Genomic DNA, 142923 nt, shown 5'->3' with positions numbered 1-142923 from the left:
TGGAGCCATCCAAGCAGAATTTCTCTCTTTGCAGCATCAGAAGTGGCAGATTCCACCAGCTTTCCGCCCATTTTAAATTGTAATAAGCAATAGCCACAAAGTGGATAGCTATGGAGAATCAAGACTGCAAAACAAAATATATAAACTATAAAAATGGCAAAATGCTCTCTAGTGCACCAGGAAGGGCAACTCCTGGAGCTCCCATGGAAAAGCACTGATTTCCTTTCACTGAGACAGGTAGAAGGCAGCAATTTTGTGTCCTCAGAGTGTTTACCAGCATCAATCAGTGACTCTTCCCAACAGCCATGAGTGGCAGGCACACATAAACATCGATGGAAAATAAGGAGAGGCAGGAGGCTGGAGTGATGGTTCAGAATAAATTGGAGAGCTAAGTCTGGAGTGCAGGGAACTCCCCAGACATCCCTCAGCCTCCACAGCTCTCTCCTATCAGAGTTGCAGGGTAAACACTGTGAATAATTTCTGCACCCCCTGTTTGTAGCCCGATGCCACAGATATTAAGACAGGATACCTGTCCATTATCATGGATCCGGAGGAGATGCCTCTTGATGAGCAGTGCGACCGCCTTCCCTACGACAGCAGCAAGTGGGAGTTCCCAAGGGACAGGTTGAGGCTGGGTGAGTGCTTTGGGGCTTTTCTTGGAGAAGGAGGATTCCTAACAGTCCTCAATTCCAGTGAATCTGTTGTATAACCCAGGAGCAGCCTATCCTTTAGTGCCAAGGTACTACATCCTTGGATCAAGGATCACAGAGCTCAGGATCGTCCTTAATGGAGGGTGGAGCAAGGGTGGTAAGGAAAGGAAAGATGTTGACTATGTCAAAATAGCTGGCACCTCTTTTTCTGCCTTGGAAAAGTGAAGCCAAACTATTGACAGAGAAGAAAGGTACCTCCAGGTGCTGTCCCTGCCGAAAGTATGGTTTCATTCTCATAGAGGAAAAGGAGAAGTCAATCCAAAAGGTCACAGTCTTTCAGAGAATTTTATTTTGAAGAAACCTATCAATTCATCAAATAATCAATTCCTTATTGACCATCTGAACTTGGCTTTGAATTGTAAAGAGCTAGCATGAAAAAATGAACCAATTTTCTTCTACCAGCTCAGCTTACTGGCTGATGGAGCAGGGAAATGTAAAAAGCAAGTTGTGTTTGTATAGCTAAACAGTAACATCTGTGTGATCTGAGGAGTGTGGGGAATATATCTGTATTTGTGTATGCTCTTGGGGCTTCAGCTGGAAAACATGGAAGAAGGAGATAGACAAAAATCACAAAAGCTGAGATGATGGTTGGACATAAAGTCAGACTATCCGTGATGCCCGGTGCACTCTGCTGCACTGGGGGTCAGAGCCCTCAGAGCATACCAGGTAACACAGGCATGACAATTCAAATGGAAGAGAACATAAAATATAATCTTTTATTCCATTTAGTAAAGCTTTGCCCTCAAATCAATGTCAATTACTGAAGGGTTAAAGGGCTGTGACTGCCTGAGTGCCTCAACTGGCTCTCTTCATGATTCCTGAGAGATCAGGGATCCACAATCCACGCAAACTGACTTTCTTGGGCTTCAGGACAGCCCTAGGTAACGTTTTTACCTTCCGGGCATGTGTATGTGTCAGCCTTGCCTTCAGCTGAGTGCAGATCGATTTATTCTCCTCTGTTCTATCCCGTCCTGTATCGCATCAAAGCCATATGGATATAAATCCCCCCCTATATATCCATATGCTGCAATATGTGATCCAGCTTCTGCGCCTGTCGGGCTGTGTGTTGTGCCTGGGATCTCTTGCACAGCTCAGGTTGCATGTTCCCCTCCCTCCTGATCCACACTGTTGGTCCCCTGGGCTCACTCTTGACTCTTGCTCCTCTAGGTAAAACACTGGGTCATGGTGCTTTTGGGAAGGTGGTGGAGGCGTCTGCTTTTGGCATTGATAAATCTTCAACCTGCAAAACAGTTGCCGTAAAAATGCTCAAAGGTACATCCATCCCTCTGAGATCCCCCCCGGACTCCTCGGGGGACCTGCGGGCAATGAGGTTTCCAGTTCTCAGCTCCCCAGCTCATTGTGTTCAGGAGGGAGTGGGTTTCCATGTGGGAGCAATTAGTCATCCTGCAGTGCTGGGACGTGGAGGAAATGACAGGCGGGCTCCGTGCTGCGCTGCTGATTGAGGCTGGTATTCCTAGAGGAGGGAAACAGCAGCTTCCAGGTCTGGGGGTTAGGAGGGAAACAGCTTACGGAGTGTAATTACATGAGATAGGCTGAAATTGGATCTGAGCTGCCATCACAGCCCTTCCAGATGTAGAACAGTTCAAGGGGTTGGAAGAAAAGCAATGCCAAGGGAGTGAATTAGAGACATCTTGCTTGCAATTATTGAAATTAAGGAAAGCTTTTACCCTTCGGTGGTGGGAAGGGGGAACCTGGGGCCTGTTCTTCCATATTGTATTTGCACACAAAGCTCTGCAGACAGCATGGGAATAAATGCACATGGCCTGCCTGGGTCAGGGTCTTTAACTGCTCACTGAGGGTGTTTCCCAAAGTCCAATCCATGCTCACCGGGTGGCTGCTCCTGGCCCACACTGCTCCATCACTGCTGCATGACACTACTAACCCCTGCAACGGCACTGCTGCCACAGGATTTGGCTTCTGTGTCCAGCTGCCTCTCCTGATGCTCTGCTGCTTCCTGTCTCTCTGAAATTGCAAAAGCATCCATTTATCACCTGTCTGGAACTCCCTGGAACCTGGTCTCCCTTCTCTACTTTAGTCAGCAGACCTTCAGATCATCTCTCCTGATGTTGTTTCCTCTATCCCATGTCCATCTTGAAATCCCTGAAATATCCTAGAAGCCCCTGATCCAGACACATTCCCATCTCCATACAAAACTTACTGCCCTGGACAGCCCTGGGTTTTCATTCCCTTCCATGCTGTGCTTCCCAGCTGATCCTCATGCCAGCTCTACCCTGCCAGCACATATTCAGCAAACCATTTGCCAGATCCCCCATCGTTTTACACCTCCCTCCCCCCAGTGGAGGCAGCTGCCTCCTGCTCTCATCTGTCCCTCCCCAACTAACGTGCCCATAATTCATCACTTTCATGAATAAAGCAGATTCTCTAGTGTCAGTCAATCCATTCGGGGGGGGAAAAGGCTCTGGAGATGTCTGCATTTCTGCAATTCCAGCACTGTGTGTCATTTCCATGCAATGGGCTGGTATCTGTTCTGGATTGAAGGCTAAAATTCAATGGGCAAGATTATCTGAGACACTTGTGAGGCTGCACCGTTCAGATTTTGTCAGGTGTGTGTTCCACCTCCTGCCAGGGGAATTCAGGAGTGATATCACCCATGTACACACCCAGCTACAAACACTGATGACTGGAGAAATCTTGGGCTTGGAAGAGCTCCTTCTTCGTGACACAGTTTGGGGAAAGATTTGTTTGTGGAGGATTCTGCAAACAGATAAAGTTACACTTGTCACACCAAATTATCTGTTACGTAACTTTTTCCTCATATTTAAATTTTACATCATTCAAAGGCAAAACCAGAGGAAAAAGCACACAGCCCCTTCTCTTAAAATACACCATGGAAGTTTGGGATAGAAGGCAGGGAAAACAAGGCACCTGAACAACTTTCTCCTGCCCTAAAGGACAGTGTGACTGACCTTGGGCTTCACTGAGTGTCAAGGTCATGGTTCACACACAGAGATCCCCCCCCATCTTTGTTGGAAAGTTATTTTAGGGTTGATAAGCTCTTACAGGGCTGGGATTTAGTAGTGCTGTACATTTTGGGACACAATGTGGATTCCTCCATCCCCTGCAGTGGAGAGCTGCTCAGTACTGAGGTACTGTACCAAAGTCCTGCTGAGCTCCACAGCCACGGGAGAGATGGAGGAACACTTCCCATGGGCTGGGGGGGCTTGGAGGGCTTGACTGATCCTTTGCTAAGCTTGCAAAATTGAGTCCTTGCAAAGGGATCTGGTTTGGGGGAAGGGACAGTAACCCTCCATAACCCAAGCTCGAGAAAGGAAGAGGCACCCAAAAGATAAAGTGTTATCCCACTTCATAAAGGTCAGCAGACAATGAAATGGATGAATTATTATCTGTTTGAGTCTGAAAAGCAAAGATATTACAAGTAACCTGGGTGGGTTTTGTTTCAAAGTATAAACAGGATCTTGCTGTGTCCTGTTCAAAATATCCTGTTGTGTAAAGATGATTTTTTTCCTGTTTATCTTAAGCAGAATGTGCAACTACTAATGAATGCAAGGCTTTAATGTCTGAACTGAAGATCCTCATCCATATAGGACATCACTTGAATGTAGTCAACCTGCTGGGAGCCTGCACCAAAGCTGGAGGTGAGAAGTCTTCAGTAAATCAGGAGCAAAGGAACACTTTTCAGATACACAGGTGTTGGGATGTGCCCGAGGTGGAGTCCAAGTCTGCAGTTAATGCAAGCACAAACATTTCCAGCTCTCTGCTCACAGGGGAGCTTCTGCTGCTGCAGAATGTGGCCTCACCTTATCAAGGGTTCTGAACATCTCCCAGCCCATAGTGTCACTTCTCTGTTTTCCCTGGAAGCCTGTTTACAAAAGGGATTATGGCCTGAATGGAGGCAGGACACTGAATTGCAATTAGGTGCCCAATTGTTCCAACAGGCACTCCTGGTCATTTCAAAGGTTCTTCTGCCTCTCCTCCCCTGCCTTATCAGGAGGATGCACCAGGCTGAGCACTTGGCTCACTGAGGCCTCCTCCCTTCCCGGGCACTTCACCCTCTCTGGGCAAACAGGGGCAGGTTTTGCTTGGTGTGCAGGAAGGCTGGGGCAGGTCTGAGCTGGACACAACAACAACATGGACTTCCACAGGGCTGAGCTGGCAGGACTGGCCTGACAGCATACAAAGGGTCTGTGGCAAAGTGCACTTAAACAAAGGGCTCCATCAATCTCAGCCCTTTGTCACTACAACATCCCTTCCCACATCGCCATCCCTGTCTCTCACCATGCTTCAACTTCAGGAGCAGCAGCTCTCGAGGATAGCTCTTCACTGCTGACCCTGAACTTTCAAAACCATCCCCAAAGGACAGATTGAGGTGACCTGAGGGGAAGAAAAACCCCAGAGTGAAATAAATTAAGGAGAAACAGCGCCAGAGATGGTGCACACATCTGTGGCCATCTGAGCTATCAATCTCCCAAAGAACACGCCCAGTCACGGGGGACAAAGAAAACCTCAGTGAGGTAGATTTGGTTGGATGCCAGGGCAGAAATCTTCCCTCCAGCAAGGTGCTCCCAGTTCTTCAGGGAGCAGTGAGCAACCAGCAGCCACAGATACTGCTGGAATCTAGGAGCCAGGGATGGGGAACTTGCAGGAATTGTTGTAGCACTGCAGATCCCAAAAGCTTGTATGGGAGGATGGGCAGCTCCAGCTGGAGGGATTTAGGGTTCAGCCCACTTGGACAGAGCATGGTGCTAAAAACACCAAGGTTGCAGGTTTGATTTCCATATGGACCATTCACTTAAGAGCTGAACTCAGTGATGCTTGTGGGTCCCTTCCAACTCCATCTTCTGTGATGAGAGACAGGAGCCAGGAGCCTTTGCTTGGGACTATGAGTAGAGTGGAAGGAACATTAGGGATGCTGGTGATTCTCCTCCCCTGACAGGACAGTGAGGTGCCTCAAACGTGGCCGCAGGACTGAGGGCTCAGAAGTTCTTCACCAAAGCACCGACTCAGCCCCAGAGCTCCCCTTGCTCAGCCAGACACAGCTCAGGGACTGATCTAAGACTCTGAGAAACATCTTCTCCCAGGGGGCCCTCCACTTCCCGTTCTCCAGCCTGCTCCATCCCAGCTGCGCTCCAGGTGGGAAGTGACCCTCATTCCTCCCTGCCAGGTGCCAGGGAAAGCCTCTGCTGCCTTTGGAGAGCAGTCCTTGGAGCAGAGGGCACAGAGGAGCCTCCAGGCAGGCAATGCTTTGTTTTTCTCTGAGCAATGCAAGTGCAGACCAAAGGAAAACAGCCCTGAGCTCTGGAGACAGGCAGGGATTGGAGTTACCATTAAAGAGCCATTGCAGAACACAGCTCTCTCTCCTTCCCTGACAGGGTTTGTGTAACCATGGAACAGTATTCCTGGTGAACACTGATATTAAGTATGCACATATATTATTTTAACATCATAACAAATAACAAATTTTTAACACTTTGGCAGGGTGTCTGATGTCGAGCAGTTACAACTAATGCACAGTATATGCTTCACAATGAGGAAACAAAATACAGAGAGGCCATGTCTAGGAAGCATTTCAAAAACATGAATAAATCACTAAGTGGAGCTTCACAGCTGTTCTTGGAATCTACATTTCCTCAGGGTGCCCATGAGGGACATTTGAGTTTGGGTCCTTCAGAACTGAGGAGGGCCAGATCCCAGCTCTGGAGCCTTGCAGAGGTGGGCACAGCACTGGCAGCTCAGATTTGGGGCCAGTTGTGGTTTTTCCCAGGGCTGAACATGTTCCAGCTGCAGTCAGCAGGAACTGGGGCTCCTGGGCAGCCCCAGGGTGTGTTCTCAGCCCAGCAGAGCCATGGGGCTGTGCAGGTACAGAGCTAGGCAGAAATACAGTGTCATGGGCAAGCTGCTGGTTCTCACTTCAGGGGTTCACCATCTCCCTGTTAATGGGACCATCTACTTCCAAAAGGTGCTCTCCCTGTCTCAGAGGGATGCAGCAGCCAGGCTCTCCCAGGGTCACTGCTCCCTCCCTTCCCCCTCTCATCCTCTCCAGTCAATACTGTCCAGGCTCGGTGTGCCCAGGTTGGATATATCCAGTCAGGAATCCTGACCAGAGCTCTTCTTCCCCAAGGCCAAGTGCAGCTCCCAGCCCTTTTCCTTTGAAGTTCAAGCTCCTAAGTCTGAACTACAGACCTTTCTGTGTTCTCCACAGAAAAAAGTTTCTGGACATGAAAGTTTGAGAGCTTGGGGTGGATAGTAATCCCTGTCTATACACATCCTAGTCCTGTGATTTCACCTTATCTTACATTTGGTGACTACAAAAAGCAGTGATTCTGCCAAAGGTAGAGAATGCAGCTTTTCCCTCCCCTAATAGCTCACACTGCAACATAAAAGCACTTCAAGCAGATCTTAAAAACATGCATAATTGTACAAAAGCAGCAATTGCACTAAATCTACAGTAGTTTGCACAGAAATAAGAAAGGAAGAAACTGAGAGGACTTTCAAGACTTCCAAAAACTTCAGACTAAGTATTTTTGCAACTTTTGATTCAGATCTGCCTATGGCCCTGCATACTTTTATTTCTTCTGATGGCATCAGCTCCACCCAAAACAAACAACTGGGAAGCCAGCAGAGAAAATGAAAGCTGCTCCATGCTATGGACTATGCACAGAGAAAACCAACCTTCACAGCATCTGAGACTGGACATTCTGTTGATCATCCTGAATTTTCCTATTTGATAAATAAGGAATAAATGCCAACATCTAAAACTAAGAATCAGCACTGTGTTCCCTTCTCTCCACATCCCTACTAATTGTGTCCTTCTGCAGTGTCACTTCTCTCCTCTGTGTCATAAGAATGCCAGTATTTACTTATTTTGAAGAGGTTTTGGGAGGATAAGTTAGAATTATGTGCTTTGCAATGATTCAAAACTCATTTGATTCTCACTGTCTTTATTAGGTCCTTTAATGGTCATAGTGGAATATTGCAAATATGGAAATCTGTCCAACTATTTAAGAGGAAAACGGGGAGATTTCATTGCATGCAAGGTAAGAAAATGATACACTTCTCATAGTCCCAAGGCAGGGAATCAACAACCATGGTCACAGGCTGGATTTTTCTGCACTGGCACTGTTGGGCATTTCTGTGGGTACTTTATTTTCTCACCACATTTCAATTTGTATGAGCAAGAAAAGAAAATGTTTTCCTCTGCAGGGTCTCACTCCCATCCTCCTCTGCAGTAGTTGCAAATACCCAAGCACCGTGGTGCACCTAAGAGGGAGAGAGGGAATTACCCCCAGCTCAAGGCGGGCAATAAGTAGTAGTGAAAAACTGGCCTCAACTGAACTAGGAGAAGGTGAACCCTCCAAAACATAAGCCTGGTTTGGGGATTTTTGTTTCCAGGCCCACACCCCCCACTAAAAGCAGCTCATCCTTCCACCATCTGCTCATTCCCATCCTCTGTTTGTCCCTTCCCCCGTGCTAGCCCAGTCTGTGCTGGATGCAGGGACCTGGATCAAGGACATGTCTGCACTAAAATTAACCAAATGGTTTGGTTTCCAACAGTTGTCTGCATCCACACAAACATCTGTGCTGGCACAGCCTGGGCTGGGACAGGGGGGTGGACACAGGAGACCAGGAGTCAGCGCTGGGGAGGGAATGGCACTGCCTCCTCCTTGTGAACATAAAGCATGGAAAGGGCTCTCTGATCCCAGCCCTGCCTGAAACTGGAGCCTCCCAAGATTATTTTCCCGGATGAATCCATAATTATTATTATTATTATTGGAGCCATTGTGTACAGGCACAGAAGTACATGAGGTACTTTGTGTGAGTGAAGGAGATTTTCCTGGTACAGGCACTCAGAATTTCTTTCTCACCATTGTTTCCTTGATGAATTGAGGGGCTGGTTCTGTCTCCCTCCCCAGGACAGGGTGAGACAGACACATAGTGCACATCATGCACGTGCCTTGAACTGGTCTATAATGCCTTCCCAAGAAAGCAAGAGGCACAGAACCACAGTATCTCTCTGCTCACCTCTCAGTCTCCCCCAGCCAGCTCCCAGCTCACTTTTCTGGGGCAACATTGCAATCAGTGAAATGGGAGGTTCTGTATTAGTAGGAAACCAGGCTTCCTTAGCTCTGCTCTTCAGGGAACATCATGTTCAAACATGTTTGGAGCTCGTCTGCAGAGGACATTTTCTCCATATGCCATTCTGTTCCATAGTTTGAATCCTCAGGCATTGCATCAACCAAAGCTACAAATGAGTTTTATGCTATTTCTAGTCCCAGGAAAACTCTGACCAAGCAGAGAAGAGTCTGGATGAGTCCAACAGCGACCTGACTGAACTGATCAAGAGGCGCCTTGAGAGCGTAGCCAGCACAGGCAGCTCTGCTAGCTCAGGATTTATTGAAGATAAGAGTTACAGCGACTCAGAAGATGATGAAGAAGGTAAACAAAACCCACCTAATCCCAAATCTTTTCTTGTAAAAGTTTGTGGCACTTGGCCAGTGCCACACACCCTGTCACACACTTAACAAGCCCTGACACAGCTTGGTTTGTTCCCGAAGTTGCAAATTCTTCCTGTTGCCTGTTCCCCACTCCAACTTTCTCACTGAAAGAGGTTGGCAGTGATGAATTGCATAGAAAAGCTGCTCCTGTTGTGTGAGAGAAGCAATAGCAATGTTTTACCACAAGATTTGTGAGGCCACTCTCTTCCCAGTCTCCTCACTCACTCTCTGTGAAGTTTTCTTCACTCCTATCCCCCGGTGCTGTTTTCCCCATAGCTAAATGACATGATTAATGTGCACTAGAACTTGTTAAATCATCTGATCTTCTGCCTCTGGATCAGTGGTTCCTACCCCAGAGCTGCAGGTCCAGCAGAGATCTCTCCTACTGACACTCAGATGCAGGGCTGGGGTCACAGAGTGCCAGAGGCACCAGTGCCACCGAGGTCTGGAGCTGTTGCTCCAGTGTTTTGCCTTGTCTGTGATCTCTCCTAGATGCTGAGGATCTGTACAAGAGGCCCCTGACTTTGGAGGATCTGATTTGCTACAGCTTCCAAGTGGCCAAAGGCATGGAGTTCCTCGCCTCCCGAAAAGTGAGCTCATTCACACTTCTATCCCAGAACCTTGAGTATCTGGTATGGAGAAATCCAAACATGCTCTTGAGTCTGAGTAATCTGCTTTTTGCTCTTCTATTAAAGCCTTGGAGATCATGTTGGCTCTGGTGGTTAAGCAATAAGTAGCAGTGAAGAGGTTGGGAAGGGATATCCATCATGTTCTTGGCTGCAGGGACTGGCATCTGTAACAGGAGAGTTTAGATAGAAAGGCTGAATACAGATTGTGAGACAATTCTTGGAACTGCCTCATAAATAAATGCAGAAAAGGCTTCTTGTAGAGAAAGGTCCTTCTAGTGTGATCAACAACAGCGCTACTGAAAAATGAAGGGGAGTATCCAGCTATTCCTTTGGCTTGTCAGCAGTGTTGGAGAGTTAGCAGTGTCAGCAGAGTTAGCACCTCTTTTGGATACAATGGGAAGGATGTTTGCAGCCTGTGGAACACCTTTTCTGTAAATGGAATGTAATACATGTGCCAAAGTGTGCACACAACTGTGGGCTTGCACTGACACAGCTCCCAGGGAGCACAGGAATCCCGAGCAGAGTCACCCCCATCTCACACACTCCTGGGCCTGCATTTGCAAATGTAGCTGCAGCTGCCTTTCGACCTCTCCCAATTTTCCCAGTGGACAGTTAGTTAGAAAATAGGATTCCCTTTGTCTTGTCATAACTGTGAAAGTCAGAGAATTACCTGCAATATTGGCTTGTTCCCCGAGTAATTCTCTCCTTTGCATGGAACTGAATGTTTGGGGCAGGTTCCCTCACAGATTCCCTTCTCTAACCTGCTCACGACAGCAGGTCATTTATCTCCCCATTCCCAAAGAAATTCTCCTGCTCTCAGCTCTGGCAGGGAGCCCCTCTGATCCCCTGTGTCCTTGTTCCTTCCAGTGCATCCACCGGGATTTGGCAGCGAGGAACATCCTGCTCTCCGAGAACAACGTGGTCAAGATCTGTGACTTCGGCCTGGCCAGGGACATTTATAAAGACCCCGACTACGTACGGAAGGGAGATGTAAGTGGAAGGAGCTGGAATTGTTATCCTCAAGTTGTTGTTCCCCACGGGCTTGGGTGGATCAGTAACAGCAGCCCTGGCAACCCGTTGTGTCTTTGGTGTCCAGGCCCGGCTCCCACTCAAATGGATGGCTCCAGAGGCTATTTTTGACAAGATTTACACAACACAGAGTGATGTGTGGTCCTTTGGAGTGCTGCTCTGGGAAATATTTTCTCTAGGTAAGAATGATTTTCCCCTAATTTATGGCTCCTATGCTAAGAAAAGCTTTTAACAAAAGGTGCTGGTGTGGAGCAGCATTTCTGCTTCAGCTGGGACAAGTGCACAGTGCAAGGCAGGTGTGAAATAAAGCCACTGGGCTGAGGTTAGTGAGAACTCCACCTGAAAACCATGAACACTGGGGAGGGGGGAACAAAAATCCTAAGTCCTGGACCTAACATTTGTAGCCACTGAAAGCAACAGAACCCAGAGATACAACAAGCCCTTGCTGCTGGGAAGTGAGATGCTTCTTTGACAGCAATGAAGAAGTTTCCCATCCAACTATATTTTCCTGAAGAAATCTGCTTCAGGAACCCCCACGGCCCCAAGGCTGGAGGGTCCCCATGCTGAGGGCACAGGGGGCTGATGTTGCTCGTGGCAGCCCGTGGAACACAAGGGAGATTGCCCACATGATGTTTTATCCCATCTTAATTTTCTTCCCCACAAAATCTAAGGTTTTCTAAGTAAGAAAAATGTCTTGGCAGCAGCTGCCATGAGGCTGATCTGAGAACCAGTGCTGGGCTCTGCCTGAGTCCTTCTGGCAGTGGACAGGTAGAACCACGTACTCTTGTGCCCATATCGTTTGCAAGACACAACATTGCTGAAAGAACAGGAATGGAGTTCTTTATGTGCTACAGATTTCATCCCAGGGTGCTGTTAGAAATCTTAGCCTCATTGAGATCTGGTTCCTGTCCAGCACATAAAGCTGTGAAACCAAGACAAGAAGCCTCACAGACAGGTGGACTTTGCTGCTCTCAGATTTGCCTTGCAGAGTGGCAAGTTTTGTTTTCCTGAGGGAATTTAGGAATGTCAGCTCTGGCTTTTTAATCAGCATTTGCAGACAAAAGAAAACAAGAAGCATTGTCAGCTTAAGATGCTGGATTTTAAAGCAAACTCTGTAATCTCCTTCTATCTTTAGTTCATGGATTAGTTGAAATTAATGATCGGGCTCAAGATGCCAAGTCAAGATGCAAAGTCTGGAGCTGTTTCTGTCCTAATCTTTCTTTAAGGCTGACTGCAAAATCACAACTTGCTTTCAGTCCAAGACTTTCATTTGTACTCTCCTCTAGTCCATGTCAGCACACAAAATTCACATTCAAATGGTTAAAACACGTGGCAGTTCCTGCTTTCTCCAGGGCTCAGTCCTGTTTATTTAGTGATGTTATTTTGGTGTAACACCTCTGTGGCTCTGTAACAGCATCACCTGCTGCAGGTGCTTTGAAACACCACAGAAAGGCAAAGCTCCAGAAGCACGAGCGGTGCCCCATTTTTAACAGATTGTTCAGGAAGATGCACCAGCAGAGACATACTCTGAGGAAACAGGCACTGGGCACCTCCAGGGAACCAAAGGAACTGAATACTGATGAGTGGCAAGAGGCACTTCAGAAACAGGCTTTATATCATTCCCAGAGGTCCTGACAGACTTTAACAGATGTGACTTTCAGGTCATTTGGCCTGACCAATACAAATAAAAAATAGAGTCACTGAAACTCACTTCTATTTTTATCTAGTTTCTAAAAACAATTTGTCTGATTTCTTTTAATTTTAGATAGTGCTTTTTCTTAATGAAGGTGTTTTCCTGGCACAATAGACTGTCCTTTTCTGAATTCAGAGGAACCTACCAGACTCCTGCCAGGGCTGCCATCCGTGAACAGCCTCTGCCCTGGGATGACGTAGGTCACAAACTCCTTTTTCTCTCAGTGGCACAGGTTCAAAAGCAGTCATTTTCTCTGAGAGGGTTTTTCATACAGATCATCCAGGCATGCCTGTGGTTTGGCACTGCTCACATCTGCAGCTCCAATGATAAATATTTAATTAAGGATTTGTGTCACTGATTGAATTCTCTTATATAAAAGTTTTACAGATCATTGAGAGCCAAGGGATGGAAGTTGTTTGTCGTTGCTACAGGGTATGTTTCGTCTCCCATTTACAAGTGCTGCTTTTGCTGGGTCCCACAGACTTAGCACCCTCTAAAAAAGGGAAAAACACTGATTAGGAAACTGCAGAGTTTAGTTTGGTCATGGGTCCTTCCAGAGGCAGGAGCTGAGAGGACAACAGGCTTCCTCCAGAAAGGCTGGATCCATGTTGGTGATACACAGGGAAATCAGGGCTTGAGAGAGACTGTTCATTTTCATCTGAGGCTGAGTTTGCAATGAGCTTTAAATTATTCCAAAGGGGTCAGCACACCTCATGTCAGGTGGTGCCAGCAATGTTTAATACACCCTGAAATCACTCATGGTGCAGAGAGTCGGTGTCTCCTGGAATTTCAATGTGCACTGTTCAAAAAGCAATCAGAGATAATTATGTAAACAAGCAGTGCCTGCTCGTATAACATCAGCATCTTATTATCCTACTAAAATAAAACCAAGATCAAAAGAGGGCTCCCATATCCAATGCATGCCACATCTTTGAGCATTTTGGAAGAGATTTTCCCTGAGGAAAACATCATGTGTAGACCTCACACCACATGTTTCAGCCTACATTTCTCCCAAGCTGTCTCAGCATCCCAAATCCAAGTTATCAGGCATATCACATAGTGCAGATGAAGTGCAGTGGTGAGTGGAAGTGGAAAAAGGAGAGTTCCCTGCTTTTATGATCTGAGCTGCCTCTAGCTGGTAGAAAGCCAGCACCAGTCAAAATATAAACTACCAAGAGATCCTTCAATGAAAAATTGTTCTTAGAATCACTGAATGCTAAGGGATTGGAATGGACCTTAAAGATCATCTAGTCCCCATCCCACACACCTCCCACTAGACCAGGTTGCTCAAGGCCTTATCCAACCTGGCCTTGAACACTGCCAAGGCTGGGGCATCCACAATCTCCCTGGGCAACCTGGTCTGGTGTCTCAGCACCCTCACAGGGAAGAATTTCTTCCTAATATCTCACCTAAATCTCCCCTCTTCCAATTTGTACCCATTACTCCTTGTCCTGTCACTATTATTCTTCTTTGCCTTCCTTGTATTTGCTCTCACCAACACGTTGCAGTGGATATGATCAATGATGTAACCAAAGAGAGAGCACTCAGAAGGTGAGCTCCAGTGGAATTCTCCATCCCTCCTCACCCCATTTTCTCATGTTGCCCTCAAGGTCTCCATCCCAATCACTGTATTTGCAGGATTAGTTCTTATCAGTAAGATAATTGTTGAGCCAGGTCTAGCCAGTGGTACTGAACAAACTGAAGGGTTTCTTCTGCACTGGGAATGGTCCTGTGGCCATTCATCAAGGCCTGACTCCATTCAGCTCCTCCCAGTTCTCCATTCAGGTCCTCCCCATGGAAATCATGATCACTATGGCACAACAGTGGCACAGTGTGGTTGGCAGTCAATGAAAAAGGCCGTCTCTTCTCTAATGAGGGGGGTTTGTGGTGTTGCCCCTGGTCATCGACAGTGTAGAGCCAGGCAGACCAAGTGAAGCTCCTCTGGAGAGGCTGTTGAACTCCTGTTGAGTACAGGGGTGTTCAGGAAGCCCCAGTCCCTTCTCAAGGTTTGTACAGATGCACAGATGCAAAGACAAGCAAGTGAAAGTCAGGAGAGGTACGCAGGCAGCAGTTTGGTGGCTGGGACACTGTGGGAAGGTGACACCACAATTTCTATCTGTCTATTTATTCACAGGGATCTTGGGAGGTGGTAGAAGCCTGTTTTGAGGCCTTTGGCTAATGAGTGATGCCATGTGAGCTGAACAGTGGATTACCAGGTTATTCTGACAGGTGAAAGGCAAGTCTAGGAAGGCAGATCCAGATATAAAGCAGAAGTGATGCTAGTGACTATCTCTAACTTACAGAACTCCTGGAAACACTCCCAGTACTGTGACCTGCTCCTTGCACATCCAGGAATTTCAGATGTGCTGTGGCTGAGCATCCCTGAGCCTTGGATGTCACTGGAGCCTGTTTGCTGTGCTGAGGTGCCCTCTTGGGAAGCTGCCAGGATCTCAGTTCCCCATGCAGAGCTCTGCAGACTGAGCAAGCAGATTCATGGAGCAGAATAATTCTGGGAGCAGCCACGTTTTGGCACCCTCTTGGCTGCTTTTATCCAAGGATTTCTGGTGTGCTTGTTGTGCCCCCAAGTGCACAGCACATGATGGTGTTTCCAAATGGGGGGGGAAATAGCAGGAAATATGCAGGAATGTTATAGACAGTAGATCATACACAGATTCCTCAAGGGCTGGATACAGATACAGATTCCATTCAATCCTCTATGCTGAGACTTGATTAAATTGTTTCCAAATTCATCATCCAGCTTTTGGATGCTAGAATGTGCAAGACAAGGTTGTGCTGCATGTGAAGCCTTTGCTGAGGAGGAGGGGAGGGAAGTTTACAGATCTTTCAGGTCTATCCCAGCAGGCTCAGTAACCTTTCAAACTTCAGCACAGACTTCTCTTGAATGTTACCTGTGAGGTCTGGATTACTCAGATGCCAGAGCACTTTCCCAAACTATATATTTGTTCCCCTTATTTATGGAGCACTGGAGATGTCATACAGCAAAGAGCATAACCTCTGAATAGCTCATTAGTTGAGGAGCACATTTAATGCATTTACGCCAGTTCCTCCTCTGTAGAGAACCATCTGCACAGGTAAATGATGACTTTTTGATTCATGTTCATGACTTTTGGCCAACTTTTGTGCAATAATACAGTGCTACTGGTCCCTTCAGAGTGCTCCACCTCTGAGAACAATAACAGCTGCCACGAGCTGCCCTCTCAGGGACAGTAACACTCACACTGACACTGCAGTGGCCCTGAAGACACTCTGAACACATACTCTAAGAAGCAAACAAGGCTAAAAAGCTGCAAGGTCATTTTCAAGGAAGTTTTGCCTGTAGGACTGGATAATACACACAATACTCAGTTGGTGAAGCACAATTCCACACCTGAGGTTGAACTGCAGGTTCTCGGGGCCTTCTGCAGGAGCCAGGTGCCCACAGCTCCCTCTGCACCAGCCAGGCCAGAGATTCCAAGGCAAGGCAGGATGAGCAGGACTGACTGACTCTGTGTGCTCACTCTGTGCTGGAGATTGGCAGGCTAATAGTTTATTGAATGTAACCAACTGAACGAGCTGGAACTTCTCTACCACTGACCAAGAGGTCATTTAAAGTCTCAAACTAATAAAATTTAGTTCTCTTCTGCCCTATTTTACCTTGGAGTTGTCCTGGGTGTATCACAAATGTGGAGGACACACTGTGATTGAAATCTCTGAAGAGACAGAGTGAGTTTCCAAGCAGAACGTGTAGACGGGAGGTAACTGCAACTTCTTTGCTCAGGCTCCTTTTGCTGCCAGACTCTGGGTAATCCCAGATGCTCAGCGGAGATCACTGATTTGTCTTTAATTCCCTGGGCTGGGAAAGAGGGACTGTGCCACTCTGAAGCCTCTCATTTCTCCCCCAGGTGCCTCCCCGTACCCTGGAGTGCAGATAGATGAGGATTTCTGCCGGCGGCTCAAGGAAGGGACCCGGATGAGATCCCCAGAGTACTCCACCCCAGAAGTGTAAGAGCTCCTGCTCGTGTATTGAGAGCTGACACGTGTCATTTAAGTATTAAAACTTGATTGTGTTCAGGTGAAGAGGGGGAAGGGCACCTCAGCTATTTTGTATTTTGTTTTCAGTAAATGCTGTGGTTGTTCATACCTTGAGCGTCCTGGTAGCACAGACTAATGCCAAGGACAGGCCAAGTCAGCCTGACCTTTGCCAACAACAAGATGAACAGGTCCACCATGTGAGCTGTAGTTCCTGGATCTCTGTTCAGGAGACCCCTGTGTCTACCTTGACTTCTGGCTCTGGAACAGAAACCCAGCATCCATAACCATGACTTATTTCAGCAATATCACAGGGCCCAGCAGCCAGATTTGAAGTTGGGTGAAAACAAAAAGCCTAAAGGCTCAGCTGAGGCAGAAGGATGGAAGCCAAAACCATCCCATGGGGGAACTAGAACAGAATTCAAGCACATGGAGATCTGAGCCTGTCCTAACCCATAACCACCCAAAGACTGACCAAACCAAGCAGCAGGGGAATGAAACAGTCTGGAAGAAAAGCTTCTTTCCTTTCCCTTTCTGAATCCCTGGGGTTTTTCCCTAGGTACCAGACAATGCTGGATTGTTGGCATGGAGATCCCACCGAGAGGCCAACGTTCACCGAGCTCGTGGAGCGCCTGGGAGACCTTCTGCAGGCCAGTGTGCAGCAGGTACAGCACGCCAGGCTCCCTCTGACACGCGTGTTTGTGTTGATGTGTTGGTGTGTGCACGTGGATACCTGTGTGTGTGCAGCAGGTACAGCACACCAGGCTCCCTCTGACACACGTATTCGTGTTGATGTGTTGGTGTGTGCATGTGGATACCTGTGTGTGCAGCAGGGAAAGGCTGTTGGACACCAAGATTACCTCTGACCTCACAACAGAGGTCACAAGGAAAAAGGCTGCTAGGATGATTAAAGAAAATGGTAACTATGCAAAGGGGATTATATTTTAAAACTAGATGTCTGTCCATCCATAGCAGGAGAAAGTTACATTCATTAGAAAAAGGCCCAGTTGCCCCTCAGAGGAACAACAGTGCTTTATCTCACCAACAGTTCTAATTAGATTCCAGCACAGTAAAGCCTGTCTGGGTGCCCACCAAACCACCCCATCACTGCCCTTCTCAGAAAATACAATTTATTACCAATAAATCAGAGCAGGATAATGAGAAATAAAAGTAAATCTTAAAATCATCATCCCACGCACACCTCCCTTCTTTCTGGTTTCAACTTCACTCCTGATTTCCTCCACCTCCTGAACTTTCTCATTTTCCAAGATTACGTCCACCAGTGCTCTTAGGAGCTCTACAATTATGCAGTTTAAAGCTCTGCGAGTCAGTTATAGCATTATTAATGTCATAATAGTTAATTCAGTTGTTTTCTTCTTCATTAAAAACAACCAGAAATGCAATTGTCAGCTTAAGAAGAAATCAAACAGCTTCTTCCTGTTTGTAAACAACTGTAGTGGAGCTGAGTTGAAGAGGGCTCAGTCTGCAACATTAAGAGCTTAGGACTTTTATTCTATAACCAAAGTAAATTAAGGAGACATAAAAATCATGATAAGGGAATAGGGCATTTAACTGCTTCTCAAAATTAAAAACAAAAAATAAGCAAAGAGAAATTTGGACAAATAGTTTCAGACCTTAAAGGCAGAGTCATTTCTGGGATTACTGCAGGGGGTGATAACAATGCAGAGCTCATTATGATTCCTTGGAAGGACAAGAAATAAAATCCTTCCAGGCTCCCACTTGAAGGACCAGCTCTTTCCAACTACAGCTCTTCCCAGCTGAAGCTGAACAAACCCAAAAAGTCTACACATAGGCAATGTGCTTTTACCAATTCCAAACTCTGTTCATGTCCTGTCAGCCCCAGGGGTTTGGGAATTCCTGCCACTCCCTCCCTTCTCCAGGGTTTAAACTTGGGTTTAGGTGTCCCTGAGGGCTGTCCCTTGGAATTCCCTAAGAGGCAATGACAGTATAGAGACTGCTTTCCTGAAAGGCAGATCAGTGTCCTGCCCCTCCCTGAAGGTAGAATAGCCTCACATCTGGAATGTAGGAATGATGTAAGGAACATCACAATCACTTTGAAGAAACATGATAAAGATAAATTGAAATAAAATCCAGTCCTTTCCCAGTGTAAAGCTCTGTAGAACACCAGAACCTCTTACACTGAGATGCAGCACAAAATGAACTTCACCAGCTTTGTGATCTTTCCTGTTATTAATTATCTAGGATGGTAAAGACTATATTCCACTGAACATCACCCTGAGTCCCGATGGAGAATCCAACCCCAAAACTTGCCCTGTGGAAGAAAACTTGAACCCTGGAGTGAATCGCTGGAGTGCAGTGGAAACTGGGTGAGGAAAACTGAGACAGGGGTGGGAGGGAGGGAAGGATTCCCTGAAGCTGGGCACTGTCTGATGTCCTCTCTCAATAGTGCTGGTTAAAGAGTCAGACAAATTTGTCAGGGTGTTGGTTATTAGTTACAAAGGATGAAATAAGAAAACTGGTCCAGGAGGCTGAGCTGGGTCAGGGTGTAACTGAGCCACCACGTGCTGCAGCATCTGCTTGGGTTTGGGGCTGACCCCTCCACTTTACTGTTGCAGTAACAACAGCAAGAAGAGACCCCTGAGTGTGAAGACATTTGATGAGGTGCCAGTGGAAAAGGAGAAAGTGATGCATGAGGTAAGTGAGGTGACTGCCTCATTCCCCACCAGGTTCACAGATCACTCATCACCAGCCCCAGAAACACTTATTAGAGCTTGTGAAATCTATTTGGTAAGAAACAGCTTTAAATCAACCAGAAGTTTTGGCCCTGGCATCTCACACACAGGTCTGCGTGACAACTAAGAGGGACCTGCATTTTACTTAACAAATAATTTAAAGAGAAGCTCATGTGTGATTCCCCTGGCTTTGATCAGGCCAAGGGCCTTTATATTACATATTTAAATATGTTTTTCCACCATAGGAAAGTGGCAGCTCATTTAAATGAGGCTTTTTGAGGGAAATGTGTCCAGAACACATTCAGGCTGGCTGAGACAGCCAATAACTTGGTGGGGATGAGGGTGTTCAGTTCTGGGTAGACAAGACCAAGATTCAAGATCCTGCTCTTGGTCACACAAAGTGAACAGTGTTAAAGTGAGAGTGTTAAAGGGTTTAATTTTCACTCCAGGGGAAAACAAAAGCTTGTTTTGTTTCAGAATGATGGTTCTGCTTGTTGGCTTCCTCTGAAACTGCAGGTTGGAGGGGTTTTCTTTCTATTTTTCCTTCCGTATTTAAAAAAATCAGAGACCAGCTCCTGGATTCCCTGGATGGCTCAGGTACTCCCTGGCTGCAGCTCCTGTGCTGCCCACACCCTCTGCCTCAGGGGCACGGTCTGTGCACCAAGGAGGGGTCTCTGTGCTCCAGGGATGCCTGAAATGGATCAAAGTTTAGGAGGGAAGCATGGAACCCTCAGGAGAGTGCCTGGCAGAGGAGGAGGGCAGGGCTCAGATGGTGAGGAGCAACTCAGAGTCCCTCTTGGACAGAGCCAGCCCCCTTAGGGAGGGTCAAGTCTCCAGCTCCAACCTGTCCTGGACATATTTCATGTCCTTGATGAGTCCATTGCTCACTTGTTCTCTGGTCAGCACAAATTGAGGCCCATTATTCTCTGACATTTTGCCAGCTGTAATTTCTGTCTGTTTATCACTGCATCTCAGGGATTAGAAGGCTCAGAAATTTCTCAGGCTCTGTCTCTTTCCTCCTGCAGGATAAAAATCTGTCCCTCTAAATCACACAAAGACTTTCCTACACCCATCCAGTATCAGTGAGAGATTACTGCTGCCAGCACGAGCATCACTTGCCCAAGTACTCCCTGTTCAGGGCATTTTAAAGCAAGTCCTTACATGAAGAGGGAAAAGTTTCAAAAAAAGGGTAATAACACATCATCAGATCAGAAATAAATGTGATATTTCAGTCAGGATCTTTTAAAGCCAAATTATGGTGTGGTCTGCTCTTGGACAAATTAAGTGCACTTGTGTTGCTAAAATTATCTTAAATATCATGACATTAAGAGACATTAGGTCATTATTTCAAATAGTTGCCCAGGATCTCTCCAAGTGCTCTACCACACCTTCCTGGAATTGTGCCACTTATCTGCAATATCCCTGTGGATATTGGTTTAACAGACAAGTGTAAGGGAAATGCAGAGCAGCCCTCAGATAAACTGCTCCCGGACCATGTGTTCTAAGGGAAACAGTCCAGATAAAAAACAGAGACAAGCATTGTTCTACTGAGGCTTTGACAGACCTCGTTAATTTAGGATTTTACTTTATACTTTGGAAACCAGTTTCTAAACTGATCTTATTAACGACTGATATATGCCCGAAGTATTTATAAAAAAAGCTTTTGCTTACTATTTGTTATTTGCTGGGATTATTTTTTATATTCCAGTTAGTTTGACTGGTAAAATAAGACTAACTAGAGTTTCACTTCTATGTTGGAGTCTTTTGCTGTCTCAGTTTGGACAAACACACAGACATGCAACTGTCCAGCATTACAAAAGATTTCAAATGCAAAGTAACCCCTCAGAATATTTAATATTTTTAAATTGCTTAAATTGAGGACTGTGGTGCCTGAGAACTTGTACAACACTTTGTACAAGGACAGCTTGATCTGAACTGCAACCTAGAGGCTCAGCTTTCAGTGCAGCAGAACCACAACCTCAACCTTAACTGGAACCAGGACAGTTTTGTTGGATGGCTCATAAAAAATCCACAACCAAAGGCTCTGTAAATTTGCAAAGCACTTGGATTTGCAAAATGCTTCTGAACTCCCACTTCCTTCAAAATTCAGGGTTCCTAAAAGTGTGTTTTTAGGAGGTATTTAGGGAGCTTTTTCTTGGAGGAACCCAGCCAGAGTTCCTGGATATATTCTCTCTGAATTCAGTCTGTTTGTACCTCCATCCCACGTACATGGTACCCATATGCTTAATATCAATTTCAAATTGGAAAATGTCACATTATTTTTTGATATTTTTTCATTTTAAGGCTGCTCCTTCCAAATACAGATCAAAAGTTTCAGCATCACAGAAACAAGGGAAGTGTTCTGGGGCTCCAGAGCAGCATTAGAGCTCTAATCTATCTAACAGGACAAAAACTGATAACACAGGCCCTGAGAAGGGAATATTCTGAAGGATTGGTGGGCCCTGCACCAGGCCCAGTGCACAGGTCCCAGTTTATCACTGGTGTTCCTTCCTTTTCCCCTCAGGAATCGGACAGTGGGATGGTGCTGACGTCAGAGGAGATCAAAAGCCCCAAGAGGTTGGAAATTCGTTCCTGGCCCTACGGGATCATGGCTCTGGCGTGAGTACTCAGGGCATCTCTTTTTAAAGGCAGTCTTCCATTCAGAAAAGGCTTCTGAAATTTGAAGTTTTGTTTCTGACTCCAAAAGGGAAACTGCTGGACTGTCCCAACAAGCTAAAAGGAGTTACAACTCTGAATTTCAGCCCCATCACCAAAAAACCATGGTTATTGTACTTGGAGACCAAGGGGCAGAACATTCTGCAAATGGCAAGTGATAGGAGCAAAAAGGCTGAGAATATACATATTTTAGCTGTTTCTTGAGGGCTTTTCCAGTGTTCTTCTTCACTGATGGAACATAGTTTGAAGAACTTGATTTATTCACTCAAAAAATAACATTTATGATTATACCGGAGTGTATATTTAACTTGGACATGCAGAGGGACTGGAACCTGTGCAACTGGTGGGACATGAGTGAAGTTGGGGAGGTATGTGCACAGTAAAAGATAGCATAAGCACTGCAAAGCAAGTACATTTACCAGATTGCTACATTTATTTTATCACCACAGTGAAGAAAGTCTTGCAGAGAACTCCCTTGATCCCACCACCTCCAGGATCCCAGGAGTTCTATTCTCAAGCCTGGTTTACAGAGGTTATTTGTGTTTATCCCTTTATGTTCATCCCTTCACAGTACAATCACAGAAGAATAAAAGCAGATATTTAGGTTTTTGGTCCCAGTTCTTTGTATTTCAGTAACAGTCCCACAGGCAGAGAGGTGACCTAGTAGTGAAACAGGCCTTCTCCACTTTCCTGACAATAGGAACCCATTTTACTGATTAAAATGTCAACGGGTAGAATTTCAAAGAACAGCTGCCCAAAATATAAAAAAGAAATGATTCTGTAGCAAAGAATTCCATGTCTATTCAGTTAATTGAGCTAATTACACTTTTACTGAATTTCCTGGAGTTTCCTCTGAAAATCTGTTGGTGAGATTTGGATTAGTGTCCTCTGTCTTAAACTCAGTGACCTTTCCCACCAGAGCAGTTCCTTGTTCTACACCAAATCACCACTTTTCTACATTAAAGAGAAATTATAGATGAGAAAACCCCTCCTGCAATTGTGGATATTATGGGAGAGTTCCTGTCAGAGTGCCTGGGGAGAGTGTGCCAGTGTTTTGGATGGAGTGGCTGCCCCACTCAGAGAGAAAAGCAGAAGGCAGGAGCTGCCTTAAAACCATCAGTTCCTGGATGTTTGGAGGCAGGAGAGGAGGAAAAGGGAGTTTACATGAGGAATTCTAGGCAACACTAACAGGGAGCATGCAAATGCTCTGGATTTTGCTGGATAGGAGTATGACTTCAGGACTAATGTTGTCCAGCAGCATTTCCCTGTCCCAGCACTGTGGCAGGGCTGTACCTGGTGGGATTAGCAGAGATCTGCGTCTGGCTCCATGTTTTGATGCTGTGCAGAGGATTCCTGCCAGCACAGGGCATTGCTATGGAGACCAAATGGCACTAGCTCTGAAAACAGGAGCTCAAATGTCAGGAGCTGCATTAGTGGGATGCTTTACCTGGGCTGATTTACCTCCTTTTTCTGCATGATGCCACATTGACACAAATCCAACACATACACACACAAACAGTCTCCCTGAGACAGTTTATCCTTTTAAAGATTCCTGTCAGTCACCTCTGACTGCTGCTCCCTACTGCATTTCTCCCACTTGGATGAAGAGTTGGCAAAGGCAGGTTCTCTCTCTGCCCCTTCCAGGACTTCTGCTGAAATTCAGGAATATCAACATCCAACAAGGTATAGAAAAACACCAGAATTCCATAACAGCCTGTTCTGTAGAGATTTCCAGGAAAACCTGAACAGCTGTCAGGCCCACTGGGAGTGAGTGGGAAGTGCCATGGCCCTGTCGGGGTCAGTGACGCCCTCCAGGTGGGTTCTCCCCATTTCCAGCCCACACTTCCATAGGGATTCCATTCTGCATGAGATACCTGATCCTTCGTGTGCCAGCCAGGCCCTGGGAGACCATTCCAAGGAGCTGCTGTGACAGCAAACCCTGCAGCAGCTGTTTGTTGTCCCCTCATTCCCAGGGCTCTAATTCCCATGGGATGGATGGACAGAGGTATGGTTTTTCTTGGCCACATCCTTCACCAAGTGCTTGAGGTCCAGCTGAGACAGTGATTTTGTCAGCTTCTTTGTCCTTTTTTTTTCACTGTGGCAGACTGTCATTGGCACAGATAACAGCTGGAACACAGTGCAGAGCACTCCAGTGCCCTCTTGTTTGAGGACAGGACACCCCTGCGTGCTCCTGCACTGAGAACTTGGAAAACAAGCCTCCAAAGCATTTAGAATAGTCTGGAGAGGTCAGAAGGGATGTGGGTTTAACAGGGGAGATAAAGTCACCCTTGTTAATTGTGTATCTGTCTCTATCAAAAACATTTACCCTGGATCCTTTTCAAAGTCTTTCTTTTCTAAAACAAAACTGTTCAAAGGCTGAGCATGTTTTCTAAACCAGGGTGGCTGCATTTATTATTTTTGCCAAAATCTTGCTGTTTATTTATCCTGCATTCATTCCTCTGTGGAGTGTAAAACTTGCCAACAGTACACACCGTGTAGTATCAGTGTCAAGAGTTTATTGAAGATGAATCTGATACTCTGGGCCTGGGACCGCTTTTAGGCCAGACTAATCATTTCTGAGCATTTTATAGCTGAAGTAGAAAGTGAGAGCAGTAGCTGCAGTGAGAGACACAGACTGATTGGGATAAGGGAGCCAGCATTCAGGGAAGCACAGAGACCACAGAGGGATTTAATGCTGGGATGACTCTCAGCTCCTAATATTAAACAGGCTGCAGCTGAGCACTGCTTTGAAATTCTCCCAAAGACTCTATAATCAAATTATTGTTTAAAATTATAAAAGGTTTGATATCTGCTCAGTTGTCCCATCCCCCACCAACTCCAGTTCTCCTCAGCTGCTCTGACACTGCTGATCTGGTTCTGCCCAAGGCCCACAGCACCAGTGGGCTGAGGCTCAGCTGATCCTCTCTGGGCTCTGGATGCTGCACCCAGAGCCCATCACTGCCTTTGCTAAAGCCAAACTGAACCTAAGGCAAGTCAATACTATTGAAATGGATGGGGTTTGCTCTGGAGCATCAGGCACTCATGTCCAAACACAAGGTGCCCCCCAAAAATTCAGCCTACCTTGGGCTGGAATCCTTTTCATGCTCAGAGAATAAGACAGGAACCGTCTCTGGGGTTCGTAGGGCAGAACGTAGTTAAAGAAGAGTTTTCTTCTATGATGTTGAGATAATAAATATACTTACTGTTGTGTCCTGCCCCTTGCACTGTGACCTGGCCTGAGCTCTCCAGAGTAGAACTTTGAATGAGTAGCTGCTCAGGAGTTTTGCAAGCCCCTTTTTTTTCCCCAGGATTATACTTAAAGCAGCAAAGACTAAAAGGAGAATTGTGCAAGGCTGTGGTCCCCAGTCTGGGTTTGACTGTGGTGCTTTCCATCTCAATGCTTTTGGGGACATCTGGGCAGCTTGGCCACGCAGGAGGGGACACAGACTAAAGGAGTGGGTGGCTTTGGCCTGTGAAAATTTTATGTTACCTGTACCTTTTTTCTAGAAGTGTTGAAAACAACAACTTCCTGATCCCAATCCCTTGAGCTCTCTGTGCCAGCACAGTCCTGATGCACTGATAGTGCCAGAGGGGAACCCAGGATGAAATTCCTACTGCACAGCACTCAGTCTAAAATGTATCAAAGCAAACTGTGAATCAGTTATAACAACCAGAAGAAAGAATAAGCCTTTTATTTCTTTAATTGCAGGAAAATTAAAATAATTTTAAAAAATAGTCACTCTTACTCTGTGCCTCATTAGACACCTGTGAAAGCTCCTCCAAAGCCCTGAAGCTCCTACCAGGTTTTAAGAGGTGTGATCATGAGACAAATGGCTCTGCTTTGGCAACAGTCAGCCCAATTTCTCATCTTTCCATAAACACACAGCCAGAATTCCTACATGGACACAAAAATCTATTAGTTTTTCCCAGTAAGGGCAAGATATTTGGGCTTCTTATGGTAAAGCAGTAAGAGCTGCTCCACAGCACTTGAGGAAGTTCTGCTCTTGGTGCTGGAGGCCCTCCCTTCACAGAGGGATTTTCTCTCAGTCATCTCTCTTTCTCCAGGCTCCTCTTCAAGTCATTGACCCCAAAATTTAGACTAATAGCAACTGGCTCCCTCTCACGTAAAATAAACAGCTCCAGTAATGATTTCCCAGCTCTTTGATGCTTTCAGGATTTTTCTACCTCTAACCAAAATCTCTGGTTCCCACAGAAGGAAGAAAAAGCCTCAGTAGGTCATTTAGGCCCTCTGACTATTGCAGGATTATCCTCTGTGGTATCCTCTAAACAACTTCAGCACCTTCAGGAAACTCCAAAAAAGTTTGTGAAACATTACTTAATATTCAGGTTAACTTTTTCTACATGTAATTCATACTGTTTTCAGCTTCATCTGTAGCAGGAGACCTGGCAGAGCCCAGGAAAAGGGGAGCTGTTAATGGCTCTAATTCCCCCTGCAGTGCCCTTGCCCAGGCTCCCAGCTGGGGCTGACCCAGGGGCACAGCCACAGCCACCCCACACGTTTGTGCCCACCCAGATGGGCTCAGGGTGCTCAGGCTGTCTGCACAGCCCTGCCTGCACAGCCCCCCCTCAGCTCCCAGTACTGCCTTCCCACCCCTGCCTTCCTCCTCCTCAGTCGGTTTTACACCTGATAGACTCCACATGGCACCAGGCTGAGGGACCTGTGGAAATACAGACTGGATGCAGCAGGATTTGCTGGGAATTACCCCCGTCACTCTTAGGGATTTGCTGATACCCTTTTGCATTCTTTTAGTTTCTAGTATTGGTTCCTCCAGAGCCGTCATCACTTCTGTACTGCCCCAGAAACCTCCCTGGCTTGGAGGAATCTTTCTGAAAGACAGGAGCCCAGTGCTGTGCCTTGGCCAGCTCCAGTCTCAGCCCATGGAACAAGGCTGGAGCAGCTCAGCATGTCCTCCATGTGACCCCCCCCCCAGCACCCCACAGAAACGTGTCCAGTGTGACAGAGGGTCCTTTAGGTTACCAAATCTGTTTGGGGTCAGGGAATGGCTAAGTTCAGATCTCCTCTGGCCCCTTACCCTGCCCCACACAGGCCACACGAGTTCTGCAGGGGCAAAGCAGTTCACAGGTGGTCACTGTGTAACACATGCTGGGGGCAGTGAGCAGCTGTTCCAGCTCCATGTCCTGGTATTCCACACCTCATCCTTGGCACTGTGCCATGGTGGGACTGGCCTGGGCTGGCACAGTCCCAGCTCTGAGCAGATTTCTCACCTATTTGATCACCTTTGAGCAGCACTCGGGAATCAGAGGCACAGGCAGTGAGGAAACCCCTTCTGGGCAGTGCAGTGCCAGCCCAGCAGAGGCACTGAGCCACAGAATGGCCAGCTTAGCTTTTAATGACATGATTTCATTACATCCCCACTACCAACTTCTGCAGCTGCGTAATTGTGTGATGAAGCAAATCAGATCCGTCACAACTTGTTTCTTGGTGGGGCTCAGGGAGGATTTCTCTGTCTCACACAGGGCAGTACAGTGGGCTCAGGGCACAAAGGGGCTTTGCTTTCCTCTGGAGCACCAGGCACTGCCCACCCCGAGAGCAAGGCTGAGCTCTTATGTGCTGGGGCAGTTCCTGTGGAGCAAAGGATCTCCCAAGGACGGATGGAAAAGGAGCTGCACCCTCATCCCAACACACAGCCCAGCATAGGCACCTCTGCTGCTGAGCACGAGCAGGGCAGACACAGTGTCAGGGACAGGAGCACTGAAGGGGAAAATGCAAAGCCCTTGGACAGCTTGAACTAGGAAATGCATTTAGGTGAAAGGAATAGTTTTGGAAGTCAATTGCATTTTAGTCTGTCATAAGACAGCCAATGACAAAAGCTGCTTCTGACCTCACTCCCCAGCTTTCTGTCTTTGGAGCAGACATTGATGTCAGCACTGAAGAGTCCTTCAAACACCAGCCCGATTCCAGTGCTGGGTTATTCCCAGATATCCAGTCTCCTGACCTACAGGGGCACAAACCCAACAAAACTTGCTGAGAGTCTACAGGGGACTGAAAGTTTCCCATTGTGGCCAAAGTAAACCCTACTAACTTTTCTTTCCCTCCAGCACTCTGAGATGTGCAGGCTGGGGGCCAAGTTAAACAGATACTTTCAGGCTTCTCTCAGGCTCCACTGACAGCTTTAATACCTGGCAAATTGGAGGGCAGAGCATCCATGGAATTGACAGGAGTCAATAGAACTGAGCAACAAAAAGAGAGTTACAGGAATAAACAGTGAGGCAAAGTTGTGGTTCAGGTGCTCAGGCCAGGGAAGAATCTATCTGCAGAGAAGCTGTATGTGTATAGGAAGGGACAGCTGTCAAATCTATGGGATATGTAAGAAGTTTCCACTCAGGTTTTTCTCTGAACAGAGAGGAAGAGCTTAGATTGTGAAAGCAGAGTGTGCTGCATTTTTGTCAGAGTTTTCAGGGTTCCTATTTCTTTTAGAATTTCTGCTTTGCTACTCCACAGGTTTGGTTCCAGTGCCTTGTGTAGGTCTGAAAGCACAGGAACAGCAGCTTTGCTCTGTAACCTCTGCCTTTGCACTGCACAGAACCCAAATTCATCCTAGACATGCAAGACACGGTGGGCTGGCTCTTACAACAGCTCAGGGCTCCTGGATTCATTTCTTAGAGACAAAGCTGGAGATGTAGACATGCAAAATAAGTGTACTGAATTTTGCACTTCTGTGATGAACTGTTGCTTATTCAGGTTTGGTTTACAGTCATTAAAATGCAGCTTTATGCTGTGATGGGTCTGTGACTGAGGCTCGTCCCAAAGAGCTGCACTTTAAAGAGTCCTGAGCAAAGTGCAGAAGATTAAAAACCACTCTTATATTGGGATCCTTTTGAGAACCAACCCTAAGTTACCCAGGCCTCTTCCAGTGAATTGCTCAGAGGGAAAAAAACAAGGTTAGCAGAACATTATTTTTAAGGCAGCCTGTGACAGAAAGTACCTTTTTTCCTCCCCACAACACTTGCTGTTCCTCAAGGGCACCTTGTGATACAAATCCTCTCCAAGCTTCTCCTGCTTTTAACACTGAGGTTGCTCCATGTGCTGGAGGTTGCTGCTCTCCATCCCCTGTAATGAGGGAAGGCAGCAGGAGAGGAAACTGCTCCCTCCAGCAGCAGCAGCCACAGAGGAGCAGCTGGAACTCTGCACAGTGCTGCCCTTTGCCAGGGATTGGGAAGGGCTGGGCAGTGCAAGAGAGATTTAGCCTTGCACTGCAAGAGTGTGTTCAATATGCACCCTTCCCTTCAGTATCATTTTAAATTACAGTCTGTCAGAGATTACTCAGTATTTCATCCTTTATTATACTTCAGGAAAAGTCATAGCCTTCAGTTCTGCTTTCAGAAAAGTCAAATTTTTACTGACCTGTGTCAGAACAATGAGAGAGAATATTGTGGCATGTATAGGACAGGTGCCTTTATAACTAAGAGAACTGAAATGTGGTAAGATAAAAAGACAGGGCAACACAGCTCTTGGATTTACTCCCAAGGCTACTTTTAAAACACTGAGTTATTCAAAATACCTAATTCAGTTCCCTTATCGAAAGAGTATGATTGTCACTGTCTTACAGGGTGCTGCAAAGGAGAGTTGAGATGATTTATATATTTACTTTTAAAAAAAGCATTTTGACCTAACTGCACACAGAGACCAAGGTTGATGAGGCAGGGTGGATATATCCCGTGGTTTGTTCCCCACAGGAGGAGAGCTGTCAGCAGGAGCAAGGAGTCCATCCTGTCTGACCATGAGGCTGTCAAGTACCAGCCAGCAGTGCAGGTAGAAGAGGACACCATGGATTTCACACTGGAAGACTCTGTTCTGCTGCCCATGGATCCAAACCTGGAATGCCACAGCCCACCCCCAGACTACAACTCCGTCATCCACTACTCGTCCCCCCCAGTGTAACCGCCCCTGGCACAGGCTGCACCTCCAGCCCTGCTGCATCCTCTCGTGTCTCCAGGCCTGCATGGAATGGAAGGGAAATCTCACAGGACAATGGTTCTGATGTGAATAGAAACATTTGAAGAGCACCTCCTCTGTTAACTTTAAAGGCCTATTGCCACACATGCAGTAAATGAACATTCTGTTCATCAGAATTGTAGGGAGGAGCTGTAACCCCCAACTCTGCCACTCCTTCCTGGCTGGGGCTGCTCACTGGCATTTGCAGATCCACAGGTTCCTTCCTTCACCTTTTACTCCATAAGAGCCATGTCAAGGTAGTTGTGAACACAGGGTTCAAGCTACTGGCCTAGGAATTGCTTAGTCCAAGGATGGAAGGGATCAGTTATAAACAGAAGCCAAACACACCAATGCTTTGGGTTTGGAGAAAAGCCAACATTGAAGCACTGTTCTTAACTTGGGATCTCGCCTCCTGTAAATATTTCTGAAATATTTTTGAAATCCAAGATACCTTTGTTACAATTTTAATTTAATAATTTCCACTGCCCACAGGATACACTTCTGAAAATAGTATGGCCCAGAGAAAGCTGGTAGTACTTGTGCACCAGGAGGCAGGCTGGTCTTTTGGGCCATCAGGGAACACAGTGGGCTTAAATTTGCTTCCCTGGGCTTTCTCCTTGCTCAAACAGCAGTTTTTTAGCATACATGCAATAGGGAGCCTTGCTGGAGATGCATCTGTAGTGATTGCAAGGCAAATCACTGCCTTAAATATGAACCTTCTTAAGCTTAAGCAGAATTTCCCAGCTCATGTGCACATGTTTGTGTGAATGTGCACAAAACACTCACTGAGAACACGAGAGTTACACACAAACACACATGCCTTGAGGCACCAGCAGGGCAGCAGCATTTCTCTGTTTCCTTTCTGCACACAGGCTTGTTACTAAAAAGAAGCTAAAAAAAACCCATTTCCTTTGGATTCTGTGGCAAACGCCCAACAGTTTGATCCTGGGAATATGAGCCCATGCTAAGCTGCAAGTCTGTGTGCCACACATTTATCCCTGGCTGCCTTGCCAAGGTAAACACTGGTATGATATTCAGTGCCCTCTGCATCTGAGCCCTTCCTGGGTTCGTGGTAATCCTGTTGTAGCAGGACTGAAGGGATCACAAATTGTGCCATGGGAGGAATTCACAGCATGTTTCCTCCAGCCCCAAAGCTGCCTGTGGGCAGGTCCCCTGCACACCCCCTGCATGCCCAGTTCCCCTGTACACCTTGCCCATGCTCACAGCCCCTTCAAAACCCAGCAGTTAATCCTTATCATTTCACCTGCTCTGTAACAATCGGAGCTGACCTTAAAAATTTAGGAAGGGAAAAGTCTCCAGGTTGCAAAGAGAAAAAGCAAGGATGAGAAAGATGTTCATTGACAGTCAGAGTTGTGACCTCCTGAGTTATAAACCTGGGCTATAAATGGCTCCCTGTGCAGTTTCCTCCAATGTCTGCACAACCTTCCCCTTTTCTTCCTTGATTTGACTTCTTCAGCAAAAAAGACTTTTTCTTCAGAAGTCAAAGTAGAGGGGGGAAATCCAACCCCTGCAAAACGATTCTGTTACCTTGGCAAAGACAGCTGAACACCCCCACAGCAGCCAGCGAGCTTTGCTGGGTGAGTGGTTACATGGGCTATGCTGAAGGAATCATAAACAAGCCTCGGGTATGAGCAAAGGGGAAAACAAGTCTCCAAAGCCCAACCCACGTTAACTGTGAACGCTCAGGCACCTGAAGGGTGGGCTCTGGGGAGCTGCTCTGCTCCTTCTCCTTGGCTTGCAGTCAGTGCAGTAAGGAAATCACCTGCAGTCCCCCAGGAGCCCCCTGCTCACAGTGCACCTGCCAGATGGGGTGGGCTCTAGTTGCTTTGGGGTCATTTTGCACTGCTTTGCATTTTAGCACCTGTGTATTAAGTAGAGCTGGTTGTATAAGAGAAGAAACTACTGGGAAGGAATTCATCTGATGAGCCCCAGAAAGCTCATTGGATCTGTTTCTCATCAAACACTAATTATCTACAGCTCTGATCAAGTAATCAACCACTTCTTATGGAAATAATTTATTCATGAGACAAAAGGAAAAGGAGGTACAGCCAGTTCGTGTGGCTGAGCTGTTGGTGGCATCACAGTGAGGTGTTTGTTACTGCAGGGTAAGAACAAGATGTTTATAAACCTTTACTTGCAAACTTTAAAATAAGCACATGTAGGGCAAAACCTGCCTGTTTGTGATGAAGAATGGGAAGCACTGCTGGGAGGACTATGTCACCTTCCCAGTCTCTGAAGGAGGAACTGTCGGGGTTTCTGGTGACCTTGCTGAGCCCAGAGGAGTGAGGAGCTTGTTTGGACCCACGTGGAACGTGGGGAGGTCCTTTGTGGCTCTCAGGAACCACATCAGCCCTTCTGCATCACCTGGAGGGTGTGATACAGAGCAGAGGATCTTTTAAAACCCTGCTTGCACTGACAGCCCCCCAGATCTGCAGGCTCCTCTGCAGTGGCAGGATCAAACATGTCTGGAGCAGGACTGAGGGCTGCGTCGCCCTCCGAGAGCCCCGGCAGTGAAGGGACTGAACTTGGGCAGCTGTTTCCAGTGTTTATTTCGAGTGGAAGATTTTTTTTTCCTCCTTATAGTAAATGTAACAAGCAAAAGTATTGCCTGAAAAGTATTATTGAACATATGTCTTCTATTTTATTTACTAATATTTTGTTTGTCCATTTTCTCTCCTCCCTTAATTTAATTATTGTTCTTTTCTTCCAAGGATGTATATAGTGTACCCAGTAGCAACAAATATAGTGATTCATTTATATGGTAAAATGTGTAACATTTTAGTCCAAAGAGAAAGAGATACCCAGACATAACAGAGTTAAGTATTGTTACTAAACATTTCACTAACGCTTGCAGGGCAGGCTCCAGTTTACAGTGCCCCACCAGTGCCATTTCAGAGCAGTTCTCTTGGCTGGGAGTGTCTCTGCCTCTCATTTGTTCTCCACATTATTTAGTTTCAGTTAGGAAACAGGGATCTGGAGGAATTTGGCAGGTTTATCTCATTCCTGGAAGTGTCACCATGTGGCTCCTGTTTTAGGTGAGGAGTTTCCAGTGCCTCAGTTTTAACTGAAGGCTGGTGTAGTGGCCAGAGGGTCAGAAGGGGCAAGTTGTTTAAATGATGTGATGTTTATTGTATTTTTGGACTTCTCAGGGATTCTCACTCACTCCTGTCTGCCACCTGCCTTGTCTGGGCTGACAGAGCTCAGTGTATCTGCAGTAACCTGGACCTTGGTTTCCTGTGGTGGTGCTCACTCCTGGATTTGTGCTCTTGGAACCCCAGAGAAAGAGGGCAAAGGAGCTCAGAGCTCACCAGAACTGTTTTCTCTCCAACAATCCCCTGCCACGTGGGTGTCCAAGGAGAAATGCCTTCAGCTGCATGTTATTGTTCAGGCTGGGGTTTGGAACAGCCTGCTCTCCTGTCCCCTCTTTTCTCTATTTCATCTGCTCCTTGGGATGTGCTCTCCCAGGCCCTCTGGGTTGCTTTGCTCTGCCTTTGCAGTGAGGTCACCTATAGGATCATTTCACTCTCCTCTTTCCCGGATGTTCTGTGCTTGCAGAGGCTGATCTAGATAATCTAAAGTAAGCTTTTTTCACATTGAATTTTTTTCAATATATAGCCAAGGAAAAGTAGGTTATCTTAGTTTGTCTGGAAGCCTCTGTGTGTCCTTCCCTGAATGGGAGAAGCTTTTTTTATCTACTGATTTTTCAATATTGGTGTCTGGAGCAATATGAAGGTTGGTGATTGTGTGAATCTGATCGTTCTCTGAGTCATTTCCTCAAACAGTGAGGTTTCTTAAGGTTCTTCCAAGTCATCCTCATAGGAAAGGGGTCCTAACCAGGATGTGGGCCCGCAGTATCTGCTCGGGGTATCAAGGAAGGTCAGATAAAAACCCAAAGTCTGAGTAATGGTCTCGAACGAAGCCACTGAAAGCTGAAGGTGAACACATTTAGGCCTAAACTGCTCTGCTTGATGTCCCACCAACACCAACCCTGCTCCTGATCCCCTGCCTGGCAAAGACCAAGGGTATCCCAGAGTGTCCAGGCACTCCTTACACCCTGCTGGGATGGCAGCGGCCGTAGGACCCTGGAGCTGGCCAGTCAAGGTCTGACTGATCTCCTCAGGGATCCTCCGCTGGAGCGCTGTCCTGTCTCATTTTCAGGTTGGATCTGGGATGTGGGCTGGGGACCGTGGTCCCTGTCTCCCATCAGGAGCTGTTTGCAGGGACCAGCACCCCCAAATAGCTGCAGAACAGGGTAAAGCACTGTTGGGTTCTCCTGAATGCAGGAATTACCTGGGATCAGGGTCGTACGCAGGGATCAGCCTGGGATTTTTTTCTTACCATACAGTGAATGGAAAACTCAGAAAGGAGCAATAATTCTTTTGTCCCTCCCTGCAAGTGTAATGGCGAAACCCTGGGATCCACTGTCCTGGGTTTACACCACATCACATCACGAAACCCAGCAGTTGTGACTCCAGCACCACCTCACATGAGGGAAGTGCAAGAGGAGTTTGGGCTTTGACCCTCAGAGTCAGTCTCTGTACAGGGGTTGGCCCAATCACTGGTTGGTTTGTTTGACATTTATTCTTTCCATATTTTGTTAAAATAGGACAGAAATCTTGCTGGGTTGGGTCATCTGGGATATGATGTGATGCCACGAGGGCTGTGGTTGCTGGAAGACCAGTGTGGGATGTGCTGAGCAGTGCCCTGTTCTCCTGCCTAATCCTCCTGTGCCACCAGAGCTGGCACATCCTTATTACTCAATTCATTTCTCCTTAGACCTTGAGTTGTCAAAGCAGCTAAAGAAAACTGGGAAAAGCCAGTAACTTGAGACTTACAGGAATAAACCAAGTGTCATGTAATCCTCCAACCACAAGGAATGTTTGTCTGCCATGTTCCTGTCTGTCTGAAGAATGTATGCACTGAAAACAATGCTTTCTTATGTAGTCAAAATTGTACTGTATCTATTAACCAAAAAAATAAAAAGGATTCTATATTTATACAGCCCAGGGCTCCTTTTTGTCATCTCTTGGTTTGAAGAGCGTTGTCCTTGAAGCAGAATAAAAATAAATAATGCAACAGTTTTGAAAGGTTTTTACAAGGCATAGATCTCTTACACATTTCTACAGGGGTTCCAGAGTTAGGACAGACCTTGGCACACTGTCACTGCTCAGAGGGAACTGCCCACTGCACTTGTGTGGGAGATTCAGAGACCTCAGGAAATGATGGGAATTTGCTGGAGAAAAACACCAATGCAGCTGCTGCCAGGAGCAGTCCAGGAAACACAGACACTGCTGACCTGTTACTGTTAAAATAAAGAAATAAATGGGGCTCAGAGAGAAAATAGAATCAGAATCCTGCATTCTAAAGATGACCCACTGGCACCAAGGCATGTCAGTACATCAGTCTGTGCAGATAATCTGCACAACATGGGGGCATTTGGGGGTTGTTCACACTCAAAACTCCAGAAATCGTGTTGGATTTCTCTACCCATAATATTTTAAAAAGAACACAATTAAATAAACATTTCCCAGTGCACAGCCACAGTGATGTTATTAAATTCCCGTTTGAAGAAACTGCACTGCTGGAATACAGAATATTCTGTGCTCTCCTTTTGTAGTGAAAGTTTAATATTTAGAATGCCAAGGGGGAAAAAAATCTCCCCCCCAATGCAAGAGCAGCAGACCTGCTGCCACTCCCTCCCCAGCTGCATGGTCTTTCTGGAACCCTATTTCCCATTCCCCTTCCCACTTTGGTGGCACAGTTGATAACAATCAGCAGAAAGAATATGAGATCTTTGCAGATTTTTCCAGACTGATAAATACCAGTTTCTACTTGTGGCTTAAAATAAATACTGTTATTAGAAAAAAAAATGTTGGAGTTTCAGAGCCATTCTTCCATTAACAGTCCTAAAAGTTACCAGGCTGTGTATTTTGTTAGTCACATTAAAAACTATGGAGCACTCAAGTCACTTCAAACATTTTAGTTTCTCTTCATTCCCTGTTCCAAATAGTCCTAGAAATAAGTGTCTAAATTATACATGTCATTTGCAATGCAGCAATCTCCTTTCATCCCCATAATGAGCAAGAACATTCTTCTCTGTAAACCATGAAATGTTTTAGTTCCTTATGTAAGGCATGAGTCACTGCGATCACCGAATGCAGAACTGCCTTTCTGGGCAAACTAATGTATTAAAGAGAGGAAACAAAATATACAAAATTAACTCTGATTTGCTTTTAGCACAAAATGTGAATTATTAATCACCTACAGCTCAAGTTACACTTGTGGAAGGTAGGCTGCTATGACATGGCATGGAAAAGAATTTGGGGAGAAAAAGTCCAGCACTGGGAATCCAGAAATTTGAGGTTTGCTCTTAGGTCTTGGCCAGGGTGTGTAACTTTTGCTGTATGTAGTGTAAAAGGTTTTTGCTTTTACAGCTCCAGCACATAGAGAGACAAGATCAGACAATCTCAGTATAAAGTATTGAAACCTGGTGGTTTGGGTGATAAAAATCCCAGGAGAAAATAGGGACTGGCAAGAGAAAGATTTAGGAATGAGATAAGCAGATTTGGTGGTGGTGACATTAGAAAGGTGAGAGGAGAATCCAGCTAATTTCCAGTCAGGTCCTTGTTCCTTCCTCCCATAATCAGACTTATAAGGATTTATAAAGTGCAAATACTTGGAAAGAGTGGAAAGCACTTTTCAGTGCTTTGTACACAGTGAGGCCATGAGCAGCAGATAATAATTTCAGCTCAGAACCTACGCTCAGCTTTCCAGGGATCTCAGCGCACATTCTAAGGCTGGAATTTCAGCTGGTTGCAGTGGCACACGGAGTATCCCCCTCTGAGTGCACTGGGATGAGCTGGCTCTGCATGGGGAGCACATGAAGCCCTACCAGGGCCATGCATCCAGCCCTTATTTTACCAGTTCTGGTGAGCCCAGTTGTTGTCACAACCTAGTGGGTTTGAGGCATTGAAAGTTGGAGAGGAGAAACTGCTCTGTTCCAAATTCTGAAGGGACTCAGGAGCCAGAACACAGGGAATCACAGTTGTGGGGATTCACTTCGTCTCCCTCCATGTGCACTGATGCACAAAGCGAGACCAGTCTGTTCCATTCCTCACTGCACTCAGGGAGTACTTACTCCATGTCTGCACCAACCCCAAGGGCAGAGGAATGTGAGTTCTGAATACTCCTGGTCCATATTTCCTTAAGGAGCCTTTGAGACAGGACTGAAGGGTATTTCAAAATATAAGTTGTCATAATAGCAAATACCAAATGTGATGAAACAAATTAGAAAACTTCCCATATTCTTCCTCTGTGTTTGCCACTCCTGATACTTGGTCTGAGGACGTGACCTACACCAGACCGTGGGTCTGAATCCACTTCTTCACATATGATAACACCCAGGAAAGCAGAAATACCCCTCTGGGGTTTAAACTGTTCACCTTCGAGGTGCCAAGACCTTTCTTCAGAGTGTGAGTTGAGCACAGAGGAGATGAAGAGGGGGAGTTGTGCTGTCAGTTCCTCCCTGGCCCAGGAGCACCCGTGAGGAGCTTTAGTTGAAATGAGAAGTTACAACACGCTCTGAAAAAAAGGTAATGCAAGTAACCCAACGTAGGCAAACACAGCTGTTTGTCTTCCTTTAATGCAGGTGATCAAAGTGTGGTTTTACCTGTCCTAGAAAGGGTAGAAATAGATGTCTACTCTTGTCTAAATCCGTGGTAAGGATACTACAGGATTAAGTCTCTCTCACACATACTTTCTAGGGCAAATTGCAGCTACACAGGGGGTTTGCTCAGTTCAGTGATTTCACTCCGAGGAGGATCTGACCCATCCAAACAAAGGGAAAAAACCTCTTTCAAATATTAAGTGACATCAGGAACCTTGTAAAATTCAGCGAGGACAAAACCTGCCCTCGGGAAGGACTAAACCCTCAATGCTGGGACTGACCTCAGACTGCCCAGAGCCCCAGCCCCTGCTCTGTGCAGGAGGCTTGGCTGCAGACCTCTTGAGGTCCCTTCCAGCCTGAAATATCCAACGGCCAAGTCTGACTCGTTGTTTCACCCTCCTGTTTGCCCGTGCAGTGAAATCCTCACCCAGGCTGCCCTTTCCAAATGTCAGTGCCCAGTTAGCTAGGGGGTCAGGGACTCACCTGGAGCCTCGGCTCAGCTCTGAGAATGATGGAAGGTCTGCTAATAGCTAATGATTTTTTGTCTGCATCAAAACAAAAGATGCAGCAACACTGCCCTCACATCCAAAAGTGAAACAAAACAAATGCCATTATTCTGGTGTAAAAACAAGCCTAAGTTGGCTTTTCTAAGAAAACTCACAGGCAATTTTATCTTATGGCTTCATAGACACCCTTCTGCCTTTTGTTTCTTATTGATGCTACTCTGCCTCACTTGCCAGATCACAAACAGTGCTCATTGTGCTCTCTTACCATCGTTTATCCATTTATCTCACCTAAATAGTGACATTAGACATTAGCTAATCATGGCCACTGTATTCATTGTGAACTGCCCATTTCCCTGAATTTCTCCAAGTCACATTCTTACCAAAATCCTCTGGAAGGGCAAGTCTCCAAAATCAAATCAAATTTCTAAAATCATTATAGAAAGTTTTTTAAAACCTCAGAAGAGTCTTCTCCTTTGCAAATGAAGCAGGAATTTTGTTTCTCTAAGGTCATGCGAGGGAAAAGAGCACCAGGCATCCATCAATAATCCTCTGTTCCCTGTCTGAGTCACACATGATGAGTGTTTCTCCTTTTTCCACAATTGTTTCTGTTCATAGTTGTTACTGTGAAAACTTTGCAATTTCTAGCTTTTTTCTCTTGTCTTCCTTTCTTCCCTTGTAGCATTGTTAAAGAAAAGCTCAAGCCTGACAGCAGGTAGGATCAAAGAGTCCACGAGCATAATGAAGTCCTTGTTTTGCCACTGAACTAAAAAAAAAGTAGCCCTGCAACTGCCATGTGTAGGCCTGTGCCTTCTGCCCTTCCAGGATGAGCAATATCAGCATGACTTTTTAAAGCCAGGACTAACACGCAGTGATCCTCAGGCCCAGCAGAATAAACCCAGCATTTCTGGCCACTCTTCTTGGAGCAGCAGCTGTTTATTTTTAACCTGGACCATTGTCACAGTGAATTCCTCAAAATCCCAAAGGTTAATTTGTTTTTCATAACTATGCAATAAAAAAATAAAAAACAACCCTCCCCCCCCAAAAAAAAACAAAACCAAAAATACCTCAACAACACAAAAAGAGACAACCAAGAAATTTATTATTTCTTCGGAGAGTTTTGACCTTTTATTCATGTATATTTTTCAAATCCAGCCTTCCACTGTTTATGCCCCAAGCCAGAATGTCACAAGGCATCTCAGCACAGAGCAGAGCCACGAAGACAAGCAGGGGTAAGGCAAGGAGAGCAGGGGGAAGGGGGTGAGAAACACCAACGGGGGGATCAAGGTAATGGGCCTCCTAAATCTTGTCTGTTGAAACACTGGGATGGACAGAATTACTTTCCTCCCTTTCCCCAAACCTTCTGAAACAAGTAACATCCACCCTCCTGACACCCATCAGGATGAAAGAGTAACAGGACTTTACAGCCCATGGAAGGACAGGAGGGTGGAGTGGAGCCAGAACTTTATCTCTCCAAGCACTAAAGAGCTGGAACAAAATCTGAACGTCACAAGTGAGTCCTTGGCTGTCTGATGGATTGTTGTGAACTCCAAACTGCAGCAATTCCTGCTGTTGTCAGGATGACTCAGGATGGATCAGCCCATGGCACTGACACCCCTTGACTCAGCAGCCCTGCACTGCTCAGTGAGATTTCTGGCCCTGCTGATGAAAAACTGTTTGGCCTTGATGCCGATCTTTGGATTTGTGAGATCCCAGATGCCTCCAGGACATTGTAATCCGTGGGATGTGCCAACAGATTGCAAAGAAAAACCAAAGCTGTCTCCTCCTTCATTCTTTGCATTTGTACCATCATTTCCTTCCAGGAAGGAAAAGCAGGGAAATGAGAAGGAAATATGTGCTATTCTTCAAATGCTGTGCTGGAGCTGGCTGTGCTGAACTGCTGCTCTCTGTTTGGTAAGTGAAGTACCCAACTCTTACTGTGCATCCAATCTCCTGGAGGGAACTGCCCTCAGCCCAGAGCAGCACTGACCCTGCAGCTCCCTGTGTGTCTCAGAGCTGACACACATCCCAGGCAAGGGAAGAAAGAAAATCCCCAGTTGATAAAGACAGAAAACCAGACTCCAGATGTACCCAAGAACAAATTTTGCTTAGTCAAAGTCCAGGCAGAAATTTTCCCTGGACTTTAGCAGACCACAGCTCTTTCAGCAAAAAATGTGAGGTAATAGTGCCCTAAATCACAGCAAGTAATTCCCTCCTCCTAACATGATCCCAAGAGTTGTACAATTAAAATAATCTATTTTCCTAAGGGTTCATTTCATACAGAGGTGTTAGGGAGTTTTTAATTTAAGTAAAACTAACTCTCATCTTTTTTCTGTTTTACCCCCCTTCAGGTAAGAGCAATATTTCTAATAGTCTGAAATAATGACTGACTGAGTAGTCCATAAGTAAAGGGAAGTGGAACAGAGTATGCAAACCCTGCTCATACTGCTGTGTTTCAACCTGATACAATAGGGAAAGATCTGAAAAGGGAAAGTAAGTGCTCGTGGTAGCTTGGAAATCTGTGCAAAGGCAGGAGGATCTTGGCCCTGTGACATCAATAAATTTTGCCTGCATTGAGGATTTAGTTAAGTCCCCCTGACACCCACAGAGCAGCTGCTCTGATATCTGGATTAGTGCAGTCAGACCACTTGATTCTCTCAGACATTGCCCACAATTTGCCCCTCAGAACATTCCCTCCTTTTCTGTTCCCGTGTGAAGTGCAGTGACTGCTGCAGAACAGGAGATTCCTTGGGAGTGAAATCCAGAAACATCTCCCAGCCAAGGCAGGCCACTAGACCATGGGCTAGTTTTCTAGTTTGTCATTGCTCTAGTTCCCCATGATGTATTTGGGGTTTAGGAAATTCGGACCCAATGACAATGTAAGGACCACACCTGTCTTGTTTTAAAGGCACCCAGAGGCTACTAAACATCCTGTGAGTCCAGATATGTGAAAAATGCCCAGCAAAGGAGAGTGAAAATGCCAGGGTGGATTCAAGACCCTCCTTCTGTTTTTAAAGACTCTTCAATGGAGCCTGAAACACTGCAGAAGCTGCATTTCATGGGAGTGTATTTGCTGCGGTTTATATTCCCACGTTTCAGACCATTCCCAGTTACTCATTTGGGTTGGGACAGGTCTTTGCTGTTGCTCTGGAGGGATCAGGCATGTTTTGGATTATTACTGGTAGCTAAAAGATTCTTTCTCAAAGTAAAAACAGGCACAGGAAAGTCTGGGAGATGAGGACAGACCCAGACCAAGGACAGTGGCACAGGTGGCCTCTGAAACAGGCACAAACCCAGCTTCCCAAACCCTGTCACTGCTGATGTGCAAGGAAGTGGAAGTGCCTGAGGGTTCTCACAAAAGCAATGAACTGCCAAAAACCCTCTTAGACTGGAGAGCCCCGAGCTGAGGAGCAGAAGTGACCTCACACAGGCAGTGCTGCTGTTCCAGGGCAGGATGAGGAGCAGGGGCTGAGCAGAGCCCATCACACCCCCACTGCTCCAGAGCTCTCTCTGAGGCCACACAAGGCAGCTGGCAAAGGCTCAAGCATTTCTGCAGCTGGTTAATTCCTCTCCCCATCATCAAGATGTCATTGTGAAGTCACACCAGAATGAAATTGGGAAAATGATACTGCAAGAAGGCAATTGGACTTATGTATAGAAAGTTCTTATGTATAGAAAGTAAAAGTTCCGAACTCGAATTTTTGGCATGGGATGGCAAAATGAGCATAAGATATATTCCAGATAAACTCCCATCAAAGGAAAAACTCCTTCATATTGTACTTTCATTTTAAAATCTATATCCTCAAAAGTGACATGAGGCATCATATGAACTATTTCCAGTTTGAAGCTGAAAGAAGATTTCCCAGAAGTAGTTTTGTCACATATGCCTGTGAAGATGCTTGTTAGGACTCTATTTTAATGAGGGATGAAAGGGGTTGCAAAGAGACTCAATGAAATTTTAACACAGCTTCAGTATTTACATTTCCCGGTGAACAAAATTTGCACACAGAGTGATGGAGAATGTAATAATGACACTTCATATTTCAATATTTTGGTTTGCCACACAAATAAAAACGTTTACAGAATCATTTCAATTGATCCTCTCTGGTTCAGGTGTCTCACAGAGCTGAGAAAATGGGTAAAAGCTATGAAAATTGGTAAAACGTCAAGTTTGATCAGTTCAGAGTTGGCAATGATTGTAAAGATGAGGCACTTCACAGGACAGAGAAAAAACACAGCTTTTTACTGGAAAACTTACAGGTTATGGGTATGGATTTATTAAATTGCTGAGAGTTTTGTAGTTTTTTAGATGAAAGAACCTGTGGAGGGGAAGGTTTGGTTTGTGTTAGTTGATATCTGCTGAGAAAAAGTCCTTTAGAGAAGACTTGCAGGAGGGAAATGAGGATGGGCTGGATTTTTTGAGGAAAAGATGTGAAAATCTCGACATTTTTAGGACTGACAGTCCATAAAGAGAATTGAATAAATGACCTTTTCTTTTTTTAGGAATAAGTGTAAGGTTTCATCTCAACCTCTTCACTGCACATCTGAAGGGAAGGATGGTCCCTTTGTACACACTTGAGGTGAACTCTGCTCCTGACAGGACAGGCCCAAAAACCTGCCACACAATGGCTGAGACCACTTCACCCAGAGCAGCTGAGAACCCCCCCAGCAGAGCTGTGACAGGGGCAGTGCTGCAGCACAACTCCCTTCCCGGCAGACCCACGGGAGAGCTCAGGGAAGGATTTTCAGGCATTAAAGAACCCTGGGATCCTGTGCTGTGGCTTCTGCCACATATGTTGCCAATTAGTGCCCAGATTTGCAGTTGGAACTGAAGAAGTCAGTTCTGACTTAGGTAAATTCACTCATCTCTGTATATAATGTTATTTATCCAGGCCATGCCACCTTTCTGGAAGTTCTTCCCTTAAAACTGATTTTCCTCAGATCTGTTATTATCTTGTTTTTTAGTATTTGAATGGATTTTGGTCATTTTTAAACACTTCCTATTGCAAAAAGGCCATGGCAAAGGTGAATCCAAGAGCCAACCATGGTGTAAAAGAATATTTCAAAATCCCACTAAACCACCACCATAATATCCTGACTGCAATTATTCTTTGTTAATTGTAGTAAAGGGCTGTATGTCACTGTGGTTTTAGACATTTTACTGATAATACTTATTTGGATAAAGGAAGGGCATTGGGACATTCATCCCATTTAACCTGTACTTCCATTCTTTCAGGCAAAGGTTGTGGAATGCTTATATAACCATGAAACCCTGCACACTTCAGGAATAAAAGGAAACACAGTGGCATTGTTCTCAATGTCACTGTCAAGACAAAAGGAGAGATGGAACATCACAAACACCCACATGCAGACCTGCCAAAATTCATTCCCTACCTACAACATGCTCCAGCCAAAGAAGGAATCTGCAATCTGCAAAGAAGGAATCAACAACAAATTGTTCCTGGGTTTGACACAGTTCAAACAGGATGCTGGACGTGTGTTGTACTGTATCCCTGCTGTACCAGCACAGGTAGTGTGGCTCAGAAACATCCACCCCACTGTAAGAGTGTAGGGGGTTCATTTGAGGAGCTTGTCTGGGCACAGTGGGAATGTGCTTTCCAGAGTGGCACAGACCACAAAGAAGGAGCTGATCCAAAGCTTGCAGGGAGATTTATTTTAGGGGATGTTAAATGCTGTTGAAGGTTGCAAACCAGCCCAGTAGGTACTGCAGCCTCAGCCTGCAGCTGTGGCACTGCATGGAACAGGATCTTGGCAGAATGACAGGTTTGAGGGGTTCACTGACAGCTCTGCATTCCCTGATCCCAGATGGAAAGGATTGGCAGAAAGAGCTGAGAAGCAACATCTCATTTATTGCACGTTAAGGTGCTGCAGCCTCCTCCAGGACACAGCCCAGGGGATGCTCAGGCTCCTCTGGGGCTCCCTCCATGAATCCCCAGGGATTGGTGTCTCTGCATCAGCACAACTGCCAAGGAAAGCGGGTGGTGGCACAGCCAGAGGGGGAACACATCGACAGGGTGCCAAAACTCAGTGCAGAAGTGGGGGAACTTCCAGTGATTTATGAGATGAAAAAGGGTGATCAGGATAGAAAAAGAAACAAGAAATTTTTATTTCCTGCTTGACTGTACACGACAACACATGGCAGGGGTTGGTGCGTGTGGGGAAGTCCAATGTCCTGGGAAGCAACTGTGCAAGGGGCACCAGGGAGAGACCCAGAGAGCAGGGACAGGAACCAGTCCCAGAGAGCAGGGACAGGAACCAGTCCCAGAGAGCAGACACCCAAAGCAGCCCTGCCAGCCTGGTCCAGCTTCATCCAGGAGCAAACCCAGGGCTCTAGGGGCAGCCTGTAGCTTGGGGGTTTGGAGGTTATTGAGGGTGAGGGATACAAAGAACTCCATTTTCACCCAGCACCACTTGACTGTGCTTTATTTCCTAATCCAAAAAGATTAATCTTTTCCATCTCCTTTCCCTGAAAGGACCTGCACATCTTTACTCCCAGTGTCTAAGAAAGAAGCACTCTCTGAACTGCTGCTGTGGGCACATCAGCACTGATTTGCCCACCAACCAAGGACAAGGCAAATTTTGTTGCAAATCAACTCCAACAAAACCAAGTTTTATACAAAATACAAATTTTGCCGTCACAGCATTGACTGAACTACAAGTCAGACTGTGGGAAGCCAAGAAGGATGTGCAGAAGAAACTGGAGGTAAAACTGTACAAGGGTAAAAGACTGAACAAAACCCTAGTTAGTCTAGAGATGGGACAATATATATTCTTAAAGTGCTAAGCATCTTAAAAGTATTAATTTCTTTTAAGCATTTGGAAATAGGAGGAACTGGAGTGAAAATGTGCAGTATTTTGTTAGTTTTGTTAATTGTGTCAGTGTTTCTGATCTGCTGGAATGTGCAGGACTCTGCCAGGGGTCAGGATTCCACCCACAGCATGGAAATAGCAAACCAAAAACATTTGTTTGGACTGTTTGGCTGAGTATTCTCTGAAAAACTTTGCCTAAAAGCACCTGTGAGTTCCAGATTGCAGTTAGGAGTGGGAAGGGAATGCAGAAATAACCCCCCTTTGCACTGTCCAACAATGCAGCCAAAGCTCGGAGCTCTAATTGCCTGTGAGCCAGTAGCCTCAGGGCTGCTGCATCTTCACTCTGAAGGCAGAGGCTGTAAACAATCCCCAGGGATGGCTGGCATGGAGCAGGCAACACATCCTGGCCTTCCCAGGATTCCCAGAGTTCCAGTAATGTTGAGATGAGTCAGTGCGGGGGGATTCCTGGCTTTCATAAGGGTCTTTGTGCAAAGGAAAATCACCTTTCATTCATGAACTCTGGTATCCACTGGGCAAGAATGTAATGGATGCAAAGGAATTCCATTCTTTTTCCTTCAGTTCCACAGTACAGAGGCTCCAAAGCACAATGTCCTTCTTTGCAATCTTATTGCTGGCCATGCTTTTGTGAGGGTGCCCAGAGGCTTTTGTGCAGGCAACAGCAGTTTGTCATTTCAGTCTCAACTGCTGCCCTTGGAAATTATTAAAATCCAGTGCATCTGTGGAATGAGCAATGAAATGTGGTCTCCAGCAAACCCTAAAACTGCTCATGTTGCTGGCAGCTATGGTAAAACAAGGGTGTTCAAATAAAACCCCTATTAAAAAAAATTGAATTGAACTTTTCAATAGAATTAGATTTCCCTGAAATTTTATTAGCTGGCAGGTTCATAAACTCCAACAGAAACAAAGAAGGAAAACCAAATCATTCTTTATGAGCTATAAAAAGGTAGCAAAGGGGACCAAAAAAGGGAGTCCTTTGAAATATTAAGTCTACAAATGGTAGTTTTATCTTTCTGACAGTAAATGGCTCCCAAAGATTTGTTAAGGTTATAAGCTCATAAAACACAGAGTAAAATGAGGGCTCAGCTAAATTCCAGGCTGCAATTCCATTCCCATCATAATGGGGGGGGGATTAACAAGCCCCCCCAAACCATCCATCCCCCAGCCCTGGATTCACCAGGATGCACAGTGACCCCAGGGAATGGCAGATGCTCCAAAGGCCCCTCCTGGCCTTCCAGGGCTACAAATAAGCAGGTAAAGCATTGAGTGACTTCAAAGAACTTCCTTTTGCCCCTTGAAGAATCAAATCATAAGGGATTATTTTGCTTTCCCTCCTCCTGCTTTTCTAGTTAAAACCATTTTCTTCACCTGCTCTCCTCAACCAGTCGGGCAGCAATTCACCCTCTGGAAGAGGCTGCATTCCAGAGCAGGGAAAATCCCCCAGTTTTCTTGGAGGAGTTTTGTAGAGCAGAGTGCTTCAATCTGAAAAGCACTGGAAAAACATGTTGTTTTCAAAGACTTAATTGAAACTACTCTTGAAGGACAATACCCGAGTCACTGCCACCCCACTGCATGCACTTCTCCTACCCCAGGATCACAGGTGAGAAACACTCCATTGCTGCTCAGCAGGTGCATCCATTTCACTGAAATATATTATATATATATATATAAAAATATATCCAGCTGCCTCTGTACCTCAGCTTGCTCATGTGTCTCTACACTTACTCAGCAGAATAACCCCAACAGTGGCTTTGCCTTTGGGAATTGGTTGCCATAAACAAATGAAATTAAACAGTCTGAGGTCAGACAGTCCTTTGACTTCAGATGTATCTAAAAACAATCCATGTCCCTAAATAACCAAGAGCATCTCTGAATCAGTGTTTTAAATGCTTTGAAATTATTCTAGTGGAAGCTCTGGATTATGAAAGAGGGTAACTGGTCATTCAACAAGGTTCACAGCCTCGACCTACAGCCCCCTGTGGTACAGATAACATCAAAAGCTTCTTGCTGTCTCATCACTAATAAGGTCATTAATGCTAACACAGAGTCATACCTTTATTAAGCACCTGAGCAGAACAGTCTCCCAGGACAGGCTGACTGTGTTTGAAGAGTAATTTCAAGCCAACCCCTCCTTTTCCCAGATCCTGTGAAAGGTCCCGACTCTGCACCAGCTGCACCTGCAGCTTTCCAGGAGCTACTCTGGGGAAAGGAGAACTGGCAGGGCAGGAGGAGGCACAGACACATTTCTGGTTGCTGTTCATCCTAAGGAAATACATTTCTCATTACAAGCAATGACAAAATTGCGTGGGACCTGCAGCAGGAAGGGTTGCTTAAAAGAGAAGGGTCAGACTGTCCTAACTACCAACATTTGTGCCTGTTCAGCAGTGACTCATGAAATTATGAGACAGAGCTGGTGACCTGCAGGAATTCAGTGAGAGCCAGAAGAGGACTGAACATTTTTGTGGATAATTAGAACATTCACATTTAGAAGGGGTCGAAGAAATACAGTATTAGAGGAGAAATAGAAGCCCTTTGGGATTCAAAGTCAGAATACAAAAGAAAAACTTCCTCAAAAGTTGCTTCTTGCATTTTCATCCTCTCTGCAACGTTTTGCACCTTTCTCTGAAACCTCTGGTACTAGAAAATGCTGGGAGCTAAATATAGCAGCAGCTGGGACCTGGAGTTTTTTTGGACAGGTCTGAATCCTGTGTTCTCATGTAAAAAGCAACTTCAAAATATTCACTGTGAAAGGAGAACTGAAAGTCCCTCATCTGCGTGTCCTGGTACTGAACAATAACTGTCTCGGAAGCGAGTGCTCCACTCTGTGGAGTGGCAAGTATTCAGCATGGAATAATCCAGACACATCCCAGTCCCACTGGTCTGTAAAACCAACAGAGCATTGGAGGAACTCCAACACTGTTCCAGCACAGGGACAGACACAATTTTTTAAGAAGCTGCCTCAAAGCCACATCACTAACAACCCTTAAAACTGGGCCACCATTTGATCATGGAAGGAGGAGAGCACAGGGCATGATGCAAAGAAATAGTTTGTGTCTCTGATTCAGCTCTTTCCTCCCTTGTGCTGAAATCCTGCAGACAAATGGAGGAGCTGCACTGGGAGGAGAAAACCTCATGTACATGGTGACAGACTCCACAGAGCCATTTTAATATCATCTGCTCTGTGGCATGTCTAGGGCTTTGTTCCAAATCAGGACTATTTCTCTGGTTTACAGCTCAGGTTTGCTCTCAAAGTACAGGTATGGTTTTGGCTTGGAAGGGCCCTCAAGGATATCTGGTTCCAAACCCACTGCCAAGGGCAGGGATGACACCTGAATCCAGGCACAGTCCTGCTCTTGCAACATTTGCCTGCCTCTCCTAGAAACTGGGGCTTCCTCCCGAGGGATTTTCCCAGCAAAAGCTGTTTCCCACAACCAAAGGCCAGCAAAGAAGGGCAGGATCTGGACATTCAATTCTTGTGGCCATTTTGTTCAGGTGTCCCAAGAAGCTGAGTGTGACTTTGGCAGCTTCCCAGGAACACTGGTGCAGTAACTCCCAAAGTGGTGCGTGATACCAGGTACTGCTGCTGCTCAGGAACTGCTGCTCAGGAACTGCTCCACAAAGCACCTTCTCGATGGGGTTTGGGTTTCAGTGTTTTCCCAGGGGACAAGAAGCCATTCAGGAAGGGGCTGTTTTGTCATGTCTGTACACAGAATGTTGAGGGAGGGCTCAACACATGTCCAATAAATCTCTATGCCACAGAACTACAGAATATCCTGAGCCGGCAGGGACCCACAGTGATCATCAGTCCAAGCCTTGGTCCTGTACAGACACCCCAACAATCCCTCTCTGTCCCTCAGTGTTGTCCAAACCCTCCTGGAGCTCTGGCAGCCTTGGTGCTGTGCCCACTGCCCTGGGGAGCCTGGGCAGTGCCCAACCAGCCTCTGGGGGAAGAACCTTTCCCTGAGATCCAACCTGAGCCTGCCCTGACACAGCTCCAGCCGTTCCCTGGAGAAGGGAATGGCATGAACAGCACCCACGGGGGAGCTTTTCGCAGACTGGTCTGTGAAGGCAGCACACACAGAGTGGTAATTCCGTCTCCAAAAACCCTCTCATTCCCTTCGTTAAAGAGTGATTCCCTGGGGGTTTATCTATGTCTAAAACTTACTTAAAATACCTTTGAATAGAACAAATTCACTGAGCTAAAATAGAGTCAATGGACCTCTTCAGTTCTACCTGATTTCCTCCTCCATCACTGTCAGTCAGTGACCCAAGTAAATACTGAGCTCACAGGATGAAAGAGGGATCAGACCCTCGTTTTAGGTTCTCCTGACCATTTGTCCCATGTGAACACTTTCTGGAAGACCAGCAATACATAGCCTGCTTTCAGGCATTCTAATCAACTCAGGTTATTATTTTTTATGTTAATTTATTCAGCACCCATATAGTCTCCGTGTGGTTAATTAGAGAACTCGCTGAAGCTTGTCTAAAGATTTTATAAATATGAACACATTATCTCTTATTGTATCTCCTTTTCCTGCCTAATAATCTCACAACAATTAAACCAAATGCGTCCTTAAATAAAAAATAATAAAAAAAGCTTCAAGGAAACTCCATGCTAAAAGGCAATAATTATTCCCAAGCTCGTTCATAGAGGAAATAATAAAACAAAAAGATACAAAACCAATCAAAAAGTGGTAGAAAGAGCGGTGTTTGAGAACAAGCTGCTTATTTTGCAGCAGTATAAGCCTTGCTGGAGGATGTGGTGTTACACCAGTACGACCATTAACCGGTGTCTGGAAAGAGATGTGACCCCATCTGGAATAAAGGCCTTGACAATCCCTGGACTCTGAGAAGCTCTTTTAACTTTGCTCTTTGCAAACCCAAGACCTATATAAGCAGAACAGATCCTGGAAAAACTGGAACAAAAATCATTTATGGCTTTTCCTTGAGATTAATTTGATTCCCCAGTGACTCAGCTCTAGTGAGAAAAAGGTCAAGTTCAAAGACGTTTCACACCTCAAAGCAAGATTAAAAAATCATGGGAGTTTTTGGGTAGGTAAAAATCTCTGCTTGTCCTGTACTGGTGGTGAGACCTTCAAAGGCTTCTGACTAAGAACTGCTCTGCAGAACAGATCAATACTTGATGGAACAAATCAGTCTTGGTTACAGCTCAGCCTGGGTTGGGATGATCCCACACGTCTGCCATGGCCCAGCACCAGCAGCTGAGAGGAGCTGAGACCCTGCTGAGATATCCACTGCACAGGCTGGCCCAGGGAGCTCTGAGGGATGGCTCTGCACCAGCACAGTTCAGTAAAGCCATGCACGGTCTGAGGAGGTGTTTGGGACAGGAACAGGGCAGGAGGGATGGAAAAGGCCCAGGATTGATATTTACTTGCTCCTCTACAATTCAGTGTTGCAGCACAAAGTAAATTCAGCTCTGAGAAAAGGCAGTAGCTTCCTACAGAAACCTGCAGAGCTCAGTGTCTCTCAGCACCATCAAGGGTCAAAGTGTCTTAGGAATCAAGAACTCTTGTATTAGGAATGCCAAAGATCAAAGATAACTAAATATTCAACATCTGCAAGGATCACACAGAGTTGGTTGTTGACGTGATAGAAAAACCTCTCTGGCCAGTTATGCTTTTGTAGTTCAAAGGATTCCTTGGGTGCTTTCCTGAGGTATCCAGTTCTGAATTGCCAGAGTGAGCCCCGGAGGTCTCCTGAGCATGGCAGTCCCTCTGTCCCAGTGTCACACACCAGAGCCCTGAGTGTGTGCAGTCTTTGGGACTGGGCCTAAATCCTGTTCTGACCACCTGCATTTAAAGGAATTCCATAGCCCAGTCCAATGTACTGAAGAGAAATGGCCCTGAGGGCTGTTCCTTGCGTAACTGCGCCGTGCTTTTGCAAAATCCCCTTGTGATTTTACATGGAGAAAGGATCTCTCATCACTTCCTCATCCAGATTGCTCAATAGTGGCATTGAGGGTTTCTTCAAACACTGCTGTGCTTCACTTTATCAGCAGCATTAAAAAGCCCAGTTCTTGCACAACCCTCTTCATCCACAGCAGGCTTCACCTCACTGGGCAAGTAACTTGTCCTTTGAGGTAAAACCAGCAGTTTCCAACCAGACGGTATGAAAATGCATCCAAAAGGAGAAACCCCACTTCCCTGCTTGATTTTTGTGCTGTATTTCACCTGTCTGAGCAGAATAAAACATGCAGTTGGCCAGCAACCTGGGCACGCTCATTTTTACCCAGTGCATAATGGAGATTTCTACAACACAAATGGTCTTGTTACTTCTGGGATCTCTGCTAGATTAAATTTAAAGTCTTGGGAAAGAAAACGAGCTGCAGACACAACCCTGACAGCAAAATAACAATGTCTGAGTTTATGTGGGCTGTTCAGAGCCCACAAAATAAACATAGGCCTAATAATCTCATTAGGAACCAATTCCATGAGGTGGCCATTCCAGTGATGACCTCACTGATAAACAATTGCCTGCTTGGACTGTATACTGGAAATATTCAGTGAAAAAGGAAAAGAATAGGTTGGAATTACAGTGGCACAAGTTCTACCACCGTAATCCTACTTCTCTGCTCTTTTTATAATCACAGGAGTGTTCTATTTCATTTTCCCCAAGGTGAATAGCACAGAGGCAAATGGAATAAAATGAATTTGCTTCTTCATTCCCTATTTTATCATCTTACTTTAACAGACGAATAATGCAAATCTCTTATCTCCTACACAGCAAATCTTTCTACCTTTTATTCTGCTTTACTGTGTATGTAGCCACATACACAGTCTCATACATACAAATTTAAACAGTGAGAACAGTGTTTGAAGAACCAAAGAGCAAAAAAAGTGAGGTGGGTTATATAAAAATAGTCCTGATTACACAGGCAAACAGCACCATTACCATAAGGGCAACATTCACTCAGAATGTGTGTTTCTATTAACTCTTTTTAATAGATATTGCCTCCCATTTTCTTCCATTTCAGAAGCTCAATTTGAATTTGTTCTCTGTGTTTGCTCATAGAATACAAATTTGTCAGAATTGTCACTCACTTTGCTCCCCCTCTGGAAAATACCTGGAGTCATTACTGAGCCAAGTGCTGACCTGGAACCAATGGCTCATTATTTAAATGTATATACTCAGCAATCGATCATTACAGAAACACGCAGATATAACAGTCATAGAAACAATTAAAGCAGATTTGTTGCAGTGAGAAGGCAGGGAGTGCAATTCAGGGATTGTGTTCAGCTCTGTTCCAAAATCTGTCACTGCAGCAACACTATTTACCTGACAGGACCCTGGCAGGGCTTCTGGCAAGCCACGTCCACAGTGAGGGGGAGATGTGGCTGTAATTCCATGTCTAAAGGGAGTGTCTGTTTGTCCTAAAGCCCTGTACATGTGCAGCCATCCAGCCTGGCATCCAACAGCTGCCAAAGCTGGAGTTACCAGAGGCCTCGACCCAACAGCACAGGGATGTGTCCAGAGCCAGGAGGAGCAGCCCTGCACCACCTGCAGCTCCAGAGAACAAAGAGACCTCTGCAAAATGGTGTCTAACCCTGCTCAGAACCCTCTTCTTTTCTTCTCCCCGATGAGCAAAATTTCTGTTTCCTGCACTCAGGGCAATCCTTACCTGCAGCAAACTTCATCCAGGCAAACTCCAGCCCTGCTCCAAGGTGCTTGGGTGCTATTTGCAAAAGAACCACGCTGAGCACCTCGAATGTTTAGGGCATTAAGCAGAGAAATGTGTGTTAGCATCGAACAAGCAGCATTTATCAAACAGAGCACCAAACACTTTACACCCAGGATAACATTTGGGGAACACCTGGGACAGGTTTGCTGCTTTTCCGAGCTCCCCCTTTGCTTCCCAGCTGCACAGCAGGGAAGGAATCGGGAATGCCATGTCCTGGGCACCTCTGGGACGCTCCCGAAGCTGTCCCGAGCTCCATCGCCCCGGGATGCGGGAATGGGGCGGGAGCGGCCGCAGAACCCTGAGCGCTCAGGGACATCTAATGGTGGAACCGGGAAAGGGAACTCCCGCATCCCCGGCAGGGCTCTGGAGCACAGCAGGAGCAGAAGGGATTTTTAGATACAGCACCCATCTGGCTGTTTTGAGATGCCAGACAGAGCTCTGCAAAGTGCAGTTTATGAGGGCATCGCTTGGGCCAAAAAAAGCAAAATAAAAAGCACAGAAACATCTTTGAGAATAGGCTGGGTGCTGGAGACACCAAGGTGAGCTCTAGGTGGGTAAATGGGAGCCCTGGGTGACACTGGGGGCATTGGTGGGGTGACCAAGGGGACATCAGGGGTCCCAAGGTGGCCCCTGGGTGGGGACATGGGACCTCGGTGCCCCCAGTGTCACCCGGGGCTCCCATTTACCCCCCCAGAGCTCACCTTGGTGTCTCCAGCACCCACCCATTAACCCACCCAGGGGTCACTCTGGTTCCCTGGATGTCCCCCCACCTGTCACCCCACCTGTGCCCCCAGTGTCACCCTGCTCTGCTCAGCCTGGAGTGTCCCATACCCACCTCAATCCTCCTGCCCAAATTCCAGGGCTGGATGTGCATGTTTAAATTAATTTGTGTGTCTGCACCACCCCACGGAGGCTTTTAAACAAGAGGTACTTCAGCACCCTGGCAGAGCTGTGATCTCCCTTCAGGAGTCAGTGTGATCCAGACTCCGGATTGGGGTCTGGTAGTTCCAAAGAAAGAGCTGACACACGATGGCCCTTCCTGAGAGACAGAAGTGTTTTAAATGAGCAAAGAAAAAAGGCTGGGAAATCAGAGAAAGACAGGAAACCCCACAGGTTATCCATCCTCCTGCCCTTACAGTACAGACCTATTGCTAAATGGAAAAGGTAAAATTAAAAACAAAAAAAGAGGCAGAACGAAGAATTTTAGCCTGAAATGAAGCAGCCCAAGCTCCAGCCCTGTCCTTTATTCCTCAGCCCTCATTCCCACAAACTCCCCCTCCTGGCTCAGAGGCTGTGAAGCTGCTTCTCCCACAGCCCTGGCAAACTGGGCCTGGAGATGGGATTCCTGAAGGAGCTTTGTGCCTGTTTCTTTTAGAACTTTTGTGAAAACAAGTGACAATGAATTCATAGGTTTAGCAATACCTTATTTGCCATTTTTTTGCTGAATCACTTACAAAGTCCAGCTCCCTTTCTTCAGAACCCAGTAACCCAGTTTTCCCAGGCCTGGCTTTGTCTTTCTGCTTCAGAGCCAGGAGTGGGTGGATGCTCTGAGTGTAACAAAGCATGTTGGATCACCCGGGTCAGCAGCTTTAATAATTCCTTTCTATCAATGCCTAAATGTCCTTCTGCAAGATTGCAGGTGCATATGTCACCATGAACAAAGATTTTTAAAAGGCAACCTCGCCCCTCAACTTTTGTAACCTCCAGGACTTCCCTGGGGAGGGGGAGAGAGGCAGGAAAGGTTTGAGCTTGTAGGAAATAAATTTTTAATTCAGATCTTTATGTTTAAGAAACTGCTTTTTTCTTGTCATGAAGTATTATAAAAGGTCAAACACAGTTAATTATATTTTATGAAAACCAGTTCCCATGATCTGGGACGTACCTCAACAACTAATAACCGAGGAAATAATTTTTACCAGTTAATTTTAAAACATTAGCTGAAAGGAAATTTGCAGCTTCAGAGAGAAATGATAACTTGATGAGAAAGCTGGTGGAGCTGGGGAGGTCCAGAATGGGCTGCGTGCAAAAATTTACGTGAGAAGACACAGAAATAATTTCTGAGGTCCTGAATTCACGAGAGACTTAAGTTTGATGGATTTGGCTTGGTTGATTTTCAAAATTGTCTCTGAATTGCAGAAAACTGATGTGTAATATTTTATCTTCATGTTCTGGGGTGGGATTTAAATGTGCACTCTGAACTGTAACTAACACAGTTTAATACAAGTGTAATCAAAGCAATGAAAACTCTGTCCTGGCACCTGCCAACCTGGCTGAGGGAATGTTCAAGTGGGAACTGCAGCTTCTGGACTTTACAATGGGCTTCTTTATTTCATTTTCTAAACTACTCTGTCCAGGACTTTGAAATCCAAGCCTTGACAAAGCCTGTTAATTGAGTTCTAGAGGTTTTGAAAAAAAAACATAAAGAGGCCTCTAAATTGACTTTATCGGAATGTTAGCCAGCAAAATGAAACGTAATTACAGTCAAATGGCCTGAAGAATATGGCTAATAATCAGTGCCTCTCTTCGTAGAACAGCTGCTCCCTCATTGTATTTTGGGGCCTTGTAATAAGCTAAAAGATTTTTAAATCCTAAGGAATCCACTCATGCAACGGGTAGAGTTGTTCAAATGGAAGTTCATTGTGTTTAATCCCTGTGAAACTCCAGAGGAAACTTTTCCTCAGAGATGGACTGACTTAAAATAGACTTTGAGGAAAGCAGAGAAACTGGAGTTCACTCAGATAAATATGGGCCATCTGGAATTTTGAGCTGTACTGGGCCTCAGAGGCTGGAAATGCAGTTCCTGCCCCTGGAGAGGACAATGTGTGCTGTGGGCTCACCCACTCCTGCCGAGTGTTAAAGTGATCTGCTGGGGTGGCTCTTGACTGACGTTGCAGAAATGGCTTTTAATCTCAGTCTAAGATGTGTTCAATTACTTCTGCAAACATCAGGTTTTTCCATCCCTTCCTGGAAGAGTCATTTCCATGAAGCCCCCCTGGACCCATCAGAGCTGATGTTATCTGGTTTCCTCTGGGTTTGACCTCGATGGGTTGTAGCCTGTGTTCCTTCAGACACACCTGCCTTTATTTTGGGACTGAGAACTGCAATTTCTACCTAGACTTGTCCTGCAAACCTCTGCAGCATCCAGGGGGTAGGGGCTGGTTTAGTCTCGAGTGAGCTGCTTGTACTGATCCAGATCCCAGCTTTGACGCTCTTCAAATAGAAGATTTCTGTGAAGTACCACAAGCCATGAGAAAATTCAGTCTTTAAAACTGTTGGAGAATGTGGACTCAGGGTTAAGGGCACATATCTTGAATCATGGCAAAGGGATGGAGCCATCTTGGCCCTATTCCCATTGCCTCCCCACTTCAGAGCTTGAAACACTTTAATCTATCCAAGTGGAAATATTCCTGACATGGCCATTTAGCTTTCCTGGGTGCAGACTAGAGAAGGCTTGTCAAGTTTAGCCCTAATCTACAGAGAAAAGCTGCCATGATCACCTCAGAGTAACTTCTGTATTAGTGTGAGGTGGAGACAAGTTCTCAGAGGTAACAAATCCCAGTTGGGTTCATTGTGCTCTCCAGGCTGTCAAATAAATCCTTTAGCCTCTAAATATCAATTATCCTGCACATCATCTGTCCCTAAGGGAGAAGCCCAGGGTTCAGGTGTGTCCAAAGGCAGGACTGTGACACCAGAGCTTTGGTTCTGTGCTGTGACACCCCTCTGGCACAGCAGTGGCCAAGCCCAGTGATTTACTCTGACCACAGAACACTCTGTTCCTGCAGACCCTGCTGTCAGATGCCACACGTGGAAGTGCTCTGGTGTTCACAGTTTAAATGGTCACTGTTTAATTACTTGGTCCCCTATCAGCAAATGATACATTTTTTAAGTCTCCTTACCTGGAAAATTTTGCCTTCTTAACCATGTTGCAGTTCGTTCTCTAATTATATCAAGTTTGTCACTGCTTCCTGCTGTGGCCTCCCAGGTCTTGATACAAGGGTTAAAATAAACACAAATTTTTGTGAACTTTGCAATATAGAATCTGAAAACACTGGTTACTGTTCTGATAAATGGCAGAAATGCATTTACAGATGCACACAAAACAGGTCACAAAAGGATTTTTGGTGCCTTGGTAGTTCATGAAAAATTGCAGCTTGGCTGTGAGAATTGGAATTATATTCACTGGCCAGCAAAAAATGAAAAATAACGTCCTCCACTGTATTTTTCAGTATTGAGAAACTTATAAAATATCTTAAGGTGTTTTCCCTAAGTTTGTAACTGGTATGACAGTAATTACTTTCACTCAGCAAAGCAGGGATGAAATAAGAAGAAATCACTCCTTTCATCACAATACCTGGGACAACATCAAGCCTTGTGGTGAAAGCAGAGGCTGATTGCCTGGGCTGAAACTCTCCATGCCTCCGAACAAATGAGTTTCATGAAAGCTTTGAGATGTTGAAGATTTCCTGTCTGAAACAGGCCTCCTGTCACTTAACAAGTAACAAAATTAAGAAGGGTGGCTTAAAGCTTTGTGGAGTAGAAAGACAAGGTCTGTGGTGCAGGAATTGAACTGTATTTTGAGGACCTGTGGATTGCAGTTCAAGTAACAAGATGGGTTATCCCTGCCAGGTGAATATTCCAGATGTGGCAGTAGAACTGGGCAGGCTTTGCAGTTCCCAGTGATTAATTCTTTGTACTTTGGCACCACTGCTGCACTTCAGCCTGGCCGACTTCCTCATTTAAATGCAAATGCCCTCATTGAAAAAGCAGTTCCATTGGCATGCAATAAGTTTTGAGCAGGAGTTCCAGCTGCTCCCTTTGTGATGCCTCTTAATCAGGACAATTCCTGCACAAAGGTGGCTGAGTAGGCAGCTCCTTCATCCTCTGGTGAAATCAAAATAGGTCACTCCTGTAATTCCAGAAGGTTTCCGGGCACCGAGTTCAGCAAGGTCTTTGTGAATGATACAATTCATCCAGTTCTGCAGCTTCCCTCATTCGAGATAAATGTGTTCCTTTATCTGGAGGTTTTTTACTATTACTCTCCTTAATGATCTAAATTATTCTCCAGTTAAAAAGATGGACACTTTAAGTGACCTGGCAGATTTCACATCTTACCAGTTCTTTCTTTGGATGCTTTTTACTTCAGACTCAGCAAGTGCCCAGCAGTTATTATGTGCTGAGTAAAGGCACTGTGAGAATGAGATATCATAGAGAAAAACTTAAACTTGGAGCATCAATTCCCACCTATGATCTCAAAATATTTACAATAATTGACTCGACCAGCATCACTTTGCTGTACTGCTAATTTTGTGTCCCCTTCTGTCCACATATCCTTTCATTTATTAGCACTTCAGAGTAGGGACTGTTCTTTGTAAGTGCAAAGGGCTTCTGACTCTACTATAGAGTTCAAAATTAAATAAATGGTGTCATATATATAGTAAAATTTAATAAGAATAAAAGAGGTTTTCTTTTCCACTGAATATCCCCATTAGAAGATGCAGTGCCAGGCAACAGATCAAGTTCCTTCTTAGATACAGCAACAGTCACTGCTTATACACTCACCAGGTTGAATTCCCAAGGCCCACAGATACCAGGTTCTCAGGGTGTTAATTCTGGGTTTGTTCCCTCTCTCCTACTGGCCCAAGCAGGTGTAGTACTGGGAATCCTGGAGAGGAAGAAGCCAGATTCCTGAGAGGTGTCACTTACCTGAAGCTGAAGAAGGTGAATAGGAGAGAGCAACTCAGAAGTCCAATGTTCACAGTGCAATTTTAAAAGGAAACTTGACTTTGATTTGCCAACAGGAGCTCAAGGCACAAAATAAGACGAGGATGTTTGTGCCTCGCCAGTACAACCCCCTGCAGTAACTCTGGAGCAAGGAGGCACATCACTGCCTGCAGGGCTTGTAACACAGAGTGGCTTGGTTGCCTTTTTGCTTCCTATTTCAGACTCAGTGAGTCGTTTCTGGGTAACACATTTAAATTCCTTTTACATTAACTATTTATGTGTTCATCAAACATTTATTCAAAGTGATCAGGAGAGCCTATTTCCTTACCCCTGGAAGCACCACAAGCACAGAGTTAAATCTCTGAGAAGCAAGCTGTTGCTGCCACTGCATCCTTCCCTGGCTGCTGGTGCCCAAGCCTTCCCCGAGGCAAATGGAGCCAGTTCTGGAATGCTCCCAGACTCAGCTTCTGAATGAACTTCCTCCTAAGGTATGATTTGGGTTCCATGTTTCGCTTGAGGCTCTGACTTCACTGAGCCCTGTTGGGCTCTGCAAACCTCTCTGTGGTTTGCACAGAGAGGTCACCAAACTGATACACCAGGGGGACTGTTCCTCACCCCTGAATCCACCCCACAAGCCATGGATTCAAGTCTCACAGAGAGATGGAAGGACAGCTGCGTCTGTGATGGAGATGTACCTGGTGTTCCAGGCAGGAGTTTTGCAGTGCTGATGCTTTTGTGCTAAAAACGGATGGAATTTTATGTTTGCTTTAAAACTGTCTTGGACATGCTGAAATAAAGCACCTTTCTTGTTGTTCAGGTGTCAGTTGTGACTTTGAGAGTTGTGGTTGTCTGTAGTGGGACCTCCTCAGAATTTGGGGTGGTTCAGGCTGTGAACAGTTCTGAGCTCTGTGATGCCCAAGTGATTTAGAGACTGCCCTTTCCACAGCAAGACTTGGAAGAGCAGAAAAAGAATAATGTGTTTTATTCCCTTTATTCAAAGGATTCAAATGCAGGGACTTGTGCACTGCCAGTCACTGGATTCCTAAAAGCCAAACCCTGAGCAGGAGTGGGGGGCTGTGCAGAAAGAGCAGCTCTGGCTGTTGGATGCCCCAGAAAAACTGTGAAATGAGGAATATGGAAAAGAGCTTTCCCTGAGAGGAACACAATGGGTCAAGTGTAGGATGCTGCTCTTCCTGCAGCAGCACAGCTACAGATGAAGAGGCATGAAGGCCTGTTGGCCAAGATGGCTTAGAGCTGGCAAACTACATGGAAGTGTTCAGAAGGAACGTGACTCAAGAGTTCTGCAGAGAAAAGCATGAAAGGAAGATTAAGTGGAACAGAATTATGCTGGGAAGGTGGAATGGATGATCAGGATAAAGGGGAACACAGCTGTCAGCTGACAGGAACTCAGGAAGGGCAAACAGTGAACAAAAAACTAGGAAAAATATCAGAAGTCTCTCTCCACTGCATTTAATTCCTGTACTGTTTGGGGATGGGGGTTCAAACCAAAACCAGTCAGTGACAGTCCCTGTATGCTTGTCTCAGGTGTCCTTGTGCTACAGACACAGAGTCCAAAGTCACTGCTCTGTGGTTTTGATGTGCTGTCTCCCTCCCACCAGCACATGCTGACCAAGCCAGAAGTTGAATAACTCTAAATAATGTCATTTTGAAAATCTGTAACTTATTTTCTTCCTGTTCCTTAATGTTGAGCTAAAATAAAGCAAATTTACTCAAAATGTTCTCTGCTGAGCTTTCATGTTCCCAGAAGTCAGTTGCTTTTGTGTAGGTGGGTTTTGTAGTTTTGGTTTTTTGGGGGTTTTTGGGTTGGTTTGTGGAGTTGCATTTTTTGTTTTGGTCTGGGTTGGTGGGGTTTTTTTTACCAAAGAAGTAGTAGAGAAGTTTCTTCCACAGAGATATTGGAATTCCTTCCAAAGTCTTTCTCCTGCCGCAGGACTCAGTCAGTGTTCATAACCCACAGAGCCATCACCAAGATCCACTGGGAATATGATGTAAATAAATGTTGATGAAGGTACCTTCACATACCCATCCTGAAAGGAGGTTTTGCTGCTCAGCCTTCTCTCAGCCATGTGTGGAGTGGTACCAGCAGAGTGTTACCTGGTGTAAATACAGGTGTTCTGATCTGCTTCTCCTCAGCTTGAGCTTCAATTTGAATGTCAAGTGGAGGAGGAGCTGTGAAAGTGGTTTTTCAGCAGTTTTAGCATTTGCACATTGCCTTGAAAGTCTGAGGCAATCCAGGCAGTCCTGGAGAGCCTTTGGCACTCCTGTGGAGTGTGTGGATCCAGGGAGACCCAACCCCTGTTGGGGACTTTACCTTTGTTTCCTAAACACCTTCATTTCCTTTGGCAGGAATCAAACCCACTAAATGTCACCGCCTGGACCAGGATTGTCCATCCAGCAGAATGTTGGGACCGATGAGCACTTCGTGGCTCACACATCCGTGTCCTGGAGGAAGGATGGCTTCTGTAAGCCACAGATGCACTAGAGAGTGCATCCTGTGCCCCCAGTGCAGTGGCCCCATCCACCACTGCAGGCCTGGGAACAAACCAGGAGTGAAAGTTCATTATGTGTTCATGCTGCAGGGCCTCCGTCCCACCCCGATTCTGGGGGGAAAACACAGGAAAAATGGGAATATCCATGGGAATGGGGTCAGGGCAAAGGTCAGGAATAGAGGATAAACCCAAAATCAAGGATAAAATCCACCCTGATCCCAAAACATGGATATAGGGAGGGATATGGGTATTCCCCAAGTGCTGCTTCAGGGCCTCAATCCAGTCCTGCTTCTGGGAGAAGAACGGGATGTGGCAATGGGATGGGGAATGGGGTCAGGAAAAAGGGGGTCCCAGGGAAACATCCTGGATAATTGGGAAAAATAAAGGCAAAATTGGGAATCAAATCCATACCTAAAAATAGTTACAGGGAAATAGGGATGTGGATATGCTGCTTCAGGGCCTCGATCCTGACCTGATTCTGGGGGAAAAACAGGAGAAAATGGGAAATACAGGATCAGGGGCCCCTGCAGTCTGAGGATATCCACGTGACACACCCACTGCCATGTTCCTCCAGCCCCAGGATTCCTCCTGGGAGCCTTCCAGCAGCTTTGCTGCCACATCAGGGCAGCTCCCCTACCAGGGAGTGGCTGTAGCAGGGCCAGAATGTCCCCACTCACTCCTCTCCAAACACCTTCCCAGCCTGGTCATGGAACACCTTGGGAATGTGGGAAGTCAGGTCCTCACTTCCAATCCTACCCAGGGAGAAGAAAGGCAACTCCCTTGGGAACCCCCAGAAGGGAGCCTGGGCTTTGTCAGGGTGTGTCGAGGGCAGGCTGTGAGTTCTCCAGGCACAGCACTCCTGGCAGGTCCCATTTCCTCCCTCCCAGAGCTTCTCTCAGTGCTGTTCTGCTGCTCTGACATCTGACTTGGAAGCAGCAGAGTCCTGAGTGACACAGGCCCTTACAGCCCCTGACATGGCCACTGACATTATGTAATCCCTGTGCCACCCCAGGTTTATTTGTACAAGCATTTCTGTGCCCTCTGTAAGCACTTGGCCATCACTGGTGACACATGCTCTGTGATCTGGGGACACTGGATTGAGAAGGACATCACTGGCTCACAGAGTGCAGTCTCCTGGGTACGATCCTGGGAACAAGTTAATCAAGCTTTAATTTAAGCCCAGGTGCAGGGTTTATCTCTGCTGCTCCTGCTGGAGCCCTGCTGGAGCCCCATCCCCGGGTTCTAGAGAGGTGTCTCAGTGCCACCTCAGAGCAGGGGAACCCCGAGGTGGTTCTGCTCAGGAAACAGGGCCCACCAGCCAGGCAGGGAATGGGGCTGCCTCCCAAGAAAACAGCTTCCTAAATGGGAAAACCTCTACAGGACTCGTTCCCCCCCATCGTGTCTCTGCCTCCATCCCTTCAGCTGAACAGGTTTCTGTGTGTTGGGTAACTGCAGACACCACACAGCTCCACTGCCCCGGTCATTCCTGCCCTCTCTGCTGGCTTTCTCAGAAATCCAGGAGAGAGGAGGATTTTGGGGAATGACATCAGAGCTTTGGAGGGCAATGGTGCCAAAAGGGAACAAACGTAAAGCATCTACTCCTCCACAGCTTTTCTTTTTGTGCTAAAGACTCAGGACCGATACAATTTTGCATGAAAAATTGAGTTTCTGTGGATTATTTACTACTTTATATCAATTTAATTAAAGACTGAGTTAAAGATTTTAAAATGTGAATTTTGAATAATTTCAAGGCCGAAAAAATGAAGGATTTTTTACTCTTGTGTTTATTTTTATATTCTTTTTTATATCAACAGGACTGGTGTTAAGAAGAACAGATGCAAAGTGGGAAGGTGTTTCAGTATGCGAGAAGAAAGCTCTGGAGAAATAGAAAATAATCATCAAAATAAGTAGCAGACTTGGCTTAATCATTGTTTCTTTGTTATGGATCCTCTCAAAAAAGTAAAAATTGGTAAACACCCAGGCACACCTTCAGCCTTAGTTGTGTGTTTGTAAAATCTCCAGGTAAACTTACTTTGTACCTGAAATCAGAGTGTAGGTGGAGTCCTTTGTGGAGTGGGATTTCTCTTCACCCAAACTCCAAGCCTGATGTGGGCAAGTCTCAGTCTAAAGGTGTGTTCAGTCAGTGATTCCTCCTGATTTCAGCACTTTGGGATCAGTGCTTACTCATCTTCACCAAGTCCAGACCCAAGAAGAACATCCCAGGCAGTGCAGAACACCAGGAATCTTGTGGTTTGCACTGAGACCAGAACTGGTGCTTCTGGAAACCAAAAGTATTTCATGCCCACATCCATTCTGCCAGGAAGATGGTGACTGCAACTGTGCTCCCATAGGGAATAAAACCTAGTATTTCTCATGTACCTGAACATTCATCTCATCATAGACAAATTCCGAGGGCTCAGTGGGGGTATTTTCAGCTGTCCTGGTGGAACCATAACCTTTTAATCCAAAGGAAGGTCAGGGATAAGCATTTATAGGATGGCACCAGTATTCCCAGGGTTTATAGCACAGGTAGGCAACAGGAGCCACGTGAACCAGCTCACAGCACTCAGTGACCATTTAGGGATAACTTTCCCTTTAGATACTGAAGGGAGGTAAATAAAGCCTAGGCCAGGGCTTCCCATTACAGTGAGATAAGAGAAAATCCCACAGTGTCCTGAGTGGCCACAAGAGGTCAGAAATTCGACAGTCCAATTCCAGGGGGAGGCTGGAGAGGTTGGAATTGCTGTTGAAAAGGCTGAGTATCCTTAACCTTAAACAAATGATTGCTTTTCCTTTTATTTTCTTTGGAGATATAAGAGGATTTAATTTGAAAGTTTTGAAGGCCTGTGTTCTGCCTGTGCTCTGGCACATTCTCTCAGATGGTGATGTCCCTCCTATCCAGCTCTTGGGTGATGCTTCTGTTCTGACTCTGCTGCTCTCCTGATATGTGATACTCAGTAAATTATGTTCTCTCCCTTTTTTTCCCTCCCACTTTTTGGCTACACTAAGCTCTTTGGCAGAAGCAATGGAAGTTGCCATCTGCCTGTGCAGTGAGCAGCACTCTGAGAGACAAAAGTAAAAAGAAAAGAAATGTTTCTGATAACTCATCAAAAGTAAAAGATCAATTAATGTAAAAGCAGAAAACATAGAAGTCAGGAATTCCCAAAGTTGTCCCAGCTTTGAATTCCACTTTTATCAGCCAAATTCTTTAAAAACCTCTCTGAATTCCTGGGGCCCCTCCTTGAAACTGCCAAGTGTTTGAGCTGCAACTGCAGATTTGTCAAAGCTCTCAGAGTAAAGCTAGTTCCTCTGTGGAAAGGCTGAGGGAGACACACACCAAGGTACAACTGAAAAATCCCTTAAATCATTGTAGCCCCATGGGAATTCCATGGGAAATGTTTAGCAGAACCTCTACAGACACTTCCCAGCAATCTACACCAGGTTTAAGCCATCAAATTTGCAACTCCCAAGCCACAAATTGCAAGTGTAAATGTTCCAGTCGCACCAGAGAACTGGATAAGATATTAAAAGCTCTAATATCTAATCCAAGCTGTGTCTCTGCTGTCTGTCAGTGCAGGGTGTTACCGAGCAGCTCTGCACACTGTTAGTGCAGAGTAAGACATCTGAGCCCCCAGCGGTTGCTGCAGACTTTCACATGGTGGCAACCAGTTTGATTCACTTTTGCATGTCCCAGACCGCCAAGCCCTTGGAGCAGCAGCTGATGATAAAAACAGATTAACTCTTCTTCTCCTGAGCTCAGCCCAGGAGCTGGGAGCAGAGGGGAACCAGTCACACCATGGTTTGTACAACATTCCTGAACAACCTGCAGTTAGAAATTCAAACATGTTTTTGGAATAATGATGGCAGCTTGTCAAAGATAGGTGTCCAAGTTTGATGAAATAGCAATCCCTGTCAGCTGAGCCACACACCTCCATTTAGGTCGAAAAGAGAGGGAAGGAACAGCAATATCTCATTATTTTCCTTTCAAAGAAGCCTCAGTTGCCTTTAGCATTGATCCCATGTGGCTGTGAGACGAAATCCTGGGGGCTCAGAGCAAGATTGTAAGCCCTAAATTCTGAGAGAGGCAATCAGCCTTTCTGTGCCTAAATTTCTACTGCTTGAAAAATGGGATTAAACCTAATTGATAAGGAACATGTGAAGGCTGGAAAAGCTGACTTGCAGTAAAGAGTGGCAACTGCTTAGTACATAAAAAATAGGCTGGATTAATGTATTTGCTCCTGCAGGTCAAATGATCACAGCACAGCCACAGGTTCTCCCTTGAAAAGGAACATACACCCTGTTCACTTGTGTGTGGAGACACAGTTGGTAAACATGAACAAAACAGTCCCAAATCTACCAGGAGAAACTGCTGTATTCATTTACCCATGAGGACAACTCCAGGTTTCCTTATTTCCCAGGAGAGGAGGTTCTGATAGGATGAGGATGACAATGACATGGTGCTGTCCAGCATAAACTTCCCAGGGTTAGGTAAGTCTTGCTGCCCCTGTGTTGATCAGCAGGATCCTGCTGGCTACCCTTGACCTCTAAGGAAAAGACTGGGAGACCACTCAAGGGGTACAATAAGGCCCAAAAACCTGCCATAACTGTCATTCCACCTGGGGTAACAGAGGTGACACTGCACGGGGGTCTGATGCCACAGCCATGCCTGGGATGGGGCAACTTTATTTTCCACTAAATTGATGCTACTGTGGAAATCTGCTCTGCCACATTCCACCGTGGGACTAAAGGCAGCCCTCTGTGTGTTGAGGGGTTGGGGTTCCCGACCCTAAAACACTTGTTTTCCAGGGCATCCCTTGGTAAGGGAAGGATGGTCCCCACTGAGCCCAGAGAGGGAACTCCCCTCCCCAGAGATACCATGTAGGGTGAGACAGGAGGAGAGGAGCCCTGAGCCTCCCTCCCCTCCCCTGGGAGAGGATGGCAGTGAGGATACAACACACAGAGCCTGCAGCAGGTGGGACTGGGCTAATTCCAGCACCAGCCATCTGCCTGCTGGCCGTGGAAAAGGAGGGGGTGGACATGGAGATGACGCAGATCAGAAAAGCAAGTAGCTCAGCTGAGGTTGAAATCCTACTGAGCTCAGGACACATTCATTATGTTTTGTAAACAACCATTTCCACGATGGGAAAATATGACCTAAGGAACTTGCTTTGGCCAGTATTTGTTGTGGGTAACACCAGCCCTCAACCCCGTTTATGGGCTTTGCTGGCTCCTCCTTTAAATCCCGGGCTGCTCTGAGCTCCAGCCTTCATTGCTGGCTTGGGAGATGTCATGGCTCAAAGACAAGCCTTGTTCTCACCTGGACATTCCCAGGTGTCCTTCTCACATTTCTCACTGCCCATCCTGTGGGTATGTTCCTCCCTCCCTCGGTGCTGCACAGCAGGGCCTGCTCCCCACAGCAGCTCCCGGCAGCTGCAACAACAACCCAGAGCTTGCACTTACACTTGAAACTTTTCTGAACTTCCTAATTGCCAGGGGAGCAACCCAAAAAAACTCCCACCCAAACACAGCATGACTTCAAACATAACAGCAGATGACTTTTTGCCAGCGCAGCAGAGCTGTTTTGAGCGGTAGTTTGGTGTGGACTCTACGATCTTGACAAAGCTTTTAAGGATTACCAAGCTCTGAACTAGAAGCTGTATTTTCTATATCCTGTGTTGCAAGAGGGGACCTGCAAGAGCCACTCTGCTCCTGCTGGTTTCCTCCCAGCATCACCAGAAGGGAGCAAAAATAACTCCCCTCTCCTCTATGACACAGCAAATGTGCAAGGAAAGCAGTTCTGTTCTCTTTTCATCCTACTCTTGGGTTCCTCTAATCAGACAGAATGGAAGGGCATTGGAGTTTGCTTAAGATGATGCTAATTATTGTGAAATGAAGATCAGTTCAAAAGAATGTGCCTTTTTTCCCTTGCTTATATTTACATCAACCCTGAGAGAAAAAAACCAAGGATGGGGTAGAAGAAAAAGAAAAAGTCTCCTGCAAAGGTTTCATTCTCTCTCTCATGTCCCCCAGGCACCATTGGTAGGAGCTGAAATAAGAAAGGAGTATCCTGAAATAGTTCTTCCCCCCATCTGTTCCTGAGCAGTTGCTTGGTGCAGGTGAGTTTGGGCTGGAGGTACCACAGAGGGGACAACACCCACAGCTCCTGAAACCCCTCTCCCTGTCAGAGACCAGGCAGACTTTTCTGTCTTTCAATTCCAATTTGCCTACAGACAGAGAGGCACAGGGGAGCCATGTCCTGAGCTGTGCGCTCAGGTTGTGTTTCAAAGCTATAAAACACCTTGGTTTGACAGGGATCCCACCCAGGGACTGTTTGTGCACAATACCCATCCTTTCACACTTACTCAACACTAATTTAGGATTTTGTCATACAAAGTCATGGCCAAGGAAGTGCAGAAGCAGCTCATGCTGATTATTCTAAGACAAAGATGCAACAGTTCTAAAATTCACTATTACAAGCCCAAAGACCCTACTGCAAAACAGGGTTTGCTTAAACCTACAGTTGATGGAACTGGAAGAGCCGGAAGAAATCCTCTGTCCTATTGACACTAACAAATCCACAATTCATCTCAGCTTCCTCATTTAAAGGCATCATGGCTTGATTGCTGGTTTTATAATTATCTTCAAAGCATTTAGAATTAAGCAGAGATTCAAAGAGTGCCTTGGGCTCAAGGACTCCTACAGCTCTTGCAGTGTCCTCTGGCCTAATGCCTGTGAGTGAAGGCAGAGCCTCTCCTTTGCATCCTCCTGTGCCACATGGGCATTTTATAGACTAATTTGTAAACAAATCCTCTCCTTTGGGTTCCATACAGACCTGCAGGTCTCATGCAGGGCGTGCAAAACCTCAGGGATCCACTCCTGCCTGTAATCTCCTCATTTTTAGAGAACCCTTCATTTGCCATCATTCCATGTAAAGCTACACCACAAATATGGTTCTCTCTATTGCTGGTGACATCCCAACAGAAGGACTATTGTATTAACAGGTCTCCAGCAGGTCCTGTAAGTCCTGAACCTCACTGAGACTGCATGACCTGGCAAGAACCCCCCTTCTCCATGGGTTTGGATCAGCCCAGCCCCTGCAGCCAGCCCTGATTCCCTGCTGTCTCGTAGCAATGGGATGCTTTGCTGAAGAAGCAGCACTGAGGTGCCAGCTGGAGCACTTGTTGTTGTGGCTTATTCAGGAGGCAAAGTCAGTGCATCTGCTGGATCTGGAATATCACTGGGAACCCAAATTCTCCCCCCTCAGCTCATGTTCATAACTCAGCAGTTACAGACAGCACAAAGGTGTGACTCTCTCTTCCTTACACCAGTAATATTGGAAACACACTCAGGAATATTCATCACACTGACCCACAAGCAGAAGCTGCAGTTCTTCATTAGACTTTCTCAGAACAACCCAAACCTATCAAAGCTGCTTTCCTGCTTCCTTCCCAGCAGTTCCTGGAGCAAGGCAGGTCTCGGCACGCTGGGCTTGTGTTGCACTCTGTCCAGCAAGCAAAACATCCCAACTAAACAGGAAAGGGGAATCACAAGCACAGTCAGGCTTGTGGAGATACTTCTAGGCTAGATGCTCTTTGTTTGGGTTTGTGGAGAGTTTTTTTGTAGTATCTAAGCCCAGATTTTACAAAATTAACCATTTTGAATTGAAACCGGAGAAAATGCCAGTTGGACTAAACTTTTAAAAGACTTCTGCATGCAAGATTTGTTCTCAAGATGAGTTTTTTGATTACAAATGATAACCCAAATGGAGGCACTGATAAACAGCAATATCCACATCCTAATTCCTGAGAAACAATTCCTGCTGATGAGGACCATCCTCACGGCAACACAAGAAATCCCCAGATTTGTGCACCCTGCTGATCCTGGGAGATCCAGGAGCTGTTTGAGATACATTTGTGCACCCTGCTGATCCTGGGAGATCCAGGAGCTGCGTGAGATACATTTTGTGCTCAGTGCAAGAGAAGGCTGTTTCCAGTTCAGTTTGCAGGGATGGAGTGAGTACAGTGTATCTGTAGTGATGGAAAAGCAAATGTGATCCTTCCCTCTGATTTGGTGAGACTGGAAAGATTTGACAATGAAGAAATTCCTATAATCTCCTAAAAGATTGTGACCATCTGTCCCCATAACACCACATTCAGGTTTCTGGGATAGAAAAAACTCCTGCTGACTCCATACAACCCAAGAAGGCCCAACCCAGGCTGAGATTTTCCCTTGTTTTAAATGTTAAATTGTTGCTGCATTATGAAAAGTGGTATCACTGATAAAAAGATACCACTTTGAACATATTTAGGGAATAGCTCTACTAAGAAAGAGGCTACTATTTTTCCCTCTTGATTTATTGAGCAAAACTGTTTCAGCAGATGGCTCATTAAATTTTTGCACCATGACTGGAGTAGAAGAAAAAAAGGAAAAACAAAAGAACAAAACCGAACCCCCACACCATGAACACAGGAATAAGAAGCACTGGCTGCTTGCTGCGTCATAAAACCTTTTTTTAGCTTGTATTCAGGCACTAAGCAGAGAGTTAATATCTATATCTACTTTACAAGTGAATTCTCCTCATGTTTACAAGCCAATCCCTATTTCCAGTGGCATTGTTTATGGGTAAGACATCTCTGTAGAGGAAAGACTGAGAACAAATTCCATCTCACATTTCCTGCTATGATTTCTTTTCCTTAAAAACCTTCAAAAAGGGAAGACTCATGTTTGTGATCTGTCCACCTTCTGCTAAAAATTTGAGTTCCAAGTTTGGAAATCTCAGCAACAATCTCTATTGCCATCTATTCCATGGCCTGCCCTTCCTGTTTTCCACAAACAAAATGCTGTATTTATTTTGAAAATGGGAAATCCTGTTGGAAGGCTTTGAGAAAAAAAAAAGAACATACTGAGCCCGGGACCTCAAGTGGTCCTTCTGCTACCTCAAAAGAAAAAAAGAAATAATTTGAGTCAAGAAAAGGAAATATGGCAGGAAAAAGCATTTGGGAGTTACAGTTAGAGCAATACTAGAGAAATAAATAGTACAGAAATAATCGGAATTATGTAAATGGTTATTTTTTCATGCACGCCCCCAGTTCCATTCAGTTCACTGCAAGGAAGGGAGACATGACCTGACAGTTTGGAAGGGATGTTCACACAGCAAAAACAGACACAAAAGATAAGAATTCTTGTCATTAAAACAATTATTACTATGAAATTCTATGAATTTGAGCTTCTAATATTATATTCCATTAAATCGATGCATTTTAATTGCTAAGGCTGCACCTTAATGTCTGGTTTAAAAGTTGCTGGAGTCATATTAGGATTACAGCTTAAAAATTTAAGGATGTCCAGTGTATCAGAACATAGGCATTGAGGATGTAAGACAGAACCCTTGAAGTTAATGAAAGAGCTTTTTTAATTTAGCAAATTTAAAAAAAAAAGGCAAACATTTGAGTCCAAGAGAATGTTAGCACAAAACTCAGATAACCACTATCCATTTGTTCTGATGTTCTTCTGAGCAATGCCTTCGTGCAAGGACTTCTGTGGGACTAGAAAATATTCTTATTACCACGGGAAGAAAAAAAAATTAACCATTTTTTTGTCAATGCTCAGAATCCCCTCCCAAAATCCTCACGGTAGCTGAAAACACACAGATGGCTCACAAAGGATGAGAACACAAGAACACCAACACTTCTATTCTTTATTACCTGTACCCTGAGACAGAAAGAGAATCAAAAACTCCAGTTATTTACAATGTTAAAGGAAAAAGAATTTTCTAAGCAGGACCCATGCCAAGTGTCAATCTATCCAAGCTATCCAAGCCATAAACATGCACTGAACAGCTCCCTAGTCCCAGTCCTGGCTAGCTGGGAATATCCAGGGGGTTGCTACACGGGTGGGAGCAACAGTTGGATGTGTCAGATACAACTCCAGCCATTCCAGCTACAACAGAGGAGTTTTCTGAGGACTGCACCCTGAGGCTCCCAGGGGATACTCACAGCTGGGGATGAGAAACTAGGAAGAGAAGAGCAGCTGGTTAGGCCACGACTCAGAGGGAAAAGGGGAAAGCTGGAGAACTGTGGAAATGCAAAGGATTGCCGAAAGCAAAGGATCAGGAGAACACACTGTCAGTTTGCAGAGCCAAGTGGGAACTGTGAGGAGATCCCTGGCTCAGCTCAGGGCCACTGTGGGACCACAGGCAGGTCTGAGCACCCCAACTGCCCATACGGAAGATGAAGGAGATGCTTATGTCACATTAGACTTACAGTGCTGCTCCCAAAGCTCTTTGGAAGCTCTTGGATCCAACACAGTGTGTGTGTAACACTTTGGAGATGAATATCCCCCTTGACCCATCCATAAAGGGGGCAGAAATACCTGGCCTTGCAGCAGTCCTTGAGCAGCCTCCTCCATCAGTTCTGAACTGTAGCACAGAGCTGTCACTTCCATGGGTGAACTTTGTTACCTCCAAAGGCAGCACAGATCCTTGGGCAGCCTCAGGAAAGGACCAGCAGAGAACTAAGCCAGGCACTTCCAGAATGTTTGCAGTCCTACGGCCTGTGTGGAACCAACAGTGCTGGTCCAATAGTCCTGTTCACTCATGTTAGCGAGATTCCCTCTGGAATGACCATGGAGAACTGTCTGCCCCAGCAAACCAAGCCCTGGGAGGTGCCACAGCACCTCATGTCCTCCTGCCACGTTGGCATCAGCCCTGGTTTCTGAACTGGAGGTGTCTCTGCCTCGCTCCCCACAGGCTGCTCAGGGTTGGGATGTTCCATTAGAAAGCCATTTGAGGCAGGAAGGAATTCCTTCAGACACACCAGGAAAGCAAGGACCTACTACAAAGCTATTGTATGCTGTTAATACACAAACCAGCATCTTCCAAAAGCTCAGGTGTCAGTCAACAGCTCCAGAGACCGGAAGAAGAGAGTGAAGTGAGGTCATTTGCACTGAGTTGGGTGAACACTGCCTTCCTCTCCACAGCTCTGCACTAAACCACTCGAAGGCCTGAACAGGTCCAAAGGAAGGTTTTTACTGCTTTAGATTTGCTTCTAATTTACTGTCTCTGGGAGACTCCCCACTTGTGCAGTCCAAAAAGTAATTAAAACCAATGATCAACCACGAATTCTTTAGTTATTTCTCCAGACTCCACATACTGTCGTTGTGTACATACTAACTATGTGTGTCTCTTCGAAAGGTTTATTTGCCAAATGAAACTGGGATACAATGGGAGAGTTTTGCCATGCCTTTTTCCCCCTTCCAGTTCTGACATTGTGACATTGTCACTGATTCCATCCCAGGGTTTCCCTGCTTTATCCCATCCTGCACATTGGGCCATATGCTCATGGTAAGTTAATAACTATAAAGGAGGAGAAAGTATGGCTGTAAGAACTCTTCATTCTTCATTCAAATGAATACTGTTAGCCATGACTCTTTGTTCTCAAAATGTCCTTACTCCATACAATTAATCCAAGCGATTTCTAAACAGTTCATGGAAGTATCTATGCAGATAATCATCTACCCCCAAACCATCTCATGCTCAGCTGAGTAGCCACACAAGTCCCAGTGTAACAGATTAGATTTGAGAAAAATATTTATCTGACTGCTAGAAGCATAAAGATAGAAAGTATCTGCAAAAATGCTTTGATCTTCATGAATATAAGGCACTGTAAAATGTATGAAATTCTATTATACAGCTGTAATAGTGAAAGCAAGGATTGTTCTGCAAAATGAATGTGCTGATGCATTTACTCAGGTATAATGTCTGTCAAATAATAAGAATTTAAACTCAGTTACTTTAGAGAAAACTTCAGTAAAACACACACTGCACAATCCTGGAAAACTACCCCTGACAGTTGGTACCTTGAAGCATGAGGATTGAGATTCTCTAAACACTATATTGCCTCTGACTCATGTAATTATCCCATCTCTATCCAACTCCCCCCGAGCCCTTTGTTCGGAGTAATATCTTGCAGCAGCAGTAAATTGCACATGCCATTTGTCCTGGTATCAAAACAAATGTCCCTCCCACTCAGCACCTTCAGAAGGAAAGCAGAGGAGCATCTCTGCATTTTCCCTTCTGGAAAACATTTGCCACTGTCCCTGTTTGCTTTGTGTTCCTCCCCCAGGGTCTGAGGGACAGATCTCAGCAACAACAGCCTCCCAGCCACAGGCTGTTGAGCACACTGAGGCTCCAGTGAGAAGGGGCTCTCACAGGTACGGGCACTTCCCAAATGAACAGGTTCAATGCCCACACATTTCTAATTTTAAGCCCCTTTTGCTGCAGTGTTGGATGCTGAGCACTTCAAGCAACAGCTGTACAGTCACAAACATCCCACAGAAGAGACTTCAGAGCTTCCTTCAGAGTGATGTTGAGAGTTCTGCTTTTAACACCAAACTCGAGTGTTTCCAACTCAGGAGTTTATACTGGCATTTGCAGAAATCCATCCAGCCAACCAGTACAAGTGACCCAAAAGTATTTGATTTATTTTTAATAATCTCATCTGGTTCATAATGAATTTTTAACAATGGCAATTGCAAGCCTACTACTTAGAGTAGCTTCCCTCAAAAGGGCACAGTCAACATAAATAGCTTAAAGGCTCTTCTGGAGTTTACTGAGTAATTTTTGAACCCTATAAACCACTCAGAGGACCATAAGCAAGCTTAATGCTCAAAAACACACATCTCAGCTGCTGAGCACGTCCTTGTGTCCTCAACACAGTGTTGGAAGAGATGCACTTCAGTCCAGTTCTCTCAGTGACTTGAGCTCATCTCTTTATAAGCCAAGGTGAAGAAGAGGACTGTGCCATTGTAGCCCTGAATAGTTCAAGATGCTTTGCCAGAAATTAAATAGATTAAATAAGATGCCAACAGCAAAATGAGACTTGATCTGAGCTTAAAATTGAACCTAGGTTTCCTAAGTCCAGTGTCTTCATCATTTCTGCTCTCAGTAAACAGGTGCACACTCCAGAATTTAGGATAAGAAGCATCACCTGTAGCAGTGAGTATCTGTGGGCAGTAAGTTGATGTGTGGTGCCCACTGAGCCCATCTGGGTCAATACACCCTGTTAAACCTGTGTTTGAAGCCTTGCCAATGCCTCCGTCCAGCCTCTGTAGCTCCACTTTGGGCAGTGAACATCATGCAGCTCCACTGAGGATCTGCTCACCCTCAGCTCTTGGCTGTAGATACAACAGAGCCCACCTCACTCATCTCCAAACAAACAGAAAGAAATCATGGGTTTATTTCAATTGCTTTTCTTGTAGCTCCAGGGCAACTCCGATATTGTTTATACAGGAGCTGGAGAATAAAGCTTTAGTGTCACTAAATTCTGTACTGGGTGATTTTGGGGTCACCTGTTTCATGTATAGAAAGGGCATTGGGTAGATCCATTTCTGTAATTTGCTCCACGATCAGAAATGAAACATTAGCAAAGCCCGAACAACTCCTCTCTAAATACAAACCTCAATACCACCTATGCAGTTTTCCCTTTGCAGCTCCCATTTGTCTCCACAGCATTTATTTCTGTGCATGTTACTTCCACTGTCACTTATGGCCTTGCTTGTGGCCTGTTTTATTTGTGCCAACTCCAGACTCCTGCACCACCCTGACAGAGCCTGGAACAGCACCGTGAATGGAGCCTGGGGAGATGGCTTAGACACCTACCTGGGTACTTCGAGTAAAACCAGAAATCCTACTGTTTTAAACAGCAGGATTACATTTCATTTCCAGGAAAGAAAATATTAGTTGGGTTGTTGCGGGGGGAGGGTATTCTGGTTTTTGGTTTGTTTGTTTGATTGATGGGTGGGGGTTTGTTGGGGTTTCTTGGTTCGTTGGGGTTTTTTGTGGTTTTTTTAAGGCGAGGAATTGGGCAGTGGAGGAAGATGCATGCAGGGATTTGCAGAGGGGGTAATTTCTGAGCTAAAGCTCCTTTACACCGAGTTGGGGGTGGGGATTTAATCAATGTCGTATTCAGTGGAGCTGTGAAAGTTGCTGCAGGCAGCAGCACATTGATCTTTTTGCAGCTCGGGCAATTACCGAGCCCGGATCCGAGCAGCAGGTACCAGGGACTCCATCAGCCGCGCGGGCTCTGGCTGTGCCATGGATCCGAAGTGCCACCTAGTGGGAAATGGCACTTTGGAGAGGCCACTGCGGTGACTTTGATTCAGGATCGACTATCCAGATGTACGATCACTCAGGCACCCATACCAACACACTCCGTCATAGCCAGGGATATTTTCCATTCTAAAGGAGGGGGGGGAAAGCACGTTTCCAAAAATAAAAAGATCAAACTCCTTGCTATTAGTTGAGAATTAGATTCAAATAATCCACATCCAGTCCATGGTCAGCAGCCAACTGCCCAATAGCACCTCCAGTCCAGGTGTTCAAGAGCTCTCAAAACTGGTGCCTAAGGAACAGAATTTCCCCAGACAGGTTTTAGGAGCCCTGATTTATTTTTGCCACGTGTTCAAAATTAACACAGTTTTCCTCAAAATTTCCAGGAGCTGCAGACGTGTGTTTCCAGCAGCAGAGAAGTGTTACACACACAGACACAGCCCTGAAACCCAAAACTGCAATGCCCAGTTCCAGTTTGCTGAACTCAGCTGGCCCTCAGCTCTCAGAATGGATTCACCTCAGCCTGGGGGCTCTGGCAGGGACTGGAACCTTCTGTGATGCACCAGGTCTGCCCATGACAGGTCTGAACTGCCCAAAGTGGGCTTCTTGTCTCTGGGTCAAGAGTTCCCTCCTGTTCCTGGGGGCATCCAAAGGCACAGGTGAGGTCCTGCAAGCAGGCACAACATACACTTGGCAGCTCTTTGGGCCTTCTTCCAGGAGATTATTGAGCAGTTCCCTCTGGGTTCCTCCTCTGGGTGGCACTGAATCAGCAGCTTGGGCTCCAGAATGTCACCACCCTCAATCCCACTGCAGCAGTGACATGGCTCACACAGCCCAGGGAGATCCAGCCCTTTGCAAGGTGTTAAAAATTCAGAGCACAGGAAACAGGAGTGAGGAAAAGAGATCCTTTGTTCAGAACTAGCAACATTTTCACTGTCTTTATGAGGCAGCTGCTTCCTTCAGCCATCCTAAAGGCTAAACATACATAATAAATGTTGCTGGAAGGTGGTGTCACCCTTTTAAGAGTGTGTACACTGATCAACAAAATATATTTGAAGCACAGCTACTCCTTAAAGGATACAAGATTAAAATACCACAGTCCTGCCCTTGGTTCTTCACTGTCATCACCTCCTCAGGCACTTCCCTGGTGTGAAATGCCAGCACTGTGATGCCATGGTGGGTGACACAAAGGCACTGTCCCAGTGTGACACAGACCAGCCCCACGTGCTCACCCCTCCAGCTCTGGTCACAGCTCAGCAAATGTAGTGTAGCACATCGTAGACATCTGAGCACGCTGTTAAATAGACAATTTCTGTAAAAAGTTACAGTTGAGTGTATTTTCACAGGAGTGAAAATCTGTAGTGCTTGTAGGACTTACTTGAATAGACCTACAGTGCTGCAGAGAGACAGCAAGGCTGGGAACACTGTGGGAACTGAAGATGTTCTACAGTGCCTGGAGGCAGAAGAATTTAAAAAAAAGCTTACTTTTTCTGAGAGCAATTTTTTCTACCTTAAAAAAATTGAGCTGTAAAAGGTAGTAAAAAGGAGATCCACTTGGTTCATATTTGTGCCGCTGGACTTTGTAATCTTTCATTAACTGGTTCTCCAAATAAACTTTTTTCTAATTTGTCTAACATGCTTTTTTGAAAGCTTTTCGTACTAGAAACCTGTAAACCAAGAGGTCCTTTCTGAGGTTGATACAGCAGGTACAGAACTGAGGTGCAGAGCCTGCATTGCCCAGAATTTTTCTTTTTTCACTCACTGCTGCTGAAGTGAGAGGTGGATACACAGGCATGTGGGGTAATCCTTGGGGTGTCCTGTGCAGGGCCAGGAGCTGGACTCGATGATCCTTGTGGGTCCTTCCAACTCAGGATACTCTCCAATCCTATGATAGCATTACTTCAGGTTTCAGAGGAGAGATGTTCCCGTTAATCAAATAGCAAAAATCCCTGCGATATATCCCAAATTCTAAGCCAGGACTCTTCAGCAGCTTTGCTAATTCCTGCAACTGGGCAGAGACAGACACAATTCCTGTTGGGAATAGAACAGAACTGTCCTTAAACTTTGCAATCTGAATAAAGTCACAGTCACGGCAAGACGTGAAGGTGTCCCTGCCATGCAGGCGCTGACCACCAGCTGTCCCCATCGCTTCACTGCAGGGAGGCAGCGGAACAGCCTCCCAAAGTGGGGGCTGCCTTCGGGCTCAGGAAAGTGAAACCGAGCTGCTGCGGTTCTGGGAGTCTGTAGGTAAGAATTGGGACGTGCAGCAGAAGGGCTGCACCCAGCACAGCCATGTGGGGACAGGCTGGGACAGAGCAGCACAGAGACACAAGGATACGACCTGAGCACATCCTGCAAAGAGAAGCTCTGCAGACTCATTCGTGTGGCAGAATCATAGAATCATAGAATCAGCGGGGTTGGAAAGGACCTCCGAGATCATCCAGTCCAACCCTTGATCCAACCCCGCCGTGGTTCCCAGCCGATGGCACTGATGCCACATCCAGTCTCAACTTAAACACCTCCAGGGACAGAGAATCCACCCCCTCCCTGGGCAGCCCATTCCAATGGCTGAGCACTCTCTCGGGAAAAAATTTCTTCCCAATATCCAACCTAAACCTCCCCTGGCACAGCTGAAGACCCAGCCCTCTTGTCCTACTGCTGCTTCCTGGGAGAAGAGCCCCACCCCCACCTGGCTGCCCCCTCCTGTCAGGGAGTTGTAGAGAGTGAGGAGGTCTCCCCTGAGCCTCCTCTTCTCCAGGCTGAGCCCCCACAGCTCCCCCAGCCTCTCCTCACAGCACTTGTGCTCCAGTCCCTTCCCCAGCCTCGTTGCTCTTCCCTGGACCTGCTCCAGCCCCTCCATGTCCTTCCTGAGCTGAGGGCCCAGAGCTGGACACAGCACTCCAGGGGTGGCCTCACCAGCGCCCAGTCCAGGGCAAGAATCACTTCCCTGCTCCTGCTGCCACACTCTTCCTGAGCCAGGCCAGGATCCATTGGCACACTCTGGCTCACATTCAGTTTCCTGAATATTCAAAGTGGGCTGGAGCATTACAGAGTTCCTGCCCAGTCTCTGACACAGCCATGACCCACGGGATCTGAGAAAACCTCCCTCAGAGATGTTTTCCCAACCAGTGTCTCTGGTGGAGACCACTTCCCAGCTTCAGAAACTGTTCCAGTCTAGAACTGGAGAAATGCATCTCAGAGAGGCCCCAGGGAGAAGGTGTTGTAGGCTTATCTCAGAACAATAAAGTTCTTTCCTCTCTTGAGAATTCAGGACAATTTCTCATTTCCACTCAACTTTTGACTTCTCAACGTGAGCCCAGAACACAGAATTGTCACTCTATTTGTTAGATCCGCAAGATGTTGGACTTGGTCTCTTCACAAATCAACTTGGAGAAATCTGATTTCATATTGATATTGTTTGGGATTTATTATCATGTAAGAGATGCCATTAAGAAAGAAGAAAAACATTTTACAAGGCAATTAATTCTACCTTAATTGCTTTTCTAGCCTTAATGTTGCTACTTACAAAAGAATGATGAAAGGCTATATATGCTTAATATAATCTAGGTTATGGATTTGGATGCAAAGAGGAGAAGGGTAGGAAAGGTTGAGATTGCTATCCCTCAAAATATAGTTATAGGGAAAACATACTCAGGAAAGAGAGATTCCTGCTTTGTTTCTCCAGGCTCTGTTCTGGAGGGACCTCTCTCCACTGAGCCACTGCCATTCCTGCATGTCAAATGATAATACTCTAAACCAAAATGTTTGCAGAGAGCTTTATTCAGAACAGCAAAATGACATTCAGAAGTGTCAGTGCAGAATTATTGCCAAAATCCTGGCTAGGCTTCGCGAACGAAGATTTAAGGATTACCAAAATAATATAAGAAGTAAAAAGTTTCACCAAGTTGATGCAAGGAAGAGTTCGGAAACCCAAATATTTTGGCAGTTTTCTTTCAAATGGGTTAAAGTCCTGAAACAAAACTCCTCTCACTTTGAAATCTACAATTTAGTGCCAAACTCTGAACTTTGCTGTTTGCAGTACCAATGCCCAGAGAAACACTGGGCACCTGCTGTGCCACAAGCTCCCTCCTGAAGGCCTGTGGGAAGGGAACTGGGCTTTTTCACACATAAATGCACTGTATTGCTGTATTCTAACAGACTTTCAGCTTTATTCACCAAAATAAGTAGCTCCAAGCACTGTACACTTAAATTTCTGTGTACAAACACTTTACAGATGTAATAACGGAGTGGAGAAACTTCAGGGTTTGTGGGGTTTTTGACTGCAGGATGGCAGATTTATACCCGACTTATCTTCCCAACAGGACACCTGTCACTAACACATATTCCTCCTAGAAAGTATGAAAAGCAACCCAAATCCCAATTCCTTTACACTTTGTGTTTGAGCAATTTTGAAAATATTTCATTTTAAAAGCAACTTGTCAGCATGTGATTATTCACACAGCCCCAGCAGGTAAAGAACACTTCGGTCTAACGACTGTGGTTTAACTAATAGGTTAGATTTAAATTGTATAAATTAGAAAAACTTGGACTAAGCAAACCCGAAATACAGCCCTGCTGAAATCAGACCAACTTAGGGTACTGGGGAAGCCAAAGGAAGCAGTTTCCTGCTTAGTGGGCACAGCATGTGGCCAGAGGGGTAAGGTATTGTTACTTTAACGATCAGAGACTGTAAAGTACTTTCTTTAGGCAGCACAGACCGAGGAAAAGAGTCTCTGCCATGTCATTACATACCTGTATCAGCTGAAAGCATCAAAAGGGATTTTTATGTCATTTTTCTAATCCATATGAATAATCACTATTTTACTAATTTCAGCAGCTTCTTCAGCCAAGTTATACCACTATGAAAAACCTGATCCAGACATTTCTCAGGTAACAATGGATAGAGAATGAATCCCTGCCTGGTGTATCCAATGCTCCTGAGCACCGATCCAAAGGATGCAGGGAGACTCAGCCCTTCTGCAGAGCCCTATGCTGTGATGTATCAGGTAGATAAAGCCTGCGGGGAAAGTTTTGTCGAATGAATATAATTGAAACCTTTTCCAAACAGCTGGAGGGCCACAGCTAATGCTGCTGAAAAGGAGCAAAGGCTGCCCCTTCCTCTGGCTGATTTGTTGGTACACCTGCATCAGGAGAGGCACTGAAATGCCTACAAGGACAATTTCCAACAGTTTTGAAGAGGAGGAAAGGAAATGAAATCAAGTTACAACAAAAAGCTGTAAAGCATCTTTCTGTGTAACTATTTCAATGCAGTCTAAACTTGAGCGCTACCAAGCAACCACAGTGCTCTGAGCGATTGGGACAGGGAGGGAAACACTGGCTAAAAACCCGAACATTGAAATCACACTGTGCTGGTAACTGCAGACACTTGTCTAGAGCCAGCTCATTCCTAATTAATAACTGATTTATTTTGCTGCTACAGGAGAATTGGGCAGTTCAGATCCATGACACACTGAGCAGTGACTTCCCTGGATTTGGGGAGGCTGTACCAGCCGCTCTGCTTGGCCATTCCAAGTGACCAGCTGGGACAGAAGTGTGAATTGCAACCCAAAAAGCTCACATATGCAAGCAGAAGAAACCATTTCTGCCAACTTCCCTCCATCTAATGATTTTTAAAATACCTTTCAGCAATTACACCAGCAAAACATCGGCCTCCAAAAACTCCAGATGCAAACAGGCACAAGTTTTAGCAGCGTGCACAGTAGGAAAATCTTAAATACTCAGAGAAGGTGGCTGTGCTTCTGCTCCCAGCTCTGGAATTCTCAGTCAGAAAAGCCTTTTCCCCCACCCATGTTGTGAATTCAGCCCGAGGACACCTTTCTCTCACTGACAACATCGGTGTTGTCAGGTGTGCAAAGTGATTCTCTCCTCCTGAGAACCTCTAAGTTTAAACGGTGTTGAAGTGCAAAAGACTCTCAGAGAAAAAAATACACCTCTGAACAAAGAAAAAACTCATTATACTTTGCACCTGTTTAAGGGAAAAATCCCTTTAACAAGTTGGATCATTAATAAAGGTGCAATTAAGTATCACATCATTAAAGGAACAAGAATGAAAACAGGGTGAAGTCCCATTAAGAGACAATGCTGAGGTATCTATCTCACTTAAAAAAAAGAAATCCACACTTTCTCTCCTTGCTCCTGGTTACAGATGATCTCGTAGGGATTTGTTACTTACATAAGATTGCTCCTGAAAGTTAGAAACTGCTTTTCTGAGCTAAAAAGCTCTAATTTGCTCCCATCTTTCTAGAAAAAGGTGTTCCTTATTGTGAACAAGCACAGCAATGAGAACAGAAAAACCTTCAGGGGAAGATACCACTCATTTCAATATCACAAACAAGACACGAGCATAGGCAAAGTGACAAATTTTGCATTCTCTCAATAACAGATTCTCTTTCTGTTTCCATTGTAAGTTAGAACCGAGGAACTTCAATCACCGTGGCAAGCAGCCAGCTCATGAATAGGCTCGCTAACATCAACAAGACTATTCGTATGAACAAATGCTCAAAATGACTACGAGACTTCTTGTATATCCTTTGTAATGTTAAAATCAGCAGGATTACTGCGGTTTCTAAGTGCTCTCCCACACAGACTAAGAGCTTAAGTCAAGAAGGGTGTTCATATGAGAAACAATGTAAGAGCTGCAGTTAAAGACTGAACTGGTGCTTTGGGTTTAGTTTAAAAAAATAATACAGCACACTCTGACAGAACTACTACTGGACAGGGAGAAACCAGGCTTTAAGTGACTATAAACTGGTGCCTGAAGTTAGATTCTGGCATGCACGGCTCAAGAGAAACGCTGCCTCTACTGTCTCAACAATTATAGGTAGCTATGGACACAGCTCTGCTTGAAGAGCACGAGATTTCAAACTCCTTTCTGCACGTATAGGATGGGGCTGGCAATCCATAGAGAGCTGTGAGAAAGGAAGCACTGGAACTCGCAGCAAGGTGGGGTTGCCTGCATGGGCAGCCCTTCATTTGAATGCAAATGTAATTTTGGGGCAGGCAGTTATCTGTGACATCAGGCAGGGCCTTAGTAAACTGTTACCACCAGCACCTGGTAAAACCATTGTTAATCATGTGTAGTAAAGGGACATCAGGGCTAGCGTGAGTCATTTATAGAGCCAGGCAGGGCTAGAAAAGAGAGAAAGAAAGAGGAGGGGAAGGGAGATCAAACGAGCCCTGCGAGGAGCAGGATGTCCCGGCAGGACAGAGCCGGGCTCTGAGCACCATGTACGTGAGCTACCTTTTGGAGCAGGAGAGCAGCATGTACCCAGGCTCTGCCCGGTGCACCGGCAGCACCCTGCCAGGGCAGGGCTTCGTGTCCGCGCCCCCCTACCCCGAGTACATGGGATACCACCCCGTGCCAGCCCTGGACACCCACGGGCAGCCGCCGGGGCCCTGGGGCTCCCACTATGGCCCGCAGAGGGAGGACTGGAACGCGTACGGGCCGGGCCCCTCCGGCGCGGGCACTGCCCAGCTCAGCGCCTCGTCCCCCGCCCCGGGCTCCTACAGCCCCGCCGAGTACAGCTCCCTGCAGCCCGGGGCCGGGGGGGCTCCTCCCGCAGAGCCCGGCAGTGCCCAGCACTGCTCCCCCAGCAGCCACAGGCACAGCTCCTACGAGTGGATGAGGAAAACCGTGCAAGCCACGTCCACAGGTACGAACGAGGGCACTGGGGGTGATGCTGAGGAGAGGTCTCACTTGCTGGGGGGTTTGCCAGGTTCCCCTTTCAGAGGGAGCCACACAGATGAACAAAGGTCCTTATTGCTCTGAGGGATCCTCGTGCTAAATATTGGGTCGATCACTCAATCACTTGACTGATTCTTACATTTCTTCCTTGACCTCTAACGCTGGGGGAAATGAAAAGCAATGGCCTTTCACTTCTCACTTCAGATGTGTTTAAAAAGTTTGTGATTTCAAATAATTGCTTTCAATAGGAGATTACAGGTGGGAATAGATTCCCCTATAGACGGGAATGAAGCAGCATGTCTGCAGAAATGGATCATGATCGAAGTATTGGACTTCAGCACCACCTACACTTTGCTTACTTCCCTCAAGTTTTGCAGTACTTATGAAAAGTTCAAGTGAAACATGTACAGCAGGGGGGTGGCAATAAGGCTTTGTATTAGAAACAGCCTCTCTAAACCTCAGAGCACTGAAATGAAATCTGCCAGATCAAACAATGAGCCCATGCTTTAGAAATAGGGATGATAAGGAAAAGTTGGCTTCACTTTGGAGTAGCAGCTCTCGGAATGTGCAGGAATACAAAGATCCATGGGAACACAGTCAGTTAATGCAGCCGCAGATCAGTCTCTGATGTGTAACAGTCAATGAGTACAATCCTTCAATCGTATTTAACCAGGAAAAATTAGCTGTGGACATGAGGAAAAGGTCCTGTTTGATTGGGAGGAGGAACAAGAGAACAAAAGGTAAATAATGAGCATCTGTAAAAAAACCCCTGTACCTTGTATTATATGAAAAAATTATGAAACTAGAAAGGGGAGAAGGATAAGAAAAAGAGGGGAAACTGCCTGAAAAGCACAGAGGCACAGTCTGCTGTATGAAAGTATTTGATCCTCCAAGGTGCTGAGCAGCTCTGCCATGCACTGAGATCAGTAAAAATTAAGGATGCTCAGTTCCTCCCCTCCAGAGATACTCCCAGTATTCCAATGTTCCATCCCTGGAAGGTCCCTTCCCTTTCAGCCCTCCCTCCAGCCCCAGCTCTGCTCCACACATGCCTGTAAATAATAGTCTGCAAAGCAAGTACCGAATCAGTCTCTGGTGGAAAAGCCATTACTGAAACCATAAGTTAGAGAAAAGAATGCAAGTGTCTAGAAAAATAGTCTATATTAAAATAATGCCTCTAATTTATATGTATGGACAGATCCATCCTCACTCCTGCCGAACACAACTTCAGTTCACACAGAGTCCACAGAAGTCAGTAGGCCAATCAGAATAGGTTGTTACCTCAGGAGAATAAGAATTTTTTTGGGGAAAAAAAAAAAGCAAGTGATTTTAAATCATATTTTTTCTTCACTAAATACAAGACAAAACAAAAGAGGGACTGTTTTGTAAAAACTTACAGCCTGCTTTTGGGTAGTCCTTCCAAGGGCAATGAAATTGGTCACTAACTGTCTGATTTACAGACAGCAGAACCTTTGCTTCAATAATCTACTGCTCATCTCTTCTTTCCCTACCTGCCCTATGCTCCTGTGGATTCCAGTTGCAGCCTTTGAGAGCAAGACCTGATTTGTTCTGTTTGTGTGTCCCTTTGATAGTGGGGACTTAGTGAGATAGATTGATATTTTATGTGTGTGTTACAGACAATACCCCCTTCCAACTGCCTGCCTGAGTAGCACACTTAGAACTTTTTAACTTTTCAGATTTCAAGTCTGCAAGGGTCAGAGCATTCCCAGGAAGAGCTGGAAGTGTCTCCATCCTGGAAGAGTCTGACATGAGTGTCTTTATGACAGGAGGAATCAGCATCCCAAACGCCCATGAGCCATGTAAGGCCCTCTGAAGCTGGTGGGGGCCTGGCCATTCATTTAATAACTATTAGGTCCTGCTTTAGGGAGAACTCCAGACTGGGAATTCTAATTGCTGTTTCTTTCCCTCTTATATATATTTTTCTCTGCTAGGCCAAGAAGGCTCTGCGCCAATAAATCTCTTTCACTGGAATTGGTTCCTTTTTGTGCTTTCACTCCTTTTCCTCTGTTTAAAAGCAAGGGCACCATTGTTCTTCAGTTTTCAAAAAAATAAAGTAATTTTTAAGTATTTTCCCTTCCAGCAATGTCAGCTGTAGAATGTCACACTGAGTTTGGTTCTGTGCATGCAGGTGTTGCAGGTGACCTCAGGTGTGTGACCAGGCCAACTGCAAGGACCAGTGTTGCTTGCTGGGTCTTCTTGGATGGAATCCATTGCTTTTCCCATCCTTAAAGCTGTATGTGTCCACTGAGCATTATCCTTCAGTCTCTTTGCGAAACTTCAGGAATTTCAGTAGAGCAAGTATAGGCAGGAGTCAAGGAATCACAGCTCTTATTTATTGGCTTTCCTTATTCCCTGTGCAATAGATAGGAACCACTGTTCTTAAAGATGAGAAAACAGGCTCAGTCTTACCTGAGGTGATCAGAACAGAAATTATCTAGACAGGCTAATTTTATTATTTGTTCATTACACTAGTTATCAATATTATTGCACTGTGGAAACAATAACTATTAAGGCAAGTGATTTTTGCAAGATATTCTTGGAAGTGGGCAAGAAGTGTTCCTGTAATCTTATCCCTTTAAGACTGGGAGAGATTCATTCCAAAGGTAACTTACTTTGAGCAGTGTAACTCATGGCAGCTACAGAAACAAGGCCCTGAGTCTGTGACATTTCCAGCTCCAGAGATTCCATGGTCAGCTTCTCTTCCTGGTGCTTTGTGGCCTCGTGTCCATAGAGATGACAAACAAAACACTTCATTCCAATTTCCACCAATGCCTCATGTCCTACAGGCCCTTTGATACCCTGGTATCTACACAGCTAACCTGCAACAAAGGGAGAAATGATTTCAAGTCTTACTCAGTAACTTTAAAAACAACATCCAATGTAAATTGAAGACACCATGTCTTCAGCTGGTGTTAAGGGAAGCTTATGAGGCTTTGCTACATGAAACCTCTGGAAGATCTCAGTATTTAATGTGAGACCATCACCCTGTTTAGTGTTACTGAAATGCATTTCCTGCAGAAAAGACCTACTGAGGCTTTCACGCATCATTCTCTCTCTGGTTGAAGGATGCCTGAGTGCCTGTCCCTGCAGCTTTGGAGCTGGAAGGACTGGGACTTGCTCCTAAATTCAGTGCACACAGGGTTCAACGTCCTATCACTGCACTGGGAGGGTGTCCAGGACACAGGAGAGAGCAAACGTGTACTCAGGACTCCTGAAGGAGGAAACACTGACTAATGAGTATTTTCAACCAAGAACACTGATAGAAAAGACCCTTCTCTAACCCTTACACTGCTCCTGCTCACTGACCTCAACTCCTACTTGGAGAGGGCAGCACAGCCAAGGAGCAACTGTAACCGAGAACAGAACAAGGGCACAGCTACAAATCTGAGGTGGCAATTCCACACACACACACACACGACATAATTACAGCAAATTCTTTGGCAGAAGGTAGATTAGAACCACCTCAGAACAAGTTACAAATCTTCTCCTGTTGATTCCAATATTTTTACGGAGGTGTGTCGTGGCTCCCACAGGAGCAGAGTTGGCTTTCTGGCTGTGTGAGCTCACAACACACACCTGCGGTCAAAGTGTGCCCAAAACACCGAGTGTGAGCAGGGCACCCAGGCGGTGCCAGCCAAGGAGAGTTTGCTCTGAAGCTGAAAGTACATCTTAAGATCTGCACTAATGTTACCACAAAACAGGCAGGGGACAAGTTTTGAAGCAGGTGAATAATTATGAGCAGAGCCTTCTCCTGTAGATGACAGCTCTCCTCCTATCATTCTTCTTCAATAAAAGTTTACTGTGAAGACATAAGGGCAATTCTGCTGCTGCTGCTGCTGCTGAGGGTGCTGAGAGCATCAGGACCAAATGCACTGTAAATGTGCATTTAGTCTCTGAAGGAAGAAGTTATATCCCCTCAAATCTAAGGAAAGGGAGCAAACCTCTTTAGAAGGCATTCCTGCAAAATGAACTCCATGATCCTTTTGGGTCCCTTCCAACTTAGCAGATTGTGTGATCCTGTGAAAATGCTGAGGCCTAAAGAACACAGAACACTTGGAAAGAAAATTCAGTTACTCACTTGCCTTTTAGTCTGTAGAGTCACTGTCAGTGGATTTCCCCTGATTTGACCCTCAGAAATGCACCTCCATTTTCCGCAGGTCATGTCCGTCTGCAAAGAGGATCCACACAGGGCAGCCTGTCCCGTCACTGCTTAAAGGGGATAAAAACAGCTCTGCTTTGGACTCACTTCTGTAGGGTGAAGAGTATTAGAAAAGTTCACACTAGCAAGGGCAAGGACAGAATTTGGCCAATGAGCAGAACATGTTCAAAATTGAAAACAGAAGGGGAACTCCAAGTCTGTTGAAAAGTTCCAATCCTATGATCATGCTCTGTTCTTTTCAGCATGAATAACCTGAACATGTATGACAAGAACTGTCTTCAAAATTTACTTTAAATTATTTTTGCTTCACAACTTCAACTGAGGCAGGGAAATTACACTGGGGAGAATCTGCCCTTTACTTTTCCTACACTTTTAAAGTACATAAAGAGTTAGAGATAGTCCTAAACAAATCTCTGGGGCCTGATCTCTGACAGTCCATATCTTTATAAGCTCAAAAATTAACATTAGTTTCTTAACACTAAGCTAACAGAGAGGTGCAGGTTTGAACTGAGCCCATCCTCAGGCCAGAAAGCTGTTCCCCATTTCCAGCTGGTTTAAGGTAACTCCAGCCACCAAGTACAGACATTCCTTCCCCTGAAACAAAACCCTGGAAGCCGAGCTGTAATCCCACAGCAATCCCACACTATTCTGTACTGTGACATCCTCAGGCAGCTCCTGGACTTTATGAACAATGGTTTCAGTAGATGAAGAATATTCCTGAAAAGTTAAGAGAGGAGGCTCTGAAAGAAGAGCCAGGGCTGGTTCTAATGCTAATTTATTTTGCTTTGTAAACTAGTTGTGAGGTCCGATGGTGGGTTTTTTTTCCTTTCCTGGCCTACATTGTCTGAGGTTTTGAGGCCTATCTGTCATATTGAGGCAGCAGACCCTTTTAACACTTCACTTCGCTTTGATATGCAGCCTTGTCTCTTCCTTCTCCCTCCTTTCTTCAGGAGTTATATTGCCGGAAAGGGTGATGATTTTCACAGCAAATAAAGAGGCCTTCTCCCAGCTTTATTGTCTTCAGAAGAAATGCTCTGTGAATTTTATGACCAATGGGAAAGCTGTTCCCTTCCCCCAACTCAAAACTTGGCCGGTTACAAAAATTGCCATGGTGGGTGTGATAGGACAGGATTGTTAAACTGTATCTTACTAAAAGCTTTCTGAGTCTGAAATTTTTTGCTGGTCCAAAGGCAATTCTCAGTAGTCAGAGGTTTTGGACAAAACTCTCTCCTTAACCAGCTCATTAAAGCCAGGAAATCCACTTCCCCAGGACAAAGGCAGGCAGATTGCAAAGGTAGTTGCTTCAAAGCTCTTTTGTTTCATTTCTCTTCCACCCAACCACTATTAACCTCTGCAACCAACTTGCAATTCGCCAGGATAATTGTCCATGGCAGAACGTGTTTCCAATGGAACTGACACCATGTTGCTGATTATGATTTTAACCTGGCACCAACAAAAGATTCATTAGGATCCTACAAATCTAAATGTTTGCAGCTTCACCCACCCAAGTGAGTAAAATATGCAGGATTTGACTAAAGAATGGGATCAATACAGTTACTTTTATCATTGCATCATTAAACTCTGCCATTACCTCCTAAAGAAGTCTGAGAAGTGAAGAACATCCTTCCGCTGTCTCTGGGGTGAATCCGTTAGTTCTCCCTCAAGTTTTACTCAGTTTATACTTCTCCTTGAAATAAAAGGCATCATTAAATAAATCCAGTAGAAGGGCTGCAGGCTTTGGCTCAGAAGGCAGTGGAGTGGATCCATTCCATCCAACAGACGGAATGGAGAGGCTAAAGTCTCAAACTGTTCAGGGATAGGTTCTGATGCTGCTGTTTGCTAACTTTGGCAAATAAAAGTGTACTTTGCCTTCAAAAGGAAAGGCCATGTGCAGACTGATTCCAGATCAGCATCCAACAAAGGCATCAGGGAGACTCTCTCTGCCCTCAGTGGGAATAAAGGCCCAAAAGACTAAAACAGGGCTCTACCAGAACTTCTCAGTGTCTTCTCAGGAGACCCCGGCAGACCTCAGCTCCCACTGCCTGTTGTCTCTCACAGAGGGCATTACTCTGAACAAACAAACAAACAAAAAAAAATCAAATTAATAAAGATAAGATTTATGTGACAAATCAGAGCATTTTTCTCAGAGCATTTCTCAGAATTTCCTTCCTTTTGCTTTTCTACTTTTTATTTTCCTAACTTACTTTAAAGAAAGAAATTAGATGTCAAAGCTCCCAAACTTCCTCCAAAAAGAAACCAGATATTATCATTTCTGCTATAAAAAAAAACCTCTGGGAGCTACTAATACAAAAATAAAAGATTTTACAGGAGAAAGTTCTGTTTTCCTTGTACATTTAATTTCTTCTCCAGTTTAAAAACAAATAAAACAACCTCACGACCCCCTCCTAGTCAGATAATAAGGGTTTAAGCACTTAAAACCGGAAGCAGGAAGGTTTATCTTGACGTTTACCACCTTGTTTTGGCAATAGAAGAACATTTGATATTTGTCTGTGGCTTCTGAATGAGAATAGAGGTCAAGATAAGATCGCCTTGTTGCTCTTTTGTGTACTCCGTGTTAACGACACAAAGGACACTAAGGAAACATGTTAAACATTTTGTCCCATAGAATGACCCCAAATTCTCATTTGGAGAGGGGAAAAAATCCCCGAACCAAACCAGCAGCTAGAGAGATCAAAAGTTTAAAAATATTAAGTGAGGCATTAAAGCACCACAGGTGACCATATGTTAAACAAACAATTTACACTCGGAGTGAACGAAAACAAATGTCCTGGGATTTATGTGGACTGAACTGAGTAACTGCTGCTCCTTAGAGACTCTAAAATTCTTACCCTAATGTTGTAAAATTAACAGCACTTTTCAGTTGATTATCGGTGTAAAGGGAATTGGGCTAATCCTGCTTTCACTGCAGCTTTGCACTGACAGAAATGCTGCTGAAATGAGAATGTCCCTTGTGTCATCCCCAGCCCAGCAGAATCTTCCCAGGGGAGGCAACAGATTGACTCCAAGTGGTTTGGCTGCACGGATTTAGCAGAGCCCCCAGCGTTAGGAACAAACACCCTCTTTCCCCCACTGAAATATTCCAAGTACTGAGGCTGATGGCCCTCAGCAGAGTTGGGCAGTGCCCAGAGCGTTGTAAAGGCACTATTAATGAATGCTGCTCTCCCAGGGCGGAGCGTGGGAGCTGAAATCGGATGTTCTACAAGCCTGGGGAGAGTCCTGGGAAAACCCTGTCCTTAGGGGAACCAGAACCATCCCCAACCAAAGTGGAACAGTGTTTATTTACAGCATGGCACTGCCCAGGGCTTCCTGTGCTCAACAACTCTGCATCTGGGATCTCTCCAAACAGTACAAAGAGGAGCAGAGCATGAAGACCCTTCCAAGGCACGCAGTAGGCTGGGGAGCCAAAAATCCCTACAAGTAGGAAAGTACTGTCAAACGCTATAAGAGACAGAAATGATGTGGCTTTCAACCATGACCACACAGAGAGCATAGCAAGTGGAAGACAATGCTAATTTTAAACATGTTCAGCCCTTAAAACTGATGAGACACCACGTCTCCCTCCACAGATGGGGAAAAACGTTAACCCAAATCAGGAATTAGGGGATAAAGCACTCCAAGACTCTGCTGTAGTTTTGTACCCTGAATTCTGAACTTTGGGTGCCACTTAAACTTCAAACGCAAGGGGGATGGGAAGGAGGGGCTAGGGAAGAAGGAGGCCTTTAGCACCACTGATAGATGACCCTCCAGTTCCTCTCTCCTGCCAGGGAAGCTGGGTGCTCTGGGCCATGTGCCTTTGGGATCTACTCAGAGACTGACACTTTACCAACTCAGTGCCTCAGAATTTATTTCACTCCATTCAAAATTAACTTCTCTTAGAGCAATTAATAGGAGTTTGTGGAATCTCTTTACGAGGAGTTAGTTATCCACATAATCTCTTCAGAAGTAGTTCTGTAAGCAAACAGGAGCTGCTGTGTGAAGCCACCCCAGGTCTGCAGCAACAGCAGGCAGGTACAGGCAGAAGGCACAGGACACCTCCAGTTCTGTGCATCATCTGAGAGAACCTGGACCTACTACAGTGACCACTGGGGACACAATTCACAACCCACAGCACCACAGGGGCACACATGGCAAAAGTGGAAGTGCATTCCCTGTCCCAGACAATGGACAGCCTAAATCCGTCCATGTAGAGGAATGCCCATATAGAGACAGACAAGCAAGCACCAAACACTGGTCAAGCTGTGGTTAGCAGAGATGGTAACACTGGTCCCAACACAACATGATCCAATCTGTCAAATATGTGGATGACCTCATGCCAGGGCTCAGGCCTTGGTTTTGAGCAGGTGCTGATCTCCAAACCACGGACTGCCTGATGTGAGCGTTAACCACAGGGGAAAGGGGGGGTGAGAAAGGAAGCACCAGCAGCCTCTCCCATTCTCAGTTCTCTTCCACTGCAGCCACACATCCTGTCCTCCGAAATTCCCCTCTATGGAATCCATAAACTTGCAGGGCCTTGCATCTGTGTTCCCTGCTGTCATTTCCATTGCCTTTTAATGGCCTGGCCACTGCTGAGCCCCGGCTGCTCCACTCAGCTGCACCCAGGGCTGAGCAGAGGCAGCAGTGCTGCCTGCAAAAGAGCAGATGCTGCACTTCTCTGCCCATTGTGAAGGATTATTGCTTTCCTTTTCTCTTTTTTATTAACTGTCATCTAAAAGATCTATGTTACTGTGCTATTATCAGGTTGTGGACAGACGGTGCCAGACCCTAAGGGAAAACACAGCCTCCAAACTGCAGGAACAATCACAGTGTTGTAGGAATTTTTCTAGCAACAACAAGTGAGGGACTTTGGAAGCTCTCAGTACTTTCTGTGCAGTAAAATGTCCTTCCCAGTCACTGCAGCAGGTAGCAGTCTTTGGGCTCCAGGACAGAAAAACAAGGGTGGTTCACCCCCCGGGCAGGAAGCTCGGATGAGAGCTGGGAACAGAACCCAGCTTTCCTGGTTCCTTCTTCTTAGCCAGAACACCTTCCCTTTTCCAAGTGATAACACAGGGGTGATAAAGAGCATGAGAAGCAGTTTATCATCCATTTACTAAGGAGGAAACCTAATATCTGATGGTATGAACCTCTTGTGTTGAAAATCAAGATCAAGTCAAGGGATTCACGCTGGGTAAGTGCCTAGAAATCAGGCCTAAAACACCCACCAACATTTGCAAATGTAAAGCCAGATATTTTGTGTAACTTAAGTTAAAATATTTTAGCTTGAAACAATGTGTTCTTCTTTCAAAACAGGTAAAACAAGAACAAGAGAGAAGTACCGAGTGGTTTACACAGATCATCAGAGATTAGAGCTAGAGAAGGAGTTTCATTACAACAGATACATCACAATCAGGAGGAAATCTGAACTGGCTGCAAACCTAAGGCTTTCTGAGAGACAGGTAGAGTATGGATCCCATGGATCCCCCACCCAGGATTCCCTTTGAATTTATCTCTGCTGCAGAGGAGAGTACTGGTGAGGAACACACAACTGCCAGTGCCTCCTATAACCAAACAGGGGACTGGGTTCCCTCTGCAGCAAATGCAACCACCACCTGCACACACAGTCCTGCTCTGAGGAACAGGAGCTAAGGAATACCAACAAATCCTGTCTGGATTTCCCTCTGGGCAGTGGGAACAGGGAGAAATTTCTGCTGAGAATTCTAAAGCAGAAGTCCTGGTTCTGCTGACGCCAGTGGGAATTCCATAACCAGGTCAGTCTGAGTGGAGAATGGGAGTGATGAGCTCAGGTATGTTCAGGACACTTGAAGGTGTTTGTGTTTTCAGCTGCCTATCACCTTTTGTTAAATAATTCCTACATACTTGCTACTCCTTTCTCCTGCCCCTATTTCCTACCACCCCCTCCAAATCCCACTTCTGTTCCCAGAAGATAACTTAAAGCACAATCCTGTGACTCACCATTGTTTTATGGGCTCTGCTGAGCAGGGATAGTCTAAAATTCACCCACCTGTAGCACTGTCCATCCAACTCGAACCTGTCTCACCCAGTACATCCTGGAAGAGCTCACAGAAATGGAGAAGGAAATATTTCTCAATCTGCTGTTGAATGCAAGTATTTAATTATTGAAAATTGTGATTATTTCAACTGGGTGTAAAAAATACACTGTGTGTCTTTTTGCTGGCTGTCAAAACATTAATAACTTGACTTCATTATGCTGACTTCGAAAGTTATGGCCTTGCTTCTGTAAACAGCCAATCACATTTACTTGAAACTTCCTAGTGGTAATTCCTGATAAACCCTTTTGTTGGTATATTTGAAGAGGTGTAACAAAACCATGTGATATGTTTCTTTGTCATGTATTGGAGTGTTTCCTCAAATGTTTCCAAATATGGCAACAGTTTTTGCCATATTTGCTCTTCTTCATCAGCAATATGTCACAAAATTAATTCCAGTGCATAAAACCTGCATCTCTGGTAAGATTAAAAAAAAAAGCATGTGATAGATTCTCCCCACTACCCTTCAGTGCAAATTAAACAACCCCATGGGATGAACATGACTGAACACTGTCCCATCCCAACCTCCACTTAAAACCTGAAAGGATTTTCTGGAAAAGCTTTTTTCCTACCTATGCCAAAATCCCATCCAGGACACTGGAAGGAATAACTCAACACAGAAGGACAAAGAACAATCATTTAAACAAGGAAGGAAAGATGCAATATCCAATTAAGAAAAAAAAAAAAGGCAAAATTGTTAATATAGGAAGGATACAGAAATAAAGGAGATGATGAGGACAAGAAAGAAGAGAGAAAATCAGACTTCAGAGGAAGAGATATATGGAAAAAAAAGAATACTGAAAGGAAGCAGGTGAAGAACAAGTCAGACTGATGCAACTGGACATGCTGGTTTTTAGTCTGACATTACAGATCTGAACTTACTTGTACTTATTTGGTATGACCCTCTGGTGTCCACTAAAATTCTCTCTGGATCTGCTGCAGATTTGTTTCCCTAGTTTAACAACAAACCAGAACAAACCCCTAAATTCACAGGCAGATAAGAACATTGAAGCCAGAGGGGAATTCATAAATGCTGAGAGCACTTGAGACGGGTTTGGTGGAACAGTTTGGCACTGAAGTGATATTCCAGAACTAAGACAACAAAATGAATTGTCAAACATCTCAGATGACAGCCTAGGACTTAAGAGACCTAGTTCAAATTTACACAAGCTTTGCATGTAATTGAATTCTTCAACTGTAAAACCATAATAATGCCTCAAGGCACCAAGGCTGTCATAGAGACTCCTTAAGAGGTTTTGTGGACTTCACCAGTGGTTTTGTTTTAAAACACAACCTGGCAGCCACAGATGTTATCACCTCTTACAGTTTTACCTCTTTTCTGATCATCATTCTCTTTCCCTTTCTAGATTCTAGTGAAGATCTAAACAGATCAGTATTTCTCAGCAAACCTTTGATTTTTATTTAGGTTATAGTAAACCCAAAGAAAAAGAAAAATGAGAAAAGTGTTTCCTTTGCCATCTAAACACCAGCAAGAAAACACAACATACCTGAATGAGGGAGCTTATTACACTGACTAGACATGATACAGAGCCACTTCCAAGGATAAACAGCTGGCTTTTACTGCTTCAAATCCAATGCTGGGGATTCACATTCACCCTTTCAAACCTCAGCAAGTACTGATGTGTTTTTAGTTGGCTCATCAACTTCATCTCATTCCTCACTTGTTACACACCAGCCAAAATCCATGTACTCTTCAATGGGTCCTTCCTTTCTTCCCAGGGATAACTGTGTCCCTAGGATGTGGTGAAAAGCAGTAGCACATTCTGGCTCCATCTGTGAATGCAATAAAAGGCATTCAGCTATTAAGGCACTGCTTATACAACACTTTGAATTACCATGGAGTCCCAGGGGTAGTGCACTGGTGAAACTCTGCTCAGAAGTGCATTTGCACTGGCTCACACACTGGAGATCACCAATTCCTGTGCAGCATCCAAACAGGAAAGCTTTTGTGCCTCAGTTTATAGACCAGGAACAGATTTTGACTTGCCCTGACTAGGACATATAGTTTTCAATGCAATGATACTCTTGGATCCTTTTGGCCATCACTGTGACCCACAAGATTCTGTTCTGTTAGATTTTGGTTAAAAAAATAAAATCAAATGAATCAAAGGTCATTCCTTAAAGAAATACCTCTAAACTAACACTGAAAAACACTTTTTATCAAGCTATTACTAAATATTTCATTACCAGCCAGGAAAGATTACCAATATGAAAAACAAGCACACAGCTCTGTTGTCTCACTTTGCCACTGCCTTTCTCACTGGTGCTCATGGCACTGATGTTCCTTGTGATTCCCTGAGTAAATGCACTTTATCAGCAACTGAAAACAGCTTTCCTCTGCCCCTTTACAGGTGAAAATCTGGTTCCAGAACCGCAGAGCCAAGGAAAGAAAGCTAATGAAGAAGAAAATGACTCACTTTGAGGGCAGCAGCCTGGGGTCCCTGCAGAGTGACTCTGGCTCTGTGAGCCCCATGCCCGTCCCTGACCCACAGACTCACTCCGAGATGCCCAGTTCCCTGTTCCCAGCGCCCCCCCCGCCCCCCCCGCTCCCCATGGGGGGGTTGCAGCACCCTGGGGGGCTGCAGCAGGTCGTGGCCTCGCAGTGAGGCTCCTGCCAGCAGGAACACCCGGAGCACTGCCGCGGGGACGACACAGGCCTCAAGGACCGTAACTGGAGAGCCGGGTCTGCAGGACAGCACAGCTTCCCAAGGGCGGTGCAACTGTGCCAGGAGCCTCTGGAAGAGGATGTGTTGCCACAAGGCAAGGAGTCCTTCGGCCAGGGAGGCACCAGGAGAGCTGGGAGCAGACACAGCCCCTTGGGACAGTGCAGTGCAGTGCAGACTGACACAGCACAAACCTGCCCCAGGAACCCCCGAGGCTGGGGCAGCTGCGCCCCAGGGACTGCCCCTGGCCCCCGGGAGGGGAACATTCCTGCTGCTCTGAGCCCCACACAGGCTCCGAGTGCTGAGCTCCCTGCATGGACTTCACACACGGATCTCGACAAATGAAAACCTGGCTCACGTGTTTCAACCCACTTGATAGAAAGCCTGGATCCTGGTGGTTGCACTCACTCCATGTTAAGGGCAAAGGTCAGGGATGAGCTTTTTGGAATGTTTTGGTTTTGACAGGTACGATTTCCAATGCTCCACACACTGGTACAAACACACACTCTTCCATCTCGCTGGCAGTGTTTTGAAAGCGTTCCGGAATTGTGAATCTTGCCCCAAATTCATTTTTGGTCAAAGAAAATTCATATCAGACTCATTTTGGATCCTAAAAGAAAGAGCAAAGGGGGGCAGTAATCCTTAAAAAAAGTGTAGGTATTTTGAAAAGTGACTGCATTTCATGAGACAACAGAGCCCATGGATAGAGATGCAATAATTGCATTCAACCAATTTTAAATTTGTTCCAGTTTTATGAGCTATTGTGGCACTAAAAAAATCTGAGAAGCCAAATTATTGGAAGAAAAAACAAACAAAATATTTTACTTAAATGTAAGCTCTCAGCATTTTTTAAGAGGGTCTCAATTTCTGAAGTGCTGATCTTTCCCATACTGAGCAGAATTTGGTAGGTAATCAGTACTTAAGAATAATCCAGATACTTCCTAACATGACTGCCAATTGCATGTCCATAACTTCTGTCTGCAAAAGGAAAATTTGGGAATTTATACCTTCATTGTCAAAAACAGTTTAGAAATTTAGGATGCCTTTCTTCACTAATTTCCATCAAGGTGTCCTCTGAAATATCTCTGTCACTGTTGCAAACAAGACTTAGGAGCATTAAGTCATTTAGGCACTACATTCTTGTTCTCTTTTTTCCTTAATTATAACAAATAGTACTATTAGAGCATCAAAATGTTGGTAATGTGAAATTACTTTGTATATAAGGAACATTAAAATAAATTACTTTTTTCATAACTATTTTCCAGTGTGGTATCAGCTACTGTAGCAAGTGAACATGAAGTTTTTCATGATTAATCTGTTACTGACTTGGAATACCAAATTTAAAAGGAGGGTGATGGTAAAAAAGCTTCCAAAAATTAGAGGAGCATGGTAAAACCGGGATGGTTCAGGGAGCTGGCAGTTTTCACCAGTTCTTAATTTTATTTATCGTTTTCTGATAAGGACAGTGCTAAATAAAAGTAGAATTCAACTTCAGCTGGAGCCATGGGGGCCATGGTAACATTCCCACTCATTCCTGTCACAATGGTGGGAGCAGTCTGGAGCTTTGCACAGGAAACAGGGCAGAGCAGGAAACTGCAATTCAAAGTTCAGCAACAGAAAGACTCCACTGGTTTCCACATGGTCTGAAAAGAGGAATACGGCAAACAGCACCTGGGAACAAAAGCCATTTGCCATCTGTATCCAAAGCCAACCACTGCTCTCCCCAGAGAGGTCTCCATCGGATGTACCCAAAAGAGGAATCCACTGGAAATACAGAGAACAGCCAGTCTGTCTGCAGAGGGAAATGCCAGAGGTGTTACCTTTGCTTCACACTCACACACAGATTTAACTTAACAGACTGCAAAAGGTTCCACAAGAGAACCAACCTCACACTGGCCAATTAACCAGAATTATGCTGACTGACTAGAGAAAAAACAGCTGAGATTTCCAGATTTAGACTTTCAAAAGGTAAGAATGCAGAGGGAAACTTGGTCTTTTGTACTGATACACAATAATTTAGGCCCTAGTTCTAGCAGAACTTCTAAAAGCAGCCTGGCCCCAAGGTTCTGCAGAATTAAGTGCAGAGCTCCCTATTTTAATCACATTTCCATGACACAGCTTAATTTTACAATAATATTTCTAAAAGGAAAAAGGAAAAAGAAAAAAGGGTACTTCAAGGAAAAACTTTAAGAAATACGTCTGAAAACAACTTCTTTCTCTTTAAAATTATTTGAACATCATTCAAAGAGAGGGGGATCTGGCAAAACAACCTGGTTTATCTTGTTTACATGTAGAAGAGTTATTGAGGAAGATAAGTGAGCACTTTGAAGATCTGCCTCATTTCTGCTCCAGTTTGCTGAAAGCATGCTTGCTATAGGTTGCTATGTGTTCCCAATCAGAAGTTGTTAAGTACACAAAATAAGGCTGGATTTTATTTGCAGAAGCACATGTTCAAAGGTTACAATTTATTGCTCCAAAAGCAGTATCTATAAACCAGGGCAATACCTTAGAGATTATTAACTTTCTAGTTATGCCAGTGGCTGTTTTAAATAGTTGGATTTTTTTGTGTAAAACTTACCAGCAATCCATCTAACTAAGTATTTCCAATGTGCTTTAATCCTTTAAACGCAGCCCACCAAAACCCAAAGAAAGCCATTTTTCTCTCTGAAGCTTTTGCAGTGCTGTTGCTTAGATGATGTACTGTGTATAATTAAAAACAAGAGAGACATAAAACTGGAGACAAATTAACTGAAATGATTTTGGTGCAGCACTGTAAGTCATAGAATACTGGGACCAATCCTCAGGATAATACTTTGGGTGTATCATAAAACTTAACACTTGTATCACATCTAAAAACTAGGGACACCAAAGCAGAGTGTTGTGAAGATGGATTGGTTGTTAGCAAAGTGCCTTGAAGAAGAAAAGCATACCTTAGACTACATCACAGGAATATCTAAGCCCTTAATCCTAATTGTGATTAAAAGAACGATCAAGGAATATCCAATTTTCCGAGGAATTTGCTGACCTTTACACCCCATTTCCCAGCGACAATTGGGATCCATATGGTATAAAAACATCACAAGCAGCAGAGCAAACAGCACCTTCTACAAAACCTTCATGCGAGGAAGCAGGATACACAATTCAAAATGCTATTTCTAACCCCAAACCCTTCAGTGATTGTGTAGGGGTTATGCAGTCATTGAGGGACAGATGAGAGAGCTGTGCCACCTGCTACCCGAGAAGCAGATTCCAAAATATATTAATTTGGGATGTTACCATGGAAATTAAGAAGCAGACTCCAACTTTAGCACCCTTACTGGGTTTGCTGGTGCCCTCCAGGCTTACTGCCAGCCAAGCCTTTCCAGCCAGCACGTGTGCTGGGGTGACATATCCCTGCCAATGATTCACACAGGCCCATTGCAGGTGGCACTGGATGTTACTGCCTGGACACATTATTGTGCAGAACTCACTGCATGAAGGAATAGGCATGGGGTTTATGATTAATGTTTGCCAGCTGTTTTCATACTCAAAGAGCACAGTCCTTTTACATTTTCTAAAAAAAACTGAGATGTATCCCAGTAAATGGAGAGGGTTAATTAGGATACACTCTGGATGCTCTTGGTTCCTAAGCCACAATAGACACAGGCACTGTAAGGCAGGACAGACCTCCCATAGCCAACAATCTCTCTTGTCTGGGAGTGAGAAGAGTTCAATCTGTGGGACAGAAGTGCCAGTCTGGCAGGGCCATAAACCAGATTATGGCAGGCAGGGCACAGGGGAGGCACCGACATCTATGGAACCTCAGGCAAGAGACGCCCCCAAAGGGCTCCTAGAGGCTCACAGGGAGCATCCAGATGTCCCCTGGGGTTCACATGGAACTCCTGCCACAGCTGTGGAGCTGTATGACATACTCTGATTTCTGTCAGAACCTGCTCTGGCTTCAGCCCATTCCTCCCTGGCAAATGCAACACTGATGCAGATCATACATGAAGTGCATTGACACTACTTTTAATAAAACACATTTTAACACTTTAGAAATTAAAGATAAGTCATTGTTAGCAGCAGTTAGAAAATCAATAGTGAGGTACATAGAAGGGCAAATACACTCAGCTTTCAACCAGTCACTCTCCATCATTTTTCAAGAGGATTTGTTAAGAGCCAAAATTTTAGAGCATGAAATTAAAATTTAAATCACTGAGGAAAGTTTCACAGACATCTGGCATCTTTATTTCTTCTGTTTCTATCTTATGAAAAACAAATACACTTGAGGGATCAGAGACACACACAGGGCAGAACTGAAATTAGTGATATGTCCCTTTTCACTTTTCCCCAGAGGAGTTCAGTTCAGCAAGTGAAAACAGCGCAGCTTTGCTCACTCAGCTCTCTGGGCTGTGCCACATCTGCCAGATGTGGTTTGGCACATGCTTGCCTTTCAAACCCTTAAAATGAGACCTAAACTGTGGTGTTGGATATTAAACCAGCCCAATTAAAAAGGCAAATAAAAAAATTCAGAAGCTTTATATTTGTAGAACCTTCAGTAAAAGCAAAAGCAGTCTCTTTAACTGTTCTAAATTTTAAAACCATCTGCCTTCCTTCATCATTTGCCACGTATTTTCCCAACAGAACTGCCCTCCACTGACAGCAAACTACGCAGTGACTGACCTTTCCTCAAGATTCACACAGTTGAATAGTAATTTTAGGAGGAATAAGAGTGCATGCAAAGCCCAGCCTGAATACAGGGTCAATAACACATCCAAAACGCTGCACTGAACTCTCAGCAACACAGAGTTCACTAACCATTCCCTCAAAATTCCAAGCATGCAGTTACAAAGGGATGGGCGAGAAGCATTCCTAAGCCTGGTGTTCCTGAAGTGTTGTTTGAGTGGTCATCTGGAGGCAAGAAAACAAACATCTGTTCCTATCACCTGAGCCAGAATGGGGCACACTAAGCTCACCTGCTCTTTTATTCTAAGAAATTAGAGAGATTTCACATAATTTTCAAGCTTCAAAGACAGACAGATTAGTTTCTTCTTATCTCCGTGAAATGAAGAGTGACTTTATGAGTAAGGGCTCCTAATAAAGACTATCACAGTTATAAACACCTTTCATGTAAGTTATTGTTGTACAGGCAGGTTTTAGTCTCCCAGGAGTGCTGAAATTGCAGTTATAATGGCTGTCATTAAAACACTTAATTGCACGTTGGTGATTATGTTGTTATTACCCTGGTTGGAACTACTCTCTACAACAGCTTATATACCATAGAGTACAGTCTCCCTTGCCTGTCCAAACAAACCCTTTATAGCTCCTATATATGCTCCTATAACCTACATATGGTTATCCCCACGTGTGTTATTGTTGAGAAATTTCATCAACCTCTTGTTAGAAAAATAGAAAGTCTTTTCCCCAAAGAGCTCCAAGTGCATCTGATTTAACACAAATAAAACTTCCCTCCAATGACCACTGAGGCAGCTCCCATGGACACCAGCTTAGGAGATAAATTATACCTGGCATTTGAGGAGGTGGAGAAGAAAAAGAGCCTTGGAGTTCAGTTTTCCTGACAATCCCTCTCTCTGGAGAATGCCAAAGAGCACAGAACTGCTGCTGCAGCACCACACGGATCTGCCCCATTCTGCCGTTATCACCCACCCCAGAAAAGGTACAAATACACCTCCCTAAGGGCGACATTTCTGGGGGTCCAGCCACCACCTCAGAACTGCTGGCAAACGTTCCTTTAATATCCCCACAGTGTTCTGTCATACAAAATAGGAGACATAAGAGTCAGGGTGCAGAAGATCATTTGAATGTTGCCATTTCAGTTGTCTTATTCTCACTTTGGTGTTAACAATCTGCAGTCCTACCCAGCAATCTTATCCTGCTATGCAAATCTCTTTAAACAAAATGCTTTATTCAAAGCTTACTATTGTGAGCTGATATCAAATCAGTGCAGCAAATTGCCATCCGAGTATCTTGATCTAATTACGTTCTGGAAAGAATCGAAATAGATCTGAAGAAAATTCAGATAATGGAACAGGCAAGACAAGAAAGGGAAAGGAGGAGCATTATCAAAAGATAAAAGAAGAACAGAGCATAAAGGATAAAGCTCTGAGATACAAAAAATAGGATTAAGTGATACTGAAATGGTGGGGGGTACATGCAGAGGAATCCCATAAAGGAAGAGGATTAAAAATGTTACCACCATGTAACGCAGTCTATAAAATGCCATGTCACTCACTGAAATGTGAAAATGGGGGGCTTAGAAGTCAAGCACTGGGTCTGATCTGAAACCCTTGAGCAAACATGTCCATGTTTGAAATCCAATGGATTTCAGATGCAGTCGATGGAGACGAAACTTCCCTCCTGTGGATCTGCCTGTGACTGAAGGCTCTGTGTCACATTCACCCATACATGGAATTTAACTGCTCACAAGGCTCACAAACAGCCAAAGAGTCCAAGGACAATCCCAGTACAGGAAACACATCTTGTTCAATTTGGATGATGCTCAGTGGAGTTCTTTGTTCTTTTTAGTGCACATCACTACTAAAAGCTCTGTGGGCTCTCAAAAATCGTGTTACAAGTCCTTTTCTTTCAAGATGAAGGGATCAAGAGTCTCTTTCGATTTATTTTTAGTGTTATTTTTATAATAGTACACTAATTACAGATGGTCTTACTTTTTCTATGTCCTATCCCATGATTTCCTCAACATTCTCAGGATCCCAGTGATTAATGTAGGATTTTGTAAATATAGCAAAATTCATTAAAATATTTTGCTACACTTCTCAGTAAAAATTCTTCCCTCAAAAAACCCCTCAACCCCAAACAGAAAAGGAGTATCTTTCCTGTCTTTAAGTACACACTTAGAATCCTTTAGTGCTGGAATTAGAAGGGATGTGTGAATACGAGCAGTGTCAAAATACAAAGGATACTGAATGAAAACCCACACCTTTGTAAAGGGAAACAACTCATTGTAATTTGCACCTCTTTTGCAAGCATAGCCCTTACAAATAGCTCATTGCAAAAAAAACCAGCCAAAATAAAAATACAGCCAATTCACTCCACAAATCGCAGCTCCACAACCCAGAGAGGCGAGTCTGGAGTCCTAAGGTGTGCTTTAGTTCTCCCACGTTAAACCAAGCTCTTAATAACGAGATGTAAAACACCATGGGAATCCTTTTTTCCTGCCCCACGGAGCACTGTGTGCCAGGGGCTTCCCGGAGGGGCATCGAGGCAGTTCTGATCCACAAATTAACAACCCAGATGTCTCTCCCTGCTGCTTTCCCCTGGCCAAGCTGCCACCACTGAAAGCAGACCACAGGCAACAGCTCCAGAGGAAGGAACCAGCCTCCTTTCAGGCAGATAAAGCTTGTCTTGAAACAGAAGCCAACAATATTACTGTGCCTAATCAAAGACTTTTTTCACTACTCTTTACAGTAATTTTCTTTGTACTTCTGGCACCATCTTTGTTAAGAAGATTTATTGTCTGCTTTTTCAAATTTATCAGTTTGCAATGGCCACCAGATGAAGGGATCTCTTTAAATCGCTCTGTGTGGGGACAGTGAGAACATGTGCCCTACAGTCAGAGCTTTAAAGTCTCCCAGGCTGGAAAACCATTTACAAAAGTCAACAATGACAGGAAAGCTTTTGAGACAGTTATATTCAAGACATGCTGTTCATGAGGTGCTTTGCATTTTAAAGTTATTGACTTACAATTATTCCAATTAACTGTGCTGCTTAAAAAGTAAAAATGAGATTATTTTTTTTAGTATCTGACAAATTAAAAGAGTAACAGATTTACTTGTTGATTGATAGTAGATCATAAAATAAAGGTTTCCAACAAGAATCATTTGAATGTTAAACATTGCTATGATAGTTACCACTATAGTTTCTTTTGAGAAATGTCTATTTACTTAACTATTTCAGTTACAAGTACAAGCAACTGTTGCATCATCTTGCAGGACTGGGATGGCTGTTGAATATCAGGGAAGGATAACAGGATAGATAAAAGTTCTCTAAAAGAGAAAGCACCAGAACCAGCAGAAAGGTGGGGTCGGGCAGCCCTTCATTTGAATGTAAATGTAATTATGAGGCAGCAGTTGAGCTGACGTCAGGCAAGGTCTTGGTAAACCATTACCACCAGCACCTGGTAACACAGTGGATAATAAAAGAGGATGAAGTAGAAGATTCCAAGAAGAGTGGCATTATTAGAGAAACCCAAACACAAATATTTTGGAGCAGCAGAAGACAACACAGCAGAGCAGGATGTTGTGACCAGGTGTGTGCCAGCCATGTACATGAGCCCGCTCCTGGACAAGGACGGCAGCATGTACCCAGGCTCTGCCCGGGCTGCCAACACCCTGCCAGGGCAGGGCTTCGTGTCCGCGCCCCCCTACCCCGAGTACATGGGATACCACCCCGTGCCAGCCCTGGACACCCACGGGCAGCCGCCGGGGCCCTGGGGCTCCCACTATGGCCCGCAGAGGGAGGACTGGAACGCGTACGGGCCGGGCCCCTCCGGCGCGGGCACTGCCCAGCTCAGCGCCTCGTCCCCCGCCCCGGGCTCCTACAGCCCCGCCGAGTACAGCTCCCTGCAGCCCGGGGCCGGGGGGGCTCCTCCCGCAGAGCCCGGCAGTGCCCAGCACTGCTCCCCCAGCAGCCACAGGCACAGCTCCTACGAGTGGATGAGGAAAACCGTGCAAGCCAACACCACTGGTAAGTGCGGATCCAACCTCAACCTCAGCTCTCGCTGCTCTTACAAATAATTAACTTTACTTGAAACACAGGGCTTGGTGGGTCATGTACGGCATTTATTTCACCTACTGCTGTTTAAGGCAGTTTTGACTAAATTTGCGCTAGTTTCACATTCTCCCCATGAAGGCTTTCTGTGGTTACTGTAGTTGAATGGCTGGTGTGGTCAGACATGGATGCGTCAGACATGGATGCAGTTCCACAGCTCCTGTTGGAACATTCTGTAAAGCACTCCGTGTGAAAAACATGATAATCCTGAAAGTGTTATGGAGCAATGAAAGCAGCAACATTTAACAGCTACAGGCAAAAAATACTACCGAATTACTTTGTGCTGCAAGGTAAATATCAATATAAAATCAGGTTGACCTTTTTAAATAATTTCAATAATTTGAAAGAAAATTATGTGCTCTGATCCAACCGTAGCAATTACACAACTTTCTGCTGGTTGTCCTGTGCCTTTTCTTTTTCTACCCAGAATTATTAGTGAAAAGAAATATTCCTAGAGAGGCAATCTGACTCAAGTGATCAGCATAGACTATTTTGTTTGCAGATCACATAACTCCTCACTTCAGCTTCCTCTTCATTTAGTTTCACATCAGTTTTACATATTTTTCTTACATACCAGAACTTTGCAGCTTGCCACAATTACACAATTAAAACTCATTTTCCTGCAAGTGCCACTCATTGATGTGCCTGTTCTTGTCACAAGCTGCCTCCAGATGAACCCTTCCATGTATATTCCCAAGGTGTAAACTGGGTGTAGCAAGGCTTGCTAAATCTATTGTTAAGGTTAAAAGTAGTAAGTGTGTGTTAGGGAGCATCAAAGAAAATGATCCAAAGAAAGCAGAGCAATTACAATTAGAGCAATCTTAGAAGACACAGAAAATCGGTGCTGCTGCTTCAGACAGAAACCTCCTTCAAATGGTTATTGCTCAGGAGCAAAGTTAGTCTTGGTAATTGTTTCTTAATTATAAAGCAGACTGGCACTGTTTTGCCACTGTTACTAAATATCAAATGCCCAGTGAACATTGGGATATCACAAGGCCATCCTTCCACTTGGAGCCTCTACCAAGGCCCTCAAAGCCAGGGGGGTTTATAGTCCCTTTCCCCCCCTCATGTAAATCACAGTAGCTTCATTAACATCACTGGAGATTTCCAGATGTAGAAGTGATGCAAGACTTGAGTGGAGACCAAATTCAACTGAATGTCAATGAGGGAGCCCTGTTTGTGTTGTGCTGCCACTGAATTTTGAATGTACTGTCATTCTTAAATGGTAACACAGACTTCAAAATCTAAATCTTTGCTTTACACTTATTGCACAGACTTGGAAGACCCTGAAAGGTTTCTTGCATGCTTGTTCAACTTTATAAAATATATTTGTGATTCAGAGACACAGTTTTGGGCCTAAATTCATCTCTAGTCTGCAAAGCACTTACACAGAATTCACACACAGGCTGCAATACTTTATGAACCGTTGGGGACAGGTGAAACAGGGCCCATCAATAGATGCATGTCCCGAGGCTGTGCATTCCCTGCCTTTGAAGTGTTAAAAACAGCTCAGGACTTCACGGAAGTGAGCTCCAGGCAACAGCCCCCGGACTGTCAGAGTAAAGCACAAATGTGGTAACTGTACAAAACAAGAAAAGTACCAAACAGATTTGACTTTCCATTGGTGACTGAAAAAAAAAAAAGGGGAAAATTTTAATATTGACACGGAAAAAATGGTGATAAATGGAAGGAAATTCAAACAAACCACAAGGCTAAAATTATATATGTAAGTGCTCTGAATTACCTTATAAATGTTTTCTCTAGAAAAAACTGACTTGATGCCATTATAACCCCTCTTTGAAACACCCTTGCTCTCTGTTTTTCCTTATTGCCATAATATCAGTCATGTTATAAAGTAGCTACTGGCTCCTCTCCTTCAGTGTTATCGCTGCTTGATACAGTTCATTGCTCTCAAATTCCAGAATTACAGCCCTGAACCCTACAAATGTATTTATATGTATAAATATGTGTCTGCTCTTCAGTTCACCAGTGGTGTGTACTCACATGGATGTGTGTGAGCAGCAAGGAATAACAGAGATCAAAACACATCTGATTAGAGCAGGGAGCCTCCTGAAATTCTGCCCTAAAGACAAGAGGAATTATCTGGGGGGAGTGGATGTTAATGGGAATTTTTTTCCTCTCTATTTAGGCTCTAGTAAATACACTACATTCTGATTCAATATTCGTATTCAGCTTTTTATACAAAAAAAAATTCAACTGCAGGAAAAGTGAAATGAAAATTTATCTGATCATGTCAATCTTCAGGATGAAACAACAAAGGCAGAAGTACTATGTCCTTTCAACAGATAAAATGGTATTTGAAATCCTCTGTCTTAAAGACCATAAGTGTATATTCAGAACCAATCCCTTTCTTATTTCAAGCACACAGACACTCCAAATATATGAGGCAGTAAGAAATTCAAAAAACCCCAAACATCAGAAGTGGGTTTGGTAAAGGTATCCTCCCAGTCAGGCTATCAAAGTGAGGAAAAGAACATCTAAAGAATTCCTGACAGTCTGAGCCTGTTTTCACTAAAAATCTATGATAAAATGCCTCATCAACTTCATCTGTGCAAGAGCAGAGCTTCAAATTAGTTTCTAAACCCTATGTGATCAATAATATAAAATATGTATTTCTGAGAGCTAGTGAGCCTTCAAAGCATGAGACCTACTGAGAAGGTGTTGAAAGGGCCTAGAAAACAGGTTCCAAAGCTCCGTATGAAACTTCATCTGGGAGTGGCCATTCTCAGAAAGAGAAGGGACTTTAGGGGACTAAACAAAAGGACATTATTTTCATATGTTGTGTGCTCAGCCTTAGATTTTTTTTTTTACTATATCCAACACATTTGATGTCTTTATTTAGACAAGCTGTGATGTCCAAGTAATTCAGATTACATCACAGCAGAAACACAGACAGAAAGCAAAATAGAAAAGCAGGAAAAAAGCCAGGCCCCTGCTCTAATGCTAATTTATTTTGCTTTGTAAACTGGTTGGGGCATCTATTTTGCAGTGGCCTACATTGTCTGAGGTTTTGAGGCCGATCTGTCATATTGAGGCAGCAGACCCTTTTAACACTTCACTTTGCTTTGCTTTGATATGCAGCCTTGTCTCTTCCTTCTCCCTCCTTTCTTCAGGAGTTATATTGCCGGAAAGGGTGATGATTTTCACAGCAAATAAAGAGGCCTTCTCCCAGCTTTATTGTCTTCAGAAGAAATGTTCTGTGAATTTTATGACCAAGGGCAATGGGGAAAACTACTCCTTTCCTCCACCCCCTCAGATCATGGTTATATTTGCTGATTATAGTGAAGCCGGAATAACCTTGTTGAATTTTAACCCATTTTCAAAGATTCCCTCTAAGCCTTCGGTTTACAAGGAACCCGAATATCTGTCCTACTGTCAGCATTAGAACTATCACTTAGGGCAAAGATTTCAAAACCAACAATTTGTACCTTGAAAAAAGTAAATTTGGTTTGATGATTGTTTTAGTCCTGCAAATTTAGGCAGGAAAATCTTGTATGTTGGAAGTCAAATTGGCCTAGGATTTGGGAACATATCCTTAATTCTGTGTATTTCAGCTATGCCTACCTCTAGCTTTCAGACAAAAATAAACACAGTCTGACCTAAGTCAGTCCAAATTTAAAGAGAACTGAGGAAAAAAAATATTCCTTCATCTATTTCTGTGCCTTTTTCCTCTGCTAAGATGAAAGAGTCTGACATTTGTTTAGGGCTTGTAAATTCCAAACCAATTGGCTTGTGGTTCTGAATGTGAAAGGGGGGGCTTGATAAGATCTCCTTGTTGCTCCTTTGTGTGGCGTGTGCTTCATCTTAACACCTCAATGGATTTTAGGGAATCACTTTAAAGAGTCTTTGTCCTACAGTTTGTCCCAGAAAACTCACATCAAAAAAACCTGGGAAGATCAGAAGAAAAAAGGAAAACTATCTATTTGTTTGTTGAAAGTGCAAAGGAGAACAAATAAGTTGAAAACTGATCTCTCTGTATTATTATTGCATGAAGAATTGTTTAAAAATTATATGAAATGAGAGATATCTTCTAAACATTCACTAATGCTTCTCTCAATGGTATTTATCTAATGTACCTAAGAATAGTTCTTTTATACATTAGAGAGAGGATGATCCTGAAATCCTTTTACAAGTATTTTATTGCCTCATCTTACAAATTGCCTCCAACTCCAAAGGGAAGCCCAGCCCAGAGTACCCCCAGGAATACATCTGCAGGCACTCAGCACCTTGCAAGGCTGGGCATTGTTGGAAAAAGTAAATTCAAATTATTATTGAGCTTATAAGCACGTCCTGTGGCCACTCAAGAAAGCAAAAGCACTTCCAGCAGGACATTTCTTTGTATTGGAGAAGTGATCTTTAACAACTCAGGTAAAGAATTAGCCCACAGTACAGCTAAAATTGTGACTGAATTTCAGTCTGGAAATCCTGGGTATTTCTGCTCTCAAATACACACAAGTCCCTTTAGTGAGCACCGTAATGAAACTCCTTTGAGATCAATATAGCCAGCACCAGTGATGTACTGCTATGAATTATTGAAGATGCTTCAGGGTGTTTATTACTTAAGAGCTTCACATTTAAATGTATGTTTACAGAGAGAGGGAGATAAAGAGGGAAAGACAGTTATGGTAACAAGTACTCTCTTATTTTACCCTGTACCTCATATTCCTTCTCTGTGCCACAGAAAACAATCCCATGTGAGTAGTTTAATTAATGTCTGTAAAATGCTGGAGATGTCTGAAAGTTGTTATGGAAAATCAAATTAATATTTCTTAATATTAATAACATTTATTTCCTAAACAGGTAAAACAAGAACAAAAGAAAAGTACCGAGTTGTTTACACAGACCATCAAAGACTGGAATTAGAGAAGGAATTTCACTGCAACAGATACATCACAATCAGGAGAAAGTCAGAACTGGCAGCAAACCTGGGACTATCGGAAAGACAGGTACCCAGAGCCCTCCATCCCAGGGAACACACCACACCCCCCACACTCATTAACTGTTCATTTGACAGAAACCTCCAGTTAGAGGTAATGAAGCATTAGGAATTCATCTATACTACACAAAGGACTTAGAATTACCTTCTACCTTCCTCTACAGATAGAATTTAAACAGTTCAGCTTCATGCTACCTTAGCTATGTTCCCAATAGTCCTGACATTCATAACTTTATTTCTTCTTGAAACCACACAAAGTAATGGCCAGGAAAAAAATCCAAAGCATTGGATGCATTTGAGCTGTAAGCCAGGAAAATCAAAACTGAGCATTCAAAGAGCAACCAAATGAGATATTTATGGGCTTTTTTTTGTCATAAATGTATTGGCACAGCTCCCACAGGCCACATTCTTCCATAGATTTCAGCATATTGAAGGGGCTCTTCCAGCCCTGGACTTTCAAGTCAGGATCTCATTTTGCTATCATTTTCACAGGTCCTTCACCTACAGCAGTAGTTCAAACTTCCTACATACAGGCTGCTTTAGGCTGCAAAGTTTGGTCCCACATTTGATACTATTATACAAATACATGTAGCCAAGACTATCCAGGCAGGGAATGTTCAAGGGCATACTTAGATCCATTACCTCCTTGGAAAGCAGCTCTGCATTTGTTCACATAGAGTACATACTTAATCTGTGTCCTGAACAGAGACACTCCCCTGAGCAGGGCCCAGATCTGTCAGCTGTGCTCACACAAAGACTAGAGGAATTCAGGATAAGAATTCCCTAAAATCCCTGTGTTGGAAAGCACAGCTCTGCAGTAACTGTTGGATCCAACCCTTCAGAACTACAGCTGGAGGATAAGGTGATATTGAATAGGGCATCTCATTTAGCAACCAGATTATTGCCCTCAGCGAATTCCAAACTAGAGATCTTTCTTTTTAGTATTTTACAAGCATTTGTTCTTTCTGAATATACACATCCAGTTGTCTAAAATATTCTCTTTCAGTGGCCTCCTCTGCCTTTGCATTCAGTCTGTGCAGGAGCATGGGATAGAGAGGGACCAGTCGAGGAAGTGTGGGGATGCACAGATAACCAAGGGTATTTTAGGATCAAGCCCTGGATTTTCATGAACACATTTTAGTGCAGTGACATTTAATCCCAGACCCAAGGAGTGCATAGATTGCAGACTCCAAGAGGCCCCAGACAGTGACAATGGAAACCACGGATGGACTAAAGTTTGTCACACAGTAGGACAGAGCTGCGTTGGAAATTTTTCAGAGCACTGCAGTTATGAAAGATTCAAAACCTGCACCTTAATATTATGCAAGCTGGCTGACTTAGAACACAGACATGCCTGGAATCACCAGAGATACTGCACAAAATCAGCAGTTCCTTTTTACACTGCTGCTCCTAATGCCACCCAACCTTTGGCAAGTTTCCTTCAAGTATAATGGAGACAAAATACTTAATTTATCTGTATTTCTACAGGACTCACGACAGACAAAGCTAAATGCTACTTAATGCCATTACCAGTAAGGTAATAAAAATAAATAGAAAATAATAATTAGATTTTGAATACAAAGCAATGGCACAACTTTATCATATTGTATTCAACACACCTTTTATGCTATAATAAAAACTGTTAAGTATGAACACAAACTTTCTGTTCATTCACACTTTCACATAAGGAAATAAAATATAAATACTTAAACTAAAAGCAGGTTTTAAATAGACAGGAGTCTTTACACCTGCACAATTAGTCTGGGAAATTGAATGTCAATAGGTAATGCTGATATCTAGTTATACACATGGCTGTATGTGTGTATCTGAAAAACACAGGTATAAAAATAGAGATATAAATATATAATACATAATAAAAGCAATCAAAGCTTTAAAAACACATAAGAATATATGCACACACAGAAGTCATTCACAACATAAGTGAAGAAAAAGAACCCTCAGTACTTGGCTTTGAATTAATCTGTAACACAGATAATAAAGAAATCTTCAAAATTATTCCCTAATTGCATCTTCCTAAAGTGTGACACAGCCACTGGCAAAGCTGGGATGATGAACTCGGGGAGTCTCTGAGTCTTGAGGAGTGTGTTGATCCCTGTGTTCTCACATATAACACAGCATGTTCCCTTCACACCAGGCCCAAGAATAGAAAGTAATCTTCTATTGATTATAATGCAGAAAGTTAACACAGAGGAAAGCCAAAAGTTTTCACTGCACAGATTCAGTGGTTTGGTTTGTGGGTTTTTGATGGCAGGGCGAGGGGGGGTCATTTTGTGTGGGGGGGGGGTGTTTTGGGGCTTTTTGTTTGTTCATTTCCTTGCTTCAGGTTTTGGGGTTTTTTTCCTAGTGTTTTTTACCTTCTCTCCGTTTTCACTGTTCTAATTGCTGTAAAAGGTTGCCCAGCCCTTTGCACTAATCCGATGCTGTTTCTAATGCCCCAGGTGAAGATCTGGTTCCAGAACCGGCGGGCAAAGGAAAGGAAGCTGCTCAAGAAGAAAATCTCGCAGTTTGATGGCAGCGGGGGCTCAGCCCAGAGCGACTCGGGGTCACTGAGCCCCACCGAACTGTCCAGCTCCCTGTTCCCACCTCCCCACGGCATCAGTGGATTACAGCCTAGTGACATTCACCAGGTCATGGTTTCAGAATGAACAGAGGAAAAAAAAAAAAAACAGGAAAAAAGAGAAAGCAGGAATGGATTTCCCCACCTTTAAAACTCACTTATGCAAAGGACCCTTCTCATTTCACTGCCTCTAGAGAGCTGATTTCTGAGCACGGGATCTGGGACTGTTGTCAAAGTATTTTAATTGTTGCAGAAATCTCAGGGAACTTGTGCTGCTAAGATTCATCGCTCAATATCTTTGAACAGCACGTAATTTGCTTCAGACACTGACACAAAGAATGAGACAACAAAAGTTCAAGTAAACATAGTTCTAGTCCGATCACATATACCCACAGAGAACTAAGGGGACTGATTATAAAACAGAGTATTATTGCAGAAAATATAAGAAGCTGGGTTTGTTTGCGTTGTTACATTTATATAATTAGAGTAAACAGTAGATGTTAATAAATATTTACACTTACATGTATTGAAAAGAATGCTACTTTCTGAAAACAACAAAAACATTCAAAACACATTTAAATACTCAAAAAAAAATAATAATGTCGCTATACCAACATATTGCATTTAATTAAATAACACAAATCATCTTTGCCCTATGTCATTGTATTCAAGGATGCAATAGTTACAGATACCTAATACACCAAACCTGCCAAGATCTGTCCCACTGTAGGAAATTAAGCCATTTCTCATGCACATTAGGAAATGCCAAATAATTTGGAAGATAAGCATTATTTCAATCTTCAATGACTGCATATACTGCTGCTCAAAAATATGAGCAAAAAGGTAATGGGAACAGGACTGTTACTACCACCAAACCCCCAAAAAGCAAATAAAGAATTTGCTTAATGTCTCTAAACATTTTAAGTTAATACTAGCAGTCTTAGGCCACTGACTTTATATATGACACTTATTTTGGGCAAGAAATACCCCCAAGTAGCTGACAGTGTTATTTTGAAGTTGTTACCTGCAGCTCAGCATTCCCAAAGTGCAGGAATGTCACCAAAGAAATGTTCCCTTCATGGGCACTCCTGAAAGAGCACAAATTAAGGATAAACATGCTCATGGTGTGGTTTGCTTTAATTATCAGTCCATGTTGGCAGGTGAGAAGGCAGCAATGATATCTAGAAGTCTGGGAAAAGGAGAAAGAAAACCCAAAGCACTAAAAAAAACCCCAAACCCCATACAGTAGTACTGTTCATTGGAATTTCATAGTGGGAGCTTTTTGATAGCACACAAGTTAAGTGCTCTATTGGAAAAATTTAATATTACTGAAAAGGCCAAGAGGAGCAAAGGTAATAAAAAGGGAAAAGAGTGGAAAACAAACAGAAATCAGCATTATCTGGCACATGAAAAGTCAGGCATCACTTATTTCAGTAATATCAAACTTGTTCTCAGAACCAGCAGATTAAATTCTGCTGTTCTTTGTCTCAGTGAGCACTCAAAATGCACTGAACAATATGGACAGAACCTGCCAAAGCTCTCAGCATCTGCATTCCATACACCAGATGACTTATATTTGAAGATGTGTCTCACTGTTCCCCAATAATTTAAAAATAACTCTGTTAAGAGTAATTCCATGAAAGCAACTCTATCAGGAGTCACAATAACCTCTTCAAAAATAAATACTGAATTATATATTTGGAGGCATGTCTCCAACTAAACTAGGAAGGAATCCTGTAACACAGGATAAGAATTTACTCACTGTAAGCATTTGTGGGTGGTTCCCCAATATATTTTCTAATAATCTCCTATCATATAGCTCAAACAAATAGGTGTATCTTAATGCAAACAAACTGTAAACACAAAATCTTGTGTATATAAACAGGTACAAAACTCAGCCTGATGAGAAATTGAGACTCTGTGTGGCTTTGATTCAGGATCTTCCAAATCTGCCCACTGGTGTTCCAGTGTGATGATGGACATTTTAGGAGACTGAGCAGCAAGTTGTAGAATACCCACAAAGAGATCTAGTTCTGTTTAGAGTCATGGAAGTGTTGCACTTCTATACCTGAAGGAGGTACAAGATCAAATCATCTCCCAAGAAACTCATACTTTAGATACACAAGAAAAAGGGAAGAGTACCTTTACCTTGGTATGCAAAGCCCAACTCCCCAGAAAGTCCATCTCTGTGGAGAGCAGGGAAGGGCTGTTCTGAGGGTTATTGGTGGCACAGAAATGGAGAGAGACAGAGAGAGAGAGAGAGCACTTTCTTCTAGTTTTCGGGGTTTTTTCTGGGATCGGTCATCATAACAACAAGAAAGAATGGCAAGTGTGGAGCTCTAACACACAACACATCATTTATTATGTTTGCATGCTAAAAATGCTTCCTTAACTTCAGATTGCTCTTTCCTTCTCGTTTATGTCAAAACTGAGACACAAATCTGACGTGGTTATTTACCATGTTCCCATACAACACATTCTAAAGAAGCTGCAGTCTGCGTGACTGGCCAGGCAGGCAGCAAACACCCCAGAGTCCTGACAAACTGGACAGAGGAGACACTGACTTCAAAACAACCACAGTCCACTGAGGAATCATTCAAAATGAGCCTATTTTAAGTGTCAAACCAGAGCTGGAATGGGATACAAAGCACCTCCTATGGCATGTTTAAAATCAATCCTGTCAATAAAAAGTGTTTTCCTTTTTCATGATCTTCATCATGAATTTTTTCCAAAGCATATATTAATAAATATTTGGGGGACACAGTCTCTTTCATGCACTAGATAATGGTGTCCAAGCCTAAAAAGTGTATTGGATTATCTTCTCTGGCTATGACTGAGACAGATAAGAAGTTATTCCCCCTACCTTGTACTGCGCACAGGTACCCCCACCCAGATCATAACACCCCTTTCAGTCTCAGTGCAGCAACACAGCTGTTTCTCAAAATAATCTAGGGAAAGAAAATTAAACACTTTTGGACTGATTAGAATAATTTTTAGTAAACTTGATCGGAGGGTGATAACCATGCAGTCAGAGTTCCACACCAGGAGGCTGGGAGGCCATAGAGAGGGGGAATGGCAAGAACCTGAAAGCAGAAAATCCTCCTCTGTCTCTGACTGCAGCCATTATTCCCAAATCAAATCCAATTGAGCACTTAATGCTGGCACATCTCAATGCTCATTATGGATCACGGGAGAGCCTGACAGGAGCCCATCCTACACTCACGTTCTGCCAACACTAGCCCGGGAACACGAGGGCCGGGAGAGGCAGTTGGGTGGAGGACACACAGCCAAAGGCCTCACATTGCCATTATTTTTGGGCAGCTGTGTTTGCCTCTTCAGCATTGCTTATGCGAAGGAGAAACTTCAGAAGATGTGATCAGACCTTGTATTTCATTTTTGTATTTACATGGGTGAAACACTAAGGGCTATAAATAACATTTTTCAATATTTATCTTTCCCCCTTTGAAGGCTTCTCCAGGGACTTTAGACTCTCCCTTAGCACTGTTAGGCAATTAAAATAATAATAAATCAAATGCCACCCTTCTCACCCAGTGGGGACCTTCCCCAAGCTCTCTGAGTTTCCTGTGTTTTTCCCTTTATGTAAATAGAAAACCATCCCACTGTTTAAATTCAGCTGTTTGGTTGGTGTTTGGAGTTTGCAGAGCAGCAAGCCACTGGAACACCAGCTGATATCAAACGAGAACTCTGCGTCACACAACTGTCTGATACCAGCAGCCAGCAAATCCCTCCTGGCCTTTATCTGAATCATCTTCATTCTTAGGAGAATTCTGTAGGGGTGCCAAAGCTTTGGCAACAATCGCCCTTCTCAGTCCCACTGCCTATAAATACTTAATCAAGAAGGAACAATTTGCCACAAACTGCTCATGCTGACACTCAGTGTAGCACCACAGTGATCTGGCTTTATTAACTAACTTCTAAATATTGATCTGTGGGAGAAAAAAAAGAAAAATACAGATTTGTCCATAGTTACAGTAAGGACAGATAGTTTAGACCAGAAATTGGAAAGGACCTCATTATAAGATATTTAAAATATCAATTTGCAGAGAAGAGAGCATAACTTAAACACCTAACTGGCTGCTTGTAGTAGTCATACAAGTCAAGCAAAAACCTGGATCAGAAACCTGACAACCTCTTGAAACTTAGATTACTTTTGAAAATGGATCTCCATCAGGCATTTTCAGTACAAGCAGCACAGAGCTGCACACCCCTGCACAAAAACCTCCTAGACACTACAGAATATTTGTGTCACAAACTCAATTTCATTAAACCTCTCCCATCACTCTTGACTTGCCTTCCTTCAGCAATTGAACGTATCTAAATTTGCCTAATGAGTTACACATTTCTATTGCTTAGCAAAATGACGTGGATTTGCCGTGAGATGCAACTCAGCTTGGGAAAAGAGTTTGTATCAGTTGATCAAGAAACATGATGGTTTGTCCACCAGACTTAAAATACATTCTCCAAACTCCAAGAGTATAATCCTCTCATCCAACAACCTCCTCCTCTGTTGAAACACACAAGTGTGGGAAATGAGGGAATTCTGGCAGCCAATATGACATCACTTGTTGTATATCCTTCCTTCTGAAGAATGACTGGTGGGGATTTATATGGAACAAACAAGGAAAAAATACATTGGAAGACTTGGAATCTCTCAGGCCCCCATTAGCATTCACTTTATTTTCTCTCAATAGAGCTTCTATTTAATACTGTGCTTTATCTCCTCTCTTTCCTGCTCTCTTTTTGTGTTTCATGCTCTACATAAGAACACTTGATTCCAAGAAAGGAAGTGATTTGGGTGGATAAACACTGCCAGAGCCCATCATCTCTCCACAAATCACCCAGTTTTTATGGCATAATAGTTTCATCAAATAAGCAGCATCCTAAAACAGTACTGAAATGAGACTTGTAAATATTTCCTCCTGTGAAGACAGAAAGTTCGATAAATCAGGCTGAAAAAAATTCCCTGTAGTATTTACCTCTCAAACCCAATATTCAGCAGACATACTTCAAACACAGGCATGGGTTACAAAAGGTGTTTTTCTAAAATGGTCTATTTTTACCCACAGTCATCATTCCTACAGGAGAGAACACACAAACATATAAAAAAAAAAAGTCCCCTGAAACTTCAGCTGAACTTTGACTTCAACCTATTACTTTAAAAGCACAAGATGTTAAATATGTAGCTGGTATAGCAAAGTACCTTTTCCAATTAAAGAGATTCCTTTTGTGGTTTGCTAATCCCTCACTCACGAGAAAGGGGTCACACACATATATTGTGTCAAAACTCTACACTTGCTCTTTCCACCCTTCAACTCAGCAAATTGCTGTCCCACCTGTTCAGCACCTAATGGAGTTCAAGCTTTGATCCATCACATGTGCCCTCCTGGCACAACATCCATTGAAATGGCTGGAACACGAGCTTGTTTATTAAATCAGAACACAGGTTGCATTAAAATGGAGGCTCTTCAGTGAAACCTGAAGAGGTTTCCTGCTGCTGGGTGGCTCCCTGTTTGCCACACCTCTCCCTGACACCTGAATCTCACCACTGTCATATCTAATGCTAAGGTGGTAAATCCTTGCCCAAGGCCCTGGGGTTTATTTCCCTTTCTGGCACACACACTGCTTCTCTCTCATTTCTTTTGCCCTTCTAAAATTTCCAAGAGGTTTTTATTTGAACAAAATTGAACACATAATAGGTAGGAATGGGAAGAGAGCTTGGTTTTATAGCACCCAAGGGAGATCCTAAAGGCTCTAGAAAAATCTTCTTAACGGGCTTGATCCACATCCCAAGTCAGTGCCTATCCCAGCGAAAGCTGATCGTTCCAGGACGGCATGGTGTCATGACCATGGGAAATTCCAGCCTAAGCCCTCCCAAGTTGCCTCTTCGGCTCTCATTTATTCCCAAAAGAAGGCCGTGGACTGCTCCTCAGCCACTTGCAGCTGTCTGTTCCAGGATTTTCCTCTCTCCCTTTGGCATCCAAAGGTTATGCAGAGCAATGAGCACACAGTCAGACAGCACTGAGACAGGTTTAAGTCCCTTACCCTCCTGAGCTCTGTGCAGTACAGACCCAGTTTTGCCAAAAGTCAGTGAGACACCTCAGTGGCAACCTGCTATTCCAAAGCATTTAGAGTCATGTTGAACAGCACTGCTGGACTTCATTAGAAAGTTCTCCTGAGTATGAGGGCTATCTTTATCATTATCTCTGGGTTTCTAGCATTTAGAAGGTCACTAAGTTATCCTTCCCCTCAAAACAGCTTCATTTCAGCAGAGAGGCATTTTAATCGGAACCTATTCTGAAATCCAAACACTTTATATCAACGAAATCACTGCCAGTGTCATTTTAGTTTTATGAAAACACACGAACATAAACATCCTTTAGCAGATGGGGCAGGGTCTCTTAACTCATGTGGTTACAGAGATGCTGCTACAAGTGGTCAAGAAATCTTTTCTATTTTTTTCCATGCCAAGAAATCCCTGCCACTGATGCACTCACAATTCCATTAATGGGAGCACTGCAAAGCCACGGTCCTGGTGAAATAACGATGATAAATAAGAATTACTGACACCAGTAGTTAGCTAAACACAGAAAAAGATACCAAATATCTTATAAACACCTTACTCTAATTATTTAAGAGGATGCATTTCACATCTAGCTGGGTAAGAGTTCAAAACTCCACCTGTGGCCCTCCACTCAAACTATTCCTTTGAGTATAGAAACACGTGTAAAAACTCGTTGCTCACCAGGTCAGAAGAGTCTAAGAAATGGAAAGACACCAGCAAGGTTAATAAAAATCAGCAGCCAGACAAAGCTTTGAGCAAAAATGAAATGTTGTAGCACCATGAAGAAGAGAAAGCAATTAATTTTCATATTTTTTTTTAGCATTCTGCAGGGACAGTGATGGGAAATGATTCCACAATAAACCAGGAACAAGAGTTTTAACTTTTCCATGAAGTAGACCCAGAGCTGTCTGGCTTTTCTGCTCACAAAGCACGTAGCTTTGAACCCAAAGGCTTGCATTTAGCCCTTTCTCATAGGAAACACTGGCCAAAGGGACATCAGGTTACATACGTTGTGATTATATTTTAAATATAACTACCTTTCTCATGAGTATTTCACCAAAGCTGCCAAGAATTAAGATGATCTCAACTGAATATTCAAGCCTATAATGCACAGCATCGGAATTATCATTTCTTCCTGTGTCCTCAGTTATGAGATTTACCTTTTCGGCTTTTACATCAGTTAAAGCAGAGACCTGGAATTTCAGTGAGAGTAAAATAAAGGCCAGTACCTTATTAACAACCCCATATATAACTTTATTTCAGTGGTCTCAGGATTTTATTTCCATGGGTTATGAACAGCAATAATCTACATAAAGATGAAGATGTTTGGAAAAATATCAGATCCTCAGGTATAGAATAATTTTCTCTTTTTTGACAGGTTTCTAAATATTTGATCAATGACTTACTTTTCCTGCAGTATATTGACAGTATTCATCACTAAACAAGAGAAAAGTGTTTTGACAAAAATGGGAGAACATAGAACACGTAATTTCATTTTATAACAACTTGTCTCTTTTTTTTTCCTCAAGTCATTAGAGTATGATTTACCTGCAGCTCCACATAAGATAGATAATGTGCTGAAGGAAGAGCATGGAGCACTGATAAAACTGGAGCTCATAAAATTTTGCTTTGGGAAGCAGCAAAAATTTTCACAGTCAAGTCATCTGCATTTTGCTGCGGTCTAGAAACACCTGTAAAACAGTAAAGTTGATTTATGAGAGAAGTATTTTCCTGAAAACAGCAGACAGAGATGGAGACATTTTTTCTAGTGTAGGAGGAGGTGAGCTCCTTCCTTACAGTAGCTGTGGGTCAGGAATTCTGATTTGGATACATACCAGACCCAATGCTTTATGGTAGCTACACTAATATTAAAAAAATAAAATAAAACCCACCAGACCAAAATCCCCCCTTTGGAATCTCATTTTTCATTCCTTTACTGCAATTACAAGCGCCAATAATTTTTTTGGCTACTTTCCATTTGCAGTAGGAGAGTAATTAAGTGCTTATTACCTCAATAATAATTTACACCTGTGTGCTGGGGCGGGGCTATTCTCAGAGGTTTTTTTCACCAATTTTGCTATTCCTATGTGGATTTTCTTCTCTCTCACCACTCTACCACCCTGCATGTAACTCTCTTTCCAAACCCATCACCAAACTCCAGGCAACCACCTCAAACCTTCGGGAAAACTCCAAACCCTCCCTCACCTTTCCCTCGGCCGCGAGTTGGGAAAAATGAACGGGGAAGAAGCGGAAGCACTACAGGGCTGGGTTTGTTCAAATCGCCACAGAAATACACCTGGAAAAGGGGTTTAAAAAGAGGAGGATCAGCACCTCCCCCCGCCTTCCCTCGACAACCCCTCGCGCCCCCGAGGGGGAAGGGGAATGAGCCACGATTCCACCTCCACACAACCCGAAGGGCTGCGAATTCGCTCCAACCTCAACTCCTGCTCCCTCTCTCTGAGCAGACACAGTGAAGGTGTTGATCTTAGCCTGATTTGCCCTGAAATGAACCCAGTACCTCTTGAAGGGAGGTCACTGCTCAGCGGAGGGGAATTCAGTGCTGAGTCTGAGGGAGCCGGGCGAGAGGGCACGACCTGGTCCTTTCCCTCTCTCTGTGCCACCCGCAAGCAATGCTTCGGACACGGAAGGATTCCTTGGGGCTTTTCATGCCTTCCTTGGGCAGAACAGGTCTGCAGAAGACCTTTAAACAGCTCTGCCCAAGCTGAACATGGGGGTGTCCACAGCAGCCAACAGAGCCCCCTCAGGTGGCAGCGCTGCCCTCAGCCCAGCCGGCAACCGACGGCTGGCAAAAACCTCTCCTTCTCACTTGGGTGAAGCTGGAGAATAATACCTTGGGAACTGAGGCTTTCAACGACCCTCTTCAGTTTTCCTTTGCGGCTGAAAGCGCCTGAGGGCCTGCGGGGGGAAATGGCGCACGCACCTGAGGGGGGCGGCGGGAAGTGCGAGAAGCTTTAACACTAGCGATAGTATAGATACTCAGGTTCCTTGTACACTGAAGGCTTAGAGGGAACTTCTGAAAAGTAGTTTAAAATTCCACAAGGTTATTCCGGCTTCACTACAACCAGCAAATACAACTTCCCTCAGAAGGGCCTCGTGCCGGGGCGCTCCTGAGGGAGGGGAAGGGGGGGGAAGTTATAAAGCCTAACGGTAGCGTATATATTCGAGTTCCTTGTACACCGAAGGATAAAACGGATTCTTTGAAAGCACAACTCAACACGGTTATTCCAGCTTCACTACAATCGGCAAACGCGACCTCTCTCAGCAGCGCCTCGCGCCGGCTGCGGCGCTCCTGAGGGGCGGGAAGGGGCGTGCGCGCACCTGAGGGGAGCGCGGCGGGAAGTGGGGGGGGAGTTATAAATCCTGACGATAGTACAGACATTCGAGTTCCTTGTACGCCGAAGGCTTAGACGGAATGTTTGAAAACAAAAATCAGTGAGGTTATTCCGGCTTGGCTGCAACCGGCAAACACAACCTCCCTCAGCAGAGCCTCGCGCCGACTCGTGACCCCCCCCGGAGCTCCTGAGGGGAGGAACAGGCGCGCGCGCGCGCACCCGAGGGGCGCGGGAGGCAGCCGCCCTCCGGTCACCGAGACCGGCGCAACTCGCCAGCCCCCGCCATCTCCGCGGAGGCACTGCCTCCCAGCAGACTGTGTCGAGGACACTGACACAGACACCGCGCTCAAACACTCCCCGGTGTCGTCCCCGCCCACTTCTCCCTCGACCCGCCTGCGCGCCGCGCTCCCTCCTCCCGCCGCCGTGTCCCGGACGCGGCCCCGCCCCCGGCGCGCGGTGCGCAGGCGCGGCGGGAGGGCGGGGGGCCGGCGATGAGCGTCCTGCTGCCCAACATGGCGGACTTCGATACGATCTACGAGCTGGAGGAGGAGGACGAGGAGCAGGACGAGCCCGAGCCCGTGGTGCGCAGCCAGGAGCTGCCGCGGCCCCGTGACGCGCCCGACCCCGTGGCGGTGCGGGGCGCCGGGCACATCACCGTGTAAGGAAGGAGCGCGGGCGGCGTGGCGGGCCGGCGTGGCGGGGCGGGAGCGCCGGGAGCGTGAGGGCAGCGGCAGCTCCGTGCCCGGCCCTGGCGGTCCCGACCGCCCCTCAGCGCAGGGCCGCGCTGCCCTGCGCCCCCGGCACCCGCTCCGTGAGCGGAATTGTGCTCTTAACGCGTGGAAACGTGGGACTCGGTGCTCCCGTAGCCCCAGGCAGCCCCGGGCCGTGAATGAGCAGCGGGAATTGGCTGTGGGTGCGGAGGTGGATCAGCCCTCCCTGGGGCTCCGCTTTACCCAAGCAATTTGTTCGATAAAAAGCAAAGTCCAGGCGATGCGAGGACGGGCAGCCCGTTCAGACCATGTCGCTGTGCCCTAGCGGAACCCCCTCACTGCACTGCAGAGCAGGCTCGGGGCTGGGCTGGGCTTTATCTGCTCCAAACTTCGTTGTGAGTTGGGTTCAGATTGAGTGTTTTTATCCAGGAACACAGCATGAGCCAGAATGTTTGCTGCTCATTTCAGCATTGAACAGAGGATGAGCAAACTGTGTTTTCTCATATGTGATGTTTACTCGTAGTAATCTTTAACGTTCTTACTCCTGTAAACAGAAGATTTAATAGAACCAAGCACATCCATAACAAGCTGTTGGTTGTTACATTGATGTTCGTGGCAGGGAGGGAAGTTCTGAAGGTGCTGTATTGCAGAGGCCCATCTTGTGTTGCTTTGGCTCTGCCTTTGGATTGCATAAAATGCACGTTTCTTTCTGTAAATAGGTGCAGTGTGATCTAACTCTGCAGTGAAAGCAATGGGTGGGGAAGGCTCTCCTGTCCCAAGGGAACTTGTGTTGGATGTGGTACTGTGTCCTCCTGTAAGTCTGAATCAGGTTTGCATGGAGCTGGTGCCAGCGGGGGGTTGCTCTGCTGCATCACTGCATTTGCTCTGTTGATGGGATTTCCCTCTGCCCTGACCCCAGATAGCTGGTGGCCTCACTAAAGGAGAGGTGGAACACAAGCAAAGTTGTCATAATGCCATGGACCCATCTTAGGAGTTACCTGGAAAAAACATTACGCACTTGTTTGCTTTGTCCTCTGTGCTGCTTTTTCTGTGCTAGTGATGTTCCTTAAAGTTCCTGCTTGGCTCCAGCACCTCTTGGGGATGGGCAGGAGCATCTCCCAAAACGAGGGGTGTCTCCATCAGAAGAAAGCAGTACTCCTCAATGGAAATCCTGAGTTACCCTTGCAGCCACCTGAGCTGAATCCCTTTCAACTCATTTTCCCTTTCTCCCACCCCTCCTCAGCTTTCCTCCTGTAATAGGTATCCCCACCTGTGTGACAGAAGGCAGCTTTTATCACCTCATGAGGTATTTTTAAATCCCCTTAAACTAATAAAACCAGTTAGTGGATGTTACCAATAAAATGCAAGTAAGCTCTGGACATGGAGAACATAATCTGAACTTCCCTATGAATGGGAACTGTTCTGCTTCCCAAAGAGTTTGTGGTTAGTATGTATCACTGCTGGAACTCTGTCAGTTTTTGATCACACAGATGCTTTTGAAATCAGCCTGTTCCAGTTACTGAGGTGGAATACGTCAGCCAGGAAAACTTGTGTTTGTTTTCTGAACCTCTCTGGAACAACTGCTGATAAAAATTTCTGTCCTGACAAGTCAGACACTAGTAAAGAAAACCAGTTATCTTTATAAAGCCATTGTTTCCCATTGTTTCAGATGCCTTCTGTTCTTCAGCTGACACTGGCTTTCTTGGATACTTTTGGAGTATAGGGAAGGGATAATTCTCAAATTCCAGGGTCATTTTCTGCTTCAGCTTTTCATGTACAGTTCTCTTATAAAACTCCCAAGTTGGGAGATTCAAACTCTGTGTTAGTTTCTTGCATGAGAGTTTTTATTCTTCTGCCCTTGTCAGTGAGCTGCTCTCCCTGACAGAGCTGTTCTGCATTATCCAACAGTACTTAACATAAAGTGAGAAGCTTCCCATGGTATTTAGCAGGATCTTGCTTTTTCCACTGACTTTTGCTAACCCATCTACCCCTGTGCATGGTAAGAGTGACCATGAAAAGTGTATTTGTTTTATTTTACTCAGAGAGAGAAAGACAGAGAGAATGTATGTGAAAGTGGTTGGCAAAATTTATTCTCATCTTGTTCAAGATTCTTACTTTGAAAAAATTAGCTCTCAGCCATATTTATTGTTTTCAGAAAGCTTTTGATTTTTAGCACAGAGGAATTAGTAGGTCCTAGTAAATGCTTTTGCTTCTGAAATTCCATTTTGATGAGTTATAAACCCCTTGTTTGCTGTTTCTGGCATGGTCAATGGGACTCTGCTTGGTGTATCCAAATATCTCAACACAGGCATTTTTAGTGAAGACTGAGTCATCTGCTCAGCAAAGCAAAGACAATAACTTTCAGAAACAGAGTAGTAAACAAACTGTAACTTGGTTATGAGGTTTTATTTATCCTATGTGATTTTTCCATATCATTAAGTCCATATGGATGGATGGCAATGAGGTCATGAAATAGCCTTTATGCATATTATTGCCCTTAATATCCAGCTTGTGATTCCTGCTGAAGTCTGCAGACCTCCTAGTTTTGGCTGGAAGTTAACTTTTGGTGTGGGAGTGCCCCAGGGACCCACAGACCAGGTGCTGATGAAAAGCTTGTTGTCATCAGCTGGGGAAGGGAGGGAAGATCCAGTTGTGATGACATTTGACTATTGTCTGATATTACTCCATCTTCTGCATATTTCAAAGAGCCAATGACTTCAGGCTCCCACTACGTATCAAAAACTTCATTTCCCAAAACATCATCCATAGGTAAAGACACCCTTGGATAGTTCTGTTGGCCCCACAGGAAAATGTCCGAAATTAGGAAGAGAAATGCCAGTTGTTCAATAGGATTTCAGCTCAGGGCTCTTGATGAATATCATCTTTACCTGGATATTTATTTAATTATTTATTCATTTCTTGGTGAATATCATCTTTATGCTGGACAAAGCTGAGCCGATGCCTCCTAAAGAGCAGTGTGTGGGGCCTGAGCTCCTCTGTTCCAGGGAGGTTCAATGTAACCTGGATTAGGTGTGGGGAGCTGAACAAAAAGGAGCTGGAGAGCTTCACTGAATGGGTTTAGCTTGTGCAGTCCAGTGAGGCTGATTACTATCTATAAATACAGGAGAGGAGAAAGGAGAAAGAAGCACTGTTTAAGTCAAAATTTAAAAAAAGAAAGACAAAGCACCTGTAAATATGTCCCTTCTAGATATGAGAGTGTTTCCCAAAATCTTCTGGGCACAGAAACCTGAGGTCCTGCTTTGTGCACTAATAGAAGTTTCTGTTGTGGTACCTGTTGCAGGCGGGGTTTGTGACTGGTGATTCAGGGTGTTCCTTTCAGTCTTTAATTGGAGGGATTTAGGAATATATCTTATTACAGCTCCTTTGGAGAAGTTGTGTTCTCCCCACTTCACTGATGGGGGAAAATGAGGTGATGGGACTTGTCTGATGCCAGACATGAAATCAGGGAAGGAGGGACAGAACTGGAAAGTGAGGTCATCCTAGTTCTGTTCCAGCCTGTAGGAAACAGTGCCTTGCTTTTAGAGATACTTGTCATGCAGTGAGAAAAGTGCAACCCAAGTATGTGGGTGACTGATCTGAATTTCTAAATGTTACGCTTTGGGCAGCTCTCACTGAGGAGTCAGAGAACTGGCCTAGAAATAAGTCACCACCAACTGATGCTTTCCAGGACTTTAAGAACAGGTACTGGAATTGATTTTACACAGTGATTTTTAAATATACTGAATTTTAGAAGGCTCTGTAGGCCTGATCACGCTAGATCACTAGTCTGTTGTAGGAAGTCTAATATTATCTCTTGAACAAGACTTTAAATCTTAACTTTTTTTACATTAAATATTCCAATAACACTTCAGTGTTTTTACAGAGCTGCTTGCAAAGCTGTACAACTGTATAACATCCTGCTTCAAATCTTTTATTTTATTTAGTTCTTGAATCACTACCCCACTGCCCTACCTAACAGGAGTTTCATATTTCTAAACTGTGGTAAATAATCACAAGAGAGTCTGTGAAACTCCTAGAGACACTTTAGTGAAAGTGTTCTAGAGGCCATCAGTGGTGCTGACTAAATGCAGTATTTTAATGTGGCACAGTCCTGTTTTCAGTGTAGTTAAAACTTTTATATCCTTTTAGCCATTTGCAGGTGTCAGTGTGAGAGGTGCCTTTCTGTAACTGAAGTTTCTTGGATGTGCTACAACTGAAGGGAATGTTTTGGCAACTGATAAAAGGTTTGGGTTTTAAACGTGTTTCATGACATCAACCTTCAAACTGAACGTAATAAAATATATTGTGATCTTGCATTCTTAATCAGAATTCTAAATCAGCACTAATTTATCTTGTTCTTTATGGAAATTGGGGGTGCAGTGGGAATTTTAATGAGCATATATGATCGATGAGATGAAAGACACTACCTGTGGCTTGGGAAGTGTTTGAACTAAGAGTTGTTGAAGGTCAGGGGTGGATTCTGGGGCACTGCTGGTACATGTTTGCTTTTTTATTGTTTTTTTTTTTGCTGTCTCCTAGGCTTCTGCTCCTGGCCCCTGTAAGAGTCAGTGTTCTGGGAGAGGTGGACCTTTGGCATGGTTTAGTGGAATTAGTCTCTTACATGGGTAGAGTAAATAATTCTGAGTATCACCTGGACTTTCCGGTAGTTCTTTTATTATGTTGTCTGATTGCTACTCCTTTGGCATCGTTTCAGGTGGTTTCTTTGCTGATGCACAGAGAAGTCTGTGCTCCTCAAAACAGCCTTGTGTGTGTGTTTCCTATTGTTAGTCTTTTCTGGCTGTTTTTAAGACTGAAAGGATTACTCCATTGCTTTTCAAGCTTCCTTAAAACTAAATATATATTACAAAACTTAGAAGACTTCAGCTTAAAAAGAAAAGCTACAAAATGTGGAGGCTGACTTGGCAGATTACATTCACTGAGAATGGAAATGTGCTATACTAGTAACCTTTGTACTGTTTTGGTGGATTTTTTTTCATGTTTTACACAACCAGTGTTCCAATATGATGCTCTTGACAAGAGTAAAGGCTCTGACTTAAATTATTCATTGCAGAACTGGCTTGGCCTTCACCAGTGTTGCCAAACATTTCAATGAGCTTGCTGGATTTCTAAAGCCAGCACAAGTTCTTCTGTTGTGCCTCTCTCTTCTTTAAGGTTGGTTTGACTCGTTTTGATCCTTGTAAACAAGTTTCAGGGTCAGTTTTGGGTACCTGGACTGCTGCAGGGTGCCCAGGACTGTGTGTGTGATGTAATGGTGGAGGCTGATGTCTCATGGAAGGTGTCCCTGCCCAGGGCAGGGGGTTGGAACCAGCTGAGCTTTGAGGTCCTTCCAACCCAAACCAGAGCAAGTACTTTCCAGGTTTGTTCCTACAATAAATACAGCAATACCAAATGAATTTGTGCTCTTCTTTTGGTTTTTTTTTCTTTTGTTCAAGACAAATACTCAGGAGATAGTTCAGCAGAGCTGATGGTGGACCTGATATCCAAGATATTTAACTTGCCAAATGTAACATGAAGCTCTGTTCAAACATCCAGGTACTGAGGGCCAGCTGCTGCTGGATTCTGTTAAATCACTGAATTGTGAAGGTTCAGGAGTTCTGGAGCTGATGGGAACAGGTTTCCAAGCAAAGCCCAGTTCCCTGTAGCTTTCCCTGGTTATAATGAAACCCTCTTGTTCAAAACTCAGAACACTCCAGTGAAGAGCAGCCACAGTCATACCTGAGACTTAATTTGCTTGAAGTTCACAGCTGTAAAACTGTTCTTTGTGGAGGCTCTTACATGTTTTGCATGAGACATTTTAACTCATCCCAAAGCAGTTTTTTAAACCCAGATGCTTATAAATTTCTAAGATGATGATGATGAATGGGTTCCTTATAACAAGCTTCGTCTGTTGCATGTGAAACAATTGCATGAGTCAAAGAATTATTGAACACAGTAAAACTGGAATTTAACAGCTGGAGGGTTTTTTGTAAAGATAGCAAAGATTGAAACTTCCTGCCATCCACTTGTAACAGAATTCTTGCATTTTTTTGGGGACTTGGAGTTATTAAATAAGGCAGCAAGCTGTATTTCTCTGTCTTAGAAATGACCTTTTAAAGGATACATGAGACCTTATATAAACTGAGATGGAAAGCTCATGAAATAATGTAAATCTAAAGGCAAAAGAAATGAAGAGTTTTCTTTTTTTCTAAAGTAAAAAATCTTATTACATTTTTTGATTAAGGGAAACAAAATAAGTTAGGTGGAATATATTTTGTTTGTCTCTTTTGTTTTCAAGGTTTGGCTTGAGCAACAAGTTTGATACAGAATTTCCTTCTGTTCTGACAGGGAAGGTAAGTGTGAGATTAAACTGTTCTTTTCCATGGGAAGATCAGTGCATCCAGTGGTTTCTGTGTTAGATACATGCTCATGAACCCACTAAAGGTTGTTAACTCTGCCCTGTGTGAACCAGCTGGTTGCTGACCAATCCCTCTAGTGCACTTTTAAACAAGAAAACAAAGCTTTGCAGGAATTGCCATCATTATTGACATTTTAAACACAGCAAAAAACCACTGTTTCCATGCAGGCAACAGCCAGGAAAGCAGGACTCACTTCACCTTGCTTTGTAAATACCTGGAATTTGTGCTCCCTCCTGTGTGCATTTACTGAGTTCAGATACTACACCTCTCTTTTGAGGGTCTGACAAGCCCTGAGTGTGTGTTTAGACAGATCTCTGGAAGAGAATCAGTTTGGTCTGAAGCTTTACATAACAAAACGCAGTGTTAAATCTACAAGTTAAGTACGTTTTTAGTTCATTTTCAGAGATGATTTAGTTCTGAAGATTAATAGTGACAAGTCTCCTGCTTTCTCTGGAGTCCTGTCACCTAACTAAATGCAGGTTTGAGAAACAATAATTTGTAAGTATTAATTAAATCTTCACAAAAGTCTTAGTTACGGTTTTAAATTATTTTCATTGTTGTATTTTTTTAGACTTTAAAATTTTTAGTTCTTTTTTCTCTTGGATTTTTTTTTCTTCCTGCTCTTTCACTCTCTAGTGCTTTGTTTCATTTTATATCCCCTTTGTATATCTTTTCCAGAATTTGTAAGGAAAAAGTTTGGCTCTTCCTACTTTTTCTAATGCCATCCTAAACATCCTCTGCAGCCCCTTGCAGAGGTTGAGTCACTCCAGCAGTGCACTGAAACACAGCTGGATGGTGTCTCCTGCTCCTGCCAAATCAGGCTGGGGGTTTTCTCCTTCATTTTCCCCCCAGAGTATGATGAATAAAATGCTTGTGTTGGAATTGTCCAGCATTGTGCCAGCAACACCACTGAAAAGCAGGAGTTTTTGGCTGCTAAAAGTCAGCCTGGGAATTGTGGCCTTGTTTCAGAATCTCACTAAACCTGACAGGAAAAGTCTTCCTGATGGCACAGTGTCTCATAGGAGGGCTGGTGATACCACACACTGTTTGCGTTTCACCCCCTCGCATGTCTAAGGCTTGTTCTTTCCTGGGAAGCTCCTTCTGATCACTGGAAAGCCACAGAATTTTTGAGAAAGAAAAATTTCATGTTCTTATACTCAAGTTGTAGTTTGTTATAAATAAGCCCATAGAAAATCCCTAGCAAGAAATGTTAAAAATTAATTTGATTCTATAATTTCATCTCTTTAAAATATTTGTGTGTATTGAAAACCAAACCCAACCCTCCAAGCCTACACTTCTTAATACCAGCCCGTCACGTTTTCCACTTGATTGTCCTCCTCTTGTTAAATAGAGAGTGAACAAAAGCTTAATTTCAAGTTCAGTTGACTGCTTGGACTTAAGTTAGCAAAGAGAGGAGAGAGGAAGCTGTTGTGCTCGGCATTTGCTCTGTGGATGTCCCAGTGGCACGGGGTGATGTGCACAGGGGTTTGCTGTGTGTGGGGATGTGCTTCTGCTGAGAGTCTAGATATCCTGTTATCTTGGGGATTTGAAGGGCTTTCTGAGCAAGAAGGCCTTGAAAGGAAATGAATTCCCTTTTGTCAGGGGAGAACACCAATGAAACAAGATAGTAAACCCATTTTTCTTCCTGCCTGCCACACAGTGCCATGGAAGACATTAAAAACCACAGTTGCGGGTCTTCTGGTTTTTAATACTTTTCATGAATTGCAAGACATAAATAATCTGCTACTTCCTCTGGTTGAGACAGTCAATCATTTTAATCTCTGTGAAAATGAAAATACGGTCTTTTTTCCAGTAAGAAGGTTTTCTTCCAATACCCTGCTAAATAATTCACAATAATCAGCATTGTAGTCAATGGAGACACCACTTTAAGATCTTCTTCTGTTCTTAAAATGTTGGTTTTTACCTTCTTATGAAATCTAACATTATGAATTGCAGCGTGACTGTTTATATTAACAAATTGTGATTAAGGTGTTTACTGTGAACTTGCATTAGTACTCAGCTGCTGGAAGGCAATGGCATAGTTTATTCAGAATGTCTGGGCAACATTAAGTTTAATGGCTTTGCTGTCCACTGTGAATTAATATTAATAATATATCCCTTCTGCTAATGGAGTGTAAGAGATGAAGCCCTTAGATGGGTTTGATGGATTTTTCTATGGTATTGCTTTCCTTTTTAATAAATACAGATGTAACAGAGGCAGGTTTTTAAGCAGAGGATGACAATCCATCCAATACACAATAAAAATCCTAAATAGAGAAAACCATCCAGCTGCACCTTTGTCCCAGAAGCCCAAAGTTTTGGGGTTTATGCCCCACTAAGTTGTGTCAGTAGTTTGTTCAGCTTCCTGCCCCTCAATTTGCCCATCCACATAATGATGGTAGGAAACCTTCTGCTAATTTTCTTTTTTTGAAATCTGAAATACCTATCCCTCTTCACCCACCTCCCCTCCCTCCCAGTCTCCCAGTTTTTTGGGAGCCTGGAGAGCTGTTGTAAGTCAGCCTGGAGCTGCAGTGCCTGTAGCTACATCTGCAGTGTTTAATTGAGATGGTTCTTGCTTTCCTGGGGGAGGTGAGTGTGTACATTGGAGGAGAAAGCCCAGACAATAAAATAATAAAGGAAGAGCCCAGGTAGGTCAGAAATGTGGCCTGGCTAATTCAGCCACATTGACTTAATATTCATCTTGCAGGATGAGATACAAGCTCAGCTTGTTCAGAAATCCTGAGCCAGGCCTTCAACCTGTGTTCTTTTCAAAGGAATGTTTTAAGAAAAGATTTAACTACACTTAATAGAAAGGCAGTATTTAACTTGTAATAATGTTATATTATATGATTACATTATTATTAGTAACATAATTGGACATTGGCCTAAATTTAAATTCCAGTTACATTTAAATTCTGTGTGTTGCAGTTTTACAGGATTATTAATTCTTTTAAAACAAGCTTTTAACAAAATACTCTTCATTATATGTAGCACAATAGCACACACTGCTCCAGGTGACCAGAAAACTATGTGGGCAGTGAACCTTAAGGGAGAAAGTGGAGTTTCCTGCTCTGCTCTCAAACAAAAAGGGTCCTGCCCAGAGAGGACTGTGCAATGGGAGCCATAAAGGGTGGGCTGGGCATTGTGATCGCCTGCAGCCTGTGATTGATAGGGCTTGTGATCCTGGTGATTGAAGGAGAAAGATCAGGCCTGCTGGGCTTTCCTTGCTCTCTTCCTGTGTTTGTGGATCCTCTGCATCCTGTTGTAAAATATTATGACACCCCCTCCTTTCCTTTTATGTTTTTGTTTTTTCCCCTCCCTTGAAGGCCTGAAAGGAACTGCCGTCCCTTCACAAGGTGCACTGCACAGCCAGGAGCCTTGTGCTTATCTCAGTCTTTTCAGGAGCCAGACACAACCCTCCAAGAGATTCCAGAATTACTCAAAACTGCCCTTTCTTAGGGAGCTTTCTTTGTGCAGGAGGTGCTGTTAATTCTCTGTTTGTTTGAAATGCATTAGTCATTTCATACCCACCTTTCAACAGCTGTACCTGGAGGAAAGGTGAGATTTAAAGTTATGCCAGAAAATCAACAAAATTCTTTGGTGACTTTCGTTTGGATACCATTTTATTGTTAAATTAGAACAGTTCTTTTATTTACAGGTATTTTGTTCCTTATCACTGTGTAACAAAGCTTAACTGTTACTGAGCTGTAAACTGACAGCAACAAACTGTTCCTTACTTCTCTTTATCACAATATGAGGTTTATCTCCCTCACCAGTTCCTTTAGTTTCAGATGAAGATGTGTCACTAAGTGACAGAAATATTTATTGTGATTACATTTCCTAAAGGGAGAAATAATCCAATAGTCTGGGTTAGCCAAAACCATCTTAAGTAATTACATCTTCTGTTGTAGCCAAGAGGTTTCTCTTTAAATGAAAGTATTTGGTGAGTTAGCAGGTCATAGCTGTGCTTTCATAACACTGTATTAAGGTAACCATCAGACCAGCATTCCTGAAATGGAAATGTTCTGTTCCTTACTTGGTTTCTAGTGTAGCCATTTGTTCTACAGGAAGGAGAGAACTTCAACATTGTTCTTACAAAGTAGAATCAAAGTGTGGACAGTGACTCCCTAGAAATGGTCCCAGGAATAGGGAATCTCACCATCCCTGTGTTCTCTTGTCAGGGCCTACGATTTTCTGCCAGTTGTAATCTAAGAATCTGTTTTGAGTTCTTTCCATGTTGGATGTCATCACTGATGATAAGGGTTATTCTTGTTAAACTAAATCAGATTCCATGGCCTTTGGTAGGTTTGTCCAGCTGGATTTGGGGTTGGGAAGTGGTGTTGTCAAGGTCCAGCAAACTTTGTGTCTAATGGAAAAGGAGACATTCTCTTTTCTCAGGGGGTTTCACTGCAAAAGTATTAAAGGGTCAAGAAAAAAAACTGCTTTTTTTTTTAAATCTTTCAAATAAACAAATAGAATGATATATGTAAAATTCCAAAAGATACCTAAATATGAGGCACGTGGAAACTTCCTTAGGAGTGGGGAATGTTAATTAATGTAGGAATCTCAATTTACTTTGAGGCACCTCTGCCTGCAGCAGCTGGACAGGTCACTGCAAGCAACAGCCCAGTTGTTCTTTCCTACAAAACATTCTCCTACATTGAAGATGAAAGGTTTTTGCTCATGTGTGTCTGGTATTTGTGATATCCCAAATGCAACAGCTGGCATTGGCCAAGGGGGCTGTAAAACCTTGTTTCAGAGACATGCAAGTCCAGGCCAATTTTCCACGTTACAATGGGATTTCTTTTCATTGAAAATAAGTAGGAAGGATGTCTGGGCTTTTATTGCCATTTTCTTTTTTTCCCCCCCTAAACTAAGGTGTGTGTTGTAAAATAGATAAAGAAATGTTTTTAATTGCTCCATTTGTGTGTGTAAACCAAGGCAGTCTATGTAATATGGGAGGGAGGCAGCCTATATTAGTGCAGAATAAATACTTCATATTTATAAAATAATCCCAATGTTAAATCATGTCCTTATGTTACTAACTTAGGCCTGGCCTGTGTGCAAGCCCAGCTGCCCCCTGACTGCTGCCTCGCCACCCCAATGGCCAGGAAACAGATGCTGGATTTATTTGCTGCCTTTCCTGCAATGCTTTAACAAATTTAGCTCTGGTGAATAGGAGGAGGCAGCAGCAGGTCCTCTACATTTCCTGCCCCAGGGCTTTGCTCCTGGTCAAAGGAATCTTTGTCACTAAATTAACACTTCTGGTGGTGTTGCAGACCGAGATGGACAGAGTTGGGCTGGGGGCTTGTGTAGTTGCACAGATTTGTGTACAGACTCGTTCCAGGGGTTTTTTTCATCAACTTTGCAAGTAGTTAGGGAAGATTTTTTGATTTCTTTTTTTGGTATTTTTTTGAGCTGTGCCTGCCTGGTCAAGTCTGTTGAAGTTGGAGCTGATTATTTTGCTTTGTGTGTTTTCTTCCTGGACTGTGTTACAGTTAAAGGTGTCATCTTGGAGACAGTGCCTCAAATCCATACTTGGCTTGCCAGATACAAGTTATTTAGATCCTGTAGAGAGATGAGGGATTTGGGGTATGTAAATAGGTAAGAAACATGCTGCTATTGTAGAAATGAGTTTATTTCTGATAGAAAATGGGGGTTTCCACTGTGACTCTGCAGTAGCAATTTATAGAAAATACTATTTTGACTAAGCTCTGCTGAATAGGCCTTATTTTAAAGCAGTTGTTTTTCAACAGCTAAGCTTTATCCATAACCCTGTACAAGATGCAGTGCTCTGCCTTGAATATAATCCAGTATATATCTTTCCAGGCTTCCCTATTTTAGGAAGCAGCCACAAGGGAAGTTGTGGCTTCAAGTCAGTATGGACCAGGAATTTGTCTGTGGGCAGAGGTCCACCTTACCCAGGCACAGTGTAGACTTGCACTGGTATGAAATGAATCTGGATAATATTATCTGTTTTTGTGATACATCCTTTTCCCACAAAGCTGCCCCACATTCCCTTGGGAAACAGATCTCTGTCATTGTTCCCTGGGTTTGGTCAGTGTAGCCAGTGCATGTATTGGGTCCCAATTCTAATTTTCTTTGGGGGCCACTGTGTTATCAGGCCAATTGATTTATCAATGGTGCAATAAACTCAGATGAGGCTGTTTATCTAAGCCATGTTTAGCTTTTTAATGAGGTTTGTGCAAGGCCTGCACAGGGAAGTGACTCTTCCTGCTCCCTGGTGACCGGTGCTTTAGGAGGTGGGGTCCAGTTGTGTCGTGGGCTTCTGTTCCAGTTCCACTGTAAACTGTAGAGACAGTTACTGGCTCAAGCCCCTGTCCTCTGAGACCCAGCCCTTGTGTTGCAGGTGGCCCCCGAGGAGTTCAAGACCAGCATCAGCAGAGTGAATGCCTGTCTGAGGAAGAACCTGCCCATCAATGTGAAGTGGCTGCTCTGTGGCTGCCTCTGCTGCTGCTGCACCCTGGGCTGCAGCCTCTGGCCTGTAGTCTGTCTTAACAAAAGAGTGAGTGCCTGCTTCACCTTCTTATTCGATTGATTTTGCAATTATTAGTATTACTAAAAACAGTATAAAATAATTTCTAATAATGTCATCCCAATTTCAAGACCTTTCTTTGGCCTCACTCGCATTCAGAAGGTTATTCTGCTTTCCATTCCTCAGAAAACAGGAAAAATGTGTTTGTTAATGAAGTAAGTGACACCAAATTACCAGTTGAATTAATAGTTTTAGGAATAGCTGCTTCCACCTCAGTTCACAGAACCTGAATTTCCAGGATCTCCAAAGGTTTAAGAATTGAGTTAAATAAGTGCAGAACTGGACACTGACCTTCCAAGACTGCCAGAACTGGACTGAAAATCACTTCACCTCTTCACACCCCTCCCCCGAATATTTTTTTAAATTAAAAGTAATTTTTTTGTATGCAACAGATACCGTAACATTTCAGTGCTGTGCTTCATCTGACCTATTTTACTGTGCTGTTTCTAGTAAGAATAAGCACAAATTTGTTTTCTATTTGGGAAGTTTAAAGACTTCCCCCCACAACAGAGAATTGACCACTCCTATAATCAGGTCCAAAGTAATAATTTTGAAAAGCACTTTAGTAATACCAAGTAAATATGATTTAATTATCTCTGCGGTTTACATTTAGATTGATTTCTCACAGCAGGAAGTGTTTAGGAGGTACGTAAGTGGGTATATTGTGATGATATTCTTTGCAGTTATGTAGTTTGTGAGACTTGTAGCCATAAAATCTTATTATCCTCAAATGCAAATATTATTTAGGTGCACTGGGAAAAACCTCTTACACTTTTTAATTTAATTATGGGAAAAGATCTTAAGTAAAAATCTGTTAAAAAGTAATCCTTCTGGCTTTTCGGAGTTTCTGATCTTTAATAAAACAAACCAAAAGCAAAAACAAGGAATGGGCCTTGCTTTCAGACTACAAATGTTTTGCCAAATTTTCCAGCTTGCTCAAGAAAAAGCTGCATTGACTGGCACTGAGGTTTTAGTTAAAATAATAAAATAAAATGCATTAAAGGCATAACATGTTAACTTGTTGACTGCTCATTGCTGAAGCTGTATCACTACAAAGTCACAGGACTTGTTTTAGCTCATTTTAACTGCCTTTATAAATGTAATTATTGCAGAGGAATGGACCTGAGATAGGCAAATGGAGTATTTGCAGTTTTAAAGCCATATTTGACATTCTTGTGCTAGTGAAAATCAAAATAAATGCCCATGTGGTGTGTAGTGTTAATGTCATTCTCAAGGCTACAGAATATATACAAGATACACAAGCAGGGAAAACAATGGGGCTTCTGGGGGGGGGTGCGTGGGGGGTGTCTGATTGTATTTCAGCACCAACAATCACAAGATGGTTCTTAATTTTTTCTTGTTCTGAGTTGAACCCAGAGAGCACCTGAGCTCCCCCCAGCCTCTCCCTTACACACCCCTGCCCCCCAGAGCAGGATGGGGGAGAGAATCACAAGAGGAAGAATAAGAAAAACGTAAGTTAATAAGTGAAGGAGAAACAGGGAAGAAAACCCAAGTGATGAAGAGACAAATCACTGACAGACCCACTGAATGTGCTGAGCTGGAAGGGACCCCCAAGGATCGTGGAGTCCAACCCTCAGCCCTGCACAGGCCCATCCCCGAGCTGGGAAAGAGCAGCCCCCAGTTGTCCTGTTGAGCCTGGTGTTCCATGGATGGCATATCCCTTCGGGCAGTGCTCTGCAACAGCCACCACACTGTTGGGGATCAGCACTGTGCCAGTCCTGCAAACTGCTGGGAAGAACATTTCCCCAGCAACAAAGGGAGCAGAGATCCAAGGGCTGCAAAGTGAGACTGGGACAGCTGGCACTGGAAACAACACCTCCTTCTAAATTCCAAGGGTAGCTTTGTGTGGATTCCTCACCATGGAGTCTTTGCCTCAGATAGCTTTGTATGTTTTTTTCAGTGAGGTGCTGCAGCTCACCTCCATTATTACCTTTAGCAAAGGAATTGGTGATGGAATTCTGTGCATACCATGCAGGGTCACCACAGTTGTCTTTTTGTGACCCTAAAAATCACTGAAACTCCAAAAATCAGCTCCTCTCCCACAGCTATGGAAAGAGCAGAACAGGAAGGTCTCACTTTGGTAGCCAAGAGTTGAAAATACAAACAGGGTTTGTTGTGAGCTGGAGTTCTGTGGTGGGGAGAGTTTTTCAGGATTCAGATCACAATTACAGGAGAAAAATCTGGGAATTATGTGTGTGTAAATGATGTGTGGGTCAGTAGAAATTGCATGTGTGGAAATGCTGTGTTGTCAGGAGAACACCTGTAGTGAGTGCAGAATTTGGCCAAGGGAATATGGGAGATTTGGTTTTGTTGGCTTGCCTGTGATAGGTAAAAATACTAAATTCAAAGGGTCTCTTCCTATCTGTGTGAATTCTGAGGGATTTGCAGTCCTAAATTAATAAAAAACCCATGGGTGTTTCCTTTTTTGAAAAAAGTAGGAGTGGGGAGTCAAAGTGGTAGGACTTCCATTGATAATTTCTCTTTTGCTTGGTTCTACTTATCTAAAACTAACTTCTTATAAATTCATCTTAGCCAGAAATGTCATAGTGAGATTCTTCTGAATGGCTACTGAACCATTTATAATACAGTTTTGACTCTACTTTTTAGACTAGAAGATCAATTCAGAAGTTATTAGAATGGGAAAATAACAGACTATATCATAAGGTAAGAAAAGTCAGAGTGCTTGGTTTTTTTCAGCTTTAAGAATATTGGCATGAAGAAATTTTACGTCTTATAATTCTTATAATAATATTAGAATAATATTGTTCTTATAATACTTTGTACTGATCCCAAAGTGTTCTAGTTGTTAATAATTCAGTATTGCTAGTGCTTGTGGCATTACTCACCCAAACAAGGCTGTGTTATGTGGTATGTTAATCCCTTGTTAATTATTTTCTTAGCTTGGTTTGCACTGGAAGCTGAGTAAAAGGAAATGTGAAACTAGCAATATGATGGAGTATGTAAGTATTACTTCTGTTCCTAATTTGCTATTCCCTATAACTGTGATTTCATAGAGAAAATCCTTAACTTGCCAGACTGACCCTGTGCAAAAAAATCTCTCAGACAAACGTGGAGTTGGGTTTGACACACACCCAGAAAGGCCTCTCTTAACAACAGCAGCCAGGGCACATATTGGGACTCAGGCATTGTCACCACAGATGTGTTTGTCCTTCATGACAATTCTGTGTTTGCAGGGCAGACACACTTGTTTTGGTCTATCCTTTGGAATGGAGGAGACCCGCTGGCACTTCATGCCTTGGTGTGATTCCCACCCCAGCACCAGTCCCTAGTTCTTTAACACATATCCCCCTTTTCTAGTGGTATTCATAATTACTTTGATTCAAATAATTTGTGCAGAAATATTGCATTTTTGTAGTTTTGGTTTTTTCTTTTTTTTTTTTAAATGGATCTTTTCCTTTTTTCTTTTTCTTACTTTGCCAGCTCTAAATTTCACAAAGTTTTAAACGAGACAGGCCTTTCAGGAAAGCAGAATTCAAACTACTTCCCCCTCCACTTTAACACATAGCTGTGGAGATTGTGTAAACTTTAAGGGAAAAGATAGTCCCCCCCAAAAATTCAGGCATCCAGAATCCCTCTGTTTCCAAATGACTTGAATCTCTGCTTTGCTCCCCTGGGGAACATTCCCTCCTTTCTGACTATCTCAGATATGTTTAGTCTTATGAACTAGCAAATGCTGCATGGAAATTGTGCTGAAGGTTTGAACTTCTTGGTTACTGTGTTCTGTTCTTGTCTTTTTCCCCTTCTTCAACAGGTAATATTAATAGAGTTCTTACCAAAATATCCCATATTTCGACCTGACTGAGGAACAACATTGGTCTTTTATGTTACCTGTCATTTTCTACCCTTAGTGCCTTGTAGATGATTTTGGAAAGAAGATGGTCTACTCTGCTGTGACTTAAAATGTTCTTCAGTAGAATATCTTCCTCGCTGTTACTTTCTTTTGTTAAGAAGAGAACAATTTGCACATTTTTTATGTTAAACGAGGCTTCTATGTTGCACTCTGAATTTTTAACATAATAACTGATAGAGTTGCCACTAGGGATCTGACATCAGTGCTGCTTCAGCTTGTTCTGAGCATGCTGCCTTATTAATTTCTCAATTATTTGCTGTCCCCAAAACGTGCATCCTAAGGCTGTGTCATCCTCTATTCCATCCTAAATGTCTCAATCCTAGAACCCCTCAGTAGGAATGTCCAGGTAATTGTCTCGTAGTGATGATTTAGTATAACCTGCTTGCATAGGACTTGCAATCAACAGCACTGGGTTTGTCCTGCACCTTGCAAAATCATCAGACATTAGTTTACCCACTCTGGAATTGTAAATATTGACTCTTTGCATAATGTAAAGTGTGGTATGCCAAGGTTTACAGAATGTATTATAGCTCTTACTCTCTTGCCAACAGTCCCACAGTTCATTTGCTCGTGTCCCTGGATTGTACAGACCCACCCACACGTGGTTTTATGGGAAAGCCATAAGGAGTTTGTACGTACTCTCAGATGTGTAGGGCTCAGTTGCACTTTGTTTAGTAAATGGATGAAAAATGCAGAGCATTTCTGTCTGTCTTTTTATTTTAAAAAAGCATTTCAGGTGGTGTTTGCAGCACCTGAAATAGGAAGCTGAAATGTGTCCACCTCTGAAAAAGCTGCATTTGTGGGATAGGTGGCAGCTGCTCTTAACAAAAAATACTCTAAAGTCTCTTTTTGAGTTAGGAATATTTGGATGTCAATTTTTGTTTTAAAGTAAGGGGAAAAAAAGGTCTCATAATTGGAGATCTTCATTACTAAGGAGAAAAATTTGGAAGAGCTGAAAATCAAAGCTGAAGTAACACCTTTGTTACTGTAGTGTGATTGTACTTCAGCATTTTAACAGTTAAGTGACATGACATCCTTTCCAGTGGAAATGAATTTTATCTAAATCAGTGGCATTTCCAAATATGCTGAGGGAGGAAGTGGAGCAGTTGAAAGGGCTCCTGCTTATGTTTTGGCAGTCAGGCAGTGTCTGGAAAGCCCCAAATGCCTTGTGGAATTCAGTATTATTTTGGATACTTCCCTGTTTGCCTGATCTCAGGAAGGGAAGTAATTGTAGAAGAACTTCCTGTAATGACTGACCTAAGCAAGACCACTTGATAGTAGAAAGCAAATGAAAATTGGTGCAAATTTTCTCCCTTTCCTAACTACAAATAATTTAAACCAGCAGACGGCTGAGTATCTGCGAGTTGGGATGAATATTATCATCAGTGTCTACGCATTTCTTTGCAGCAACTTGACTTTCTGCAACATCATCCCAAGTTGCTTTTTAGTTTCAGGGTGACTTGGGATTTCCTCTGAATGTATTTGCATCCTTTCGGTTTGCAGTATGGTATTAAAACACAGTATTTGTAGGACCATTGCATTCTAATATGTGTAGTAGGTCAGATTTCTTTCCACAGTGTTTACAGAAGGCCAGTTTTGTGCAAAGTTTGTGCTGTTCCTCCTGCACAGCTGAGGAGGATCAGAGTCTGGGATCTGCACGCTTCATGCAGCAGCTTCATTTGACTGGTAGATTGGTGACAGCTGAGTGTGTAATTGCATTTGTAATACAAATAAAAACCTCTTGTGTGGTTCGAGTTTAATGTCAGCTACACCTTACAACTTGCATTTCCATCACAGAACCAAGCAAAGTGTTGTCTCCAATTTATTTTTATTTTTTTGGGATGAGTGTTAACTGGAAGCAGAGAAAATAATGGCAGAAAAACACAGGGTAAACCAAAACTGAAATAGCACACGCCGTTCTCTGGATTTCCCTGAGTTTCTGGAGAAAATGAAGGGAGCTTGGCTTAATTAACAGAACAATGGAAGTTTCTTATTGTTATGCCAGAACTTTGTCAATTATTTTTGTGTTTTGTGCGAGAAACTCAAGAAATCCCAGCAAGTTCTTATTTTCTTCTTTCTGTAACTGTACTTTTCCATTTGAGAACAGGCACTTTCTGTGGAATCCCAGAATAGTTTGGGTTGGAAGGGACCCTAAAGCTCCTCCAGTCCCGCCCCCTGCCATGGGCAGTAACACCTTCCAGGTTGCTTAGAGCTCCAACCTGGCCTTGAGCACTTCAGCACATTAAAGTTTACATTTTAACTATGTAAATTCTGTACATTTTACTTTGTCCTTAATTATTAATTGTGCAGTCTCCAAACCATGAATGGGCCTCCTCTTTTGTATTTTAATAGACATTTAACTATGTGGCCATAAAGCAACTAGTAAAGAAGGAGAGCCAAAACTGCCATTTCCATTAAGGTCCATGTTTAATAAGTAGATAAATTTGCATTAAAATGCAAAGCCAGCAGCCGTTACTATATTTGCATCTGAAAGATCCAAGCTCATTGAAAGGTGAGGGCAGCTCTAAGTGCTGCTGTGAGCTCTCTACACAGGTTCTGCTTTGCTTGGGCTCTCCTTTGCTTTAACATAAAAACATCCCCAGGTAATTCTGAAAATGTAATTTTTGACAATAAAGCCGTCAGCATGAATTGGTAAACCTGCTTAGGGAGGATGTTTGTCAGCTGGAGAAAGAATCTGTAGCAACATAACAGAGATTCATGTCAGCAAAGTGAGTGGAAGTGGTAAAGAAAGTGCCTTGGCTGGTTCCAACAGCAGAGTGAGGAGAGAAGGGAACTGGTACCTCAGGAGGGGGAGTTTGCAGCAGACTTTTAAAAGCAGCTACTGTCTACCAAATCAGTGTTTAATTTTTCATATAAACATGTTGACACTAACTTTCCTTTCTAGTTTTTATCCAGGAAATATTTGGGTTTGTATCCAGTGAGTTTGGTATCTAACGAGTATTGGAGGAGTAAAGAACACTGGCAGAGCATCAGAGCTCTTACTGCTGATCCCCTGCCTATGCCTGGGAAGGTGTTTTACCACAGGAGTATCATAAAAAGTGTCCAAGGCATGCACAGACAAGTCTGGGAAGTGTGGATTGAGTTGTAAATGGGTGACTTTAACAACACAAAAAAAAATTTTTGCTAAATCTGGTGTGGTTTTGATAAATCCAAAAAAGGTTCCTCTGCTTTCCTTGCTTAGGTACAAAACTCCATATGCAAAACCATAAATAGATGTTTATTATTGTCCCACTATGAGAGTTTACTACATTTCCTTGGAGCATTACCATTGGAGCAATAAAATGTCAAGCTATTAACATTCAACGTAAATTATTTATCACTTTAGTAAATAATGTTTTGTGACTCTTCTGCCATTCTTTTGTTTTCTGCTTTTGGTGTTCTTACAGTGTTGTAACATACTTGTACTGCTTCAGAAAAGTGGTTTTGTTTAAGCTGTATGAAACTGTGTTCTTAACACTTTGATTCTGTTTACAAGTGAACAGCCACTTTTTTAACAGGACCTCACATCTGGAGAGTTTTCTCTCTATTTTTTATTTTAAATGAAAATTCTAACTGAGCTCGCTTTCTACAATTTACTGCACTGGCTTGTGCCATTGAAAGAAGCTGGAAGTCAGACATGCTTCATCACTTTGAGACATTTTTCTTTAATTAAATTTAAAGATGAAAACCTCAAATAGTGCAACGTGTTTATGGGAAAAAAAATAATAGGAATGTTTTGCGTCTCTCCCTGTAGCAGAGTGTAAGTGGGAGGGCTTATTTAAAGAACAACACTTGGAAAGCTTAGGGGGCATTTCCAGAGAAGAAAACTGCGGAATGATCATCACAGCTGGCTTTCCAGATGCTCCACCTTCCACCCAGGGCAGAGGTGGAAGTGTTCAGGAAACGTGTGGATGAGGCACTTGGGGCCG

At 44.2% G+C, this 142923-nt stretch overlaps 4 protein-coding genes and 1 long non-coding RNA gene across 8 annotated transcripts in view; 4 read left to right on the top strand and 1 right to left on the bottom strand.

The window, feature by feature from the left end:
- The window catches only part of LOC108498584 (vascular endothelial growth factor receptor kdr-like), a 137151-nt gene extending 102176 nt beyond the window's left edge, over positions 1-34975 (top strand). The window contains exons 17-30 of one of the 3 annotated variants that reach the window (XM_017817463.1): positions 500-635; positions 1878-1982; positions 4235-4348; positions 7659-7747; positions 8981-9146; positions 9698-9795; positions 10702-10824; positions 10931-11042; positions 16459-16558; positions 17145-17250; positions 18809-18933; positions 19183-19261; positions 21824-21918; positions 29695-34975. In XM_017817463.1, coding sequence (XP_017672952.1) covers positions 500-635; positions 1878-1982; positions 4235-4348; positions 7659-7747; positions 8981-9146; positions 9698-9795; positions 10702-10824; positions 10931-11042; positions 16459-16558; positions 17145-17250; positions 18809-18933; positions 19183-19261; positions 21824-21918; positions 29695-29899 — 1653 coding nt within the window. In that variant the 3' untranslated portion in view covers positions 29900-34975. Of the gene's footprint in view, positions 1-499; positions 636-1877; positions 1983-4231; positions 4349-7658; positions 7748-8980; positions 9147-9697; positions 9796-10701; positions 10825-10930; positions 11043-16458; positions 16559-17144; positions 17251-18808; positions 18934-19182; positions 19262-21823; positions 21919-29694 lie in introns of all 3 variants that reach the window. The other 2 variants (XM_017817454.1, XM_017817472.1) reach the window with 2 other exon arrangements.
- A 47284-nt stretch (positions 34976-82259) lies between these two features.
- On the top strand, positions 82260-95603 carry LOC108497047 (homeobox protein CDX-4-like). The gene is made up of 3 exons (XM_017814376.1): positions 82260-82702; positions 92219-92364; positions 95349-95603. The coding sequence occupies exons 1-3, from the start codon at positions 82276-82278 to the stop codon at positions 95601-95603; spliced, it is 828 nt and encodes a 275-aa protein (XP_017669865.1). The 5' UTR covers positions 82260-82275.
- Positions 95604-103826: 8223 nt separating this feature from the next.
- On the top strand, positions 103827-112882 carry LOC108498001 (homeobox protein CDX-4-like). The gene is made up of 3 exons (XM_017816232.1): positions 103827-104366; positions 109272-109417; positions 111867-112882. Exons 1-3 carry the CDS (start codon positions 103943-103945, stop codon positions 112071-112073), a joined length of 777 nt encoding a protein of 258 aa, XP_017671721.1. The 5' UTR covers positions 103827-103942; the 3' UTR covers positions 112074-112882.
- LOC108498013 lies at positions 112877-121798 on the bottom strand. Of its 2 annotated transcripts, XR_001875043.1 has the most exons (6): positions 121407-121798; positions 121009-121101; positions 120919-120975; positions 120273-120363; positions 119616-119758; positions 112877-113073 (listed from the first exon to the last, which is right to left on the bottom strand). It is a non-coding gene; the product is annotated as an uncharacterized LOC108498013 (long non-coding RNA). The 2 variants fall into 2 exon arrangements; XR_001875042.1 differs by lacking the exon at positions 112877-113073 and having other exon boundaries at positions 119139-119758.
- Positions 121799-121859: 61 nt separating this feature from the next.
- On the top strand, positions 121860-142682 carry LOC108498007 (cysteine-rich hydrophobic domain-containing protein 2-like). The gene is made up of 6 exons (XM_017816246.1): positions 121860-122078; positions 128426-128480; positions 134917-135072; positions 137731-137787; positions 138024-138083; positions 138896-142682. Exons 1-6 carry the CDS (start codon positions 121912-121914, stop codon positions 138944-138946), a joined length of 546 nt encoding a protein of 181 aa, XP_017671735.1. The 5' UTR covers positions 121860-121911; the 3' UTR covers positions 138947-142682.
- The last annotated feature ends 241 nt before the right edge of the window (positions 142683-142923 follow it).

This window comes from Lepidothrix coronata, unplaced genomic scaffold (assembly GCF_001604755.1).
Source record: "Lepidothrix coronata isolate B3197 unplaced genomic scaffold, Lepidothrix_coronata-1.0 Scaffold2, whole genome shotgun sequence".
Lineage (NCBI taxonomy): Eukaryota > Metazoa > Chordata > Aves > Passeriformes > Pipridae > Lepidothrix > Lepidothrix coronata.
Note: the sequence above shows the minus strand (reverse complement) of the source record. Positions and strands in the feature narration are given on the sequence as shown.

Excerpts from the sequence above, each read along its gene's own strand:
- LOC108497047 (XM_017814376.1), top strand. The coding sequence starts at position 82,276 with ATGTACGTGAGCTACCTTTTGGAGCAGGAGAGCAGCATGTACCCAGGC. Across the intron at positions 82,703-92,218 it reads CGTGCAAGCCACGTCCACAG|GTAAAACAAGAACAAGAGAG; the intron begins GTACGAACGAGG and ends CTTTCAAAACAG. Across the intron at positions 92,365-95,348 it reads TAAGGCTTTCTGAGAGACAG|GTGAAAATCTGGTTCCAGAA; the intron begins GTAGAGTATGGA and ends GCCCCTTTACAG.
- LOC108498001 (XM_017816232.1), top strand. The coding sequence starts at position 103,943 with ATGTACATGAGCCCGCTCCTGGACAAGGACGGCAGCATGTACCCAGGC. Across the intron at positions 104,367-109,271 it reads CGTGCAAGCCAACACCACTG|GTAAAACAAGAACAAAAGAA; the intron begins GTAAGTGCGGAT and ends TTTCCTAAACAG. Across the intron at positions 109,418-111,866 it reads TGGGACTATCGGAAAGACAG|GTGAAGATCTGGTTCCAGAA; the intron begins GTACCCAGAGCC and ends CTAATGCCCCAG.
- LOC108498007 (XM_017816246.1), top strand. The coding sequence starts at position 121,912 with ATGAGCGTCCTGCTGCCCAACATGGCGGACTTCGATACGATCTACGAG. Across the intron at positions 122,079-128,425 it reads GGCGCCGGGCACATCACCGT|GTTTGGCTTGAGCAACAAGT; the intron begins GTAAGGAAGGAG and ends TTTGTTTTCAAG. Across the intron at positions 135,073-137,730 it reads TAGTCTGTCTTAACAAAAGA|ACTAGAAGATCAATTCAGAA; the intron begins GTGAGTGCCTGC and ends TCTACTTTTTAG.